At 42.1% G+C, this 115578-nt stretch overlaps 2 protein-coding genes across 8 annotated transcripts; both read left to right on the plus strand.

The window, feature by feature from the left end:
- The first annotated feature begins 9046 nt into the window (after positions 1 to 9046).
- C2CD2 (C2 calcium dependent domain containing 2) lies at positions 9047 to 63184 on the plus strand. 2 transcript variants are annotated; one of them, XR_012160807.1, is made up of 15 exons: positions 9047 to 9794; positions 12797 to 12895; positions 25730 to 25849; positions 26707 to 26811; positions 30976 to 31101; positions 31429 to 31549; positions 34799 to 34907; positions 38269 to 38330; positions 41166 to 41293; positions 42005 to 42176; positions 46490 to 46603; positions 51333 to 51460; positions 52680 to 52992; positions 59343 to 59887; positions 60033 to 63184. XR_012160807.1 is itself a non-coding variant. In XM_073359954.1 (14 exons), the coding sequence occupies exons 1-14, from the start codon at positions 9528 to 9530 to the stop codon at positions 59567 to 59569; spliced, it is 2091 nt and encodes a 696-aa protein (XP_073216055.1). In that variant the 5' UTR covers positions 9047 to 9527; the 3' UTR covers positions 59570 to 63184. The 2 variants fall into 2 exon arrangements, 1 of the variants encoding a protein (XP_073216055.1); XM_073359954.1 differs by having other exon boundaries at positions 59343 to 63184.
- Positions 63185 to 67323: 4139 nt separating this feature from the next.
- PRDM15 (PR/SET domain 15) lies at positions 67324 to 111216 on the plus strand. Of its 6 annotated transcripts, none has more exons than XM_073359992.1 (25): positions 67324 to 67425; positions 75937 to 75982; positions 79426 to 79519; positions 82251 to 82404; positions 84884 to 85136; positions 86649 to 86771; positions 88795 to 88893; positions 89863 to 90087; positions 91654 to 91789; positions 93160 to 93341; positions 93926 to 94020; positions 95054 to 95141; positions 97386 to 97553; positions 98990 to 99084; positions 100018 to 100149; positions 101458 to 101592; positions 103269 to 103432; positions 104079 to 104158; positions 105110 to 105229; positions 105934 to 106086; positions 106531 to 106614; positions 106794 to 106969; positions 108280 to 108360; positions 109790 to 109999; positions 110452 to 111216. In XM_073359992.1, exons 2-25 carry the CDS (start codon positions 75946 to 75948, stop codon positions 110926 to 110928), a joined length of 3561 nt encoding a protein of 1186 aa, XP_073216093.1. In that variant the 5' UTR covers positions 67324 to 67425; positions 75937 to 75945; the 3' UTR covers positions 110929 to 111216. The 6 variants fall into 6 exon arrangements, with proteins under 6 accessions (XP_073216093.1, XP_073216104.1, XP_073216114.1 ...); XM_073360003.1 differs by having other exon boundaries at positions 105955 to 106086; XM_073360013.1 differs by lacking the exon at positions 108280 to 108360.
- The last annotated feature ends 4362 nt before the right edge of the window (positions 111217 to 115578 follow it).

Genomic DNA, 115578 nt, shown 5'->3' on the forward strand with positions numbered 1-115578 from the left:
GTCAGCCCTGCTCAAGAGATTGTCATGCACCACTGAGGGCTCAGTGCTCAGTTAAGTTCCCAGTACATGGTTGAATTCCTTGTAAAAGAGGCAGGGTAGATGGGGAGTTCCTTGAGCGGTGGTTATCATCCCTGACTTTGCAGTAGTAAGTCTTGAGTACTTGCCTTGCTCACTGAATTGAACAGGGGTCTGGTGAATCCCCAAAGCCGCGAGCCTCTCTGAGGTATCTTTGTATACGTGTTCATTTCTTGCACTCTAACTGAAGTTGAATGTCTTGCTTTCCACGCACCAGAAATTAACCAGAATCTGGCTGTGTACCTCTGACCAGCTAGCAGAGCACTTGGTGTATGGCTTCTTCATAGTGCTGGCCATAGCTAATGTGAGACAGGGTTAACTGTGTTTCCAGTTAAGCAGTCATCATGGAAAGGAAGGGTTAAATGTGAAGCAGCTGTATCTGAACCGGGAGGTCACTTTCAGTTCCTGGGAATCAAACAGGAAGTTTTGAGATAGAAGGGCTGGAAAACACAGGCCAAAGGAACTGTGGGATAGTGTTAGCAGATTCTCCAGAAACGTGTCTGGCAACCCAGGCTTGAGCTGTGTCCCTACTGCAAATTGCCTGTGTATGCACTCACATCACAGCAAGTCTTGGGGCTCAGGACCTGAGGGTTTTCTGGCCCAAGTCAGAAAGATTTGTGTGTGGATGGTAGGGGGCTTGGGCTTAACCCTCAGTCTGAGCCCAGGTTTACTATGCAGTTTAGACATACACAGGAGAACCTTCTGCACTGGGGTGAGTTTCCATCTTTGTCAACACTGCAAGTGAAGGTATGATTGTTGCACGGGTAGGCATATGTGAGCTAGATTTAATTTAGCTAGCATGGATAATAATATCAGTGAAGATGCAGCAGCATGGGCTTTAGTACAGGTGAGATACCAGAATACCCAGGGTCCCTGGCAGGCTTGTACTCTGGCTGTTAGCTCATACTAAAGTCCATGCTGCTGTGTATTCACTGCTATTATTACTCATGCTACTTAGATTAAATCTATCCCAGGTAGGCCTACCAGGGCTTCAATCACATCTTCGCTTGCAGTGTAGAAGTACTCTTTGTTGTTGAGTTTGTTTTGTTTGTTACAGTTTCTTTAGCCTTTTTGGATATTGATTGCCAAATATCTTCCAATAAGGCTTCTTTGTGAACTAGCCTGAACGTTAATAGCCCAGTATGCAGCATGGAGCCTTCATAGGGTTATGTTTTTCTCTCTTACGTGTCTTTCTGTCTCTCTCTCTCTCTTTCTCTCATGTTAGTAAAAGAGGACCTTATAGTATAGGGATGATGAACTGGTAAGAATTTTTTTTATTGTGTTTTTATCCCTGCATAATCATTATTACACACCATCCATGCCCCCATAATGCTCTTTCAATGTATTTTTCAATAATAATTTTAGGAATTTGTGTTTCCTATGTAATGATTGCTTCCTATAGGAGTCCCATTGTACCAATAAATAGAATCCAGGAAGAACCAAACTTGATGGAAAAAAAGATGATACACTTCCAAGCTCTGCCCATGTGAATTTTCAAAATGAGGCATTGCTACAGTAGATTATGCAGATATTCAAAATACGATCATGCAGCTCTCTGAGCTCCACTGGGCTTCTTGATCTGGGCTCAGTGGGGCTTGACTATGACCACAGGCTCTGCTACGTTCCACTGAGCTTGGATCCTTCTTGATTTGGGGGAAACGATAAGTGGTGGTATCGTCCAACCACCACTTACTTGTTGTCCCTCACAGCATGTGGTGCCGATCTGTGATCCTCTTCTCTCCTTACTGACATGAGGAATAAAACTATGGACGAAGCTTAAATTACCATCACTTGGACATCTGAGTTTAATGCCTCACTGAGATGAATGCTGTAGTTCACATCTCTCAAAGCTATTGTTTCAGGCCCTCTGCAGACTCATCTCTACATCACTTAGCCTATGTCTACACTAGCACTTCTGTAGGTATAACTTATGTCTCTGAGGGGTGTGAAAAAAACACCGCTCTGGGCAACATAAGTTACACCAACAGAAGCACCAGTGTGCACAGCACTGTGTTGGCGGGAGACGCTCTCCTGCCAACTTAGCTACCACCACTCGTTGGAGGTAGTTTAATTATGTCAACGGGAGAGCTCCCTCCCATTGGCATCGAGTGGCTTCATGAGTGATCTTACAGCGGCACAGCTGCATTGGTACAGCTGTGCTGCTGTAAGCTTGCTAGTGTAGACATGGCCTTACATTCAGCTTACTTTTCTGAGATTTTCTTCACAACCAAATTGGCTTACCAAGAAAAAAAAATCTGTAAAACAATATAGCAACTTGAAAGAGGTACCAGTACATGGTACTGCCAAGTACTGGCTGACTCGAGCCTTGAAGTCCAGGCCCAAATTACACAATATTATGGACACTTAATTACTTTAGCCACATCCCCACTGCTGGACTCTGATGAGTGAGATCCTGCCTGTTCATGGAAGGCTATTTCAAATTCACAGACACATTGCTTCAGAAAAAAAAGACAAATGTTTAAATGTTTGTTGAGTCATACTTCTTCCTCCCCCTCCCCCGATTGAGAGGTAAAAATGTAAAACAACAAACAGCTACTATTACTTGGAAATGACACTGGGGACCAGTGTTTTGTAAGAGATTAAAAAAGGGTGGTACTTAGTGTGCAGAACTGCAGTCCTGGGATTGGAAGCTGCCAGCTGCTGCTCTGGAATTACAGGAAGTACTTCAGAAATCTGAGAATTTAGTATTTCATAACTGATGGATTTCCAGCTCACAGAATAAATGGCTCCTTAATTTGCTCTTTTTTCTAGGGAGTGAGATTCTGGCAGTAGCAGCATTAGGCCTATGCCATCTACATGGCTGTGTAGGGCCTGATTCTTCCAGGAAACCTGTCCTTTACACACATACACCACCAGCAGCCCCTGGTGTCAGATGGGGCTATTCTCTGTCCATGTCCCTGTCTGACATACAGCCAGTAGATCACGGTAGACATTACATTTCCAAACTGCCCTCTCTTTTTGGGAAGGTGGCCAACTTCTGCTGTCATGGGGGTGGGGTGGAGGGCACCAGTTGCTCCAAAGCCTCACAGACAGCACAAACATATGAGATTGCCATTGTCAAGGTTCCTTGCCCACTCTGAACTCTAGGGTACAGATATGGGGACCTGCATGAAAGATCCCCTAAGCTTATTCTTACCAGCTTTGGTTAAAAAATTCCCCAAGGTACAAACTTTGCTTTGTCCTTGAACCCTATGCTGCCACCACGAAGCGTGTTAAACAAAGAATGGGGAAAGAGTCCTCTTGGAGACGTCTTCCCCCAAAATATCCCCCCAAGCCCTACACCCCCTTTCCTGGGGAAGGCTTGATAAAAATCCTCACCAATTTGTACAGGTGAACACAGACCCAAACCCTTGGATCTTAAAAGCAATGAAAAATCAATCAGGTTCTTAAAAGAAGAATTTTAATTAAAGAAAAGATAAAAGAATCACCTCTGTAAAATCAGGATGGTAAATACCTTACAGGGTAATCAGATTCAAAACATAGAGAATCCGTCTAGGCAAAACCTTAAGTTACAAAAAGACACAAAAACAGGAATATACATTCCATTCAGCACAGCGTATTTTATCAGCCATTAAACAAAAGGAAATCTAACACATTTCTAGCTAGATTACTTACTAACTTAACAGAGTTTCTGAGACTGCATTCCTGATCTGTTCCTGGCAAAAGCATCACACAGACAGCCGAACCCTTTGTGTGTCCCCCTCTCCCGATTTGAAAGTATCTTGTCTCCTCATTGGTCATTTTGGTCAGGTGCCAGCGAGGTTATCTTAGCTTCTTAACCCCTTACAGGTGAAAGGGTTTTGCCTCTGGCCAGGAGAGATTTTATAGCACTGTATAGAGAAAGGTGGTTACCTTTCCCTTTATTTTTATGACAGCCATAGTCTCAGGAAGGTTTCAGGCAGGAGGTAGCTGTGCGGTAGGTCAGATCTGGATGCCCCCCTGCAGGTGTTACTTCTCATACCTGCGCTCTAGAGTACAAATACATAGTTTGCACTTAACTGAGTCTGAGCAATGAAATTAAGCTAGTCACTTTCACTTTTGCTTCTAAAAAACAAGAAGAAGTCTGGTGGCACCTTAAAGACTACCAGATTTATTTAGGCATAAGCTTCTTCTCTTCATGTGTCAATATATTTATGCTTGCATCTGTAATTTTCACTAAATGCATCTGAAGAAGTGGTTTTTTTACCCACAAAAGCTTATGCCCAAATAAATCTGTTAGTCTTTAAGGTGCCACCGGACTCCTCGTTGATTTTGTGGATACAGAATAACACGGCTACCCCTCTGATACTTTTGCTTCTAGTTAGTTTCTAGGAAGCTCCCTTTGCAGCCTCTGATTCCCCAGCACAATGGTGCAGTGTTTGAATTGCAAGCACTGCAGGGGAATGTCTAAAACCAAACTTAAAAAAAAGCAAAACACAAAATCCTTACATTTGAAAAACATTTCTAATAATAACAGATTTTATAAAACTTTGAGAGTAATAATATCTATTCAAATGTGTCAGCCAGTCATATTTCCGGGGGCAGTTATTACTGTATTATTATTTATATACAATATTCTATTACATCTAACTCTTATCACCTCATTCATTATGAGATTTTAGCCTCATAACACTCCTGTGAGATAGGGACATAATATCCCCATTGTATAGATGGGGAACTGAAGTATGGGGCAGGTTAAGTCACTTGCCTACAGTACTACAGGGAGTCTGTAGCTGAGCCAGGAATTGAACCCTTGTGTCCAGTGTCCTACACCATCTTTCCCATCCCCATACAGCAAATTGACTGGGCCAGACAAATGACACGTCCTTGCCCTGACAAATTTAAAGGTACAAGTGGATATTACACTATACGTAAGTACAGTAGGGCCAAATCCTGCAGTCCTTTCTCAGGCAAATCTCCCATAGACTTAAGGACCCTGGCAACTTATGTTTGCTCTTTTAAAATAATGTATTAAGTAATGTATCCCTGTCCCATGCACAGCCCTTCTGTCTCTATTTCTCACTTTTCACTTGCTTGGAAATGGATAGTTGTGGCAGATAAACATCTAAGAGGCACGGGTGTGGGAGGGTAAATAGCAGCCTGAGAGCATGCACATGAAGCAGAGGCTGCAGAGCCTCGAATCCGCGGCTGCTGCTACCTGCAGGCTTTCTCAGAAAGACAAGGAGCTGATTCTGGAGGAGACAGAGAGCAGGGGTGTCAAACATGTGGCTAGAACATAATTTATTTATGTGGTCACCATGACGTGTTCAGATTCTCCAGAATCTCAGCTTCGATTTTCTGTCTGCACTGGTAATCATCTAAAGCTGATTGGAATATAGACTTTACAGTGGTTCTTAACCTGTGGTCTGCATGCAGGTAGGGGTCTGCCAGTATAATCTAGGGGGTCCATGAATGTGCCAGCAACCAGCGGTGACATGTGGGAGGGGGCACAGGAGGTCACATCCTCCCCCCCACACACACACCAGATTTGTGCCTTCCATTTGGCCCTGCTCTCTGAAGTGTTGATGCAGCAAAGCAGAGCAGTGGTGTATCTCCTTGGCTAGCTGCTGCCTGTGGAGTCAATGGCTGTGAGGCAACCCCTTCTGATGGTAGGAGGAGATCTCTCTTCTGGAGTGACGCTGCAATTTTTGGTTGTGGCCTCCCCCCCAGATTTCTGCTGGGTGGCTCACTGAAGTGAGTCAGGGAGTGGAGGTGGCGTTCCCTCCCCGAGCCCCCCTAGATGGACATGCCCCACAGTTTGAAAACCTCTCTGGCATTAATAAGCTGTCAATATTTTAATTTGCTGTGTTTTGTTGATCTATTCAAATAATTTATCTACAGTAATATTCATGATAACTATTAAAATAATGTGAAAGAAACAAATTATGAGCAACAAAATAATGATGGGGAGTTGGGATTCTGCAAGTTTGTCAATTTAAGTTTAGGGGTCCCTGGGTAAAAAAAGGTTGAGAACCATTGCTTTGGGTGACACTTCAGTGCCAACATCAATATTTAATATTTTAATCACTCATCATTTTAGTGGGTAGATTAGGAAGAGGATGGGAACGCAGCCCACATGGTTGGAAACCTGGAATTGCTGCAGGGAAGAAGGGAATTCAGAGAACAGAGGAGATTCCCAAAGACAGGGGAGGGGGAAGAAATTGAGAAAGGAAGATGGAGAAGAAGGAGAAATAAACAGCAGTAGGCTTAAACAGAAACATATTGAAAACAAAAAGGGTGCATACTGAAGATGAATGAGACAATGAGGTACTGAACAAATAACAACAAAACATTTAGTTACTGCATAAAGACCATATCCTTTCCTTGATATCTGTGCAAACTGCCAATTGACATCAATGTCTTATTGAGAGTATATAGTCCTGAATTTATACCCTGGGCCATGAATCATAATTAAATGTAGAATTCAGCCCTCTTCTTCCAATGAGTTTGACACCCCTGCCATAAAAGTTAAGGATTTTGAGGTTGGAGGAAAGAACAGTTGAGCCTTGATTCCCCCCTCTGTCATGGGATGATGGAAGAAGAGAAAATTTATAGTAAACTCTTGTACACTTCCCTCTTTCCTGCCTGCTTTAAAAAAAAAAAAAAAGCATCCTGTGAAATGGATGGGTGGGAAAGCTATTGCGGGCTACTCTCCCCAAAAATGCTATTGCGGAGTGTTACTCTTTCAAAAGTGTTATTATGGGGGCTCTCCCCCTAAAATGCTCATATGCTGTTATAGAGAAATGGGGGTTGATCCCTTCTAAAATGTTGTTTACCAGTCATACAGCAATCTCAGGGGAGATTTTCAAAGGCAAAAAGGGCAATGAAAGTTGGGCACCTGCCTCCAATTTGTGTCCTGTCCAGTACCTTTATTTAGATTCCCATCTGTTCCACATAGATTGGAGCAGTTATTCTCATCACACACCCTGCCTAAAGCACTTGTCTACACTACAGCAATTCTAAAAACTGTTTGGTCCACTTAGCAGGCATGTAAAACACTCTGCAACAAGTGCTCTAAACAGCCAAATAGTGTTTGAATTAGCATGGTTCCGGTCTGTAATGTTTAATGACAGTAGATGGACAATGGTTCAAGTAGCCCTCCCACTACTATCCAATATTGCACTGGTGGCCTTTGAAATCTCTCAGAATCCCTTGCTTCTGGAAGATGTGCTTGAAATTGTGGGATAGATACCCAGAAGGCATTGCAACTAAAGCAATTTAGAACAGTACCAGTTAGAACATGGACCAAAACTGTAATGGCACAGAACACAAATCACCGTGTCTAATGTGGGCACACTCATTTACTTGGACTTCAGTTGGTTCTGTTCCACCAGTTCAATTAGAAACAGTTAATTAGCTAGCGTAGGCATGGTCAGAGAGTGAATGAGGGAGGAAACAATGGCGACTACTCAAGTTAGTGTAATTGGTGGAAGGGAGAAGCAAACACCAGGATGTGTCACTAAGTCCTATCAAGCTGTGCAGGAATTAGGACAGAAAAACAAACTGTAAAACTGGAGAATTACAAATCCAACATGAAAACAAATGTCAGTTTGAGCCAATGGGGGAAATTAAACCCTTCTCCAAATACTCCAACTCAGAGTTCAGAGCACCAAGACAGCTTTTTTCTAACACTGTGCCCCACACACATGATCTACATAGAATCATAGAATATCAGAGTTGGAAGGGACCTCAGGAGGTCATCTAGTCCAACCCCCTGCTCAAAGCAGGACCAGTCCCCAATGTTTGCCCCAGATCTCTTAATGGCCTCCTCAAGGATTGAACTCACAACCCTGGGTTTAGCAGGCCAGTGCTTAAACCCCTGAGCTATCTGTGCCCAAGAGGACAAGAGTTCTGTTCCTGGGTGTGATATATGATCTTGGGCAAGTCACTTCACCTTTCTGTTTCTCCGCTTCTCCTCCCAACTAGTCTTATGTATTTAATTTGCAAACTGTTCAGGCAGAAACTGTCTTTTACATTATGATTTTGTATGTTTCTTAGCACAATGGGGCCCTAAATTTGGTTGGGATCTCTGTGTGCTACTGAACTACAAATAATACTAAGAATACCTTGTCTGAATTGTGATCCCACTGGCTCTGACCTCTATACACCCTTGGCCAGCATCATAAACTCCCCTGTGCCCTTGCAGAGCTGGCTGGGTGGCTTGCACGGGACAAAGGAGTCTGTGAGCAGGCTCTATGCTTTCTGATCTTGCCATGGTGGTACTCCATTCTGACCAGGGCTGGTCAACATTTCAATCTTTTCAAAATCATTTTTGCTGGGTTTTAAAAACCAGTTTATATAGAGCTGTTTGAAATGTTTCCAGTGTTGGACATTTCAACCCCAGTTTTTGTATCAGAAATGTTTTAAAAATTCTCATAAATCTCCACAATTTTTTGAGATGGACTGGCCCAGCCAGGGAGAGGGTGGGTCAATAATTTCACCCCAAGGAACAGGAGGAGAGCTGGCTCAGAGGGGTTTTTTTAAAGAGCTGCAGGGGGAACGTGGCGCGGGGAAGCTGGTCCAAGCCGAGGGGGCTGCACGAAGAAAGCAATGAACGCGGTGACTTCACTGCACTTCCATGTCTGCGGCATGCACCTCACAGGAGGGACATCTCTGTTACCCATCTGCACGAACGACACCACGGCAGCCCATCGCCGCGCACTTCGCCGCCCCTCCGAAGCCCCCCCCCCGTCCCGCCCCGCTCCCCCATTTCCTACCCTGTCACCCCAAGCGCCTGGGAGGCTGCGGCTCCTGGCTGGGCTGGCGATGCGCCCGTGGGTTTGCAAAGGCAGGGCGCTGGCGGGGGCTGCGGCGCCTTTAAGGACGAAGGAGCCGGGGGCTGTGAGGGGGCGCAGGCGGGGAAGGGCCGGGGAAGGGGCGGCAGCGGCCACCGGCTCCAGGTTGAAGCGGGGGCGGAGCGGCGCGGCGCGCGGAGCTCTGGTCCTGCCCAGCGCCCGCCCCGCCCCGCCCCGCCCGCCGGAGAGGCCGCGGCGCCATGCGACGGCGGTGCCCGCCCGGCCCGGCCCTTGCAAGGCTCCCGGCCCCGCGCGGCCTGGGCTGGGCAGCGCGCAGAGGACGCAGCGGCGCAGGCTGCCGGCCAGGGGCCCCTGGGCCTCAGCGGGGCGCGGGACCCTAGTGGCCCCTGCGGGCGTGGCCGACGCGGGCCGGGCCTGGCGGCCGTTTCCCTCCGCTCGGGGCTGCGGGGCGGGGTCTTCCCGGCTTGCGCTGCCCGGGCGCGCCCTCGGGCCGGACTTTGCGCCAGCCAGCGCCGGCCGCTGCACTGCGAAGGGCGAGCCGCGTCCCCGCCGCGGCGCGGGGCTCTCAGCGGGCGGGCTGCGGTCGCGCGGGAGAAGCAAATGCCTTGAGCGTCTCTCCCCCGGCGCGGCGCGGGACCCTGGCACGGGGAGCCCGTACGGGCGGAGAGAGGGGCAGCTGGCCGGTTCCGTGCAGTCATGGCTTGGCCGGCGTATTGGGTGGACGAGATGCAGTGGTTTGCCCTGGTCACTCTGTTTGTGGCTGCCCTGGTCACTCTGGCCATCTACCTGGTGCAATATGCTCTGGTGGCTCTGCGGAACAGCCGGAGGAAACCGCCGTCGTCGGATGAACTTCTGCAGGGAAATGACACCCTGTTGGCCTGGGTGCTGTCTCTGAACAGCTGGAGGACCCAGTGGCAGAAAGCTTGGATAACAGCCCTGAATGCAGAAGCCAAAGTGAGAGGGGTAAGTGGCCGTCTATACTGGGGGGAAAAAATAATCGTGAAAATCTTGCACTGAAAACGACGTGGCGATCGTCTGTGATCCCATAATGTGGGCACCTGCACTTATTGCAAGTATGTGTTCCTTGAGATCGCATGGTTTTGAATGGAGATCTGTTTCCCCAGTCCTGTTTCATGGGACTGTAACCCTGTTGATTAATTTCAAATCGAAGTGAACCTGGTGAAAAGGGAGTGGGGAAATGGCTTTATAACTCTTATTCCAAAAGGATCCTATATGTAGACTTTCAAATACTGTTGTGGCTTTTGTTTCTGCATTTTTGTGTAGGTTAAAGTCCTGGAGAGTAATTTTGAAAACCGAGCCTCAGATTTTTAAGATTACAGTGTAAGGACATTATCAAGTTATTTTTCCCTTCCAAATGTTGACGTTTTACAATACTCACTGTTCCTCATAGTTGCCTTCTGGAAGCTTTAAACTAAAATCTCTTTCTTCCCACTTCCTACCAAATCAGTACGATTCCTTCCACTTTATTAAACTGTCATTCCATTAAAAAGGCAAATCTATTTTGGTAAATACATATGAATTTGAAAATGCAAGAGCCAAATTTTGCTTTCCATTACATCTGTACAAATCAGGAGTATAAAGCATCAGTGAACTGGATGTACGCTGGTGTAACTGAAAGTAGAATCTGACCCAAAGGCTTACATCTCCCCTGCAGAGCACTCTTGTGGTTGCAGAGTCTGCCACGAAAGCTAAATAAGTGTTGTCTATCCCAATAACATGCTAGAACTTCACCAGACTCTGGTTTTATTCTTATGTTTGCTAACCATGAATCAAGTCTTTTTGGGACTATGAAAAACGCTAACTGTAGAAACATTTGTTAATAAAACATATATAACGTTTACCTGATTTGATTATGTTACAGTGAATGTCATTATTTGACTCCTGCTTTGCCCTGCCCACTATTTACCATGTTTGCCAAAACAAGAAGTAAATATATGTATGGGGACACTTATTCAGAATATCTTTACCAGTGAAATCTAGAAATTTTCCTGTTCTAGCCACTATTTCCTTTAAAAAAAATATATAGAAGGGAGATGGCTAGAAGTGCAGGAGAGAGGGTGTTGCTGACCTCTCAACCAATCAAGATAGACTCTGCATATGCAATTGATAACATTGTCCTGTACCTCTGAGGTAAATAGTAGAAACTGCCTGACTTGTCACGTGACTCTAATGTCAATCATGAGCCAAAAGAAAAGGAGTACTTGTGGCACCTTAGAGACTAACAAATTTATTTGAGCATAATCATGAGCCAGACTTTTTTTCCCCTGTATAGAACTCTCAAAACTGGTCAATTCCAGCCCCTCTCATTTATGGTTTTTGAACACATTTCAGATTTTTGATGTTTACTTCTGTTTAACTTATTTTTGTTTGTCTGGCAGATCTCAGTCTTGTAGAGTGGAGCAGAATAGAGTAAAATAAGATAATGTTCAACCTTGTGTCAGTCATGCAACTTATGTTTGGATTTTATGTAAAACTTAAAAAAAATTGTCTGAATTGGCATGCACAATATTTGACCTACCTTTCTAGTCCCAGTATCTTTGTGTAAAGGACGTAAAACTTTATATATAGTATTAAAAAACAAAACTCTGGATCTGAAGGGAGGATGCAAGGGTAGGTCGGCCCACAACAACCTACTGTAATTTCCTGGACTGAAATTGAAACTTTGCTGTGTCAATGGAAATACCCAATTCTAACCATCTGGGAAATGTTATGTTTCCGAGAGTAGATTTTTATGTGTATTTTTCAGCACCATCTCCTCAAGCCAGTGTTCTTTTGTTAGCAATCTATTATTTCTAAGCAACCCGTATGTGTGTATGAAATTTAAAATTCTCCAGGCATTATTGTAAATGGGGAAGGTTGATTGGAAGTACCTTTGATTGTCCTCTTAAAATACCAGTGATGTGTGAGGAAATTATGGGTGTTATGATAAAGGATGAAGGACAGAGTTCGGCAAAAATAAATGTTTTAAGAATTGTAATGAATTGGGGACAGGTTCCAGGAGACAGAAATTAACATCACTCTGTAGGCAGACAGATACAGAAAACAACATTCTCTCTCTCACTCACACCCCCTCCCCAAAAGAGCCTCTGTAGCCTTTTCTTTTGATGAATTCGCTGCCTGACACTGCACTATGTTGTTACTCCCTCAGCTAGGTTCCCAAACGCTCAGAACAATGTCAGCATCACAACACTAATGAAATTCCTCCATGTGTACTCTTTTTTTATACCAAAGCAAAACTTAACCTGGGCAGTCTGTTAATGCAGCAGCAGCAGCCAATGAGCACACACAGCATGAGTAAAATGTAATTACTGTTGTTTCTGAAAACATGACTTCACAAAGCAGTGGATTTTAGGGATCTCTCTCTCCCCCTCTTTGTGTGTGTTACGTTTACATCATATTCTTCCTAGGTTCTGGTCAGTTTTGTAGGCGTGGGGTGTTTTTTATTTTTAATACTTTGCAGAAATATTGTTGTGTGTTTAAAGATCTTTCAAACGATTGTTTGAAAGATCTCTTCATTTTGGGATAGATCATGCAGCCAGCCGTATAACATGCTGTAGAATAGTATTCGTGTTATTAGGCTGAATCCTGAAAACAGTTGTTACTATTATTTTTAAATATTTATATTATGGTAGGTGTGAGAGAACCTTACTCATGAGAGTAGCTTCATTGAATTCAGTAGAACTACCTGCAATATGCTGAGTGCCCTCACCTCCCATTGCTGTCAAGATGAGTCAGGATCAGGCCTTATGAGAGTGAAATTCAGCACAAGTTTTCCAGGACGTTCCTTGCATTATGTAGTGGAGCATAGTGGATAAGATTAAAAATCCCTGCAATTTTATATATGAAAACTCACACTATCTGATGGTTTCAAAAACTTTAATGACAGTGTCTCTATTATTTTCAAGTGAAAATAATTTAATTAAAACGTGTTACTTGTTTCTTAGGATTCATTGTTGCTTACATTTGAAGAAGACACAACTCCTCAGCCACTGGAGCTAGCAGTTAGACGGGTTGTAAGTGTTGTAAAGTCAGCCCAAGAGAAGGTAAACTTTGTTTTCTCTTAATAGATTAAAATCGTTACTCCTTTTTAAAATACTAAGCTTTTAATAGATTAAAATCGTTACTCCTTTTTAAAATACTAAGCTTGGCAATGGACTTTCTGAGTTATGGACTGTTGTAAACCCTGTGCATGCTTATATGAGCCAATTATAAGTTTCAGAGTGTGTTTCAGGGCTGCTAGCAATTGACCACAAAACTGAGCTGCTTCTTAGTTTTATGCATCTGTCAAGGTCACATGGCCAAATGTTGTTTTCCCATTATTTCCCCCTCTCATTACTGTTAGTCTGCTTAGGGTGGGGAAGGAAAGGAACATTCTGGAGAATAAAGTACTTCTAACCGTCTCTTACTCACTTCTGTTTTGTTGATTAAAAGTTTTACTTAACTGCAACCAGATAAGAATAGGGCAAGTAGGTACAAAGTCTAAAGGTGAAATCTTGGCCCCGTTGAATTCAATGGGAATTTTGTCCTGGTCTTTAATGGGTCCGGAAAGTCACCCTAAGTAGGTATTAAGTGAGAACTAGCATATGAACACTTTTTTTTTTTTTTTTCCTTAAGGAAGCACACAACATTAAAACAAGACCGAATGTGGCCATTGGAATATGCACATTCTTTCCATGAGATGCACAAGCACAACTCTACTGACTTCAGTGGAAGTTGCATGGGGTGGCATAATTTGGACAAAATTGTAGAGGCTAATGACTAAGTTTTCAAATTTAAGTGCCTACAGTTAGGTCCCTGACACAAAATGGCCTGATTCTCACAGGTACTAAGCACCCACTCTCTTATTAATTCTCTGTTCCTATTAGTCCTGTGAACTATGCACATATGTCAGAGTAGTCTAGCTTTAGGTTCCCCGATTGTAGGTTTGTTTTTGTTTGTTTGTTTGTTTTTTAATAACAAACTCTTAGTTGAGTGGAAGGGAAGGGCCCAGATCATTTGATATGGCAGAGCTGCATTCAGAGTAAGACCTGAGTGTTTGTACACCCCTAATCCTGAGGCTAGCTGATGACTGAGCCAGTCCACAAAGTAAGTTAGGGGAGTCTTAACTCCCAGGATGTCAAGATGCCCTCCAACATCTCCTTTTTCTCCAGCAGTTGGGGCTAGGATGCTATAATGTTGTTATTATGTTGGCTTCACATTAGATTCCCCAACACGGGGGGAATCCTATAGAGGCTGGATCTGCCAGTATTATGACTGCTTTGGGCCACCACTGGATCAGATCCTTTGCTATTTAAAGTTAAGGTTGCCATGTCAACTGAAATGTGGCCCCCTTGTACAAATGAAGTATATTACTGTGTATGTGTTAACATGGACTTTAAAATGTGTATGTCTAACAGAATGTCATTGACTTGCACTAATGCCTGGGAGACCCATTACAAGTTTCTGACTTTAAAAATTAGCAAGCAAGAACAAATAGTGCATTGCAAAATGTATACCTCCTCACTTCCTCTGACAACTGTAGTCTAATTTCAAATACTTAAGATACATCATAATATTTTTAGTATTACGCTCTGCTGTTAATACTTTGAGAACTGGGGGCAGGTGTGTGTGTCTGAGAGAGAGATGATTAGTAGGGATCTACTGTAGTAGATGGCCTTACATTTCATGTGATCTTCAATGCCTAAGCAAAACAGGGTGAGCAAGGCCCTGTCTGTACTAGGGAAAACTGCTGTGCTGGGTGACTCACTTACAACATGGTAGTATTCCCAAGAGGTTAAAATCTGCTTTGGTCTTGCCTGTGTAGATGAGACCAAGACTTACAGAATCATGCTGTGGTGTTGGACCTCACCGATGATGTAGCATGATTTATGTAGCATGATTTAGAAACATAGGTTGAAATAGGCTTACCTATATGGATAGGACTAGGGGTAGCAAGAAAACAACAATTGCATTTTGCAAAAAGGTTTGAAGTTTCAACATTTGTTTTTTGTTCTGCATCAGAACCAAAGTGAGACCTTTTTTAAACTTTTAAATCAAGATTGATGTTCTTTTCTAAGAGATGTTTTAGTGCAAGCAGGAATTAATTCAACCAGGGAAGCTCTGTGGCCTGTTTTATACAGGAGGTCAGACTAGATGATTATGGTAGACCCTTCTGGCCTTAATCTCTGAATCTATATAAATATTTTTTTGTGGAACAAACATAAGATGGAGATTGGGGGATTTTGGGGAGGGGGAGGGAGAACCAGCCAGACCAGAAAAATCAATAGCCTGGTGATTAGGGCACTCCCCTGGGATGTACCTGCTCTAGAACCTGGGTCTCCCATATCCCATTTAGGCATTCATCTGGGTCTCTTGCATTTCCCTCCTTTTCTCCTTCTCCTCCTTCTCTTCCCCCCACCCCCCAAAAATACCCCAAACGAAAACATCCTGGATCTAAAAACCTTTCTGATGGGAGCTTAGTTGAGACTGATAAGTTTTGGTGTTGACAGATCTACATTTTCCAGTGAGAAACATTTTGGCGAAAAAGTCAGCTACAGATAAGACTGGGTTGAATGCTGTCTTAATCATATAGGCAGGTTTTTATGGAAATGACTTCAACCTTATCTATGAATTTCTTTACTCTTCTTGTCTTAAGACACACCCTGCATGAAATTCAAATATCTTTTGCCTCTATGCACAATAATTGTAAATTAAAGAAGGAGCCCTTTGATAGGTACTTTCTCTCCCTTTTTAAATGCACAGGGTTTTTTTTTTCTAGCAAACTCTGGTAGTTTCCTTGTAGGACATTAATTGAAAATCCAAAGAGCATTGATAGTAAATCCATGGAGAAATAAGTAGCTCTTTTGTATTGTTCTGTTCTTGGAACTGGTCTGTCCATACAAATACATTAAATTAGAATGGGAAATTCTATAATACATAACTGAAACGTTTTTTTAGGCCCACATTGCAACTTTCAACTTGAGTTTGTAACTAGTTATTAGCATCGGTGGTTCTAAATTTGGTGTGTGACCAGGCCCCACGTTATCAACGCTGTGGCAGCCAAGAGTATTTTGCCAGAGGAATGTCTGGCACATGGCTGTCTTCTTGTGCCAAACTGGTTGCCCTTATATTTATGATGGTATTAAAAGATCATCCAGAGGCCTCAGCCAAGGATCTGGGCTCCATTATGCCATGTGCTTTACAAACCTAATTTAAAAAAAACCAAAACCAATCCCTTCCTCAGAGCTCACAACTAGGATTGTGACAACTCAACAGTGGATGCAACAGAGGAATTAGAGTGAAAGGACAAAATGACAGTAAAGTAAATACATGTATGTATAATATTATGCATAAACACACTCAACACAAAAAAGAACCCCATGGTTTCTCCTCTGTGTGATTAGTCCTCCTTCCTCTCAGCTCTCTCTGCAGTAGGACATACCTGAGTGCATTAGTACATATGATGCTGGTTCTACTCTGTGAACAAGTCTACCAGGGCACTATATCTCCTACTGAGCTATTAGTGGATATCTGGCCAGAATGTTGTTGTTTTTTATTTTTGCAGTAGATCTCAGAGATCCCACTTAGGATAGGGGCCCCATTATGCCAGGCACTGTGCAAACCTAACCCAACACACTTTGTTCCTTCCTTGAAGAGTTAACATCTAAGAAATGGGTGCATTTTCCAGGAAGCAAACATGTGGGCAAACATGGTTGTAATGGCAGAAAAATGGCTGTGTGGATGCAGACTGAACCATGTGACTTGTTGCAAGTTAAGGTGACCAAAGCTCTAACCAGTTACAAAATCAATTAAAAAATATAGTTTGGACAGGGCCTAAATGTATAGAATGAAGTGATTTTTTTTTTTTTTTTTAAGAAATACTTGCATTGCTTTGCTTTACTTGGTCAGCATTTCCATCACCTGTTTCCAGAAGGCTTTTTGCTTGGCAGTAAAAGTTTTGTGGTTTGCTTTTGGTTTTTTTCCTCTTGTCTGGAACTTGGCACATAAGGATTTGGCCTAGGCAAGAGCAAGTTTTGAAATCTATTTAGTTGGTTATAAGCTACAACCAAAAGTCTCCCTCCTTTTCCTCCTTGACATTGCCTGCTTGACATATTCTTCATACCCTAAAAATTCCGCCGGGGGTGAGGGGGAGAGGAAGTGGTTTAGAGAAAGGAAAGCTTCATTTAGTGGGCTAATCAGCCATGTGATTTTTTTCAGCTGGGCTTTGCAGCCTGCCCTTGAGGGCCTTATTCAGCTACTCTGCCATTGCAACTGTGCCACTTCAGTGCTTCTGTAGGTTGCCTGGGAGAGTTGAGCAATGTTGCCAAGAGCTGGTGGCATAGAGTAGCACCATTGTAGGGGTTGGAGACTTTCAATCCCTTTTGGAGCTGACGAAGAGAGATAAGGAGCAGGTAAAGACCAGTAATGCAAAAGACAATCCGTTAGTTTTAAAACACACTTGAGGTGTTTCAGATCCATCCCATCTTCTTACTCTGAACTCCTGAGGAGAGACTCCAGATTACTGGCAGGAAAGAAACATGATCTGTGATTCACACTGCTTATTGAAGGTCACTGCCTAATAAGGTTAACCCAGGCATGTCCTTGGATGAGGTCTCTGATTTTTGTATTTCTGAGATCTGGCTGGATGAAACCGACCAGGGGTATTCTATCTGCTTCCCAAGATCCATAAACCTGGGAATCCTGGACGCCCCCATCATCTCAGGCATTGGCACTCAGCCAGACAATCCTGCTGTCAATGTAGACTTTCTCCTCAGGCCCTACGCTACCAGCACTTCCAGCTATCTTCAAGACAAAACTGACTTCCTGAGGAAACTACAATCCATCGGTGTCTAGAAAACACCCTCCTGGCCACTATGGATGTAGAAGCCCTCTACACCAACATTCCACACAAAGATAGACTACAAGCCATCAGGAACAGTATCCCTGATAATGTCACAGCAAACCTGGTGGCTGACCTTTGTGACTTTGTCCTCACCCACAACTATTTCACATTTGGGGACAATGTATACCTTCAAATCAGCGGCACTGCTATGGGTACCCGCATGGCCCCACAGTATGCTAACGTTTTTATGGCTGACTTAGAACAACGCTTCCTCAGCTCTCATGCCCTAATGCCCCTACTCTACTTGCGCTATATTGATAACATCTTCATCATCTGGACCCATGGAAAAGAAGCCCTTGAGGAATTCCACCATGATTTCAACAATTTCCATCCCACCATCAACTTCAGCCTAGACCAATCCACACAAGCGGTCCATTTCCTGGACACTACTGTACTAATAAGCGATGGTCACATAAACACCACCCTATACCGGAAACCTCCTGACCTCTGTTCCTACCTACATGTCTCCAGCTGTCACCCTGTCCACACCACATAATCCATTGTCTACAGCCAATCTCTAAAATACAACCACATTTGGTCCAACCCCTCAGACAGAGACAAACACCTACCAGATCTCTATCAAGCATTCTTAGAACTACAATACCCACCTGCTGAAGTGAAAAAACAGATTGACAGAGCCAGAAGAGTACCCAGAAATCACCTACTACAAGACAGGCCCAATAAAGAAAATAACAGAACACCACTAGCCGTCACCTTCAGCCCCCAACTAAAACCTCTCCAGTGCATCATCAAAGATTTTACAATCTATCTTGAAAAATGATCCCTCACTCTCACAGATCGTGGGAGACAGCCCCCCAACCTGAAGCAAATACTCACCAGCAACCACACAACAAAAACACTAACCCAGGAACCTATCCTTGCAACAGTGCCAACTCTGTCCACATATTTATTCAAGTGACACCACCATAGTGTCTAATCACATTAGCCATGCCATCAGGGGCTTGTTCACCTGCACATCTACCAGTGTGAGATATGCCATCATGTGCCTTGTACATTGCCCCTCTGCCATGTACATTGGCTAAACTGGACAGTCTCTATGCAAAAGAATAAATGGACACAAATCTGACATCAGGAATCATAACATTCAAAAACCGGTAGGAGAACATTTCAGCCTCTCTGGCCACTCAGTAAAAGATTTAAGGGTGACAATTTTGCAACAGAAAAGCTTCAAAAACAGACTCCAACGAGAAACTGCTGAGCTTGAATTAATATGCAAAGTAGATGTCATTAACTTGGGTTTAAATAGAGACTGGGCATGGCTGGGTCATTATACATATTGAATCTATTTCCTTAAGTTAAGTATTCTCACACCTTCTTGTCACCCGTCTAAATGGGCCATCTCAATTATCACTATGAAAGTTTTTTTTTCTCCTGCTAATAATAGCTCCTCTTAACTAATTAGCCTCTCTCAGTTTGTATGGTAACTTCCAACTTGTGTGTGTGTATATATATGTGTAAAAAATCTTGCTATATGTTCCCTTCTATGCATCCGATGAAGTGGGCTGTAGCCCATTAAAGGTTATACTCAAATACATTTGTTAGTCTCTAAGGTTTTGCCACAAGTACTCCTGTTCCTTTTGCGGATACAGACTAACACGGCTGCTACTCTGAAACTTCTAGGCTCATGTTAACCTGGAGGCTTTCTATTAGGTTCTTAATTGAGCATAAGTTTGGAGAGATTGTATGGCTGTTTTGGTTACATCTGAATCTAATAAATCTCCCTCAGCTCCAAAGCTTGATTAAATAGTGTGTTAATCTAGAGTGTAACAGTCCTGAGTTGGTGTAAAAACTGGCATTGGTATATAGATTACTTGCTGCACAGAAGAATCCCTGGTGGAGCTGACTGATTTTCGCTCTGTGATAGTATTACACCAGTCAGTATTGATTGAACAAAGTTGTGTAAATTTCCACGGAGACTGTGATTCCTCTGAATTATCTTAGGCTCTCTTGTCTACCGTGAGACTGTCTCAGGTGTCTTCTGCCTCTACTAGTACAGTTGGGCCATGCGCAGAATCCTTGGGCTAGGATTTCTGATGGTGAGGAGTGGAGATCAAATCCCTGCAGTGAATTGGTTTCTCATTTTGAGTGTGGGAAGCACTTTCTTTAGAGTGAAGAATCTATTTTTAATCGTTAACCTTCTGTGACTTAAAGAAGTGATCAGTTTGACAACTTAGACTAGATGCTCTTCAATCAACATGGCACTGAAGCTTGGTAGGACTTTATATTCCATGGTCTATGACTATTGATAGTATGGCCCTAAACCCCTCTACCCCACACTTTGTCCTCACAGGTTTCCATGATAGAAGACTTTTGCATGTGAGAGGGAAGATGGCTAGAATTCCAGTCATGGGTCTTGTGCCAAATCTGATATGGTTATAGCATAAACAGTCTTGAAAACCCTATGTTGTGGGTGCGTAAGAACCAAAGAAAGGCTTATTTTCTTTTGCCAAAATATCCACAAAGTCCTGATCAACAGAACTGTTTTGGGCAGTGAACAGCCTGATTAATTTGTGTTGTCCTTAATCAGTAAGGTTGACTATGCCACGCTCTGGGGTGTCTTCTAATTATTTTGCCAACAACCTTGCTCTGATCCAGACTAAAATCTGCCTCTGGAATAGCAGAGGTGGGCCTGAGTTAGAAGGGGGAGACAAATGCAGAGACTTCTCTGCTTGTTTGTCTGTTTGTGTCATTCAGTAAGCTGCTAGGTGAGCTCTGGGTTATTAGCTGTGAGTTGGATTCTCCCTGGCAAAGGTCAGCTGGGAATGTTTGGATACACCTTTCTTTGAGAGGGCATCCCTTGCATTGAGGATGTGTGGTGGGGCAGCTGCCCCACACAGGGAGAAGAAGGGGTTAAAAGCAGCACCAGGGAGGCTGCGCAGAAACCACTAATCAGGAAAAGGCTTATTGAGCCCACCAATAGGAAGGAAGGAAGGCTTGCTGGAGCAGCCAATCAGGGCTGGCGGGGGCCATATATAAAGGGCAGCTCAGCAGAGCAGAAAGGAGTTTCTCCCTGGAAGGCAAGGGGGGAGGACTGGCTGGCTGCCTGAAGAAGTGTCATAGATAGAGCAGTGCTGGGCAGGGGCAGCAGAGTGTGAGGGTGAGCCGCTGGCTGACCACTGCCAGGCTGGGGCCTAGCAATAAGGGCTGAGAGGGTGCTAGGGCTACGGGGGAAGTGGCCCAGGGAAAATAGGCAGCAGGTTGGAGGAGGGCAGTAGATGGCTGCTGACTATAGGGTCCCTGGGTCGGGACCCAGAGTAGCGGGCGGGCCTGGTTCACTTGCCAATGAGAAGAGCGTCCGGTATCCAGATTGCAGTTTGCCCCTGAGGCAAGGGGCTGGACCTTGGTCTGCAGTTGGCCACTGAGGCATGTGGTGGGACTAAGGACTGCTGGTCCCCCGGAAGTGGGGAGATACAGCCGGAGGATTGTGCCCAAAAGAGGACGCTATGGTGCAGGGAGCAACGTGGGTCCAAAGAGTGGAGACAGCAGTGACTGCAGGCATGATCCCACTAGCTGAAGGCAGACCATGGAGAGCTAATACCCAGGAGGGCCAGCAGGAGGCGCCACGGTTGAGAGTCCCACCCTGTTACAGGATGACAAAAGCCTTGTAGGCATTAACCCCTTGGCAAGCCTCAAGCATTTATAACCAAAGCATAGTTCTACTCCTGTGAATCTCCTGGATGTCTCCCTTTTCTCACCAGTCAGATGCTAAGACAATTTTAAGAAAAGAAGTAAGTTCTCTACATTGAAAGTTTTAGGCTGAGAATACATATTAGCAAGATTTAAAGGTAAAAATGGTTTGTATGGTCCCTGATGAGATGAAACTGTTGTGGATGAAGAAGAGAGTCCTGTCTTTCTCCGGTCACTACTCTGGGGGCAGAGTTAAGATAGTTTGGGTACCTAAGAATAAATTGGTATACCTTCAAACACTGGTTTATTGTAAATTTAACCTTAACTTTAATTTTCTGGCTTTCCAGTGGTGTGTTTTTTCTTATAAGGATTTTTATTCCTAAATTACTGATATGCCCTCAACCTTCATTAAGCTATTTATCTGGGAATAAAATTGTGTTATATAGTAGCACCTGTTTCTTTTCTTTCAAAGAAAAGGCCAGCCAATGTTATCGCTGCACTGAGAGTTTTAATAAATACGTATAGCCAGCCATCTTTAAAAACCCTAAATATATTGCTACTGGGAAGATAAGAATTTACCACTTAAAAATCCATTTCATTATGGGCTATGACCCACTCGTTTAGAGGGGGTAGGAAGAAAAGAATGTCGGAGGAGTGGGAAACATTTAGAACAATGTGTGAAGAGTGTGAGTTTATATAGTACCAGTACATAACAAGTGAATTTAATTGAAATAAAACAAAAACATGAACTAAAATAACCCTAAACCTCTTTATTTTATTTATTTAACTGCATGTTGCCACTTCTTCAAGGAGAAAAGAGTAGCTGAAATTTTATAGCTCTCTAGAGAGGTAGGAGGGAGCAAACAGAAACTGAGGCACAAGTTCCCCTACTAATTTAGCTATCTGGAGAGCCTGAGGGAAAAGTTAAAATCAGAATGAGAGATAAAATTTCTGTGAATAGTGAAAGGGAAAACTTAAAATAGTTTAGACACTCTTATTTATATAGACACATTCTCCTTAAAATAGTGTCTAAACTTGTTGAATTAAAACTACAAATCTGCAAATATTCGTCTGTGATGGAGCTTGAAATTAACAGTTTTGTTTTTTTGTTTGTTTACTTAATAGTTTGTGGCTCAGAACCACTGTTGTTGATTACAACTCAGGGGATAAGAGAAGATTTGTTAGCTGAAAAGAACCAGAGCTAGAAGATAAGAACACTGTTTAATGTGTAAATTCACCATACAAATACTGGCTATTTTAGCTTTAATTCCATTGAGACAAGGTACAGAATGAAAAGATGGAGCACCCATTCCAGGGGGTGTAGAACTAAGCAGGCCTGACTTTCACATTTTAGGATAAAGGAAACAGTTTTATTACCTGTGTAGGTAACTGTATACACATTAGACCTCCTAGAAGGAATGACCTTTTATAAAGAAATTTCTCAGTCTTTGAAAGAAGTGTTATGATGTTTCTGTTTGAAGCAGAATGAAACCAAGGACTTCTGGGCTGAGTCTGAGAGAGATAAGCAAATTGAGTGTATTTGTTTATTTGGCTTGCTGTTTATTTTAAACTGTTTTTTTTATTTATTTTTATTATGGAGTTGTGCTAGTGACCCTATGGACTATATAACCAACTGTTGAAATAGGTAATGAAAATAAGAATTGTAAATCAATTCTCAAGAAAACAGACTTTTTTGGAGCTTGGGGGAAAGAGAGGGAAATGGTCACTCTCATTACCACTACAAAAGTTATTTTTCCTCCCTTGGTATCCTACTGTTAATTGAATTGTCTCATTAGACTGACCTCACACTTCTCATGTATTTATACCTGCTCCTGTATTTTCCACTCCATGCATCTGATGAAGTGGGTTCTAGCCCACGGAAGCTTATGCCCAGATAAATTTGTTAGTCTCTAAGGTGCCACAAAGACTCCTTGTTGTTTCTCCTCTTAAGAATATTTTTGAGGTGGTGGAAAGGGACTGTAGGGGAAATATTGGTTGGACTTTACTCATGGTTAAGGCTAGGCCTTAATGGATTGGCCCTGAGGCCATTAATAATAGAAATGTAGGGCTGGAAGGGAAATTTGAGAGGTTATCTAGTCCAGCCCCCTGCCCTGAGGCAGGACTAAGTATACCTAGACCAGCGTTTTCTCCAATGCAGCCACCATGGTCACGGGTGGCCAGCAGGGGAATTTTCTGTGCCCACAATAGCCGCCTGGGCAGAGATGGAGGGTAGGGTTGACATCCCTCTAGGATTGTCCTGGAGTCTTCAGGAATTAAAGATTAATATTTAATTAAATAGTATGTCATGAGATGAAACCTCCAGGAATACATCTAGCCAGAATTGGCAACCCTAGTGGAGGGAGGCAAAGCAGTGGTCCGTCCCTGCAGCACCCAGCTGTTGCTCCTGGCTGCCTTGGTGTTTGCTGGCACCGCCAGCAGGGGATCAGCACACTGCACCACGCAACCTCCCAGAGGCTCCAGGCAGCGCCTCTGCAGACACATGGGGGTCCAGTGTGCGCGCCCATCAAGCTTTGGGCTTCAGGGCCTGGGCTCTGGCTCTGGGCTTTAGCCTGGGGCGATGGAGCTTGGGCTTGGAAAAATTGTCAGAGCGGCCACCAGCAAGGGTTGCTGGCCACACTCTGAGGTCACCAAAAAATTGTTCTGAGAACCCCTGAATCTAGGCCATCCCTGACATGTATTTTTTCTAATCTGTTCTTAAAAATCTCCAATGATGGGATTCAGTTACCTCCATTGGAAACCTTTTCCAGTGCTTAATTACCCTTACAGTTAGAAAGTATTTTCCTAATATCTAATTAAATCAAAGTAAACAATCAATTTGTAAGCATCTTGGGATGTGAATTGGGACAGAATGTATTTATTTATTTAGGCCTTGCTTGTGTGCAGGAGTTGCACCAGTTTGTCTTAAACTTTGTTTTTAAACCTGTTCCTGTCCTTTCCATGATTTGATCTATGGAGCCCTCGAGATGAAGTGCATCAAAGGAGAGACTGATGTTTAGAGCCCTGCATGGATACAAAATTTGTATTCGCATCCGATCTGCAAAAATGATCCATGGCTATCCACAGCCGTGGATACGGATACCTGTGGATATAAAGCAGATATCTGTGGATTTCCAGGGTTCTTCTGATGTTGGTTAAGACATTAAGAGCTGTCATGTTTTCTCTCCCACATTCTTCCAGAGGATACATTGATTTACTTAAAAAACTTAAGCTCTGATTGCAGAGCAGATGAGTAGGTAACAAATTCTATTTGTGTGCTTTAATAGTATACTTAAAATGTTCCTATGAAACAAATCCTGAATCAGAAATTGATGACTTCATGCTGAAATTGAAATTGATGACTTCATGCTGAGTTAGTGTACTTGCTAATTATAAGAGCGTGACTGTGATGTCTATACACTTAAGATTGCTGATGTGATTCTACCTCCTTAGTGAATTATTTTCTTTATCTGGGGCTCCTCTGCGTTGTGAAACGTGTACTGCAAGTTATTTGAATGTAGAAAGTCAATTCCTGAACCAAATTGGCTTTGGGGAGGAGGCAGGATGAGATTTTGCATTTATAGGTATATAAATAAAGTTACTGTTCATAAAAGCAAATGTACTGGCTACCTTGGGTTAAGCAGCAAGATGTATTGCAGGCAGGCAGGCACTGCACAAGCTTTGTCTTTTGAATATTCACCCCAAACTCTACCAATGCACTTCAGTACTAAATTTCAACACCTTTTCTGGTTCAACCAAAGATCTCTTAAGTCAAGGAGGCTAATTATGCCAAATTATATGATGGCTTTTTGTTTTGTTCGCAAACAGGGAAACTAGGATGATGGAACAAAATTCATCTTTGTGATAGCAGCGTGCCAAAATGACACGTTGCTTTTGTGGAATTTCACAAAAGTGACTTCATTATTTTATTCGGACCATTTTGTGACCCAGAAATCTTAATGTCTTGTGAAACTTTCACAAGATGGCTAGTTTTACATCAAAATATGAAAAAATGGAGTCCCATCATGTTTTGATGGGAAAATGTGATCTTTGAGTAAAATTTTGCTTTTTTTTTTTTTTTTTTTTTTTTTTTTAAGTTTGTGGGTGTGGAGAATGTTTGACAGTCAAGGAATTTACTTGGAGCGTTTGATTGTGTCAAAACCTCCAATTTTCGAGAAAGGTAGTGGCTGTAAATGCTTTAAACTACAGTCAGGATTTGAACTTTGGTCTCCAGAAACGAAAGTCTAGTGTCCTTGTCTCCTGCATTTTTGAACTTCGTAATTTTTCTAACTGATCAAGGTAGAAAGTTCCTTGAATGAAAAATTGATTTATTTTATTTATTCCCCGCTAGGTGGTTTCTTGTAATGTAGTGGGAGACTCCATTCAATTTATTGTTCATGTGTCACATACTTCACCTACTACCACAGAATGTCAGTCGTACAGTGTGAAACTGTCTCCACTTCACTTACAGGTAACCTTTTTTTTAATGATATCCCTTGCTAAATATTATATTCAGATCCAAAAAGACTAATTGGACCAATTTTTTTACATATACTGTAGTCAAACTGAAAGATTGTTTTAACTTTTGAACCTCATAGTTACAAAATGCTTAAATATTTGTTAGCGCAGTCCACAAAAGTTGTTGTTGTTGTTTTTAAGGTACTTTTGTCCCAATTCTTTGTATAATTAAAACTAAATATTTGTGAAGACAATTCAAATAAATAATATTGCATTTATAATTGTGGACCATGAAAATATTTTTTTTTAAATGAGTCTGACTTTTATCAGTGCCCTAGGCCAGTGATTCTCAACCAGGGGTCTGGCCACAAGCAGGTTTCAGGGCCAGCATTAGTTTCACTGGGGCCCAAGGCAGAAAGCCAAAGCCATACCACATGGGGCTGAAGCCAAAGCCTGCGCAACGTAGTTTCGCAGAGGCATCTGTGTCATGGGGCCCCAAGCAATTGCCGTGCTTGGTACCCCTTAATGCCAGCCCTGTCTTTTATATGTAGAAAACCAGTTGTTGTGGCACAGGTGGGCCATGGAGGTTTTTATCGTATGTTGGGCAGCAGGGGCTCGGGGGGGGGGGAGGGGGAATGGAGACCCCCTCGCCTAGGCTATACTCACAGGATACGCTAAAAGGTGAAATAATTTCTTATGTTCTTCTTAGACCACCTATCATCTGAGATTTATGAAATTAAATGCTGGTATCACTCTGACTTCAGTGATACTGCACTTGTTTACAGCAGTGATGAGCTTCGTCCCGTGCTTCTCTTAAAAGATATTCACAAGTCTGCAGGTGACAAAAACTAACCTCTGTCATTTCAACAGCTGGAACTCTATCTGAAAGAGAAAGGAGAAGACATTGAAGTTGTGTGGTCCTTCCTTAATGCTCCTGAAACTAATATTAAAATCCAGCCAACAGCAGTGCAGGAGGTCAGTCAGTAAGTTTTTTATTTTTATTTGTTTGTCTGTCTTAACCAGTCCTCTAAAACAAAACTAAAGGACATATTTTGACTCCCCTCTTAAGCACAGTAGCATCCCACATGGATACTAAAATGTTAAATCTAGGTTAAGGTAGAGTTGACCAGTTTTGTGAGAGAAATCTTTTGTTGGGTCATTGGTTTAATCCAAATCTTAAAGGATGAAAAAAATTCCTGCTTCTTAAATTATTTCTCAAAGCATTTTTGGACATCTGTAATAAGTGTCCCAGTCCAAAATAATTTTTTAAGTCACTGTTTGGATCACTTGCATTAGTATTAGAAGAGGACGACCTTTAGTCATTTGTCAAGTTGACTCTGAAATGTTTGGCGGTGGCAGGGTAGGGACTAAGCATCTTAAGGGTTTCCATAGTGCTAAGCACTTGACTTGTGCTTTCTGGTTTGCATATGTTATCTTTCAAGTTACAAATGAATTTTCTCATTATTTGGGACCTTCCTCTCTTCACTCCGCTTTGTATTTATCAGATTAGAGAAATTGTACCTTAACAATGAGAAATGGTTCTCTTTTGTGTCCTGCACTCTAAAGTGTGTAGTGTTTTTTCCCCGTTTTAAAAAGTTGACTTCAGTGCATGTTAGAGCTTCTACTGATGAGTTGTATTGACTGAATGATGACCTGAGGGCAGGGGGAGCGGGGGCTATTTAATTTTATTATCATGGATATACAACTAAACGTATTAAAAACTGATGTATAACAAATCATTCTTCAGAACACTTTAAAAAAACCCAACAGATTTATTTTGCATGTGTGGCAGCCTAAATGACCTTAATCACTGGGAATGTCGACTAATATCCATGTATTAAACAGTCACTAAGTACTTATTGACAGGTCATAATGTCTCTGAAACAGTGTGCCTGTTGCATTAAAAACTCTGCTTTTTGAAAAGTGCTTGACTGTGGATTTACAAGTGTAGTTACTTAGATCTTACACCCAATGCAATGTAACTAAAGGCTTCATTCTCTTTTTAACATTAATGGGACCTGAGTATGCATCTTACAGTTCTAGAGCTGAAAACCCCTAAAATACTGACATTTGTAAATGAACTACAATTTGGAAATTGTTTCGGCTCCTTCATTTAAATGACATTTTCCCCTGTTCCTTATTTTTTTTTAAGTAAATACTTTTACATGCAAAAATAATAATAATCCTCACTTAAAGAACTTATCTTCACAGTGCTGCACACAAACGTCAGTTAAACTGGATGAAATAAAAAGATTCCAGTTTACACTGACAAAAGCTGGATCACTCTGAATCACACTTGGCACGCTGTACTTGGCTGACTCTTAGTGTTGCGGCTGATATGGCCTTGCATAGAAACTGCACTACCCAGTCACAAAAATAATATTTTACAGTTGGGAACGACAGTTCTAGCATATTCTAAAAATGACGTGTTAAAGGTTCTTCAAGTAACTTATTCAGATGTAGTCTTAATGTTTTTTGGTTTTGTTTTTTTAATGTGTCCTGTGTTGAATTCCAAAAAGAGGGTTGAATGTAAACGTTTACAATTGAAGATGGGGCACAGATAATGGAGTTCAAGTTTTTTCAAACATTATATTCTACTTGAAGCCAACAAGGAAGTGGAATATAACTTTTGAAAAAACTTTTATATAAACCTAATTCCCTCACCATCCCAAATGTCCATGACATTGGGTATCCGTCTTTCCAAGCCTTTACATTTGGAACTAAATTTGGGTGAGTGGAGGCTTTTTGTTTTAAGTGAACTGCTTCACACATGGACATGAAAGCATCAGGCTAAATGTCAATGAGTATCAGGCCAATTATAACAATTGGCATAACTTAGTTCATAGCAAACTTACAGCTGGTTGAAAATTTGAAAAATTCCAACCAACATTTTCCATCAGACTAAATTTTCATTGATAGTGGGCAGTGAGCAGGGGTGGGGGGAACACCCAAAAAGAGGGGGGGGGGTGTTTTTTGGGGGGAGGAGAATGGAGGTGGTTCAAGCAGGTATAACACAGGTTTGTTATCTATGCACTTACCAAATTGATAAGGTGACACTGCCAAAGTGGGCACTGGAAGTTTAATTGTAGCAGTCTTTTGGGGTATTTTTTAAAATATTGGATCACAACAACATGCAGCTTATAGAAATATGGCCCCTTAAGTAGGTTACAAGAGAGAAGCTGCAGTACAACATGAGAAAAATAAGGTTGAAGGGTGGAGCGTGCTTTATATGAACAATATCTATAGATCTTCGAAAAGAAAAGGAGGACTTGTGGCACCTTAGAGGCTAACAAATTTATCTGAGCATAAGCTTTCGTGAGCTACAGCTCACTTCATCGGATGCATCTAAATTTGTTCGTCTCTAAGGTGCCACAAGTCCTCCTTTTCTTTTTGCGGATACAGACTAACACGGCTGCTACTCTGAAACCTATACATCTTCAGAGTGTGGCATCATAAAGCGGGTAGTGAAACAAGATTTATATACATTGCAGATTGGGATTGTTCAAACACACCTAATACTACCCCTCCACAAGTTGGTCCCTTCTTGACCACTGACTTTAAATTTATTAGGCCTGTGGTGAAGATTTGGTTGTCACTTGCACGAGCGCAGGAATATCGCATTAACTTGTGCTAGTTCTAAAACACAGTGTAGGTTTGCAAAATGAAGTGGTCAATCCTGTGATATGCTGAGCATTCTTGGCTCGCATCAAAGTTGTTGAGAGCTGATGGAGCTCAGTCAGAATGTTTCAGGAGACGCTCATCATCTGCCAGGATTAGGCCTTTCATCCCCATTGTGATGATCATCTTGAGTTGCGCTAGTGAGTTGTTGGGATATTTCTGCCAGGAATGCAGCTAAATAACTTGGCTTCTGCAACAGGACCTGGTTAATATCCATTTTTTGGTCTCTATCTTGTTGCCAGAGAATGTGAGTCCTCCGATTGCGTACAAAATGGCTGTGCATTCCCACCTGACCACAGCACACATCAAGATACTCTTTCCATCTTACTGTAAGAATCCGGAGACATGAATGTTTCATATAAGACTCCGTAAATTGGCTCCATTCCTTTAAAAGTTATGGTCTGTAACAGTATAATCTTTCTAAATGAGATGTCAGTTTGAGACACTCCTCTATATATTTTCATCTGTAGGTATTCTCTGTCATGTAGGTCTATGCAGTGTCTCCATCTCTGTACATTAAAAATTGAACCTCTTCTAGATTCTCCCTGGACCACTTCCAGTGCTCTTGAATTTCCTAATTGCTGTCTATGTGCAATAATTTAATTAAATATCCTCTCAATTCCAACTGTTGAAGAAAACTGAAGCATAGAATAGCATGCTGCCACTGATTGATTATAGCTAAAAGTAAACCTCCTTTATCAGATCACTGGCAAGCAAACAGTTACTGCATTGATGCGCTTTATAAGTAACTTTAAAGCTACCATGTATAAGCAAAATTTTGCAATGCATTTTGATGCCTGTAATATAAAGGACAGAGCATAAATGAATGCTGCAATGAACTATAAATATCTGGAAAGCATTTCTTGGCTGGCAAGAGGGGATGGGAATGATAGCTTAAGTTTCCTGACTGGAGCTACATGAACAATCATACAGGACTATTTTAGGCATGGTTGAGGTTTGGGCTTAAGGAGTACCATAATGATCATTGTGTGCTGAATGGAAGTTACCAAATTTCAGCTAGTTGAAGTCAGCATATTCCATAGGAGTCAAAGGTACTAGACTGATGATCTGACCTGCTGTCTCTATGTACTGTATTGCTATCCTGGTGTTGCCGAGGTGGTAAAAGAGCTTTAACAGCATAACAAATATGTATGAAATCATGACACAGGTTCTTTTTGAGGTGAGTAATGACTCTACTCTTTCCATTTCTCTTTCAGAACTGCATGATATTATAATGCATATATTGTGAATGTGGGTTTTTTGTTTTTAATAACTAAGATCAAGTGACTATTTGTCTGACATTTCCGTATGTCTGGCTATTGGCGCTAGACCTGCTGTCATTCTTACATTTGCTTTATGACATAGTGGTAGACTGTACAGTCAGCTGTCCAGTGAATTTCTGCATTAATGTATGTTCTCCTGATTAATTAGAAGCATGATTCTTTTTTTCTCTCCTACTAGGGCCAGATGGCTGAGACATGTGCAATATCTGAGCCGTTCAGAGATGTTTTCCAGAATCTAATTAGTTCAGTTTCACCATCTGTAATCTTGAGTACAAAACCTACAGATATAATAAAGGAGGTACAGGTAAGTCTTGAATGCATTTAAATCATTTTTTCAACCTGCTTTCTGTTAATATTAATATGTCTGGTTAGAGGACACTCATGATCCCGTGAATGAACTGCAAGGCTAATAATGTGCTATTTGATCAGAAACCATAGGGAAACACTTTAAAATACATAGCCTCGGGTACAGGAGGATTTGACCTTAGAATTCCTAGGTGACTACTTTGTTGCTAATGCTGCCCTGTAATTTTGAATATCAAATGACTTTTACCATGTTGATCTGTGTGAGCATACAATGTATTCCATATTTTATATAGATGATTCCTTATGTCTTGTTTCCTTTTCACAGAATATACAAAACATAAGAACTCTCCCCCAGGGCACCAGCCCTCCGAAACCTCCCAGAGTTCATGAGCTAAAACTGCTAGTGAAGAACATTGTAGCCACACTGACTGATCACAGTGCTGCAGGTAAAACAAAAGCTAAAGCCGACAGATATTCTGCTTCAAAGCTGTAAGGAGGGTGACTCTAAACCTGTAGTGGTCATATTTTCAGACACAACAAAATACAATGAATGGATCAGATAACTCCTCCTTCTGATCTGCTGCCTCTGTGGCACTGGTGGGCCTTCTTCCTCTCTGTCCTCTCCACTTCCAAGAACCTGTAGGTGGGGTGGAATAACTGATTTATTTTAATTTGAATAATTAAAAGACTCATGCACAAAGCTAGGTGTCCTGGCATGTAATACTGTAACAAAACAAAACCCCAGAAGCACTACTTAATTATTCCAAAAAGTAATCCTGCCAAGCTCCTTTCCATCCTGCCATTATTGTTGGAAGCGGATCCTCAGCCCTCCCCCAAAACCCCATGGAGCAGATTCCTTTGCAGCTTGCCCAGGTCACCAGTTTTGGGCTATTTCAAACCAAGAGGGGTTATGCACTGTGCACATCATGACACTCTCGTTCTACGCCCCCAGAAAACTACGGTCAATAAACTGGTTTGTAGCACTGCTAGGTACCATGAAGCACCTTGCAATTAAGGGGGGCGAGGCGTTCTAAGGCAGCAGAAGATGAAGTCATTGATAAGATGGCTATAATGGAGTTGCAGAGGGCTCTGCTGCCAGTGTGAAGGCATAGGATTTCTCTAGAGATGGCCCTGTCCTTTGGCAAGAGATGCACAATCCTCAGGGTGGTGTGGGAAGAGGCGGACATAGAATACAGTACACTGGTTGTGTTCAGTTCTGTGTGTAAGTGAGGTGGGGGTGATCATTCTGTTAGGGGCGTTGAGGGAACTCTAAAGGAAACCTCCTTAGAGTCCTTTTTCCTCAGTCAGGCCCCTCACCTGCAAGTCCGTTGGTGGGAAGGGGTTGGATATGGCCCAATATGAATTGTTATGTCCAGAGATTTCCAAGAAAGTATGGTCTGAAACGTCACATTTGGGGGAGAGGAGAGGCAACAAAAGGAAGTAAAACTCCTTGAAATACCCTTGTTGTACTGTCACTTCTTAATACAACTTTCCACTTTAAATCATTTGGAAGCTCTGCTTAACAACGGATGACTCAACATAAGCCCTCTGAACATAGATGTTCTAATCCAACTCACAGTATTTTCTATCTGGTTGAATATTACTTGGTATGACACTGGTTTAGCTGTGCTCTGAGTAATTTGTTAACACTAGAACCCTCCATGAGACGTTTATTCAGGGCAGGGATACTTTATTGAAGAAAGATCTTCTTTTTTCCAAAAAAACAGTCATTGGGGCACATGGAGCGTGAAGCCAAGCAGGAGGTCACTGCCCACTAAAGCAAGTTGTGCTGCTTATGTTTGGGGCGTAGGCTTTCGACCTGTCTTTTAAGCGTCTAAGCTTCTTCATGATCAAGCCCACCTGCTTCATTGCTCCAGGCCTAGAGCACCAACTAAACTTTTCAGAAGTGGGGGAGGTTTAGGTTGGATATTAGGAAAAACTTTTTCACTAGGAGGGTGGTGAAGCACTGGAATGGGTTACCTAGGGAGGTGGTGGAATCTCCTTCCATAGAGGTTTTTAAGGTCAGGCTTGACAAAGCCCTGGCTGGGATGATTTAGTGGGGGATTGGTCCTGCTTTGAGCAGGGGGTTGGACTAGACGACCTCCTGAGGTCCCTTCCAACCCTGATATGCTATGATTCTAAGTGTCTGATCAGTGACCTTTGGGTGCCTCAATTTTATGTGTGCCCAACTTGAGGCCTTTCAAAAGGGTGTTTGGTTTTTTTAATGTAGATTTTCCTCCCCTCCTCCCCCCAGTATGGGTGATAGGAACTTTCTGAAAATCTTTTAACATGCCTCAGTCTGAGCATCCAGAATTGCTAGTTACTTAACAAACAAACGGATGCCCCTTTTGAAGTGCTTCAGGTTGGGTGCAGTCTTGGTCTCTATGACTTTTGTAGTGTAAATAGGCCAGAATTCAACAGTCATTAAACCCTGTGCTTGGGTTTGGCTCGCTGCTGTGACTGGGGTGATTCCTTAGCACTGCCAGGCTTAGGGATTTTTTTTTTCTTAAGCGACAGTTATTGGATCATAGTTTTTCGCCATTTGTGGGCAGGTCTAAGCTGAGTCTAACCGTGTTGTTGGAGCCCTCTGTAGCATGATTGATTAACCAGCATAGTTGGTTTCTTTGCCTATGTTTCTACATAGGCTAAAACATGAATTTTTAACCTGTCCATAATAGGGTTTTGCCACATTAATATGCCTGTATGAGTTTGTATAGTGAGTTCTAGCTGGTAAATAACCAATGTTTACAATTACTTTGCTAGTAGGCTCTATATGTGTTTTTATGTAGGTCTTTTGTGTGTATGGGGTTCAGGTAACACACATCTTAGATTGATCTAATATAGCAAATTTTGTGTGTGTGTGTAATTTTTTTTATATATATAACTTTGTCTATTTCTGTGCACAAACCTCAGTGCAGATTTGTATATGTTCTTGCCTGTTGTCCTTCTCCAGAGCCCCAAATATGAAAAATAGTGACTTCTGACATTGTAAAATTTACTCTCTTTTTTTAATGTGGTTTTTAGAAGCTATAAATAATACCACCTGTTCCTACTTGGAATAATAGTAAAATTATTCACTTTTTTTACCTTCAACTTGTTAGTACACATGTCTGCATTAGTAGAGCAATGCTCTTGACTGGCATGATCTCTGTAAAAATAGCAGTCTGTAAATCCATTGTTCATTAACAATATAGCGGTCAATATCTGTTACCACAAGAAATAGTAGTTCCTCAAGAAACAGCTAGATAAACAATCACTAAGGACTTCAAATATTTATCCAATTTTTGTTTTAAGTGACTTGAAACCATGTAGCTGTTCCCATAACTTCTCTTGATAACTACATTTCCTATCGTTATTACCCTCCTCCTCTCTCTAGCTCTTGTGATTTTGTTACACTGACACTCATAGCTCTTGGTCTTTAATTTAAAGACCAAGGTCTTTGGGCCCTGGATTGTTTTTCAGTATGTTTATACAGCACATAGGGCAACGATGCCCCAGTCTTGACCGGATACTAATGTAGTACAAACAAAAAGGGGTAGGAGGAAGGAATAATGCTAGCGTGTGGGGTGGCTTTTTTTTTTTCCCCCCTCAGTGGCCTAAGCAAAAAGGTGTCTCCTATTTCTCTTGAGAAAATACACTTATTGATGATTTGAAGTCAACAGTTGGATATTTGTTCCTTTCCTTTCCCAATACAGGCAGCATAAATCCAGTGTGTATAACTCAGTTGAATGATCCTCTGCAGCAATTTTCCAGCTCTGTAGCCAAAAATGGCACTAACCTCTCTTGGAAAGAGGATTTCATCTTGTAAGTAACCACCCACATAACATTTTCTATTAAATGTTTTTACAGTCTCAATTTATATAAGATGTTGGAAGAGGAACTGTGTTTTGAACGTATCCTATTGTGATTTGACACTGGCAGGGCATAACTGTGGTTTTTAAAGCAATTTTCTGGTACTGAGTTATAGCAAGTGTTAACATGGATTTCAGTCATTTTTACTTTTAATTGAGGATTGTTGGGCCTGGGATTGGGGAAGTATAGATGTGTAGTTTCTCACAGAAATGGATGGCGGCATGTAATTAAGGGCATGCCTACACCACAATCTTAAGTCGACCTATGTTAGGTCAGCTTACAGCAATCACAGTAATTACTGTGGTGGCTGATGTCCACCCTACCCTCCTATTGTCAGTGGTTTGCGTCCTCGCTATGAGTGCTTCCGCCTACTGAAGAGGGGTAGTGTGGGCGTTCTGAGAGCCAGGGCTCGCAGCTCCACGCAGCTCCCTGCTGGGAGCCCAGCTGCTCCCTGCTCCCACCTGGGAGTGAGGGGATGCCACATGGGGCTTCTCACCTCTGGAAAGGAGACCCATGCCCTGAGTCCGGTCAGTTGCCGTGCTCCCAGTGGGGATCCTGGGCAGCAGCCTAAGCCAGGCACCTGAGTGACAGCCCAGCTTGGAGCAGAGACCTGGCAGCAGGATTGGGGAGCTGGCTTTCCTGTCAATTCACAGTTCCAGCTGAGCTGTGAAATTGACAAGACAGCCGACGTAAGGCACATGGTGTCTACACAGACACTGTGTCGTCCTAACTACGCTGACATAATTCCACCTCCAAGGTGTAGGACAGGGGTAGGCAACCTATGGCATGCGTGCCAAAGGCGGCACACGAGCTGATTTTTCAGTGGCACTCATGCTGTCCGGGTCCTGGCCACCGGTCCGGGGCCTCTGCATTTTAATTTAATTTTAAATGAAGCTTCTTAAATGTTTTAGAAACCTTCTTTACTTTACATACAACAATAGTTTAATTATTTATTATAGACATAGAAAGAGACCTTCTAAAAATGTTAAAATGTATTACTGGCACGCGTAGCCTTAAATGAGAGTGAATAAATGAAGACTCGGCACACCACTTCCGAAAGGCTGCCGACCCCTGGTGTAGGACTTATTATACTGGTGTAGTAGAGCACGTGCATCAGCGGGAGCAAGACTGTAATGGAAACACTGACATAAGCTGCCTTATGTCAGCCGAACTATGTAGTGCAGACCAAGGCTTAGCCTTTAAAAGGGCATCTGGTATCGTTATATTGTAAGTGCAGGTCATAGACTGATGTGCTGTGGAGTGGGAATGGAAAAAGAGAATACAGACAGTTTGGATAAAGCTGCTATCTGACAGTACTCTGACACAGCAGCTGCTTAGGTGATCACTATCCGCTTCAGTGCTTAGGAGGAAGCCACTGATGGGGCCAGAGGCTTCTTACTTTACTGGCTAAAAGGAAGGGAGGAGGCAGAAGCAGGTTGTCCTAATAAGTGAGGAAAAGAGGTGCTGCTGCGTGTACTGTGCTGTAGGCCACAGGCTAGACACTCTGCCAGGACGATGTGATTCTTTGCCACCCCATTGCTGGAATGAGCATGATGCAACTCATTTGCATTAGTAATAGAAATAAACCAGCTGGATTGAGATATTTCAAGATGAAAGATGCTAAGTGCTTTACCAACTTCATATACTGTATTTGCAGATGGCTTCAGCCATCTGTTAGTGGAACAGAATATCTGTTCCACGCTGCACAGCAGCCGCTACCCTATGTTTTAGGATAGGAAGTGGAAAGAGTATTCTTCTACAGCTGAAAGTGCAGGGGGAGTTCAGGTGAGTGGGATGACTATTTTAACTGAAATTTGGCCATTACACCACAGTTATGGTATGCTTTCCATGGTGATGGGTGCTCTAGATGTGCCTAAGGTAGATAAGTTTGCAAAGTCCTATGAGATCTTTAACAATAAGTAGTCAGGATTTGGTCTATGTCTGCTCTGCACACCTTACAGCGGCTCAGTTGTGTCCTACAGCAGTGCCACTGTAAGGTACGCAGTGTAGCCGCTCTTCGTCAGCAGGAGGGAGCTCTCCCACCGACAAAATAAAACCACCCCCTGCAAGGTGGTTTATTTTCACACCCCTGACCGACAAAAGTTTTACTGACTAAAGTGCTAGTGTAGACCGAGCCTTGGTTGTACATCTTCCCTCACCTCCAAAAGAAAACACTTTCAGGACCACTGTCCCTAGCAGCAGGCTGGGGCATTGGCTCAATAGGAAGAGTACCACCTACTGAATTGTCAACACCGCTGCCCTTCCTGCTGCGCCCTGTGTCTTCCTTGAAAGTCTCCTGCGGCTCAACGCTGAGAAAGTTCCCACCTGAAAAGAAGCATAGTGTTAAAACATGTTTCCAATATTAAAGTTCTCCATTGAACTCTTATACCTATTGCAGAAGGAATAGTATAAAGTTTAGAGGAAATGGCACAATATCCATATGCTTTAACAGCCCAGTTGATAGATTTGGGTGTGGTGTTTTTGTTTCTTTTTTTGTCTATTGCATCAAGCACCACAGGTTGTACCAAAGCAGTTGCGTCTAATGATTCGTGTTGGTCATGTCATGTAGCAAGTGGTTCTTTACTCTTATCCTCTTACAGTGTCCCTTCAATCTAACTTTGTGCCAAAATACTGTAACATGGATCCTTTTTAGAGAAAATACCAGGGGGAAGCACCAATGATTTTTAAATCAGGAAGTTTCACAGTCAGTGGTCAGATATCTATGCCAGAAAACTATTTATTTAATATTTACCTCCTTTATTAAAATCTTACATTGGCAGGATGCACCTCCACTTTTAATAGACCACTGGATCTATTCCATTTTCAGACTTATGAATTTGGGAATGTTGTCTCAGCTGTACTCAGAAGGAATTGTTTCTCAGTCTTCTGGTAGAGAACAGACATGGAAAACTTCATCCTGAAAGGCAAAGTTTATAACCAACTGAAAAAAGGCACTCTTATAATGGAAATGTTTCAGCAATCCTAAATCTAGTGAGGAAGCTAGATAGATCCAAGGTTAGGCTCCACCCCAGCATTCCCTTCCCTCAAGTTAATTGAGTTCAAGAGGTGGCACACGTTTTCTCTCCAGTATTTGAAAGGGAGGGTGCTGTAAATGCTGTCTAACACTTTCCACTGGCTGAACAATAAAACTGCATTGTGTGGTACGATATGCAAATACAAGGTGTGAGACATAATAAAAGCCTTGTGTAAAGAGTAATTTTAAAATGAAGAGGTGAGAAACATTCCCAGTACAATAACTGGAGAAGGAATGAAAACTCTTTGAAGGCTTGACATCATTTTATTTATTCCACAGTGAATTAAATGCCAAATCAAAAGAGTTACAACTGCAGATCTTGGAAGATGGGAAATTGGATAGTAAGTACTGCAACTGAATTCTTTTGCATGGTCCACTCATGGGCATTACTGAGATCTTGAAACAAATCCTCTCTTGTTTACACAGTTGAATAAGATCATTTAAGAAGCTGTCAGAAGTTGGTAGTTAATGTAGACCTGTTCTGCTGACTAACCTTGGTAGCCAGATCAGGTACGCTTCAATAACTCCAGGAACAAAGAAGGCTGATAGTCGCTGGGGAAAGAAAGCCCTAGAAAGAGGAGCCAGGAGTTTTGCTGGCTTGGACCTTTTTTAAAAAAAAAAAAATTAATTCTGAAATTCTTCCTGGGTTGCCTTTTTTTTTTTTTTTTTTTAATGTTTGTAAGCCCAGTTCTGCTTTAGGGTTTAGCTACTTAAATTAAAGATCAAAGGCTAACTCCAGTGGCAGTTTTAGATGACCTCCTGCTGCAAAGTGGGTATGGGTTTTTCACTGTTTCCTTCTGTCCCCAAACATTGACACGAGGGATGACATTGTGCAAATGCTTTTCCATATTCTTGGGTTTTGCTTTATTCTTTAACAAAGCCCTAAGGCAGGACTGAATGTACAAACCAGACTTGAGTCTGAGTGCTGTCTTGAGCTTGGCTGGTGTTTTTTATGGTTCCACCCTCTAATATTCTCTTGCCTTAGACTTCCCATGTTTAATGTTCCTGAATGGGCTTATGAGACCCACTTTCTGTTTGGTGGGTCAGCAGAACAGTGCTGCACTTCTACACAGAGTGCAAAAGTTTGACTGCTTACCATAGCCCAGAAACAAACTCTTCTGCCACTTGTGTATGGAACTGCTTAACAACTCTGAATAGTCTTGTGTTTATAAAACTTCAAATAAAACTTCTTGTACCAGAGAAAAGAAAAATACATCCATCGCTTCTGAGTGAATGAATAGAAAGAAATCCTGACTTCCTTTCTGCCCCAAACTGGCTGTTTCTAAGCACATAATCCCACTTATGTATAATCAAACTTTGACTATAGGGAATTGTAAACTACTATACCTGATTCTACCATCCCAGCTTAGAGTTCCTTATCCCTACTTACAAGAAAGGATGTTTCTGTTGCAGAGTAACTCTCTACTTGATCAGGAGAAGAGCAGACTTTTTTTTTTCTGCCTCCTACCTATTAACTAAGCCCTTATCCAATATAACTTATGTATGCCATATTTAATAACTTAGAGTGCTATGTTAGTCACACAGAATGTGTTTTGAAATTCAAGGCTGGCAAAAAGGAATTACAAAACTATCATAAAACCATGCAAGGGTGAGTGAGTTTTGAATTTCATTACACTTCTGGTAATTGGGGCTGTTTTTAAAAGCTCTGTTGGGCCACAGATTTTTAAGTGGAAATAAGCCAGTTTTGGGGGAGAAATGGTTGTGTATCAGTAACTTTTTTTTTCTCAGCAAACAAATGTGAGGGGGAAAATAGCCATTGTGTCAAACATTTACAGAGATGTGGAGGATGGAAATGAATGAAATGGCAAAAAAAAAAAAAAAAGTTTCACACCGCTCTAATGTAGAGCCATATTCTAATAACACCTCTCAGTAAGGGGGAAAAGTATGTATTATCACTTACCTACAAAAAATCTGTCCTGCCCGGGTGTCTTTAATAATGGTCTTTCAAGATGTCAACCACTACACATACCATACACCTTTAATGGCACATTTTTATTACTTTATTTGACTTGCTTAAGAGTCTAACAATGAATATAAAATAACAGACTTAAAATTTCTGAAAAAGTAATATTTAGTTGGATATGTGGTGGTGGTGGTTGTTAAATCTTAGTAAGAGGAATGTGGGAAATGCTGGCAGTCATCTAACTTAAATGTAGGTCCATCTATCGTAGAGTTTTATATTGCTGCCTTTTACCATGGCATCTGAGTGCCTTTCATGTAAAATCGATAACAACACTGACGAATAATGGCTCTCCCTTCTCACGGTGAACATTCTGCATGGGCTGGGGCTTATTGGATAGAAGGGGTGTCAGTGTTGTGAGCGTCTTTTATAGTAGACTAATCTAAAAGGGCCTTTCTATGTCAGTTGAAGAAGCTAAGCTCTAGCACAACAGTAAGGAGAATCATAAATGCTTGTCACTCTGAAATATGGAAATCCTGACTTCTTAATACTTAGTGGCGTGAAATCCTGACTCCATTGAAATCGGTGGCAAAACTCCCATAAACATGAAAGGGGATAAGATTTTGCGCATGGACCTGCATAACAAAGCTTTAGCATCGTGTTAATTTTGTTAACAATAGAATTCTTTAACATTAACTATAAGATATCAGAGAGAGAATCTAAACTTGCACTCTAAGACCCACATAAGGAAGTACTCTTAGCTGGCTATGCCAATCCAAAATGAATCCAGGTAGCACCCTCTACGAAATACAAGACAAGGGCAATAGAGGAAAAAATGAAAGAATTCAGCTGGACTGTCTTTTGAACAGTTTAATCAGTGTTCAGAATCTCTAGAGGTTTGTTTATTTTTTTTTCCTCCACGTGTCCAGGATGCAGAGGAAAAGTTATTTTTAAAAAAAAAATAGCTGAACTATTTGTGATTAAGTATCTACCTTCTTTTCTGTCAAGCAGTGTTATAACTATTATAAAAACCTAGCCTTCAAGAACTATAGATCCTTCAAAAATTTTTTCTGCAAATAATCCTGTCTCTTCATAAAGTAAATACCTTATTGTGCTGAAGAGATAATGTCTTGCAATGTTAGGTGCCTCAGCAGTTTGAAGTAGCAATGGCTTCTGCTTTGCGCCTTTTCAAAATAACTTCAAAGATATTAACAGCTCAGACAAGACCTTACTATGTCACTTTCATTTATTTTAGGTTCTTTTTCAGCATGGGCAACTGTACCTTTAGACTTGTTCAGGAAACAGCCTTCTGGACAACAAAGCTTTGCACTGAAGAGCAGGTCCAACAGCCATAGCCCTGTGTTAGGATCGATCAATGCAGAGGTATCACATTCTTAGTTTATGATTAAAAGAAAAGGAGTACTTGTGGCACCTTAGAGACTGCTCAATTTATTTGAGCATAAGCTTTTGTGAGCTACAGCTCACTTCATCGGATGCATACTGTGGAAAGTGTAGAAGATCTTTTTATATACACACAAAGCATGAAAAAATACCTCCTCCCACCCCACTCTCCTACTGGTAATAGCTTATCTAAAGTGATCACTCTCCTTACAATGTGTATGGTCAGATTGTCCATTTTAAGAATACAGGCCCAATACGCTGTTGCCTGCATGTTTTTTAACAATTTACAGAAGTGCCAACTGTGTGTTATGCTACGTAATCAAAATGGTAGTGTTGTGAACTCACTTTGTACTTGTGTAAGTGACTGCATAAGGTGCAGTCAAACAGTGAATCATACCTTACCTACTTAAAGCAAAAGCTGTGACTGTTATGGGCAAAGCTTTAAGGAATAATTTGGGCCTTCTAAGGGCTTGTCTACATGAACACTTAGTTCGTGGCAAGCTGGGGTTTGTCTGCCCCACACTACCCTGGTGTATGCTTAAAGGTCTGTGGGTACCTTGCTAACATGCACTAACAACTCGTCAGTGTGCTTTGATCTAATCTGCTCTACAATTCCAGCTGCTGTTTCAAAGTGGTGTCTCTTTCCTTTCAAGGTGTAATTATTACTTTAATTACCAATTTTTTTCTTTCTAGTTCTCTTATGTGGAACCTAATGAGTCAAAATCCTGGCAAGTTCCTGCTCAGCTTCCTGCCACAAAAATAGAAAAGGAGTGCACTGTAATGCCTTGTGGGACTGTAGTCACTACTGTCACTGCTGTGAAAACCAAACCTCGACTAGAAGGGAAACCTTCTGCACTGAGCCCAGGTGAAGATATCAGTGAAACTTTAAAATGCAAATCCAAGATTGTTTGTTTTGTTTGTTTGTGCTGGTTTTTAGTAGTATAGTTCCAATGGGGGACAGGGAAAGAAAAAAGAACATTGTGTAGATCTATTTAGGTGTGTGGGGGAGGGGTATTTTGGGTTTTTTGTTTTTGTTTTTAGTGTAGTCTTGGATAAAATATTTCTTTTGCGTGAAGCCAGATCCTGCCCCACTGAAGTCAATGAAAGTCTTGCCAATGACTTCAGTGGGAGCAGAATCAGCATCCTGGTAAGTAAGGTGAGAAATGATCATGATTTCCTTTGCTTGGTACTGTGAATGTTAGGTGTCTCTCTTTGGGGGGGGGGGGGGGTGTTGAGTATTCCCTTTGAAAACATGAATCTCCGAGTGGGGTAGAGTAGATAGTATGATGCTGCTATTAATATATAAATCCATTGTATTTGGAGTGTTTCTTGCACCCTGTCAAGGTGATCATCTCTCCGTCTGCCCTTGCAAAAAGATGGCACGTGATCCTCTACAATCACGCAACAAGCTGCTAAAGTAGGCGCTCTTATGACATGTCAGATTTTCTGTATAGAAAACTTGAAAAAAAAAAAAAAAATAGACCAAGTGCAAAAGACACAGGACAGAATTACCAGAGCAGAAATTGAAATTGTGGGGGTACCTTGCTTTAACATCCATAATGCTTTCTTGAAGCTCAGTGTAATTACTTTTGTTGTTGATCGTGGGGGAAGGGAATAAAATGTGGAGTCACCCACTTTTTTCCACCCAGTTTATCCCTCCCACATCCTCATATGCATACGTACCCACAAGAGAGGTTATAAGTTAAATGATAATACCTATATGAAAGGTTTCAGAGTAGCAGCCGTGTTAGTCTGTATTCGCAAAAAGAAAAGGAGGACTTGTGGCACCTTAAAGACTCTCAAAAGCTTATGCTCAAATAAATTGGTTAGCTACAGCTCACTTCATAGCTTTAAAACTATTAACTTCTGACTTCTTTATTTCTTGATCTGTTTATCTCCTCTGCCCCCAACTCTTTAGTATGGATTGGTGTTGTTCTAAGCTATCATTCACACCTGAAGGGGATCCTCCTTATTAAACAGTTTGATTATGTGGTGCCGCTTCCCAGGGGTAACCTGAGGTTGAGAGACACCTCGCTACCCCCTGCCTTTAGCATGAAGAAGCCTTGTCTGTGCCTGGCTGGGGTCAGCTTCCTAACTCTGCTGGCCACGGGCAACATAAGCCGTCCCCTCTAGGCCTCACAGGCACCGCTGGTACTCTGCTGATCAGGGATTGGACTGTGCCTATCGCTAAACCCTCTGAGCATCTCCCTGGAGCGGCCAGCCCCTGGTCCACTGGTTGCTTGCAGTATGCACAAATTCGTTTCTCCCAAAAAAGCAGTATATGCCATCTTACCACTTCCACCTCAGATCACCGCTCTGCCAAACACACAGCACTTAGGTTTATGCTGAGATCATATCTATCTAAGTTTATTTAACCAAGTATAGAGATTCAGGTAGTAGCAAAGAGAAGTATTATAAACAAATGATTACATATAAAATAGAATCATAACTCTCTCTCAGTTTGGAGACGGGACTTATTTAACAAGATCCTCTCATGTCTAATAATAAAGTATTGCTCATCCAAAATCCGTGCAGCACTTTACAGCCAGACAGGCTTTGACTGACTCTTCTTTCATGAGACCTGTATGCTGTCAGTTTGCCGTCTACCTGAAGAATGTGGTGTGTGTTTTTGCACTCCAAGGGCTTGTTCCTGTACAGTGCTCATGCAGCTGCGCCACTGTAACGCTTTAACGAAGATGCTACTACACCGCTTGGAGAGCGTCTCCTGTCAGTGGAGTTAATCCACCTCCCTGCGCAGCAGTAGCTGTGTCCGCAGGAGAAGCTCTTCTGTCAGCCTAGCACTGTCTGCATGAGGAGTTAGGTTGATATAACTATATCGCTCAGGGGAGTGGATTCTTCCCGCTTCTGAGTGAGATAGTTGTACCGATGCAGGTCTGTACGTGTAGACCTGGCTCAGGATAAACCAAACCGGTCCTTGGTCTTTATTCATAAACAGGACACCCCCTACTCTTTCTTCCTGTAGATTTCCTCTCTTCAATTTCACAATCACTCAATTTGGACTGAGTCTACAAACAGGCCTACAGCATGAGGCATATGTGACGGGTTGGATCACAGAAACTCCTTTGGGAATGCCACCTGATGTGCCTAGACTAGCTCTGAGCCTGTCTTCCCTGCCAGCTTGGGACTTCAGTCCCTTGCCTGGTTTGAGCCAGACACACTTGCCTGCTGCAAACACAGATCCAAGTCTGAACCATGTCCCCCACAAGCTGCAGGCTTAACTGAAAACAGCTTAAGTGCTCCTATCTCCAGCACTCAGATATCCAACTCCCAACAGGGTCCAAACCCCAAATAAATCTGTTTTACCCTGTATAAAACTTATACAGGGTAAACTCATAAATTGTTCACCGTCTATAACACTGATAGAGAGATATGCACAGCTGTTTGGCCCCCCCAGGTATTAATACATACTCTGGGTTAATTAAGTAAAAATTGATTTTATTAAATACAAAAAGAGACAGAACAAAGTGAATTACCAAGCAAAATAAAATAAAACACGCAAGTCTAAGCCTAATACAGTAAGAAAACTGAATACAGATAAAAATCTCACCCTCAGAGATATTTCAATAAGCTTTTCACAGACTGAACGCCTTCCTAGTCTGGGCACGATCCTTTCCCCTGGTACAGTCCTGGTTCCAGCTCAGGTGGTAGCTAGGGGATTTCTCATGACTGCAGCCTCCTTTGTTCTGTTCCACCCCCTTATATATCTTTTGCATAAGGCGGGAGTCCTTTGTCCCTCTCTGGGTTCCCACCCCTCCTTCTAAATGGAAAAACAACAGGTTAAAGATGGATTCCAGTTCAGGTGACATGATCACAAGTTACTGTAAGACTTCATTGCATACATGTATACAGGAAGACTTACAAGTAAACAGAGCCATCTACAGTCAATTGTCCTGGTTAATGGGAGCCATCAAGATTCCAAACCACCATTAATGGCCCACACTTTGCATAATTATAATATGCCCTCAGTTATATTTCATATTTCTAGTTTCAGATACAAGAATGATGTATACATACAATTAGGATGACCACATTCAGTAGATTATAAGCTTTGTAAAGATACCTTACAAGAGACCTTTTGCATGAAGTATATTCCAGTTATGTTATATTCTCACTCATTAGCATATTTTCATCAAATCATATATAGTGCAACCTCACCGCTTACAATACACAATAGGACAGACAGGGAGGTAGGTGTTAATTACCTCCTGCATGAAGGGAATATTTCTGAGGTATGTCACCTCCTGGTAACCTCCCTTAACTCCAAGACCTGAAAAACATTATTTTCAGTATAAATACATAACTCCTTTAATTATTATCTGCACATACATTTCTCAATGATTATGATGACCAGTGGGCTACCAACTCTTGGTGGAGACCTCACATACCACCCTTCGGTGAATTATTATGCAGATACCCAGCCCAGGGGAATCCCTTTAACACCGTATAATATTCTGCTAGTCAGCACCAAGAGCTCCCTGTGACGCTTACCTTAGGTTAGTTGTTGTTGCTCTCAGAGCACTCAGTAATGTCTACACTTTATTTATAATATTAGACTTTTTGGCTTAGATCACAATGGAAATGAGTTTGGCTTCTGGTGGATGCTTGTCCAAATTACAACACTACCATACAACTTGATGAGACTGCCAGAGTCTGTGCTTAGTACAGACCTGACTGGCTCTTTCTAATCCTGATCGCTATAACTATCTCTAAAGTGGATTGGCAGTGTTGTGGGAGGAAGCTTGTCCAGTGCTGGTCCAGACTGTGCCTTGCTGTAACTAGTGTTGTTAGCCCTTCTGTGACAGGCACAAAGTTTAAAACCCTCTTAAAATTTTGTGTATGTGTAAATGTAGATATGAGTTAGTCGTCAAATCATTGTACAAACTTTTTTTAGTTTTATTTACGTGGCTCTTTTGTCTAGAGTGTTTTAAAATCAAAATTATAAACAGAAAAATGAGCTCATTTTAAGACTGAAGATTTGGCATTTACCAGTGACAGAACTTTTGTTCAGAATTATACTAGACAGGTTTTTTCAAATGCTAATTTGTGTCCGTAAAAGCACTTTTTCAGATGCCCATTATTTTTGTTATACACATTTCTAAAATACTCATCACCAGAGTATCTAGGTAAGAGATAATAAATGAGAAACTTGCTTCTCAGATTCTCCTGTGAAAACGCCAGCTAAAGTGAAGGTGATTGAAAAGGATTTCTCAGTTCAAGCAATCCATTGTCAAGGTGCTCCGGTCAGCAAAGTGTTATCCTCTTCAGATACAGGTAAGAGAGAAACTTCCAGAGCCTGTATCTATATCCCTTTTTCTCTCCTATGCCATAGATTATCCTAAAACATTAAATTAACAGCAGGACCTATGCCTTAATGCCTTCTGGCAGGTATCCTAGCATTTGTTAGCAAATATTACAGTTAGTGTAGAAGTCTGAGTGTAACTAATTCCTAACTTCCTGAAAATCTGCCAAGGAACTGTGCTGTTGGGAGAGAAGGGAAGCCAATGGAGCAGCAGCCAGGTTGGCTCCTCTTTACTTGTCAACTGAATATCTCTTTCCTATGCATCCCTGGGCTCCATGGGATTAGGAAGGTGCAAAGATTCCCTAATCCACAATTCCTAAACTTCTTCCACCGGAGGGGACAGTGCACAAAAGCCCTGTGAGTGGGACTGCTGCTGAGTCCTCCTGTCAGAGGAGGTGCGCTCTCCCTTGTGTCTAAATTAGAGGAAGAGAAAGATGGCCTACGGAAGTCAGAAGATTGGATTCTCTTCTAGCTCTGCCACTGACTCACTTTGTGACCTTAAGCAACTCGTGTATTCTCATTGTGCCTGCTTCTCTACCTTTTGTAAATAACCCAGTAGATAGAAGATGAAGTGTGTTTAAAATACTAGGTAGTGATGGTGGTAGAACCGTTCTTCTTGTATTCACTTTTGGCATGTGGTTACATATGCTTTTTAATCTATTTAAATATAGACCCAAACCTTTCAAGCGTATATAAGTGCAAACACTTTTTCCCCCCCTCCATATTTTGAATCTTCAGTGTCCTTATTTATATGGTCTTGTGGATGTCTTCCTGCAGTCTGAAAATAGTCAAAATGCACTTCAAAGAAAAAAAAAATTCCTTTATCCACAGTCCTTGTCCTTCACTCCTTGTGTCACAGTGAACATCACTCCCTTCTTGGAACTATAGTATCATGGAAATTAATAATTGTAGAGACTCATTATGTCATCTTTAAATGGCACATGCTGTGGAGTTTACTGCTCCTTTGGGGTAGAGATTAGAGCACACGGCACACTCTCTGGAGCCAATTCACACAATTCCTGAGACAGACGGAGGGTTTGCTGGATGATGAAGTTCTGCTGGCCCAAGGATAAAGATCTATGGTAGGTAGGCTGTTGTACATCAATGCAGGGACTGGAGTTCATGCAGATTACTTTAAATATTTTTTTTGTTTGTTTTCGCGTAGGCCTCTTTAAGGTCTATTTGTTTACTTCATTTGTAACATTTAAACCAACCTGATAGCTTTCTTTGACAGGGTAACAAATCTTGTGGATGGGGGAAGCAGTAGGCATGGTATTTATTGACTTTAGTAAGGCTTTTGATACTGTCTCGCATGACCTTCTCATAAACAATCCAGAGAAATACAACCTAGATGGAGCTATTATAAGGTGGGTGAATAAACCATTTCCAGAGAGTAGGTATCATTGGTTCACAGTCAAGCTTGAAGGACATATCGATTGGGGTCTCGCAAGCTGTGTTCCCTCTGAGCTGCGTGGTCGCGTGGCAGTCCAGGAGTGAATTGGGTGCCGCGCACTTGATTAGCAGAACCACACATGTCAGTGTGTGTTCAGGTGCCCCTCCATACTGTTCTGCAGCCGCGTTGCTCCTTCCTCCAGCAGCTCCTGGGACCCTCCTGCTTGCTGTGCAGAACTGGGGAGGGTGGGAGAAGGAGAGGCACTGATGTCAGGGTGTCCACCTCCCCCCGGCCCATTTAGGCCATCTCCACAGAGCAGGGGAGAGGGGACAGGGCACAGGAGCAGTAGAGCTGCTGGCAGCTGCTGTGGTCTGAGCCTTCTAGTGAGTGCCTTAAAGAGACAGTGCGCGCACACACACCCACACAGTCTCTTTCATACTTACCTTCCAACACATACTTTTGTTGTTGTTACTTCTTGGTACTTCCTGAAATGTGCACATATTCTCTGTAATTTTATTCTTTTCGTTTTTTGACTGGTCTGTGCATTTCATAATTTTATTTCTCTCATGCTTAAATTTAATTATTTGAGTAGTAGTGAGTTCTAAAATGCCTAACCTGTCCTGGCTGGAGTAATTATCCCTATGGTAACTTTAAAAAAAAAAAATTATACCTAGGTTTTTTGTTTCTACTGGTGGCGCACATCCGCACATTACCGTGATATTGGTGCACATAACAAAATTCATTCCGCACGTGGATGGAGAAAATAGAGGGAACATTGCCCGCAGGGATCAGTTCTGGGCAGTTCTGTTCAAGATCATCATCAATGATTTCGATAATGGCATAGGAGTACACTTTTATAAAGTTTGCAGATGATATCAAGCTGGGAGTGGTTGCAAGTGCTTTGGAGAATAGGATTAAAATTCAAAATGATCTGGACAAACTGGAGAAATGGTCTGAAGTAAATAGGATGAAATTCAATAAGGACAAATGCAAAGTACTCCACTTAGGAAGGAACAATCAGTTGCACACATACAAAATGGGAAATGACTGCCTAGGAAGGAGAACTGCAGAAAAGGATCTAGGGGTCATAGTGGATCACAAGCTAAATGAGTGAACAATGTAACACTGTTGCAAATAAAGCAAACATCATTCTGGGATGTATTAGCAGGAGTCTTGTAAGCAAGACATGAGAAGTAATTCTTCCGCTCTATTCCACGCTGATTAGGCCTCAACTAGAGTATTGTGTCCAGTTCTGGGAGCCACATTTCAGGAAAGATGTGGACAAATTGGAGAAAGTCCAGAAAAGAGCAAAGAAATGATTAAATGTCTAGAAAACATTGAAAAAATTGGGTTTGTTTAGTGTGGAGAATAGAAGACAGAAGGGACATAAGTTTTCAAGTACATAAACGGTTGTTACAAGGAGGAGGGAGAAAAATTGTTCTCCTTAACTGCTGGGGATAGGACAAGAAGCAATGGGCTTAAATTGCAGTAAGGGCGGTTTAGGTTGGACATTAGGAAAAGCTTGCTAACTGTCAGGGTGGTTAAGCACTGGAATAGATTGCCTAAGGAGGTTGTGGAATCTCCATCACTGGAGATTTTTGAGACCAGGTTAGGCAAACACCTGTTAGGGATGGTCTAGATCAGGGGACCTCAAACTGTAGGGCGCTCTCTCCCCTCCCCCCCAGAGGGTCATGGAGGAACCTTTCGGGGGGGGCCCTGGGCTAGCTCCCATGGGGGGTGGTGAGGGAGCACAGCCAAGCCCTGCTCCATCCCCAGCTCTGCTCTGTCCCCGCTCCAGCCTTGGCCCCTGTCAAGGCTCATTCCCTACTCTGGCACTTCCAGTGCAGAAGGTGGGGGCCTGCAAGGATTCTAAAAATTAATACAAGCCTGGAGTGGAAAGTATTAAACTCCCAAGGTTACAGCTTTTCTCTGACCTTGAGATTGGTAGATGCTGCTACCACTCAAGTGCAGAACCCCTTTGAGAGCCCAGGAAGGCGCACTTGGGAATTACTTCCTGTGGGGGTACCTTCAAACCCCATCCCAAGGGAAGAGCTGAGAAGGGGGGGGCGGGGCGCAAGGGAAATCAGCTGTTCCACCAGCTAATTAAACAATGTGTGCATTAACCTCTTAAGACACAGAAATCCGATTCTGCTCTTAAAGGTAAATTTTATTTTATTTTTTAAAAAAAAGAAGGAAGTACATCTGGTAATTCAGGCTATTGCTAGATCTTAAAAGAGCACTACAAGTATTAAGCACCAAGAATAGCTTTCTTGAGGTCCAGCTTAAAGGTTACCAGCAAAACAAAAGCACTTGGGGTTAGCACAGAGGAATCCACAAGCCATAAAGAAATAAAAGGGATAAACCTAATTGTGTCTTCCTAGACATTTCCTGATCTATTTACATATCTGGGTTTTTAAATGAGTACTTTCTAGATAGGATACTGATGATTTTTTTTTTTCATACCTGGCCCAAGCTTCTTACAGGATAGCTGCTGCCCTGTCCACCTCTCCACTGGAGAACAACCACAGACAGACAAAAGGGGAGTCGTTTTTCAATTTTAAAATGTTCTAGCCTTCCCATTTGCTCTTTTGGCCAGGTGCCCACTCACTGCCTTTTACCTATGCATAGCAGTGAGACTTTACGGGTAGAGCAATTAGAGAACAGCTACTTAACAGGATTTTATAGCTACTAGCTGGCTGGGTGTCCATAAAAGGGAGCTACCTTCCCCCCTCCCCCTCCGCCTTCATTTATCACAGTCCCCGACTGCAGCCCAACCGTGGCTTCCACTCCTGGCCCCAGCCTTGGCCCCTGGCTGTGGCTCCGTTCCTGGTCCCAAACCTGCCCTCAGCCTTGGCCTCCTTACCCTGTCCGTGTCCTGTCCCTGGCTCAAGCGGGGGTAGGGGTGGGGCAACTGTGAAAAGTTTGGGGACCACTGAGCGGGTAATACTTAATCCTGCCATGAGCTCAGGGGACTGGACTAGATGACCCATCAAGGTCCCTTCCAGTTCTATGATTCTATTATTCTATGCCCAGAGAGACTCTGAAGCTTCATGTACAATCTTGGAAGAGTGAATGATATACCTATTCCAGGATACAAAGGAAGGATGTGGGCATGGAATGGAAACTAATAGTAAAATGATCATTTGGCTTATACTTGGTTCATGTGGTGTTTAGTTCCATGATTGCTGTAGATCTGTATATTTTTGTGTTTAAAATTCAAGCTGTCTTCCTTTTCCTCCTCTTACGCTTTGCTCAGCACTTAAACCCTTGCATACTTTTTATCTTAAAGCACTTTCCTTTCTTTTCAGAGCTGCTGGTGTTGAATGGCACTGATCCAGTTGCTGAAGCAGCCATTCGACAGTTAAGTGAGTCTGCAAAGCAGAAGCTGAAATCTCCAAGAAAGAAAAGCACCATTATCATATCAGGAGTGTCCAAGGTAGAGTTCAAAATCACACATGTTTTTAATGCGCGACACTGAAGAGACGCTTTGCTTTGCTGAGTATGATACTTGAACTCGCACTCTACTCTCTCCCATTTGACAGTTTTTGCAGAAGCTGGGTTTTATATCCTTGTTGCTTCAGAAATTAAGTGTTGCAAGTTAAGCCTAAAAGCAGAGAGTTAATCAGACACAATTTAGCCAGATGACTAACTTTACTAGATAGAGGCTGTTCTCTTAGGAGGTGGGGCTGTGGTTGGAGTTGGGGAAGACCTGTCCAGACTCAGCAGCCTGGTGAGAATTCCAGCTGCGAGTCCAAGAGATGGTGTTGGAATTCCTACCAAGCTATAGTCCCTAGACTGAGAATGGGGGCTTCATCTTTCAGACCGAGCTCCCTGTAAAAGAGGTTGTGTTGTTTTTTTTTTGTTTTGTTTTTGGTTTTTTTAAAGCCCCACCACTCTCTCTGGCTGCCGGAAAAGAAAAGAAGCTTTTTGTCTCTTTATGTTCCCTATCCCCATAAAGCCACCTGGCTGCTCTCCCCCAACCCCCATCTTGTTCATTCTCCCTACCGAATAGCTCCAAGGCCTCTGCTGCTTCTCACTTTTCCAAGCTGCCGGGCAGTGAAATTTACTGCTGTTTTGTCATTTTTCACAGCTACTTGAAGGATTCTGAGGAGAAGCAGTGCAAGCTGACATGACCCTTGTCTGTCTGCACTGTGCTGTGTTGGCGTGAAAGCTGGGAGCAGCAGCATTGAAACTGTCTGCAAAATGGGGATGATGGCACTACATAGACTTGCATTTAGCAGACTTTCATAAAGGTTCCTTTGCCACCATAAGGTCCTAAAACCTTGTTTTTTTTCTTTCTTTCTTTTTAACCAAAGTTTAGATTTTTCTGGAAGTTGATACCTTTTTAGTTCCTTCCACACAGATGCTTACTTGCAAAGGAAGGTCTTCTTTGCAGTGATTACTGCAGTGGATTTTTTTTAATTTTTTTTTTTTTTTAAATCAAGCCCAAATCATTTTGTTAAAGCCAAATTTGATTTAGCTCTGTGCTCTGCTAAGAAAAGGAGCAAAGAGAATATGCAATAATGTGGATTTCTGGCAGTATCTGGGCAATGCAGACAGGGTGCAAAGAATGAATAAAACCCTTGTGGAGGAGATTGGTTTGTCCAGCAAATAGTGTCTTTTTTTTTATTTTTTTGTCTCTTTCACTGTGGCAGACCTCCTTATCTCAGGACAGTGAAGCTACACTGATGATGGACTATGCAGCAGCCATGGATGACTCATGTAAAGAGAAGGCTCCTTCCTTGGTGGGGGAGTCTACCACAGAAGTCCCCTCCAATAAAAAACTACCACTATCTGCTTCACAAATGCTACCTGCAACTGACCTAGAGGAAAATAGCCATAATGTGTGGGACTTGGATAACAGCAGCCAACAATGGAACAGCAATGCAATTTTAGACCAGGACTGTGAAGAGATGACCGGGAGTTCATTAAGTGTCTCGGAATCTGGGAGTGTGAAAAAATCTAAAGGTATATGAGCTCTCTTGACACTTGCCTAGAATTGTATCGAAGTACTGATTTCTATAGCTGAACTTCAGTGTCTTTGTCAAGCAGTACTATCAGGTGATTCTTTTCTATTCTTACCTTCTTTTCCCCTCTTAAACTTCAAGTGGATTTGGTGCTGGTAAAAAATGCCTGACTGATAACCCTGAAGAATTAAATCCTCTAGCTAACCACAAAAAATACAGTACAGGCTTCCCCACACTGTGCCCCTCCATCACGATATGGAAAGACTTGTTCCAGGAGAGAGAGGGTAAATTGCTCCAAATCCATTCAGTCATCGGGCTTCTGAGGCGATCAGTGACCAAACTGCGAATCCACTGATGCAAATTCTTTCTGGTAAATTAAGATCAATAGTGAGGGCCCAAATAAAGAGAGAAAACCAGTACAAATCCACAATCACCTCCATCATCCCCTCTGTGCACAACCCCTCCCCTTCCCCCTCCCCTCCCCACAAAAGGAGATTTGTGTCTCTGATTAACTTTTTACTCTTTGTGCATATTAAACTACCCATTGAACAGTTTGTCCCTCTCCCCTCTTGCCTCTTTCAATAATACAAGTGTTTACAAAAGAGAGTGACACACAGGATGTGATTGTTTTCTTTAAATAAGGGACAAATTGTTTTGTTATCACAACTGATACTTGCCTGAGTGTGTCTGCAGGCTGCAAATGACTTGGGCATGTCTTGTGGCTCATTAGATTTTCTTCCTCCCTGTCCTCAAACTAACTTTGGAGACACATTTGAGTCTCACTTCTTCTGTTCTTTGGCTGGTGGGATTTTGAACCTGAAAGAAGCCAGCTGGGAACACTCTGTTCAATGGACTCCACTCACCCACTTGCCTGTTACTAGTGTAGGAGAGAGGCAAGTCTAAGGGCCACTGTCCAGTAGCTGCCAAAGTTCTTATGTATGCCATCCCCCTCAAGACCTCTTCTGCCTTTTTTTTTTTTTAATGGCCTTCATGAATAGTACTGTAAACCCCACCACAAAATTTTTATCTCTCGTGCTTTAAATTCATAATCTCTGCCGTAAAATATACCGTGGATCTTTACGTGCTGAGGTTTCTCTCATTCTGTCGTGATTTTTCCCATCTTGTCTTTCCTGGCAGTCACTTATTGTTAGCAACTTACCTGAAGCTGTCGAGGTAAATGAGCAGTTTGGCAAATGTGTCCATAAGCTGGCCATTAAGAAGTGCATTATAGTTTTGTCTGTGCTTAACTGTCCCATATTTTGAGACCTGAATATTAGGAAATACGTGATTCCAGGGTGGCACTGTCACTAAGCCTCTGGACTGATTTCAACATTTACCTTGGAAAACAGTCTTGTATTTGAGTAGCTGTTTGGGTGGGGTGGCTGTTAAAAATGCAGTTTCATTAAAAACAGACTCTCTTTTCTTTCTCTGTACAAGCTGACTGCTCAGACTTAAATGCTACTCTCTCGTCTATTTTTAAAATAATTGTGTTCACCATCTCCTAACTCTTCAGTAGAAACAGTCTGAGTTCATGATGCAATACAAGAGTGCAAAAAAAACACAATACATCCGGTGTCCGATTCTTACATATTGTGAGGATGTTTGTGTCACATTCCACAAATAGCACAATGTTGTTCTACACAAAAGCCTGTCCAAAAAAAGATATTCACAGTCTAACTGTGGGGCTCTTGTATGTTCTCTGACAGCATCGTGGCTTTTGTGAAGCAAGATAGGAATATTTCCTCCTTCCCTCATCAGCCCCTGGCTAAGTTACGCTAGTACAAGATGTTTGTTTAAAAACTCACATCTGCATTCATTTTGCAGGGGAAGCGTTTGCCAAATGTTCTACTTAACAAAAAAAAATCCTTCAAGTACAATGTTAATGGTTCACAATTTGTACTGTCTTTCATTATTATTTTTGCTCTTGCATGTGTTGCTTTTTACATCTTATTACCTTTCTGACTTCATCTTTCTTACTCATGCCTTTTGTAAACTTAAGAGGACTACTATGCCAACCTGAATTAATTGCCTACACAGTAAGTTATTTTTGTTTTACTTTTATTAAAGAAAATGTAGCTTTACCGAGAGACACTTATTGCAAAAGTGAAGCAAAACTTTCGTTGTTTTCTCACCTATTATCCTCTTCCCTGTGTCAGGGTTGGGTTTTTTTCCCTCTCTCCGCAATGCCTTCATTTATGTAGAGAGTTCTTAGCAGCTTAGTCTGTAGTAGCAAGTCATTCTAATTGTAGGTGTGTTACCGTTACAAATAATTGAATTGGGGCAGGGAAGATTGAAGATAACGGATTGGGGAAACTTGGATAATTACTGCAATTTTCCTGACATCTTGTGATATTTCTATGGCATTCATCCGTGTAGTAACTAGGAGCCTACCAAAGTCATGCATGTGCAAACTACAGATGATTACATAGCCCTACATGAATAGTGTGTGTGTGTGTTACAAATTGTTTATGGGTTTCTTACGCTTTCCTAACAATCCTCAATTATTTGAGCTATAATATCTTTATATTTAAAATATTGCAATATTGTTTCAAAAACCGTACTATTCATTACATACATAGTGCACGTTTGTTTGCCTTTATGGAGCCAAGCAAAAAATTAAGACTTGAACGTGACTTGAACTCCTTCAGAGTGCTTGCTAAGGATTCATCGTGCCCCACTCCCTTTCTCTTGCCAGAAATAACGAAAGGATTGCATGAGAATACACGCTGATTTCGTATTTGCTTTCACCTGTTTCCAGTCACTTGTCCGTCCATCCGAATGCCTAGCTAACCTGGCTGTTTCACCAGCAGCTCCTCCTGAAAGAAAGATATTCCTGCTTCCAGAAGTGTAGATTGAACATTTAAAGTATAAGCCTTACCAGAGTGAAAGCAGAGGCATGTATTAAATAACTATATTGCACTTCTTAAATGAAAGCTACTTTTGTGAAATAGAGAAGACTGGGAGAAGGAGGGGCTTTAGTCTGAAGCCATGAATAGTGTGGAGACATGGGATAGGAAACTCATTAATTTAAAAAAAAAAAAAAAAAAGTACTTAAACACAATTCTTCAATAATCAATTTGAGTGGGAGTGGGGAACAATGTTGTACAGGACAACAACTATTCTGGTATTAACAGTAAGGATATTGCACTGAATTTCATTAGGGTTTATCTTTATATGATGCATTTGACAGGAGATGCCATTGACAATAATGGTAGCCATTTCCAATTTCCAGGACAGTATAATGTAAAAAGTTTCCCCGTCTGCCTTGGTTTCTGTATTCATAGGTAATGACAACAAAGCAAAGCGAATGGCATCAAGATGGTGATGGGTGCCAATAAAAGAACCTAGCTAGAATCATTAGATTAGATAGTGGTGTGGATACAAGCTAGTGTGAAGGTACAGCACTGGCAAGTTAATAATGGAGACCACATTTTGTTCTCTTGTACTAGTGTGAGCTCCAGAGAGGAAGATCATGACTACTTGATGCTCACTGTTTGGGGTCCTAAGCTGCACTCCCCTCCAAGTTCTTCATTTTCACTACCAATTTCCAATCTGCATGAACCCTCTAGAGGAGATGAAAATGCCACCACCCCACTGTACACAAAACCAAGTTGTCATTTTAAATCTATATTGCTAGACCATCCTTTTAATACCAATGTAGGCTGACCTCTCCTCTTAACTTCAGGGTTTTGTATCAGTCACTGACTAATTCCATGCTTCTGCCTCACAGTTAAGGCTATGTGCACACACAAAACAGGATCACATACAGAAGAGAGAATTCTTAAAAGTGGGGGACTGCTGGCTCCCAAAAGCAATCCATTTTCTTACAGAAAGAAAAGATTACTGATGACTTGTTTTGCATATGCAAATTTATTGAAGAGAGACAGGCTGTAGTTGGTATGACCGCATAACACATGACACAGTTGCCTTTTCATGCATTAATCAAGGACATGAAAAATACTTTTAGTAATACAATCCTGGAGTATTAATTTATTACATAACTACTTATGTCCATTTTAAAAACCCTGTTTGGGGAATTTTGAAGAGTTTGGCGGCTAAATTCTAACAAGTTTGTCTGAGCAGGTGCAAACTGAGATTTCTCAAAGATTTATTACTCGTCCAGATTTGGGCTTTTTTTTTCCCTCACGGAAACAGCAAATGGCACATCCTTGACAGCAGGCTCCCTGCCAAATGCGAAGGCACTAGAGTGTCTTAAACACTTGCAAGAATGTTTGTTTTGCCCACGTTAAAAACAATGTATGTTTCCCTAGCCTCCTTTTCTGAAACAGCTGAATCCTTTCTGCTGAAATTTTAAAAATGAAGACATTTAGCCTGAGGCAGACACCTGCTGGAAATTTGCCATGCCCAGTCAGCTAAAGTTAGGCAAAGTTATAAGCACCTGACAACAGGTCCTTATAATGGCAAGTGTTGGGCAACTTAACTGTAGGTGGCGCTACCAGCTCCATCTATAATACACCCTGACTTGTAAAGGCACATGGTAGGTAGCGCTCTTAATAAATTAGCGTTTTACAGATGCCAATGGGGATCCTGAACTTGGAATTTAAATGCCAACTTCATCTTGTGCATAAACTAGCTGTATACACTCTTTCTCCCCCCCCCCCCCCCCCACCCAGCTTCCTTGATGTTTCAGCAGCAATCCATGCACTAGATATCTGGGCGGAAGAGGGCAGAGTGTATGTGTATTTCTGAACATGTCATCCCATTCATTGCATATCTCTTCCCCCATACCACATACTGTCCTTCCTAGTGTATTGGAAGGATTAAATCCACCTGAATGGGATGTGAGAACTCGAAGATCCTGGAATGTTGTTGCAGCCGACAGTGAATGCTATGTATGTATCATGGGCTTTAAGAGAGCAACTGAAACGAAGCAAATGAAAGGGAAGAGAAGTCTACAGTACTTGTGGATTGCCCTTGAAAAGTTGGAGAATTCAAAGGATCTCCAATATTAACAAATTCTCATCTGTACCTTGTTCTGTAACAGCATCTCTGTCTTTTTCAACCACGCTCTTTTTTTCGAGGACTGAAGGAAAACTGACGTTCTCTTTAGTGCTCCTCTTAACGATAACCGTGAATGCCTACATTGCTTCAGATAATATTTTCTTACTTGGCTTTTCTATTACCTGTAAGTGTCTGTGCATAGATAGAGATCTCTAATTGCTGTAGGTCCTCATGAATCTGAGTGATTAGGTTAGAATGAAAAGTGCTATTTCCATGGTGTTGAGGGGAAGTAAAAAAAATTTTAAAAAATACACACACACACACACTTGCTCTTTAACTTAAGAGGCTAGACTTTCCCAAGATTCGCAAAAAGAAAAGGAGTACTTGTGGCACCTTAGAGACTAACCAATTTATTTGAGCATGAGCTTTCGTGAGCTACAGCTCACTTCATCGGATGCATACTGTGGAAACTGCAGAAGACATTATATATACACAGAGACCATGAAACAATATCTCCTTCCACCCCACTCTCCTGCTGGTAATAGCTTATCTAAAGTGATCATCAAGTTGGGCCATTTCCAGCACAAATCCAGGTTTTCTCACCCTCCGTCCCATCCCCCCCCCCCCCCCCCCACAAACTCACTCTCCTGCTGGTAATAGCTCATCCAAAGTGACCACTCTCCCTACAATGTGCATGATAATCAAGGTGGGCCATTTCCAGCACAAATCCAGGTTTTCTCACACCCCCCCCCACACACACACACAAATTCACTCTCCTGCTGGCAATAGCTCATCCAAACTGACCACTCTCCTTATTGTTTCATGGTCTCTGTGTGTATATATAATGTCTTCTGCAGTTTCCACAGTATGCATCCGATGAAGTGAGCTGTAGCTCACGAAAGCTCATGCTCAAATAAATTGGTTAGTCTCTAACGTGCCACAAATACTCCTTTTCTTTTTGCGAAAACAGACTAACACGGCTGTTACTCTGAAACCTTTCCCAAGATTGTTCCATTTTGGGGCAGAGGGAGGATATGTCTGAATGTTGCTGGAAATACAGTAGCATACAATGTAGATGCATTCTGTCGTGAGCATCTAGTTGACAGTACAGATCGTGTACAGGCAAACTTAACTTATTGTGACTAGCTACAAAACAGAACTTGGATAGAGCATCGATGTTATCTAACCTAGAGAACTTTCATAATATTCTTGCTCCAGTACAGAACATTCTTGGTTTCCTAGTTTCTTTCACACTTAAGTATTTCAGAGGGCATAACTTAAAACTGACGATGATTATTTTTTAATAGAATGTTAAAAACAAAATAAAATGATGATCCATCGGGAAAAGCGTATTTATATCTAAATTCTCCATCTCGTTCACCTCTGTAGGTGGAATTTTGAAAAAAAGTGCAAAGCTGTTTTTCCGGCGGCGGCATCATCAGAAGGATCCAGGAATGAGCCAGTCGCACAATGACCTTGTTTACCTGCAGCAGCCAACGTCTGATGAAACACGAAGGAAGGGAGCAACGCTAACACGCATCCTTCACAAGAAAATTCTTTCTAAGAACAAAAGCAAGAATAAGCTGAATTGCACTTCCATGGAGCCATGTGTATAAAACCTAATGCTCTCTGAATGATACTTGCACATCAATTGATCAGCTGTTTACAAAACCATACTAGAAGATGTAAACACAGATTGTGACATGCATAAAATGATATTCACAAATGCAGTGGTTCTGGAATAAGCAGACAAAGCTTGGCTTCTGTTTTTCCAAAACACTTTTTTTTTTTTTTAAAGCCTTTAAGCAAGAAGAATCCCGTCCTCACCAGCCTACCCCAGCATAAATAGTGTTGATTGTATGATGACGGCATGGTCCCCGCCTCCCCACCCCAATCCAAGTTGTCACTCTGCATTCAATCCTGATTTGCAGAAGGTTTGAATCTACCACTCCTAGTGATGATATTTTTATTTTGGGGGGGATGGGGGTAGAGAAGATGGGTCGTACTGTAGAAGTGGTGTGACTGGGGAGGCTCACCTTTTTTTTAGAATATTAAATCTAGTTTACATTTAACTTCTAGACAACATGACTTCTTGGTTTCCAGATAGATGACTGGACTACTGTGAAGAGGTAATGTACCACTGTGGTTTTTGCTTCTGTAATATGAAACAATAGTAGCAGTGCAGATCTCAACTTGGGTTTCTAGACATGCTGAAAGTGGAAGCCGAGAGACCCTGATCTGGTTCCTGTTATAATTTGGAAACTGCTTTGTTTCTGAAAAAGGAAATAAAATGTTAAGACATCCTGCTGTAATAACTGCTAAATCAGTGTAGATAGACATGTACCTTTGATATTAGCCATAATGATGATTATGCAAATACGTATCCTAGAATATTTAATTCTGTGCATATATTGTGCTAAAAACCCTTTTTTTCTAGGTTTACTTTGTTCCCACTTGCAAACAAAGTATTTAAAAGGTCTTACTGTTACTTTTATTTCCCCACTATATGAGAAGCTAAACGTGCTAATGCAAAAGTTATGTTGGGGACTCTACTCCCTTATCTACAGTACTTTGTAGACCAGTATACTAGCAATCGTATCAAAAGCAAAGTTAGGAGCAATAAATTTTGTGTAGATCACATTTAATCCTACTTAGATTTGTATTAGTTCATGGTCTGATTTGCCAGTTACCAGTAGCCTGGAAAACAGAATTTTTGAAAAGTTTCTCTTTCCCCTCCTTCAGTTACAAGTTTACAAGTTTTGTCCTATGGTAAGGGAGTTTTTTTGGTTTGTTTGGGTTTTTTGTGTGTGTTTAAAATATATTGCAGTTGGCTCCTTTCTTTAAAATCTGGTAAAAGAAAAATTATAGTTCTCACTTAGTTAAACTGTCTAAGAAGAGGGGAATAAAACTTCAATCTCTATATGCATTTTACAGATAACATATTTTTCTCATGTATGCCTGTTTACACATTCCTTTGCCATATATGCATTCCCTGTTGAGAACATAGCACCCAATCCTGCTGTCTTTACCCAGGCAAACACTTGCGTTGCACCAGTATCACCACGAATCTAAACTGATACAATTCCATTGATGTAAACAGAATTGTGCCTGCTTCTGTCACTAGTGAATTTGGCCCAAAGACTTCAATAAGACATTTGACTGAGTAAGGATGGCAGCATTGTGCCTTAGCCTTAAAGTTATAGTTTCCAAAAATTGAAACTGTGGAATAATTGAACTAAGAGCTTTCAATACTTTTGGTAGGCTCCAGATTCCTTAGCAAAGATGTACTGAAGGGTATAAAACTGGGGTGGGGGAATCTTCAGCAAAAAATCAAATATCCAAAGAAATGAACCACCAAATGCTTTTAACTGAGCCTCTAGTTCCAAATACATTTTATTTGGCCTAGTAATAGCACTGTGGCAGTACTGTCATGCATACCATTTTGCAAAAAATATGTACTGTCAACAGTCTTGCTGTATTTGTTGTTATAAATACCTGCAGGCATTTTTAAACACTATTTTAAAAAAATCTTAAGTTTGTTGCAGTTGCAGTTTTTTGTAATATAACTATGCAACACTCTACAGCTTTTGTGGGTTTTTTATTTTGGGTTGTCTTTTTTTAAATCCGAAATCATTATGGATTTGGGATTAGGTTAAAATCCTACTTTCACATATTTGAGACTTCCTCCTTTTTTACTAACTTGCAAAAAACCGAGGTTAGGATTCCATATCTACTGTACAACAGCTGATGCTATCAGCACTAAAAGGCTGAGGCTGCACTCCTTTGGTGCACGCACAATTCCCCTTGATTTCATTAGGTGTTGGCATGTAATGGTAGGTAAAAGAGAGATCCCTTCCCTATTTAAAGTTTTTGAACTGGTCTACACTACAGACTTATATTGGTATAACTACATTGCTCAGGTTTAAAAATCCACACCCTTGAGCAATGTAGTTATACCACCCTACATCCTGCCCCCCATGGGAGGCAGATTAATTATGCTGGTGGGAGAGCTCTCTCCTGTCAGTTTAGAGTGTCTTTATTTAAAGCACTACAGTGACACAACTCAGTGCTACATCAATGCAGCATTTTAAGTGTAAACTTGCCCTTAGTGATGCTGTTTGCTGAAAGGAGGAAAAACAAAATTAAACCCTAAATGTCGTGGCCTTTCTAAACTAAAGTTTTCCTTAGGTGCATATCACCATAGTATACAAGAACCTAGGAAGTGCAGGATTAGGCCCTGATGAGTGAAAAGTATCACTGATTGTGAACAAAACATTTGACACTAAACATTTAAAGTCTGTTAAATTACTGAGTTGGGACTTTTGTGTACAAAACCTTGTGTGGCTCATCTTTTAAATTGGTGTGAGGGATTACATTCATCTTGGCAGAATGCAAGTAGGAGGCTCTCTCCTCCACCCCCAGTAGACCAGTAACTCTTGATTTTTATGGAAGTCTTGGATGACTGCCAAAATTTGAGTTTTGGTGGTGGGGAACTGAGGTGGAGACTAGTGTAACCTATTCTCAAGATGGAGGGGACAAAGACATTTGGGATAAAAGATTAATTTTTGTTAATAAATTAAAAGCTTCTCAATGGGCCCCTCCAAAATAGCCCTGTTCAGATGGATAGTGATTTAAGATTTGCCGCATGTGGCTAGGTCATTTTTCCCCTCTTCTAGAAATCACTGTAGATAGCATTGAGAGCATGTTAGCCATAGTCATTAGTTGTGAGCCCAAACTGACAGTTCAAATCCTCAGTATTTCAAATGTTCAAAATCATGATCCAGACCCCCCAAAATTATGAGATTAAAAATAAATGTGAGGGGGTTATATGCCCTCTGGTTTCTGAGCCTTTAGGGTGAACTTAGTCATGTTTTTCAAGCTTTCTTCTGCAACCATGAGGGCTAGGAACTTACTCTTATTTTTAAATGAAAGCTGAGATTCTCATGTAATTTTGTTTCCAGGCACTGGGGCTTTAAATAAAATCTCATATTGGAAAGCTCACCGTTAAAATTGCAAGAGCTAGCAACACTCAATCCTATGGGAATAGATGGGCACATACCAGTAGTTCACCTACAGCCTGCTCCCATTTAAGTGAACATGAGTTTTGCCACAGAGTTCAGCAAGATTGGGCATGGCACTTAACATTAACACTGGGTCCAATCCTCTCAGGTGCTAAATGCTTCCTGCCACAGTCTGTGAAGGTTTCAGAGTAACAGCCGTGTTAGTCTGTATTCGCAAAAAGAAAAGGAGTATTTGTGGCACCTTAGAGACCAACCAATTTATTTGAGCATGAGCTTTCGTGAGCTACAGCTCACTTCATCGGATTTCCACAGTATGCATCCGATGAAGTGAGCTGTAGCTCACGAAAGCTCATGCTCAAATAAATTGGTTGGTCTCTAAGGTGCCACAAGTACTCCTTTTCTTTTTGCAATCTGTGAAGAATATCAACGGGCACTGGGGCAGCACTGCACCTTGCAAGATCAGATCCAGCATGGTTCCCTAACTTTGGGGAAGGACAGGGGTTGTAATTTACAGACACACACACCTTAATAATTTTAGTAGTTCAGCATTTGAGAAGGAATATCACATCACGTATCAAAACCTTTGCATTATGTTTTCGTTTTCTCTCTCTCTCTCATATAATCTCAAAGCTGTATTGTGGAAATAATTCATGAAATCTTTTTGTGGTGGTTTTTTTAATTCTTATTTATCCGTGCATTCTGTAAGCCAAAGAAAGTATACAGGGGTTGGTTTATTTGTTTTTTCCCCCATGTGTTTTCTCTTTATTGTTATGTAAAATTTGCAGAAGGAAACGGTGAAACTAACTATACTTTGTGCATTTGACAGCACTTCAACTCCCCACCCTCACGCCAAATAGTCCCTTTCAGTTCTAGTGATCCCTTAGATGTTAGAGCAATAGTACTATGAGGTTTGAGGGGTAGAGGAGGAATCATATAAATGTGACTTCTTTTTTTTATTGATTGTGTCTCATTGAATATAAAGCCGAAAGTTAAGATATGTGCGAGCAGGGTATCATCATAAACCCAAGTACACCATAGCATAGGATTAAATGATTGCTTGAAGGGAACAGAGCCTATTAGTACAGTCCATATTTAGATGTAGCTGCCCTACTGGAAAAGCTATGATGTAAAGAGCAGAGTTGTTGTTTTAAACTGCTTTTAGCAACCAATGGCCTCACATTTACTCCTTGACATCCACATTGACTTCAGTGAGACGATTCATGTACTTAAAGTAAGGCATGTGCTTAGGTACCTGGCTGAATCAGGGACTTAATGATAAATAAACTCTGAATACATTCAGTTAATCTTCCTACCATTCAGTTAAGGGTGAGCGATGTATTACTCAGGACAGCTATACTGCTGTTGTGGAAGCTACTAGCGAGCTGCAAAAGTAGCTTGTGTATATGGAACTGGTTATCTTGCCAATCTTGTTATTTAACATCCCTATATAAAAAGTGTAGCTGTTTACCAAGGGTGTAATATGCTCGCATATTCCAAACAGGGTGAAACATTTACTCTTAGCACTCAGCTGTGATAACTTTTTTAAATTTGTACACTAAAATAACTTGGTGTAATTAAGAGGACTATGCTGTACAGATTTATTAGACTATCACTAATAAGCATGAAAAGAGGATGTCTTCTTTTTTAAAAAGAAAGAACTACTGCTGTACATAAAATAATAAACACCGATTGTCTCTGTGTAGTATCCTGTCATATATGCCTTGGTCTTCCAGGTGTACTGCATTGCTTGTCTGCTCATCTGCATTAATAAGACGACTCCATGTTTTCAGGGCCTCTTTACCTGTTTTCTTTTAGCAGCAAGCTCCTCCTAGCTGTGCCTGACCCTGTGTTGCTCCGTTCTTATTGTGCCGGAGCCCATCTAGGAAGGATCCCTTGCTGTGCTATTGGGATGCATTCTAAAACTGTGCTGGGAGGCAGCCTATTGGAGGGGACTGAGGGACGAATGAATAATTTGAGCCTAAGATTTGATGTTTGCATTGTTTGTCCAGGTTCATGAACATGCCCAGCTTTTAATGAACAATTTGTTATATCCCAAAGCCAACTATCACTTCACCATTTTTTGTCAGAAAAGGTCCTTTAGCAGAACAGAATGTCCAGATGTCACCTTGTGTGGAATCCTACAAAAGTAGGGCTTGGCAGATAATGTAGTCAAGCCCCCTGCACTGAGGCAGGATTATGTATATGTAGTAGTGGAGCAGTATTGGATGTCAAGATGCAGTGGTGTTTAGATGAACTGAATGGAGCTGTTTGCCTAAAGAATACTGAGTGTTCTGTGTGTGTTAATTTTTATTTGTGTGTGGAGGGGGAAAAAAAAATCCTGGAATTTTTCAATGTTCATTTTCCAAATATTAAAAGTTAGATGAAATTGGGGTTTTAAAAAATAGAAAAATGGGGGGGGGGGGAGAAAAACACATTCATAATATACACATTTTACTACAGTATAATTGAAACATTTTTTATGTACAAAGATATTTTTGTCTCACTTGGCGCAAATAGTTTTTCCAGAAATCCTGATTTGCGTACACTTACATAATTTTCTTCAAAGCATCCTCACTCCTGTTGAGCCTCTTGCTGTCCTGGAGGTAGTCCACCCTTGAAAATAAGCACCCTGTGTCAAGACACCCACGGGGTACACTCAGAGCTCATCATGTCACTTTGCTGAAATGGGGAAGTGTCTTGATGACTGTTCCAAAAAGCCAGCACATCCAGTTTCACATCAGGGTTAAGCATGTTCAGGTAAGTCAGTAGTGGGTTTACAATAGAGCCAGGCCCATGCTCAGAAGAGGCCCCAGCCTGCTCCACTTGCACTGAGCCGCCACCAGCCCGCTGGCTCTCCCTCCCCCGCCCACCACTTGCTCCTCTTGGCCTGCCTGCCGGTCAGCCAAGGGTTCCTCTCCACCCCCAGGTCCCACCTGCCAGCTCCTCTCTGCCTCCGGGCCGGACCCCAGTGCATCTCCGGCTCCAGGCAGTCTCTTCTTCCCATTATCTATACGGCCCCACCTGTCTCCCTGGAGCAGAAGCCTAGCCAGTTGTGGGGGAGGGGACTGTGGTGGGCTTGGCTGGGCCCCTCCAGGCAAATGGGTCCTGAGGGAGCCTAGCTGGGGCAGGCCCCTGGCCTGGCTAATCAGGCCACTCCTGAGGGGCTGGTACGATTCCCCACCCCGGGACCAGCCCTGGCTGCGCTGGCGGCTCAGCCCGGCCAACACAGTCACGCCCCAGCGTGGCCAGTGAGTGCGGCTGGGAGGCAGGGCATGGGGGAGTGGGTCTCTGGGGGTGCAGGGCTGTGAGGGGGTGGGGAAGAGCTGTGTGTGTGTTGGGACACTAGGGAGTGGAGGTTCTACGTGGGGTGCTGGGCAGTTGTGGTGGGGCTGTAGGCAGGGGGGTGCTGGCCAGGGGTGGTGGTGTGCAGGGCCCAGTGCATTTGTGGCAAGGTCTGGGGGTGTGCTGGACATAGCAGGTGGGGGGGAGGGGGCTCTGGGGCAGGGCATGGCATGGGCCTAACCCCAAAGGGAAGGGGCATGCTGGCAGCACAGGGCCTGGTGGGCCATTGCTGGTTTGTAAATAGTGCCCTTGCACGGGGCTGGGCGGAGCAGGAGTGCCCCTGCCATGCCCCTGGCCAGCCCCTCGTATCCACAAAAACAAGAAGGAGTCCGGTGGCACCTTAAATACTAACAGATGTATTTGGGCATAAGCTTTCCTGAGCTAGAACCCACTTCAGCGGCTGCATCCCATGGAGTGGGTTCTAGCCCACGAAAGCTTATGCCCAAATACACCTCTTAAGCAAGGGCAGAAGTCTTCTGTGGCCTAAGGTGCGCCGCTAGCGGGGGATTAGGCGACCTAAGGGCATCGTTTCCACAGCTCTGAGCGCTGGAGCAGGTGGCTGTTAGTGCGAGGGGCGGCGCAGGGCCGGCCGGCGGCAGCCTGCAGCACCTTGGCTTGAGCCCTGGCTGGGCTGCCCGAGGCGCGGGGGGAGGGGGGGGCTGCACAGGATCCCCAGTTGTGCAGCGAGCGCGGGGGCAAGAATAAGGGGAGTCGCTGCACAGGCACGCGGAGAGCTACCAAGCCAGCTACAAAGCAATGAAATAACGGAGGGTCCCTTAAACTGGGGGCGGGCAGGCGCGCCCCACCCCCCTGGGCTGCAGGCGAGCTTGCAGGGGTGGTGGCTGAGCTCTGTCAGGCGACCCGGCCGGGCGTACAGCGCCCTGCACCGAGGGCCCCGAAGCGCGACTGCAACAGCGCTGGCGGGTAACAGCCCCGCCCCCACCGCCCCGCGCGGCGCAGCGGGAGAGTAGGCGCCCCTCCCGCGAACTACGACTCCCATGGTGCTTTGCCGGCGGGCGGCCGGGCCGGCTTCCGGTGGCGCGTGGTTTCCGGAGTGGATCGGAACCTGGAGTCCGGATTCGATCCGGGTCGGAACATTCCAAAAGCAGGTAACGCAAATCCCCGCATTCCAGCGCGGCGCGCGGCACCGCCTGCCCCTGGCCGGCGAAACCCCCACCCCCACCCCCACCGCGCCCCCGCCGCGCCGCCCCCGCCCCCCTGGGGTTGCCCCTGGCGCGCGGGGCCCCCGGTCCGGCTGCGCCGCCGCTGCCGCCGCCTCCATCTCCATCTCCAGGCCGCCTGTTCTTTGTTACAGCGGCCGCGCCGCCGCTGCCGGGGGGGCCGGGCGGGTCCGAGGCAAAACCCGGCGGAGCCGATCCCGGCCCAGCCACCCGCCCCCCCGCCGGCGCCTCGGAGCTGCAGCCCGGAGCCGGGAGCGCGCGGGTCAGCCCCGAAAGGGGCCGCGCGGAGCCCGGCTGGGGTGGGGCTGGGCAGGTGCCGGGGGCGCGGGAGCCTGCAGGCCCCATGTCGCTCTCTGAGGAGCCGTGGTGCATACCCCTCCTCCCCCCTTTATTTCTCCGGAGCGCGGGGTGTAAACGATTCCCCCCCCACCCCGCACGCAGCTCGCCCCCGCCCGCCCCCCTTGGTTCCCAACCTCTTCCCAGGGCTGCCGCCGCTGTAAGCCCGGGCAGGAGCTCAACGCTAGTAAATCCGGTTTTAAATATAGCCCCCCGCACCTCTCCTGGAGAGCCCGACACAGACTCGCTGCTGAGACCGGAGAGAGATTGTATCTGTTGTCGCAGGGGTGAAATCACCATAACTTAGGTAAAAAGAAAAGGAGGACTTGTGGCACCTTAGAGACTAACGAATTTATTTGAGCATAAGCTTTCCGTGGGCTACAGCTCATTTAATTATTTATGCTCAAATACATTTGTTAAGCTCTGAGGTGCCACAAGTCCTCCTTTTCTTTTTGCGGATCCAGATTAACACGGCTGCTACTCTGAAACGTAACTTAGGTGTTGATGAACAGACTCTTTGTGAGTCCTTCCTGTCCATAAATGCGCAAGCTGGTTATTTAAACAGCATGTTAAAATACAAGCTGAAAACACTTTGCACGTCCACAGCGAGGCAGGATTTATTGTATATATCCAGAGATGGTTGTTATTACTTCTGTGTCTGGATACACAAGCCCTTTTTGAGCTCTGTGAATAAGTGAGATGTTTTGACTTCCAATTTTAAGGGATTTGTTCTGTCTTAGGGTCTAGTACATTACCTAGACCTGAAAGGAGTTAGCTGTGACAAAGCATTATTCTGCCACAGAAAGTGAAATCTGTGCTAAAGACCCCACCTCCAGTGAGGGAAACCACTGCTGTCAGAAAAAAGAAAAGGAGGACTTGTGGCACCTTAGAGACTAACAATTTTATTTGAGCGTAAGCTTTCGTGAGGTACAGCTCACTTCATCGAATGCATTCAGAAGAAGCCACTTCATAATATCTCTATTTCCTTCAATCGTTAAAGACCACCTCTACCAGGCAGTGGGGCTTTTTCTGATTGGTCCCTTATATATTTTTGAAGTGTGACTCACTACTCTTTTGCATTTAATGTAAACAAGATCTTCTTGGGCAATGTTAACAAATAGGATTGTGCCCAAAGCAATCTTAAAGTTAAATTGGATCGGGCCCTTTGTAAGCAGGTTGGGAAGTGGTCTCATTTAGGAAATTATTAAGTATTATTTACATAATACAGGCATTGCCATCATGATATTGATATATAAATTTCTTAGTAGCTTTACATTTAAAATAGCCCAGCCCTCTTGGCCTCCAAGGGAAATGTACTTTTCAGGCAGTGGTGGTGAAGATGAAAGTGGTATGGTCCTCTCCACCCTGTAACTGTCATGGTGAGTTCTGTATTGTCATTCTGGCCTGTGGAAGTGGAAGACACTTGAAAGTTTTGCAGTAACCTTATTTTGTTTAGTAACAGATTTTAGCCTAAAATGTAATATTGTGGCCTTATTGATATCCCATCTATATTTCTTCAGAAACATTTATCTGCTTATTGGGGTGCATCAAATGGTATAAATGAATGTATCTGATACCTAAATTTATTGTTAAAGTATGGGGTTTAAAGGCATGATGAAGTCAGGAAGACAGGACTAGGGGAGGGCAGGATAACATTTCATGTTATGAGGAAGTACTTTGAGTTTTCTGATGGCCGTTAACAATGTAATGTTCTGGTTTTATTTCAAGCCACTTACATTATAAAACATATTGGCCCTGTTATTTTGATTCTGCTTTATAAGTGCTGGCCTATAACTAAGAACAAGGTGTGATGCTGTAGGTTGAATTATAAAGGAAAAATGTCCTTTTCCATGGTGCATTCAGTGCTCTTTCCTATAAAACATTCATTCCTTGCTGATGCCTTTCATTAAATACACTTTGAAGTTTACTTTTTCTTAGTATACACAAGTGATTATCATGTTCATAGAGGGGCTAAATAAAATGTGCTGTATCTTTTTAAAACAGCACAAACTCAGTACTTTACACTTTGCTAATCTGCACTCTAAGTGATTGGGGCATAAAAAATAAGACATGCTTTCCCCATCTCAGCAAAAAAATTAACAGTAGAACTGTATACTGAAGCCTTGTGTTACTAAAACTTTATTACTTGACAAAATATACTGCAAAAAAATCTTTAGTATGGTAAAAAGTATTATATGTAAACTACATAGTGAAATAAGTGAACAAAGTAAATTTTTGATGAATTCTTCTTGTTTTATGTGTGTATTTGCAACCTTCATTCAGTTGTAGTGTGTCCAGTTATTTGTGCAAATTAGTGAAATTATACTGTAATGTAGAAAGGGAAACCTGTATCATATACTCTCATCCTTGTTTGTTTTCATAATGACAGGTATCCTCATAAATTCAGGCAGAATTAAAGGTTTGAGTCTACGCATCTTATGCTTGAGTTTAAAAAAATTATATCGTTTCCCTTTATATCTAGGTTACCAGTTCAATTTGTGAAACCAAAATTGCGCATTTTGCCACTATGACCTACATTTTCCAACTCTGTGTTTTAAATATGTAACAATGTGCTCTCACTCTCGTATGCTCAGATAAATGGAAATATTTTTATAAGTGCAATTTAAATGCATAGGTCCTGATCCTGCAACTTGCACCCTGTGCCTCAGTGGGGCTGACTTAAATGAAGCTCCACGTGGATTTTATAGGTTGTGAATACGGAAAAGCTTTCAGGATTGTAGCCTTAGCACAGTTGGAAAAAGGGAGTTTACCTGCTTAGAGCTCTTGCTTATGTACAAAATTGCTCAGTTAGGTGTAAAATCAGAAAATAGGTGTCACCTACATTTACAATCTGCTGATGATTATTAGAGTAATGCTGCAAACTTTTGAGGGGTGGTTAAAATTCTCCCATTTAGTTGCAAAATCTTAACTGGTTTAACATATAACTATAGGATGCTATCTATCACTTGGGTATAGTTATGTATATTGGTAACTGAAGGGACAAACCAACAGATTCTCTTCGCTAACTATTATATTAAAAGTACATCGAGCTGATGATAGCTTGCTATTTGTGGGCTGACAGAACTCATATGCTCCTCGGTGTAGACAATTTGCTAAAGAAACTTGGGCTGTTCACACATCATTTCTTCAACCCTTGACCCCAAAAACAAGCGCAGGTTGGTAAGTCAGAAGTCACCTATCAAGCTGATGTGAGTTCCTCACTCTTTCTACTTAAAGGGTATACTGTCCTGCCCTTCCTCCATTGCTGAGAGTACATTCTGCACCTGTGATCTAATGGCCATTGTCCGCTTAGCTGAAACATTATTTGCAGAACTCCTCATGCATGGAGATGGGAACATTGCTGTTCATTTGCTTAGTCACCATGGAACTATTCCTGTCAGTCTCGTACAAAAATGTCTGGGCTTTACAGAAGTTCATTATCACTTCTACAAGCCGATAATTATGTGCAGTGGAATGAGTAACTTAATAGATTTCTCTGCTTGTACGAATGTTAGTATCTTAGGGAGGAAATGGTCTCAGGGATCCCATGGTCTCAGGGTTAGAGCAGAAACTGGAAGTAACAACTATTGGGTTCTGTCTTCAGCTGTGCCACACAGTGTGACTTTGTACAAGTTTTTCCACCTCTTTGGGCCTCATTTACCCATGTGTTAAAGGGGCATAATAAAACATATTTCAAAAGGGTATTACGAAAACTTACTTCAGGTATGCAAAGACCTTTGAAGTCCTTGCCTGAAAAGTTCTATGTGAATGCAAAGAAGAATCATCAGTCCAGTTGTAGGGTTACGCTTCCTTCTTCAAATTTGGGAATACCAAAGTTGTAGAGACTAGACAGAAATCTGTATCATGAGAGTGCATATAGTAATGTACAGTAGTCTTTGAGATCTCTCTCTGCACCTGAGGTGTTTCCTTTAGCAAATTTTATTAGCTCAGTCCCAATGGATATATTTACACAGCAGTTTTGAGTCTACTTGATGTATAATTACAGCTTCTGGTTTTCAGGATTTTTTAATTTAATTTTTCAGGGCTTGTTTTTAGTAAGTTTTGAGTTTCATGTAGATGTCCAAAATTGTTTTTTGGGAGGGGCTTTCTCTTTGTACATATATGTAGTACTGTTTCAAAAATACTATGTTAAAGCGCAGTAGGGAACCTTTAGTACATCCCAGCAGGGTCTACACCAGTGGTGGGCAACCTGTGGGCTGCAGACTGCATGCGGCCCATCAGGGTAATTTGATTGTGGGCCGTGAGACATTTTGCTGATGTTGACTGTCCACAGGCACGGCCTCCCGCAGCTCCCAGTGGCTGTGGTTTGGCCACAGGTTGCCCACCACTGCATTAGATACAAGCTGGGGAGCGGGGACATCGCCTGTATAAACAAACTGCACTTGGAAAGGGATGATGTCAACACGAATTGAGTAACCACTTCTGGTGTTTTTCTGGTGTTAATGGGATAAACAGCAATTTAAGTGTTTCATTGGTGTTTGTTGGTGAAACCTAAAATCAGAAGCCTTCTACATATTGCATTATCTGTTCTGTCTTTGCTCAACATAATACAGTAGGTCATTGTGCTAAACTTGTTGAAAAGACCTCTGATGCATCAGAAACCATTGTGCGGTGTAAGAAACAAAAACACTTGTTTAGAAAGGTGGATATTAAGTTGATGTAAAACATTTACTGAGAGTTAGCACCTTATCAATTAATGAAGTGTATTTGTTTTCTATTCTCTTCTCATCTCCTTAAAGGGTAGCATTATGATGTTACTGTGTTCTCCCCTTTCTCTGTTAAATCACTCTCACTTTCCCAGAACAAATAGCAGTTTTGGTTCTTGCACAACAGTACACATCTGCATCCTCATTATTATGAAAAACATGTTTTGATTTAATCTGCTGTTTGTGAAAAATGCCATTTTGATAGTCCTGAAGCCAGAGTTGCTTGCACAACAGGTTTGACACAGGCAGTGTGCTACACCAATGAGTCTCAGCCCTATTCTATAGGGATTACTTTAGGACCCATCCACACGATGTATGGAAACCATTGCAAGGGCATAGACTATGTATGACCTAGAATTCCACAAGTGTCACAGCCATTGTCAGCACTGAACACACGATGGAGAAGCTGTATGGGCTCTTTTACACTAGAACAGTGGTTCTCAACCTGTTTACCATTGTGGGCTACATATGCAGCTCACTGTTTATGTGAGCTGCAGCCGCACAATATATATATATACTATCTGTATGGCCCTGAGGATGTCACATGGGCTGCAGTTGTGTGCTGATTGGGCTGTGGGTTGAGAAACAATGCACTAGAAGCACATTTCATTAAAGCTTGAATGGGTGACAATGGTTGGAAGTAGTATCTGGTGGAATTCATAAGGAGACTGAGGATATCCAGATTATCGTCCCGGGGGACGTTGCCCGGAGGACAGATCCAGGAGGAGTCTGAGTGACTGGACAATAGTGGCCCACCCTGTTCTCTTTCTTGCTATGGAACTTGCCCAGTGGAGTGCTGGCTCAGATCCACTTGGTAATGAAACAATGTTGTGTCTAATTAATCAGAAGTAGCTTCTTGATTTCAGAAGGAGGAAGAACATGTTTAGTATCTCTGTGGAGAGCTGACCTTGAGTTTCAGTGATCATCAATGCAGCTGAGAGCTGTAGAGGAAATATCTGATATTTCCTTCTGATACATATATGTGGTACTGGCAAGTCTGCAGCTTGGGCTATTGCGCTAGGAGTGTGAATTGCAGGGAAGTCTTAAAAATATCCCTGAGGCTCAACAGAAAGAGTTGAGCATGAGTTGACCTCATTTACATGGTAGGGCTGTTGATGGAACTTGCATGCTTATCCCATGCGCATTTTAGGAGCCATCACCCAGAATGACTATTGCTCCATTCAGAAGCAATTGCTGGTGACTCTGAGATGGTTCTTGGATATTTCTATTTTCTGGACAGGCAAACTGCATGAAGCATGAATAAATCTGGTTTGTACAAGAAGGGACAGTGTTTCTGTTGTCATGAGGGGTCTCTGCCTCTTCAGTGATCCTGGGTGACTGCTGTGCTAGATGTATCTTTGGTGAACGTTTCCTATGGCAGCATGAAGACCTTTTGATTCTCAGAACAGACTAGCTTTGCTGTTTATACCATCTGCTGGGTGTGTGTTTAGTCTTTCTCCCTCCTCCCTCAGTTTGCAGTTTTAATCTCTCATTCTTCTATATTTATCCTCTCTCAAATGAATCCAGCCTCTTTCTCTCCTTTCTTAGTTCTTCTGCTGATCATTTTGCCTTCTCATCTCCCACTTCAGCTCTGGGAAGAGCCTGTCCCTTGTTTGGGGGTTCTGCTTCTCTTTCTTGTGCCTCTAGATATGTCATTAGAGGACCAGGATGACCTCTCGGAGTTGGGAGAGAAATGATCTTCCTGACCTTGTTTGTGCTTGCCCAATTTTTTGCTGTGAGCCCCAGATAATCACTAACAAAATCTAGGGTCCAGTTATAACAACCAGCCATTGACCATTTAGGTTATTTAGACATCAGTGAAAAGCAATTATCCAATGCTTTTCATCCGTTAACACTCAAAGTGCTTTAGAAGTGAGGGTATGGGTTCTTAGCCTCATTCACTGGTGAGGGAAAATCTGTTTGCATAGAGGTCAGGTGACTTGAGTAAGTACAATCACAAAGTCGGTGGACTAGATTGTGCGTTTTCTAACTCCCAGTACTTAGATTGTAAGCTCTCCGAGGTAGGCACTGTCTTTTGTTCTGTGTTTGTACTGCGTCTACCACGATGGGATCCTGATCCATGACTGGGGCTCCCAGTAATAATAGTACTGTATCCTCTCTATCAAAGCGTGTGACCTCTCTGGACCAGATGTGCAAAGGCATGAATGATTTACAGCCAAAATTTAACCCAAGCTCGTGGTTGGTGCTTATCAAAGAAATAACTCTCCTCTCTCAGAGTTTTTCCTTTGTTGTGCTGTAATACCAAAAATAAATCAAATAAAATCAGTCTTCCGCAGCTGGGATTGTAGTTTTTAGAATCCCAGCTCCTTAGCTCTCTGACCCATGACCAAAAAACCCAGCGTCATGACTTGAGCATTGAGATTCACATTGCAGCATTTCTCCATTCTGCTTGCTGTGTCCAATCTCCTTAGTGAACATAGGATTGACGTTATGGATTCTTGTCATTTTCGACATCCTTCTGGCTCAGAAGAACAGTATTTGCAGGTGGAGGAAGGAATGATGTGATGTGACTGTGCACCACACCAAAGCTGGCAGACCTCATTTCAGGCTTGTGAAGCAAAGGCATTGAGAAATGAATCTTCTACTTCATGCTCAATTTGACTCTTTATGACTGAGAGTTTTGTGGGATATGAGCTCATTGTGAGGTTATGTACCATGTGCTGTACTGTCTAGATGATAGAAGGTATGAATTCCTGAATAGTTGGTGCACGCTTAAAACATTTCTGCCCCCTTTTTTGTGAATCTTGCCTTAGCTGACACATTACTAACAGGTGCTGTTGTCATGTACAGTGGAATGCACTTAGAGTAAACTCAGAGAGAAGGTCAGTTTATAGTGAAATGGAATAAAAGTCCCACATTGTTTAGTGGCTGTTTATTCGTAGTGAGCAATTATGTGGAAGGGAAAAAATACTTGGCAGTAAAAGAAAAAGTTACATTGTGTTTATGTGCCTGCTTGTAAAGGTGTGATAATACATGAGCTGGGGGTGAACTGTTTAAATACATGCTTCTGTAAGGATTAAGGGTTGAAATAATGTATTTCTGCTGTTTTCATTAAAAAAAACTGCATGAACCAGAGTGGTTACGAAAAGCATCATATTTATCGTAGGTGGGGTCTTGCAAGGCACCTGATATCACCCTTAATATAGGCATTAGTGGATCATTAACCGCTTTAATTTGTGTTTTACATTCTATGTATGATATACTCTGCTCGGGTTCAGTAGTCTCTTTGCACATGCATTGGGGTCAGTTAATATTATCACTCAGTAGGTAACTCTTTTATTAGATCTGTGTATTAGAACTGTGTCAGGAAGCAGCATTTACATTATGCTCAGTTTTCTCCCTTGTATTTTGACAGGTTTCAGAAATGGCAGAAGATGGCAGCAATGAGACCATGTTTATTTGTAAGTATTAGAAGAATAATGATGGAGTCGTAATGTGAGGTGTATTTACAGAGCATTAATTTTGAAGTTCAAACCAACTTACTCTTATATTGTTTTCCTAAAGGTGATTATTTAAGGGAAACCCAAATAGTTTATGGCAGTGTGGAGGGAATTGCACCAAAGTTAAGAATACAAATTCTCAGTTTTTTGTTGGGAAATGCAAGAAATGGCTAGATATGAATTAGTAGCTCAGCTTTTTAATTGCTAGCCTCCAAGAGACTAAGGGTATGTCTACATTGCAATTAGACACCTGTGACTGGCTCATGCCAGCTGAGTCAGGCTAAGGGGCTCTTTAATTGCAGTACAGATGTTTGGGCTCAGGCTTGGACCCAGGCTCTAGTACCCTGCAAGATGGGAGGGTCCCAGAGCTGGGGCTCAGCTAGATCGCAAACGTCTACACCGCAGCTAAACAGTCCCTTAGCCTGAGCCCCGCAAGCCCAAGTCAGCTGGCACGAGCCAACTGTGGGTGTCTAACTGCAGTAGACATATCCTAAAAGCCTAAAGGTTATCCATGGCTAAATTGTTTCCTTTAGGTTAGGTGACTGCTGCCATCTTGACTGACACACTGGGGAAGGAACCGGGGAGCTCCAGAGCTAAAAGCTTGAGCTGCTACAGCTTGGGCTAAACAGTCAAGACTCTCTAGCTGGGGCTGTGACAGCCTTGCATCCTCTGTGGATATGGCACAGAGGTGGAACTGGAACACACCCTCACCAGTGAGCTACACTTACATAAGTGGACGGGACCTAGATCTAGCCAATCTGACCTGGAGAGATCAAGAGCAGAGAGTGCTGCCTTGATGGTATGTGTCATAGTCACTTCCTCTCACAGTCCCTGTAGGTGCACTTCAGGGTTGGGGCTCCACAGGTCAGGACGGGACTGACTGGGACATCTTCTCTCTTTCCAAAATTTGCTGGAGTTCCCCCCTAAATAGTAATGCTGATTCAGTTGATATAGTCCTACTTGGGTTGTTCAGCTCCACAGTGAGCCTTCTTCCCCTTCCCCTCCTCAGAAGAGCCGTAGAAGCTGGAGAGGACCAGGAAGCAGAGAAAAAGGCTCTGACCTCTATGGGTTTAGGGGGGCAAGTTATCTTGCCAGTTCCACAGATGGTGTATGTCAAACACCCCCCACCCCCACCCCAGATGGGACAGGAATTCATGAAGTTTCTTGCCTCCTATGTGAGATTTTTCCACAGAATTTAAGGGCCTCTTCTGTTTCAGAAAAGTGAATGTCTAGACCTGACATTGTGGGCTTCCATAGTTACTGACCATCAGAGCGTTTCATATCCAGTTACCTCAGTTTATAAGCCAGACAACTTGTTTCTAAAATGTCAGCTCTTCCATGCTTAGTCTGGGGCCTGAAAATTGTGGCTGTCTCTTTCTGTTGCATGCAGCACCACCAGAAATATGGGTTTGACAGTCGTGTTGGTAAACCTAAGGCCAAATATAACATGTGGTGCTCTTCAGCAATTATGACAACTTTGCAGTGCCAACAGCAGTGACACTTTTTCCTTTCTGCCAGCAAACTAAGCACATGTGACTGAAAAGATGCACATAAAGTCCTGTACTTGGACTTCAGTGGGAGCAGGGAATTCTACCTTTGAATTCAGTGGGAGCAGGATTGAGCCATCATTAGGGAATAGGAATATGCAGTGGAGGGAGTTGTAGTCTAGTGGTTAGAGCTGGGAATTGGAAGCAGACTTCTTGTGTTCTGTTCATAACTCTCCCAGTGACTGTGCCAAAGTTTACCCAGTTGCAAAATGGATATAATACCTGCCTCATATGTTACTGAGACTTAGTTGTTTGCAAAGTGCTCTGAGATCCTTAAATAAAAAGCACTATATAAATGCAAAATATTATTAAGGTTTGTACTTTTAAAATATTTATTGATTAGAATTATTCTTCAGCCATAAACTCACTTTTAAAAGGGATCTTCACTGCTAAAGCTCAACCTCATATACTCCCCTTTGAGAAATCTATGGTTTATCTCTTTGTGTCTGACTTTGTATTTCTTCTGTGGTCGTAAGCCCTTAAGTATCACACATGGTGAGTACTCCAACTCAGGGGAGGGTCTGCTATGAGGCATCCTGTACAGATTCTGTAGACTTCAGAGACATATGTCCAAAAACGCTAGTGTTCCCCGCTTTGATGACTGTTCATCCACCAGGATATTAAAGAAAATGATATATGCTTCTTGTACTCCTAAATAGTGCTGGACAATAAGAAATGTGGAGAGCCACAGGCTGTATGTACATTGTATACTATCTTTGCACAAGTTTCAGGCACTCTTAATTTGAATGCTGAACATTGAGTGAAAGCTTCAGCTACAGCAAATCCTCTAAGGAAGTGCTGTGTAAGTTTCACAGATGTGAACACTGCTGGTGAGAGTTTAGTTTCCCATTGTAAAAGCAAGGTGTTCTTTCTCAGTAGTTACAGTCTGGAATGAAATTCTGTATCGTGTTAATTTGCAACATGTATGCAATAATATTCTTGTGCAACCTTACTGAAGTCCTCAGGGTTCCCTACGTTTGACATGGAGCAGAATTTGGCAGCTGGGGAATATCCTCTCTGTGATGACTTCTTGTCCCTATCCAATCAACTGGCTTCACAGTAACATTTTGACAACTCTTTGACATAGAAACGTATGTTTCGACTGGTCCTAAATTGACTCTTATTTTATCATTATCCAGGGCAAAGGTTGTTTCTTGGGTTCCCTTTAGCCCTGGATAACTTACAGTATTTTAAAATAAAAGTCAAATTAGGGGAACTGAAAGCTTGTATTATTTTGCCCGGTAATAAAGAATTGCCAGATTGTATTGGAAAGGGTCCAGAGGAGCTGTTGCCATAGTGCCAAATTCCCCCCCCCCCCCCCCCAGCCATACACTTGCAAGGGAGGGTTGCACAGGTACAACTGTGGGCGGAGCTTGGGACCCAGGGGGAAATCCAATGGCAGTTTTCCATGGATTTCATTAGGGTCAGGATTTCACTCCCAGTCTCTGAGAGCCCATCAGATTTTGACTATGCATTTTAAACCCTGGACTCCAGTGAACAGAATAGTGATTTTTTTAGCTGAGAGAGGCTAGCGCAGTGGGGGTTTGTGTTTTTTTTTGTTTGGTTGGTTGGTTTTTTAAGTCCTCCTACCTTTAAACAAAACATTTACTGGAGTTTTGTTTAGCAAATATTTTCTTTAGGAAGATATTTACATTTTTAAAGTGTCTTCTGGTAGTCTTAGGTATGTGTTGAATGATACGTTTGATTCAATTGTGTATATCTTTTGGGGCAGTACAAATTACTACTTTATTGTATGTCATTAGTTTGGTGTTTAAATTTTCTATGTGTCTGTTGACTGAGAGAGCACTGCCCGATGACAGCATTTACCTTGCAGCTCTATGTGCTGTTTACTTACAGGGTGCGAGGATTGTGGTCAGTACCATGATTCGGAGTGTCCTGAGCTGGGCCCAGTGGTGACAGTCAAAGACTCCTTTGTGTTGAGCAGGGCAAGGTAAGTAACTTTAGCGTGACTACATGGCTTGTTTGTTTTTTAAAGAGAATTTCGTCTTTGTGAAAGGTACCAGACTGACAGCTGAAAAATGAAGTCCTCTGTCGACAAAATAGATACAGCCTCAATTAAACAAAGAATCAAAGCACATGCTTAAATGATTTGCTGAATCAAGGCCTAAGAGAGGCTCTGTTTATGCATTCCTTGGCAACTCTTAGAGATTGCCGACAAAGGAGTCAGATAGTACCAGTTGTGGTGGAGACTTGTTTCCTATATTGGTTGAAAATGTTTGACATTTATCCCGTTCCTTCTCCTTACACGTGCTGCACTAGATTTTCAAAATTCAAAATGGTTCATGGGAATTTCCCATGGCGTTAATAAGAGTTACACAGTTTTGCACTGCCTCTGTAATTCGTCTACTGTGAGAAGCAAAACTTCGGAACATTTCCATCTTTGTAAGTCGTCTAAAGAGTGATCATCAATCCCAGTTTTGTCAGTAAATCTAGGTGTATAATAAAATAGCAGAAATATTTGTGCTCCGCAAAAGAAATGAACAAATTAAATAGAGAGTTAGGAATAGGAGTAAACTTTATATCGAAGCATTAAATGTTTCCATTTGGAATTATATTCTGATGTGGAATGTTTGATTTTTTGCTATGGGAAAGAGAGTTCACTTACAATGGAATTTTGACACACAGTAGAACTCAGAGAAGGATACTGATCTCTAACATTTGGCATGGGGGCAATGCGGTGAATGTTTGATCAGTACCAGACTGACTCATTGAGAGCTAAACTGTCCATATCAACTTTCTCTTCTTCGTAGCGCTGCTGGTGGACAAACACCCCCCTCATACCACCAGCAGTGACACTAATGTTTAGATGACCCAACTGAGGTCACTGTATAAATGTATTATAAGAGGAGATGGTCCCTGTCCTGAAGGGCTTACAGTCTAAATAAACACGATAGGCAAAGAGTGGGAGAAATATTGCCATCCCTGGTTTACATCTGGGGAGCTGAGGCTGAGTGAGATTGACGTGCCTAAGGTCCAATGGGAAGCTTGCAGCAGAGCAGGCGCACTGGAACACAGATCTCTTGAGTCCAGTGACTTAACCACAAGATCACCATGCTGACAAATGTCCTTTCCTCTCTTATAATAACATGATCTCTTAGGATGTTAAAACTAATTTTACAATTCTCCTTTGCTTTTCACTAAAAGACTAATTGGTTTACTTTTTGTATTTCTCTCAGCCTTGACAGTGAAAATAGACTGGTCAGATTCACCTTTGTTTATAATTGGTTTCTAGCCAATTTAATTCTCAGGTTCTCATGCACTAGAGCAGTGTTGAAAAGTTGGGGTAGCTAACAATGCAGGGGAATGTTTGTCTTTTTATAAACTTGACTTAATTGGAAATTTAAAAATGTTTGGAAACCATTTCCCTTGAGCATAGGCTTTGTAACAACTTGCGTTTATAAAACTTATATTTGGGCCAAATTTGACTGGCCAGCATAACTTTTTGAAGGTTAAAGTTCTATAAATGCACGGGGTCAGATCACTCCTCCAGTGGGAAAACGCATGGGGGGAATCTATGCGGGGGAGAAACTTTGAATTACCCCATGTACCTCATCCCTCCCTTCTGAGGTGAGGTATTGAGGAGGGAGAGGGGCATGGATTTTGAAAGCTCTGCCCCAAGCCAACCCCACACATCTGGAAAACTTGGGAGCGTGGAGGGAAAGGAACTCGCTGGCTTTTCTTTTTTGTAACACAGCTGTTACAGAAGCTTAGTTGCCATTGCCTCAGTCCCCCTGCGGGTGAGGAGGGCCATTCAGTGGGAGGTAATAACAGCACCAGCTGTATTATTCGCTGCCCAGATTTGCATGAGGAAATCTGAGCCCAGAGAAAGGGATGGTATTGTGGAGAGCAGCCCCTCCCTGGTCTCTTTTCCTTACCCTTCTACAAAACCCTGTCAGCACAGCTCTCACTGAAGGCATCAATTAGGGGCTGGAAGAGGGATAGTATAGAAAAATACAGTCCCTCCTCTCCATTTCTATGCCTAAAATTTGGATCACAATAAGTTAAATAGGAAAACAGATTTACTGGGTGTGGCTGCAACACTTGAATATAAATGCATGCTTAGGGTTCTTACAAGCCAACATATTTTTCTTCTACACCAGTGTCGAAGAACAATGGAGAATGGTTTACAGTCTCTTACATCAGGTTCCCATCCAATTATTACCTAAACTGCATGATGGCTCTCGTTACAGGAAGTTATTTTCAAATGTTTGTCACGTTTGGGTACGGTTCCTCTTAAAAACAGATTTGGAAAAATGGTGAGACACCAATGACCAAGGCACCTATGATCTGAAGGAAAGCTACTGCTAACCTCTGGATTTAGAAGGGAGACAGGATTTGACATCAGAGATGGGAAAGATTCTGATTAAAAAAGAAAATATCGTGAAAGCAAATGATCTATGAAAAGATACTGGTGGCTCAGATTTGGACCAAAAAATAGATTTTTTTAAAAATCAGCTTTTATAGAATTGAAGGTCAGTAGAAATGTTTCCATTGTTTATTTTTTTTAAATTCCAATGGAAACTAGCTTTATTCAGCATAACAACCTCCTGTCATTGCAGCATTGAGAAATAGGTGCTGATTTCTTTTGGACATTGCAAGACTTATGTTCTGCACAGCTACTTTACATGGTACTTAGATTCTCTCATTTTTGTTTTCAATAGGTCATCCCTTCCTTCCAATCTGGAGATCAGACAACTGCAAGATGGGACTGAAGGAGTATTTGCAGTGACGCAGCTTGTCAAACGTACCCAGTTTGGCCCATTTGAATCCAAGAGAGTTGCCAAACTGGAAAAGGAGTCAGCATTTCCACTGAAGGTACAGTATGGCACCAGCAAAATGATACTGACATGACATTAGTTTTAAGGTCATCACCTACAGATGATGTAAAGAAACTGATAAGTAGAGATGGGTTCAAACCACAAAACTTGGAGTCAGATCTTGAACTGTAGGGTGCTCCAGGTATTTTTAATGAAGGGTTCAATTTGATCCCACTTCTCTAATAGGTAGTCACAAAAGCCAGTACGCTTTTGCCTTGACAAGTACATAAGATGTGGTGGTGCTGTTTATACAACATGCAGAAGAAAAGTTTGTTTGTTTTCTCATTTTTGTTTCATTCTCTCCCCTTGAAAAGTTTCAGTGAAAAAACTACTTTGGGTGTTTCAGTGCAATCTTCCCATCACAGTAATATCTGATTGAGCAATAAAGATCTAGAAACCAAATTCAAGGGTAATAAGCGTTCAGGATTTTTTTTCCCTTACCCTTGATAGGTGAACAAGTTAAATGGCATTTCTGTTTTGAGGGAGGAATTGTGATCTAGAAGTTAAAGCAGCTTACTTTGAGTCAGAACTCCTGGGATCTTCTCCCACTGTCTGTGTGACCTTGTGCAAGTCTTTGTGCCTTGGTTTACACATCTGAAAGCATATGTGATATATACCTTGCAGGAGTGTTGAGGCTTACTTTGTTTCTAAAGCGTTTTGAGACTCATTGATGAAAGGCACCATCAAGGCACAAAATACACAGTCTGATTTATTATTCATAACAATAATGTGTTATAGGACTGTCAATTAATCGCAGTTTACTCATGCGATTACCTCAGAAAAATTAATCGCGATTAATCGCAGTTTAGTTGCACTGTTAAACAATAGAATACCAATTGAAATGTATTAAATATTTTGGTTGATTTTCTACATTTTTAAATATATTGATTTCAGTTACAACACAGTATACAAAGTTGACTGTGCTCGCTTTATATTATTATTTTTTATTACAAATATTTTCACTGCAAAAAAGATAAACAAAAGAAATAGTATTTTTCAGTTCACCTCATACAAGTATTGTAATGCATTCCCTTTATTGTGAAAGTGCAACTTACAAATGTAGATTTTTTTTTTTTTGGTTACATAACTGAACTCAAAAACAAAACAATGTAAAACTTTAGAGCCTGCAAGTCCACTCAGTCCTGCTTGTTGTTCAGCCATGCTAAGAGACACAAGTTTGTTTACATTTATAGGAGATACTGCTGCCCGCTTCTTATTTACAATGTCACCAGAAAGTGAGAACAGGTGTTCACGAGGCACTTCTTTAGCTGGCGTGCAAGGTATTTACGTGCTAGATATGCTAAATATTCGTATACCCCTTCATGCTTTGGCCTCCATTCCAGAGGACATGCTTCTATGCTGATGGTGCTTGTTAAAAATATAATGTGTTAATTAAATTAGTGACTGAACTCCTTGGAGGAGAATTGTATGTTTCCTGCTCTGTATTACCTGCATTCTGCCATATATTTCATGTTATAGCAGTCTCGGATGATAACGAAGCACATGTTGCTTGTTTTAAGGACACTTTCACAGCATATTTGACAAAATGCAAAGAAGGTACCAATATGAGATTTCTAAAGATAGCTACAGCACTCAAACCAAGGTTTAAGAATCTGAAGTGCCTTCCAAAATCTGGGAGGGTCAAGGTGTGGAGCATGCTTCCAAAAGTCTTAAAAGACCAACACTCTGATGCAGAAACTACAGAACCTGAACCACCAAAAAAGAAAATCAGCCTTCTGCAGGTGGCATCTGACTGAGATGATGAAAATGAACATACGTTAGTCTGTACTGCTTTCGATTGTTATCAAGCAGAACCCATTATCAGCATGGATGCGTGTCCTCTGGAATAGTGGTTGAAGCATGAAGGGACATATGAATCTTTAGCGCATCTGGCACTGAATATCTTGCAACGCCGGCTACAAAAGTGCCATGCAAACGCCTGTTCTCACTTTCAGGTGATGTTGTAAACAAGAAGAGGGCAGCATTATCTCCTGCAAATGTAAACAGGAGATTGTCTGAGTGATTGGCTGAACAAGAAGTAGGACTAAGTGGACTTGTAGGCTCTAAAGTTTTACATTGATTTGTTTTTGAATGCAGTTTTTTTTGGTACATAATTCTACATTTGTAAGTTCAACTTTCATGATAAAGAGATTGCATTACAGTACTTGTATTAGGTGAATTGAAAAAATACTTTTTTTTTACAGTGCAAATATTGGTAATAAAAAATAAATATAAAGTGAGCGCTGTACACTTTGTATTGTGTTGTAATTGAAATTAATATATTTGAAAATGTAGAAAACATGCAAAAATATTTAAATAAATTGTATTCTATTATTTAACAGTGCAAAAAATCACAACTGATTTTTTTTAATTGCCCAATTAATCGTGGTTAATTTTTTTACTCGCTTGACAGCCCTAATGTATTATTTATTGTGTTTGTATTATATATGCATTTTGTTTGTATGGGTGGCTCACAGGTTTTCCAGAAGGATGGGCCTCTGGTTTATTTTGATACCTCTAACGAAGATGACTGCAATTGGATGATGATGGTGAGAGCAGCCACTGAATATGAACACCAGAACCTGACTGCCTTCCAGCATGACAATGATATTTACTTCACCACCTCCCGGGATATCCCACCAGGAACTGAGCTGCGAGTGTGGTATGCAGCTTTTTACGCCAAAAAAATGGAAAAGCCAGTGCTGAAGCAGGTCACTAGTGTTGCCAATGGTACGTTTGGGGGGGCCTTTTTCTTCTTCCCTAAGGGCCCAGTCCAGCTAGGTGCTGATCATCCTCCTGAGCTCAGTGGCGGTTGAGGGTGCTCAGTACCTCGTAGGATCTGGCCCTGAATTTGTAAATTATGTAAAAAATCGGACTCTCAGATGCATTTCTGCCCTACAAGAAGGAAGCCTAAGGTCTGCACCAAGAGGTATCTGAGTCTTCAAAAAAAGATGCATGTTCTAATTGGTTCTGCAGCGGCTTGAGAACCAAGATGGGAGGAATCAATAATTTCATCAAAATGGTTCTTCATGGAAGAGCTTTCCCGTCTCTTCCCAAAGAAATTCAAATGTCAGCACAGTCCAAACATATAAATAGATCACCTGCGAAGCAGTCTTCTTTTCTTTTAATTGGAATAAGCTTTCTGTCCTTGCCGTGGGGTGTTGTACAATTAGGAGCAATTACATGCGCCTTCGAAGTCTTGTGTAGGGCCCTGTGAAACAAGGAGAGGAGTTCAAACTGAGCTTTTGTTCAGCATGATTACTCGAGCTTCTGCAAAGGAAGGTTGACCGCTTTGTTAGAGTTCTTTAAACTGATGTTAAAGCTTCTATGCTTTGTGCTACTGTAAAATTAATAATAATCATAATTTCCCCCTCAATTCTCTTCTACCTTTACATTTCTGTAGCCAAAAAACCCAAACCTTTTAACATTGCAAGAGTGTTATTGTTGCTGTTTAGTTGAGAACACTTTAATGTACAGTGTGGTTCCTGGGTTGAGAAGAATTTCCAGGATGATGAATGTAGCCATGATTGTTTGGTGATGTGCCAGCACCATCAGTGTGCTTGGTAACGTTGTGTTCTTGACAGTGCAGCAGGCCATCTGAAGTGCTGTAAAGCTGATTGGTATTTAGGTCCTTCTGGCAAAGTAGTTTTGGGCCCCCAAGATGTTTCTGAGTGGTGTAAATTGAAAGCCTACATTTTGTTTGGTTGTTTTTTTCCAAGCAAAAAAGCACCAGAGTTGGTTAATCTTGTGAATGTGTTGTGAGATGAAATCAAATATCCTCTATCCGGGTTTTCTGATTAGCTTAGATCAAGCTTCAAGTCTGTGCTAAATATTGGAATGAATGTACACATTTGTAGGTTAATACTTTCCAAATGGCTTCAAAGCATTGGTGGCTTATATAGCATTAGTGATCTTTGTTGTCAAATGAAAATATGGAGACCTTACATACCTCTGTAAGGTAGTATATCCACACACAGTGAAACCCATATGTATGCATACTGAGTGTGCACCTGTGCTGTGCGATGCCGCTGTAGCCTAGATTCTAAACTGGAAGCTATTCTGCAGATTTCAGGCATACATAGTGTTTTGCCTTGATTAGGCTCTCTTGCGGAGTAAGTTGTCGAAGACCTGCTGGGTGGCATAGCCCGCAGCACCCACAGATGTCACACTGGCACAACAGCAAGGGTACCACACAGATACTGGGAAAATAACAAAAAGGAACTATTTTTTCCTTCACCGCAGATGTATGCTTAGTAGTGATGGAATGCGACAAGGAAGGGAACAAAATCTCTTCAAAGCCTCCCAGTGCAGTCTTCTCTCTTAAAAAAATCAAGAAGTCCAGTGTGCCTGTGGCTGACTTTGCAGGTAAATAAAATATTTCATCCTCTGTTCCTGTCTATGGTGTATGAAGCCAATAGTGACACTGTATGGGCAGATCTGGATGGAGCAAAGGAGTGCTCAGTGCACAGTGTTTCTGAGGTGATGGAAACGTTATGATTACGTGACATACAGTAAATATGTATGAGCTCAATCCATCTCTGATAGTTAACGGGGAGAGAATTTAAATCTATGGATTTTCATTTTATTACCTTCCTGAGTGCTGTGCTTAAAAATCCATTGAAGACAGAAAAAGGAGTGAAGGGACATGGAAACTTTTTCAAGCAGATGTTTTTTATCCTAAATGCCACTGACGGCTTTTAATTTATTTTTTTTCATGTTACGTCCTTTTTTTTTTTGCAAGACATAATATCTGAAATATGGTAGAATACAGGAAGAAAACCAAAAAGATGCAGCAAAAGTGGGAGCAACCCCTTTTTTAGGGGTTAACAAGAACAGTGGTTACCCCTGATTACCCCTAAATCTTGTGTTGGCTAAAGTAGAAGGATGTAGTTAAAAATCTTAAATAAACTTGGAAAACCTAAATTTGTTACAAAGATTGGCTCCCACTTCCCATAGGCACAAAGCAGAAAAAAAATCTAATCTCTGGTAACTGGGGCAAAGCAATTTTTTAAAAAGCATTAAACTTTTTTAAATTGCCACACTAAAAACCCAAATCAGGGTGCATGCATGATCCTGGAATCCAGATCAAAAAGAAGTAATCTGGGACTGTTCTTTGAAACATAGTTACACTAACTTTTGCTTATTGACATTAAAAATGTCTTTTTCTTGGTTGTAGAAGTGTAAAACACTCCACCAGAACATGCCCCCTTTGTTAGCTCCAGTACTGTTATTGCTAGAAGGTAGAGCTGGACAGGAAACTGAAATTCAGTTCTGTGAGAAATTTTAAATTTTCAGAAAATTTTTCATCCACAATTGGGACAAAATCTAAGACTCAAGACATTTTCATGGAACTAAGCTCCTGCAATATTCTGTGTTGGAAATGGGAACGTGTTTCCAAAATGAAATATGGCCCTTGGGATTCCTGGCTATCCACATGGCAGGCTGTGGGATTTCAATAGATTGTGAAATATTCAACTTTGGGGATCTTAAACAATCTGCAGAATGTTCTAGATTTCTCAGGTCCACCTGATGGATCCTTTGATGACCTGTTTGGAACTTAATCTCTGTTCACAGCCCACAATTATTTAACAGTTTTTGTGATTCTGTTACTTTCCTTTTTCCTGAAAAATCCCTAATAGCATTATGTGTTGCATGTTACTTAAAATAACGTCCTACTTTTCTTTCTTTGTATGTAAGAGCTGGGAAGTTGCTTAAGCAAAACACCAATATGCTCGTCTGGCAAAATATCCAGCTCATGAAACTGTTCAAATATGTGATTTCCTTATCACCACCCTTATTTACTTTAACCCAAATGTTAGTGTTTCCATGATGCTTTTCAGACAGTACTTTGTTCAGACTGTGTCCCCAGTTTGTCCAGAGCTGGGTAACTCCGGTTTTGAAGGTGCCCAAGATTGGTCGCTCCAGGTGTGCTTTTTGTACTGTTTCTTTCATCTCCATTTAATTTAGGAAGAAGGAGATCCTATCTACAACTCAGAAGAGACGTAGGAAGGCTCCCACCTCATAAATCTCTCCTGGTTTTTTTTCCAGTTTCTATTTTGGCTCCTTAAATGTTGGTATGGGAAAGTCCTGTTTGCAGCCTTCCCATGGATTAACCGTTAGTCTTTGAGTGTCATTTCTGGCATTTTGTACATTTTAAAGTATCTGAGGAGGTGTGGTTTTTATCCCTCCTGTTCTTTACCAGACTACCATACTAGTGCCAGGTTAGCAGTAGCTGCCTCCTTGAGTCTTTCATGACTGATTGATTGTAATCTGCTCTTCTGAGGGCTTCCTTACAGGATAAACAAGATCATAAATCCCAGAAAGTTGTTGAAGGGTTTGCTGTCTTCATTTTAAAAACTTGTAATAATTTCTCCTTTGCATGTTCTAGTGAGCACTCCAGAGAGTAGTGGGCCCCTTGAAGCGGAGTCCAACCAGTGGATATGTAAAGTGTGTTCATCTGTTTTCCCAGAACCTCAGTTGCTGACAGGTAAGGGGAATTTGTATCAAACATATACCCAGAAATATTATGGAAGTTCTGTTCTTCCAAGCCAGCAGATTATGGACAGGGAAGTGGCTTCACAATACCATAAATTACACTTCTGTAGATTTTTTTTTTTCTCCCAGATCCTAAGAAAAAAAAGAGTAAAACTGCAGTGGCAACTGATATTGACTGTAGGCGTCCTGTCTGATAAAATGTTTTCGTTATTGGATCTGGAACGAAAGAAACACTTGTATAACATATCAGATGAATATTAAGACTGTCAAATGACAGGGAATTGTATACGCAAAACAGTGCAAAATTAGTGACAGGCTTATGCTCAGTGATTCATGAATGAAGCGATTGGCGCTGAAAGACACTATAAGTAAAAGCGAATGGAGCTTGTCATTTTCATACTTTGTCTTTATAGCTATTGAGCATAATTTTTGAGAGTATCCAAAAGGCTTAGTAGTGGAGGTCCTGTTGACTTTCAATGAAACTTAGGCTACTAAGTCATTTTGTAAAATGGGACGCTGTTATATCACTGAGGCACATCAATGGGCCGCAGATCTGTTCAGTACAATATAATGTAATTATTTTGGCTGACACACCAGGGATTGAACCAGGAACCTTCAGAGCAAAAAGTATGAACTGCTACAGCTTGAGCTAAAAAGGCACGGCTCTGTAGTTGGGGTGTGTAACAATTCATATCCTCAGCAGAGTGGCTCAGAAGGGGGACCTGAGCACGCACTCACCAATTTAACAACAAATATTAAAACCTCTAAAATTTCAATCCATCTCAATGATCAATTTAGTTTATAATAGAGAGCGTACTTTTAATTAGAAAGGTGTTTTAACTGCAGTGAATACTTGATCTAAGCAAGATTCAGTTAAATAAAGGAGGTCTAATTATAAGTTTTGGTGCTGGAGCTGTCCTCATGTTTCATGTCTGTGTTTCCTCCACACACATGCGTGCAGAACATCTGTTGAGTCACCTGGAACAAGCCAAAGGAGTCCCCCAGACAAGCCAAAATGATGCAACTCCAGAGACGCCTGCAGAGGCTCCCATTGCTGATCAGCCTGTAACTGGTGAAGGTACTAGTGCCAACGTAGACTCCAGGAGGACTCCACGAAGGGGAAGAAAGCCCAAAGCTGCAAAAGCAGAAACACCTCTTGTCATTGCTGAAGATAAAGACCCAGCAGGTGAGATGAGAGAGGTTTAATAAAAGTAGTTGCCAAACATGCTTCCACCTTAATGATCTATTCTCAGCAAAGTCTGCCGAGTTCAGAGTCTAAAAGGGGAATCCTGGAGATTTTTTTTAGTTCACATAGAAAACCCTAGTGTCATTGCAGAAGATGATTGTCACTCTTTTCTAGATGCCTCAGTGCTAAACACTGCGGGAGCTGCGTTTAAGCTGGTGGGCAAATTTACCACTGGGGCAGCCAACAGAAAGCCCAAACTTTCAAGTTCAGGTCCAAGTCCCCTTTTTTAGGGCTGGTTTTATTAAAGCAGAAGATGCAGAAACACTCAAAGACACACAAAATACTGGGTAACAGAGGCCTAACTCGCTTTCCGCAAGCTGGGAAGGGAGAGGACACATCGTTCTGCCTAGCCTCTCCTGGCTGTCCCCTAGGCCTTCTGCCTTGTTCCCATGAAGGGACTTCCCTCAGGGTCTTGCCTCGACCTTCATCTTCCAAAGATTGAGCCAGGAGCCTTCCTTTATATTGTCTCCAGTAGGGAGTCGCATAATGCATGGCTAGCCAACCCTTCATTGACATGTGCCCTGTCTGGAGACCACTGTTCTTAAAAGGCTGTGCCCCGTGACTGCCACGTTGGCTGTGACTCAGCTACAGTCTGGCACTCCTGTTACACGACACCTGTGTTGTCAGTGAAGCTGTTGAATGTGCCATTGCCACACAGGGCATGGCACCTGCTGTCCTTGCCCTGCACACCAAACTGTGAACAGCTCTAGCTTGAACACGCCCCTGGAGTGCTGGCTTGTGAACCTCAGTCTGCAAAATCAACCTGGCTCCTTGTCCTTTGCCGTACACTACTCTGTGGGTGTAAAGTTTGTCTGAGGCCGTTAGCTCAGCAGGAAAAAAAAAAATAGATTGGACGTTTATGTGGCTAACAAGAATATCTCTAGTTACGTTAAATAGTATAAAAACAAAATTTGGAAAGGAGATAAACCCGTGCTTCTGGAAAAATAAGCCAACCTCTAACTTGAGTTTGTTGGCAGAAACATTTCTTATGTTTCTTACGGATTTTTCTGTAATTGCCTACTTCCAGGTAAACATCTGAACCCTGAACACTGCTGGTGCTGACTAGAGGCTGTGGCAATTCTCTTGTTCATATTCCTATTGTAGATAGATCTGTCTGGAGATCTTGGTCTCTCTTATGTAAAGAAGGGTCCTGTGGAGAAAGAGAAACGTTTTCTTTTCTGTTCCTTCTGAGAATAAATTGTTCCAAAAGAGTCCTGCCCTCCTCACATAATCAGATGGTTTCGTTTGTCTTGGAGGTGGCTGCTGAGAGGTTCCCATTATGGACTTGAATTTGAATCTTCATTTTTGACTGTCCTATCTATTTTGAACTCAGTCGGATGCCAAGAGTTGAAGCTCCATTTCAGTTTATTTCTGGATCAAGAGTGTGTCAAAGTAAATATAATGGTTAAGTCTGCCTCAGAAATATTCTGAATTTTATTCCTCGTGTGCATGTGTGTTTAAAACTCTTCATGTAAATATTGTATTTTTATAATAATGTATTCACAGTGGATCAAGTAGCTGAAATTATAACAGAGATCCCACCTGATGAGGCAGCCCTTCCCTCTGCAGCGGAAGAGAGGATTATGGAACTGGTTTTAGGAAAGCTGCCAAGCACCACAAACAACATCAGTTCAGTAACAAAGTAAGTCACAGTGGGATGCAATCCTTCATAACGGGGTAGAACTTTCTCTCCTAACATCTGTAAAGCACCATTGTAGTTTCCCCCCATTAGCATGGAGGAAGGGCTCATTTGGAACAAGTGATGAGAGCCATATACCCTTAGACAGACTTCTTCAGAGTATAATGACTCTGATGAGAACTTGGACACACAGCCACATCCATTCAAAGCCTTCTGCCTTGTATGTGTGCACGCACATACATGCATGCTGCTGGTGGAACAGCTGGTCAAGGAGTCTCTGCACCCTTGTATGCCACAAAGGGAGATTCATGCAGGCTCAATGCACTGTAAGCTGATGCTGGGTTGTAGCCACTGGTGATGGGAGACTGGTGACATAAATTTCACCCTTAGAGTGCAGTGCAATAGGATTATTTCTCTATCTTGCTACAGTTTTGTACAATGGGATATTTGAAACCTGTAAGAGGCTGCAGAGTTAAATGTTACTCCCATTGATTGTTGGTGCTAAAAAAGATATGGATGTTAAAATCTCTCCCAGGCATGTTATTTAGTCTCTCACTGATATTTGTAACTTGTGAATCGCATGTCTTGAATCACTGCAAATGACATTTCAGAGTTTGTAATAAACCTTGAGCAAAGGGGAAAAATATCTATGACATTTACAGAACCTCAGGGAGGCCTTTGTTGTTCATTTAATTACATATTTAAAAACTTGTTCCGGTGAAGCTAGCTTCTTGAGAGACTTGGAGGTGATCAATCCGTTGGTGTTTTAAGGTTCTAGTTCATAGTGCTATAAATAAATTGAAGTCCATCGGGCTGGATGCGCTGCATCCGAGAGTGCTAAAGGAGTTGGCGGATGTGATTGCAGAGCCATTGGCCATTATCTTTGAAAACTCATGGCGATCGGGGGAGTCCCGGACAACTGGAAAAAGGCTAATGTAGTGCCCATCTTTAAAAAAGGGAAGGAGGAGGATCCTGGGAACTACAGGCCAGTCAGTCTCACCTCAGTCCCTGGAAAAATTGTGGAGCAGGTCCTCAAGAAATCAATTCTGAAGCACTTAAAGGAGAGGAAAGTGATCAGGAACAATCAGCATGGATTCACCAAGGGCAAGTCATGCCTGACTAACCTAATTGCCTTCTATAATGAGATAACTGGCTCTATGGATGAGGGGAAAGCAGTGGATGTGTTGTTCCTTGACTTTAGCAAAGCTTTTGACACGGTCTCCCACAGTATTCTTGCCAGCAATTTAAAGATGTATGGGCTGGATGAATGGACTATAAGGTGGATAGAAAGCTGGCTAGATTGTCGGGCTCATCTGGTTGTTTTTTAAACTATGGAATGCTGTTCACTCACTGCCTTTATTTCTCTAATCCAGTAGGTTTGCTCATCACCAAAACACCATGTCCCTCAAAAGAAGTTTAATTCTCTCCAGTAGACATGGAATACGTCGAAAGCTGATAAAGCAACTTGGGGAACACAAACGGGTATATCAGTGCAACATCTGCAGTAAGATCTTCCAGAACAGCAGCAACCTCAGCAGGCACATCCGGTCTCATGGTGGGTTTGCCTTCAGCTCCCTGCATGCTGTGGTTCTCTCCAGTCAGTTCAGGGGTTCAGTAGAGGAACTGAAATATTCGAGATGCAGATATTTTTCACAGGTTCCATCATTATTACTAGAGGGCTCCTTAATCAAACACACAAAAGCATGATAAGATCCAATGGCTGGAAGTTGAAGCTAGATAAATTGAGACTGGAAATAAGGTGCAGACTTTCAACAGTGAGACAGTGTAGTGTGTTCTCCATCAATCTGAGTCTTTAAATCAAGATTAGTTGTCTCTCTAAAATACATGTTCTAGTTCAAGCAGGGGTTATTGGGCACGTAGAACTAAATGCAGGAATTATGTTGGGTGGTTCTATGTCCTGTGCTACACAGGAGGTCAGACTAGTTGCTCACAATGGTCCCTTCTGACTTCAAAAATCAAAGAATTAATCCTTTTAATTATTGAAGCTGCTCATGTTTTAGCTGATTGCTAGCCTATTTGTTTGGAGCAACCCATAGAATTGTTTAGCTATCACACATGGCGTTCCCAGGTGGTTACATCAGTCACTCACTCTTTGTTTTGTCTTCACGGATCCCTCAGGTGACAAACTGTTTAAATGTGAGGAATGTGCAAAGCTGTTCAGCCGTAAAGAGAGCTTGAAGCAGCATGTTTCCTATAAACACAGCAGGAATGAGGTGAGTTGAAACAACCAGATGATTCTTCATGAGGAGAGATGAAAATGTGCTGTGAGTTCAGTGCTGACGATTGCAGTGTGTGAGTCAGTCAAGTGTAAATAGAAAAGGAGTACTAGTGGCACCTTAGAGACTAACCAATTAAGATGCCACAAGGACTCCTTTTCTTTTTGCGAATACAGACTAACATGGCTGCTGCTCTGAAACGTGTTAAGTGTGAATGGATCCCTGGTATGAATTGCCTATGGAAACGTGCTCAGACATTTGTTACCTCAAGGGGGAGTGTCACTGAATCAGAGCTAGCTGGAGACTCAGGGCAGGGTCTAAAGGTGTGCTCCGACTGCTGTTCACTGTACTAAGTAGGATTATTTAACTGTTGTCTTGTTTGCGTGTCATCTCTGGTTATTGCCACCTGTTGTCTCTTGTTGTGTGTTCAGGCTATGAGCTCCCTAGAGCAGAAACAGTTGTGTGTGTGTGTACGTACAGTGTGTTTTGCAGTGGGGCTCTGATCTTTGATTGTGGCCTCTGAATGCTATTGCAATACAAATCGTAATGGTAGTAAAACCCATTAATGGCAATGAGAGTGTTTCTACTGACTTCAATGAGCTTTGGATCAGGCCCTAAACTCTCAGATTACTGACATCTGATGCCAAGAATATTGTGGAGCCTGACTACAAGTCAGAAAACATCTTGTTTTTCCTAAGTCAGATTCTTTATTGCAGGGCTTAGAGTAGTCAAAAAGACACACATGCTCTCACCTACACATGTGCATATGCATCTTTTATAGATCAGTAAGTACAGCACCATATTTTTTGCAGCAAGTTTAGAATTAGGAGTCATGCTCTGAAATTTAAAATGTCAGAATTCTGTGCTGAAATGTACTCTCATGTTTTGAAGAAAAAAAATTCTGTTGAAGAAAATGAAATGGCTCTCACAATAAAAAAGCAGCCTAGAATTTTTTGCAAGCTCTCTTTACATTGTGTATGGTTTGTGTTTCTTCTCCCTCTTTTAAATGTTTACTGTTTGCAATCCTCAGGTCGACAGCGACTACAGGTACAAGTGTGCTACATGTGAAAAGGCCTTTCGGATAGAGAGTGCATTGGAATTCCACAATTGCAGAACAGGTGATAACTGCTCACCAACATTACCTAATCTTGAATCAGCTTTATTAATTTCCCATATGTGATGGTGTTTACAGACCTCTCACTAAGACTAAATGAGCGATGGAGCAGTCCTGGGCCAAGAGGGCCCCGCCCCTCAGCAACCGTAGAACTTGCTCCAGATGGAGGACCTGTGTAAAAGGGGACTCTGGCACTCAAGCAGGCAGGACAGTGAAGAAAAAACTGTCTGCAGGAACGAAGCCAGTTGGTTGGTAGCTTCTGGGACAGGAATCCACAGGGGAAGGGCCTGGACTGTGGGTAAGACCTGATCTAGCAGTCAGGGGCTCCACCCCTTTTTTTCTCTCCCCTTCTCTCTGATGGGGAATCACTGGACAATGCGAAGGGAGCTGCGAAGCCCTGAATGATTATCTGAATTGTTGAGACTGTCTGAGCAACCCTCCCCGGGGAGGGAAGCAGAGTGCTGTGACCCTGCCCCAAACTGAAAAAAGAATAGGGAAGATAGGAAGTAGCCCAAGGGTGGCTGGTCTGGTGTATCAGCAAGAGAGGGGCTGAGATACTCCTTACCCTTTCCCCCTTGGGCTGAGACCCAGTGGAGAGAGAGGGCCCAGGTCCCTGTACCCTTCCCTCCCCGCTTTGTCCAGCCAGGAGAACCCAGGGAACACTGGATGAAGACAGCTGTAACTCAGCTGCCAGGCCCTCAGATTGCCTGACAAAGCCATACCACAGTTTTGGGGACTGTTGAGCCATGGCCTATGGACCCTCAAGTGAAGTCTGCTACACCATAATTCATCTCTATAGCAACCAGGAAGGAAGAGTAGTCATTTCAGACTTCACTTTCCTCACGCTACAGCAGCACTGTAAAAACAAACATTTGTTACCACATCATGGAAAACTATTTCAGGCGATCTGTACAGCAACAATTCCACCTATGCATTGTATTTTATCTCTTTCCCTCTCTCGAATTTCATGTCCCCAGCTGTGCCTCAGATATCTCCTCCCAGATATCCTGCCACTTTCTCCAGCTTGCTTTTTCTAAAACTAAACTGCACACCTTTCCTCTCAATCCATCTCTGCTTCCTCTTATCTTTGTCACCGGTGACAGCTCCAGACTTGCAGCCTCCCGTTTCCCAGCCTCGCACGCAGCTTCACCAGCTTTCTCATTCCTTCTCCCAGTAAATCCAGTATCCCACTAGGTCCTGTTGTTTCTTCCTCTGTGAGATCACTAGAACTTACGCTTTCCTCTGCATCTCCTCCCTAGAGTCCTTAGTCACTCCTTGGACACACAATATCCATCAGCCTGGAATCCTCTGGGTAATTGTTCCTCCAAGCACAACTGGAAGTAACCTTACTTAAGACTTTTCTTCCAAGGAGCAATGCTTGTGTAAAAGGACAGATGGTGCCAAGACCTCCCAGTAATCTGCCTTCATCAGTAGCAGCTCTCTCTCACAGAGTTGATCCTTTCCAAAATTAAAAACATTTTAAACCTACTGTTAACTGGCCTAATACTACTTTCTTCTGTCTTATCCCTGTGGCATCTGCAAGACCATAGAACAACTCTCAGACTTCTGAACAACTGTTGTGTTAGGAAGAAACTTCCCCAGTAGGCCTGTTGTTGTATAACTGTCCATTATGGGGGTTTTACACCTTCCTCTGAAGCACCTGGTACTGTCTGCTCTTGGAAACCAAGTGCTGGACTAGGTGTGCCTTTGTTCGAAGCTGGAATAGCAATTCCTATACTACTGTGTTCCTCAGACAGTGCTGCTCCAAACAGGACATCGTATTTGGAAAACCTGTGACTGAACCCAGTTTGGACAGAATTAACGAGAGTGTGCCAGACTGTGGGGCCGAGGAACTTATTGTGCCAGAATCAATGTTCATGTTAACGTCTTTAATATTTATCATTGCTGAATTAACTTTGGAAGCAATTTTGGTGTTTTTTGGTGACTTTTGCCTTTCATAGAGCAAGACAAACCCGAGGGAGCAAGGGTGGAATTTCTAGTAGAGTTGCCTGTGATTGGTTTTGAGGAGCAGATCTTAACCTGTCGAGACTCTAGATTGGTTGATTTTATTTTACTTTTTAGTCAGAAGACAAAATGACAAGTAAGAACAAAAAACTGTCATGTTCTGCTTTCCCCCGATTCATGTGTGGTGCTTTGTAATGCTAGATCTAACTATAGAATAAATTTACCGCATTTAAAAAAAAAATTTTTTATCTTAAAATAATTGCTTTCTTTCCATTACCTACAGATGACAAGACATTCCAGTGTGAGATGTGTTTCAGGTTCTTTTCCACGAATAGTAACCTCTCAAAACACAAGAAGAAGCACGGGGATAAGAAATTTGCATGTGAAATCTGCAATAAAATGTTCTACCGGAAGGACGTCATGTTGGATCATCAAAGGAGACACTTGGAAGGTAAGTACACTTGGCATGAACCTGATTGTCGCTTTTGAAGTGTCAGTTGGCTTGGGGAAATTAAGTAAATCATTCTGCATCAGTTTTCACTTGATGCTGGCTATCATTTCAAAACTAATTAGCTGATCTGGTGTAGCTTGTCCTGGCAGGGGGTTAGCATATTTTTAACAATAAGGATAATGAACCATTGGAATTGATTACTGAGGGAAGTGGTAGATGCTCCATCATTTGGAGTTTTTAAATGAAGATTGGGTGTCTTTCTAGACTATATGCTGTAGTTCCATCACCAGTTGCTGGGCTACATGCATTATCTGGTGGAAATTGTGTGGTCTGTGTTGAATAGGAGGTCAGACTAGATGATCACAGTGATCTCTTGTGGCCTTAAAAATTAGTCTTCTGAAATTTCTGTGGTAACTGGAAAACTTGTTGGCAGAGTTGCTGTCTTTCACTTGGAATTGGACGGCAGAGAGTAAACACAGATCCATTCCAGAGACTAATATGGGATTTGACTATCAATTTAACAAATAAATTGAATGTGGCACAATATGTTGCCTTACAACATTTAGAGCATTTATGAAACCAGACCAGAAGAGCTGAGCACTCACAAATCTCATTGAAGTGAGTGGGTGTTGCAGGTGCCCAGCACCTTTGGTAACTAAGCCATAAGCCTCTGAAGGAAATGACAGCCACAAAGAAGAGGTTAAATATGAGAACATACAATGAAATCTGGGTATGTTTTAAACTGCCACTAGTAGTTTTTAGGGACAAGATTGAAAGTAATTTAGAAGTAGGGCCAGATGAAACAGTCTGGGCCCTAGGCACATGACAAGAGAGGCCCCTCTTTTTGTCCTGCCCCCCCCACCACAGCCCCATCCCCCACTTTGAGTGATGTTGGGGGCCGTGGGTCTCCCCTCACCTGTCACAGAGGCTGGGCCAGTGACCTGGGAACCCCTTCTCTCCCCTCGAAAGCAGCAGGGGCGGCAATAGGGGTCTTTGTTAAACATGATGTGCCTGGGGTTGAGCGGCTGTGCATCTTTAGCACCATTGACTAACTGGCTGGAAGAGTTTCTAGGTTAAACTGCTCACCACCCTGGATAAAGCACCTTGCACCGGATAGACTTGACTGAAACAAATAATGAAAGTGATTTGCTTGCAGTAGAAAAGTATCTTTTCTCGCACTTTAAGATTGGAACAGTAACCAACAGGGAAACAAAAATATATCTTCAACACGCCTCTCTTGTATTTCTAAGATCCCTTTCACCGCTGTAAATAAGCATTGGTTCGTTCATTCAGAGACAAAATTACACATAGAGCGCTACTCCCCTATCTTACTGCACTTTACAGGAACAGTGTGTATTTGACTGAAAAGGCGTGCAGGTGTGGAAAATGTGGTTTATTTTATTTTATTTTTTTTTGGTGGGGACTGTGACGTTAAGGGGTGAGGCGTGTGAAAAGAGAAGACTTTGAGCACAGCACAGAGAACATGGTGCGCTACAAGAAGGAACCCTCGGGATGCCCTGTATGTGGGAAGGTAGGCTTTTTTGCCAGATTATGTCAGGTAGAGCTTTGCATTCAAGCTCCAGCAACCCTCCAGTGCGCACTACACATGCACCAAGAGAAGCTCTGTAGCCAACGTTCTGAGGAGCTTTTCACTTAAAGCAGCATTAAACAAAACCCTAGTCCAACCTCATATTTTCCGAGGAGCAGTTCAGTTATAGACTGTTACACTCCAGCTTTGTCTATTAATACAGTCTCTTTATTTGGCTTAGGGTGGAGTGAAGGGTTTGTGTTGGAGTGAGAGGAGCGGGATGTGGGCTCTGTGAGCAATTCTGTGTTAGAACTGAAAGTGAGTGTGTTGTGTAGTAATGACAGCCACGAGTCCAATTGGGCAGTGTGGGGTGGTAAAATATGCAGTCCAAGATTAGTGTGAATGTGAATGGCATGGACACGAATGTGGGCTTAACTACTGTTTCTGAGATGTTTAGTGATTTGCGGTGGTGGAATTTGGACTCAAGCAACCTCATTTCTAAGTAAATGATGGGTTTTTTTACTTGGGTATAGCTAAGAGTCACTGCAGTGTAGCGTATATAGAAGAGACCACCCTTCTTAGGCAGTCCTGTTTCAAGGGACCATCCCCACATATCTCCAAATGTATTAATTGTAGTTCTGCTCCACCTTTATTAATCGTCCACCTCTTTTACATAACCGATCTCTGCTAATCCTTTGAGTGATTATTGATGCATAAGTCACTATGTTAACAGCTTGTGTAGCCTGGTGTGGAGTGGATGATGGGAGCTCTTACTTCTCTGAAACACAAACAAATAGGTTGCCCTGCCCAGGAACAGGTAGAGCAGTATTAAATATCTCCTATACCTAAATCGCAAATTAAGTTATGAAGAGTTGTAGCTCAGATGCCTCTTGAGGCATGACATGAAAAACATTCTTCAGTGTTCTTCTACCCTAGGTATTTTCATGCAGGAGCAATATGAACAAACACCTCCTGACACACGGAGACAAGAAATACACCTGTGAAATCTGTGGACGTAAATTTTTTAGAGTGGACGTTCTTAGAGATCATATTCACGTCCATTTTAAGGTATTCTGTTAATATTCTGATAACTTGCATATTTTATTTATAATTGCATTATAAATATTGCATTATTTATTTATAGTGTTAGCGAATACTAAGGTGGCGTGATCATGCTGGCCACATAAGAGGGATCACATACATCTCCTTGCCTTGTACGTACATCTCTGTAGGGGTCTGTTACTCGATTCAAGCCTGAATTTGGTGTTTGGAATCTCAGAAACAAGGGTTTTGTTTTTTTTAAGGTAAAACCTTTGCAACTTATCTTCAACACTGTGGGTGATTAAGTATGAGAAAAAACTATGAAGTAGGAGAGTTGAGGGAACCATCACTTTAAACATTAATGGATAGGTTACATAGAGGAGGTGGTGTCTAATGGGTATGGCAAGCAACTGGAAGTCAGGAGGACAGCTTAGTTCAGGACCCAAGATTGGCTTCTGACACTCTGCCTCACCGTGGGCATGCCACTTAACCACAGTGCTTCAGTTCACCCACCTAAAGCAAAGAAAACACTTACCTCCTTTGCAGGGTGTGGAGGCTCAATTGATGAGTGTTGGTATGATCCCTTTTAGAGCTTTGGGTGGAAGGTGCTATGCGAGTGTTGGGTAGAAGTATGATTAATTATTATAGCAGTTGTCACACTGATCCCCAGAGCACAGGCTGGTGGTCCGCAGACATGGTGCTGCTGCTCCTCCTCCTGGTTGCCAGCTGCTAAACTGCATTAAAAGGTAGCTATATCCTGAATATTTTCTTGATGTTACTTTTCTGTATAAGCAATTGCTATAGTTGCTCCAGGGCTGTTAAGCAATTATGAATGGGAGGAGAGGCATGCCTGAAATAGTCTCTTTGCTATAATGTGTTCCATACTCTGAAAGTCTTTCAGAATCCCTGAGGTATTACAGGATCCTCATGGGGCAACGTCTTGCCTTTTGAACTGTCTGACAAACCCTTTTAATGCAGTTAAGAGTGAAGTGGTTTAGTGAAATGGTGCAATTTCTTTAACACAAACTGAAAGGTATTACGCTCTTCAATGGTGCCATTAAAATGGTGCTATGGATTTAACACTGCTGCAGTTTAGTCCCTATTTATTCTAATATTAATAAAACATGCATATATTTGACATTTAAAAAATAACAAAATTGTGTCCGTCTACAAACTGGGGAACTTTTGCAGGGATTTCATTATATGGGAGAATACCTTGAATCACATTATTGTTGCTGTTTATGTAGTTAGTCAGTGTGGCAGAAGGGTTGGGGCTGTATTAACTTTTGACATTAGATCTGATTAAGATGGAATCTCTTTCCCCACCCTGTATAGGACATTGCGCTAATGGATGACCACCAGAGGGAAGAGTTCATTGGTAAAATCGGAATCTCATCAGAGGAAAACGATGACAACTCTGATGAAAGTGCAGATTCTGAGCCTCACAAGTATAGCTGCAAAAGGTGCCAGGTAGCTTTAAATTCTCCTTTCCAACTAAATGTGTGTGTTGGTTTCTTCTGTCAAAGAAAAAGTTGTTATAATTAGAATTTCACAGAATCTTGAAAATAAGCTAAGAGAGGGCCAGTCTGATGGTCTAGCAGCAGCACAGTCTGGGGGATTCAAGACCACGACCTAACTGTGGTCCTGCACGCCCATGTCAGCAAGAGTTGGTAGCAATGAGAGGCTGCCACAGTCCTCCCTGGCATCTGACCCTAGTGGAATGGCATTTGTGGCCTCTGGAGCATACTTGATTGAGCCATCCACTGTGGGAGGAAGAGAAGATCATCACAGATGGGCAGGGCTTTCGGGAGTTGGAAAGAAGTGTGTGTGTGTGTGTGGCATGGCCGGGGGAAAATGTCATCTTCAAGACTCTTAGAATTCTCTGTTGGCAAACTGATTGGTTAGGACAGCTAAACTGACTGAATTATTGGTTATGTCAGAAAGGCAGAATGGCTTTGTGGTTAAGGCACTGGGCTGAGATTCAGGAGATGAGGGTTCAATTCCCAGCTTTGCCACAGATTGTTATCTTGGGCAGATTATTTAGTCTCTCTGTGCCTCATTTGTTCCCCATCTGTAAAACTGGGATAATAATACTCCCCTTCTCCCAGCCTTTGTCTGTCTTGTCTATTTAGATTGTAATCCCTTTCAGACAGGGACTTACCATCTACACCACCTCACACAAGGGGGCCCTGATCTTATTTGGGGCCTCTAGAGGCTACCGTCGTACAAATAATCATCATAAAGATGTGTGACCTCAGCAGTGACGTGCCTCACTTTCAGCTCAGTACAGTTTAAACCGCTGAGAAGCGAAACCCCTGAGGTGGTGCGTTGTGGTAACTCTTTAGGCTGCCTGTTGTGCCAGGCTAATCGTGATATAAACGGGTGAATAACGTAGGCTTCAAAATAAGAGAATTCACGCAATTCAGGTTAGAAAGCTGTTTCTTTGTCAGCTCTGGTATCAAGCATCCCTGCAGTCCTAGGCAAACGGAACAATCCACTATTGGAGCTGACAGCAACAGCTGTGGAAGATGAGTGAGTGCTGGGAAGGGAAGGCTCTTCCTGGCTGGAAATGTCTCTTTGTGCATTCCGAAGGAAGAATAGAAAAGTAAATCTTAGCAAAATGAGACTCCTGCACAAGGAGATAATTTCTCTGTATCTTCTCTGCTTCCCCAATGAAATGGGAAAGATCCTTAGAGTCCAAAAGCTACTCTCCCCCTCTGCAGGTCTGCTGCATTGATGGCTAAGGGTGGTTGGCTGTAGCTCCCTTCAGGGCCAGAAATAATCAGAGGATTCCTAGCAGAGCAATGTGAGACATTTTTTTCCATCTCCAGTGGCTGAGTGGACTGCCCCTGCAGCATTCCCAGCCCCTGCCAGCAAGGGAGCACCAGCCTGAGCTAGCATCCCAAACTACAGTCTCCCATGTGGAGGAACTGGTTTTGGATGTTCTTTATAGGTATGCTTAGTAGTTCAGTGACAAAACAGGTTCTAGGAAGGAGTATAGATTTCCCTGTACTCTTTGTTTGATAGTGAGGACAGTATTTCTGATTGCTGGCTATTTATGCTGTAGATCCCAGTACTACATTAACTGGTCACTATTTCCTGAGAGATTTTTTTTCCCATGCCTTCACTGTTGGTTCGTTCTGCAGTTAACCTTTGGCAGAGGGAAGGAGTACCTAAAACACATAATGGAGGTTCACAAGGAGAAAGGCTATGGCTGTAGCATCTGTAATCGACGATTCGCCTTGAAGGCAACTTACCATGCTCACATGGTCATTCACCGGGAGAATCTGCCTGATCCCAATGTGCAGAAGTAAGATGACATGCCTGAATAATATTGTATGAACAACTACATTTTTTGAGACCGTGGTGGTTGTGCCAAATAGGGGTGCTTAGTTAGTGAGGGATAGACACACATTGACATTCTTGAGGCTTTTCTCTTGAATGTCAAGGTACCAGGAGAAATCCTGTCTTTTTTTCAGTTCCTTTTGTGATATGAGTAGCTGATGTTTTCTGACATAGTCTCAGGTTTATACAGTCATGCAGTTATTGTGTCCCATTGGGATCTTGCTTCATTAAGGGCTGCAAGATCAGGTCCTCGTTTACTAAAGGATTAAAATACACCCCTGACTGTCAATATGTCATGTCATATATAGCAGGTACACCATCAGGCAGATAATAGTTCTGGATTTTTAAAAAGTAAAGGTTTTTAATCAAATCAAAAAATGACTGTATAATATGAGAGCACAATACTGCCTGGCCACACTTGCCTTCAGATGTACTTGTGTGTGTTTTTTAAGGCTTATTTTATTTAAGCCTATTTTACCATACGCTTATATTTCAAGGAAACCTTTCCAGTAACAATCATCTCAAACAAATTTCAGTTGCTGATTGAGATTACTGAAACCATAGTCCTGTCAAAAAGAGAATGGCAGAGTCTGCTTCCTTTTCTGTTTCAGATACATCCACCCATGTGAAATTTGTGGAAGGATTTTTAACAGCATCGGGAATTTGGAACGACATAAACTTATACACACAGGTAACACAATGTTGTTGTTGTTCCTTTATTATTAATATCAAAGGTTTCCTTTTCTGGATGCTTTCTGAGGCCATACTTTTACTTGTCAGGGAGAAATTGGTTATGGTAGTTTAGTTTATGGTAGTTTACAGTAAGAACCCATACAATTATTGTTATTTTTATGGTTTTATGGCAGGCCAATTTCATAAAGTAAATAAATATATATTATTGATGAGGGTAAATGATACCAGAGCTTGATTTAAGAGATTCCTTGATTATATTATTTAGCTTTCATCCAATAAAAATGTTGGCTCTCTAGTTATCTCTGCTGAAATACTCATCCAGGCCTTCATTTCTTCTCACCTTGAGAACTGCAGTTCCTTCCAGCTCTTTGGCATCCCAGAGTGCCAGCTCCTTACTCCAGCATGTACAGAAGGCTGCTCCCCATCTTCTCAGAGGTGGAGCAGAGCACGTCCACATCCCTTCATCCTTAAATGACTTTGCTGGCTCCTCACTGTGCATTTCAGAATGCCATTCAATATAGCGCCTTGGTTTTTAAAACTCTCCAGTCAGACTTCTGTCCCTTGTCTCCATGCACTGCCCTCACCTGCTCACTTAGCACCACTCACTCTTCTGTCCCTTTACACAATCTCAGCATTGTTGATAGAGAAGCATAAGTCTCTACAGCTCATCATCAGATCCTTCTCTATGGCTTTCTTCTCTCTCTCTCTGCCTCAGTCTTGTTTCAAAACTCAGAGGAAAACCTCTTCTCTCCCTAGCCTATTTCTCATAATTCATTTTGGGATACAGTTTGCATGAGAGGAGCTGTTCAGGAGACAGTTTGAATATTGCTCAGTGAATCTATTGCCAGAGGTTTGTCAGCTTTTAGCACCACACACATTTTCCCCAGAGAGTCTGCTTATATACTGCAATAACCTTTTTTTTTTTTTTTTTTTTTTTTTTTTTGGGAAGGTGTAAAAAGTCATGCGTGTGAGCAGTGTGGAAAGTCATTTGCCAGAAAGGACATGTTAAAAGAGCACATGAGAGTCCACGATAACATCCGAGAATACCTGTGTGCGGAATGTGGTAAAGGTACAGACATCGCCTTTGAATTAGACATTTTGTTTAGGTTACATTTCCCATATTAAAACCAATAGCTTCATTAAATACCAGGGAAGTCCTCAAAGTAATGAGTCTTGTATTTTGAATAGGAAGCCATGCTGATCAGGATGTTAGGGGTCTGCCTTAATTTTACATCCATCAGTTCCCTGGCCTGCAGCAAGCAAACCTGACTTCTAAAGCTCTTCATCTGTTCTGCTGCAAATTTCAGGAACGCTTGCTTGCCTGATTTCCATCACATTTACGTCCCAGAAAAGAGTCAGAAAGAACACAGTTTAACTGTGCGTTCTAGGCTGAGTTTTCAGGAGTTAGCAGTTAGAATATACATTTTTCTCTACTTTGTTACTTGAACAACCTTGAACTGGAATCCCTGCAAGACACTAATATTGTGCCTTAGATTATGCTGTTGTCAAATTCCCTGTCTCTCCATGCTTTTCTCTTACCCTCCTTAGTGATTGTTTAAATATTTTCATATATATATATCTTTTTTTTTTTTTTACTTAAAAAGCCCAAACCCACTAGTTAAAGAGCATTTCTAGCTCAGCTGTGGGCATTTGTGGACATCTTCTATTAGGGATGAAGTTAGGATCATCTGCTTGAAACATGCTCATCTTGAGTCCTTACTCTGGGTGCGGGGCAAAGGGTAATGCGGATGAATTTTCCCACCATGTCTTCAGTTACATCTTCATGGCTCACAGGAATGAAGACAAAACATGCTCTGCGTCACCACATGAAACTCCACAAAGGAATTAAAGAATATGAATGCAAGGAATGCCATCGTAAATTCGCACAGAAGGTCAACATGCTGAAGCACTACAAAAGGCACACAGGTGAGAGCAACCCAGAGGACCGGTCATCCTACAGAAATCGCACTTAATCAGTTAAATGGTTGTTTTGGAAATATATGACATTACGCTGCTCTGAGCAGTCGAAGAGCATGAGCAACACAGCTTAAAGGAGTATTTTACAAGGTGTGAAGACTTTGGCCTCTCATGAGCAGAGACCTGCCCACTGTGTCATGGTTTGTTTTTTTAACATAGACCATTGGGTCTAGGGTACGGTTTTTGACTTGAAGTAGGGTTTGAACTCTGATCCCCAGAGACAAATGTCTCACCCACTGCACCAGCTCCAATTAGTGCCTGCATTTCCTACAGTACTTTTGCAAACAATGGAAAAAGTGGCTAGTGAAACTGATTTTTCATAACCTAAGATTCACAGTTGTACTAGGTACCGTTGTTTATCACTCCAGTTTTAAATGTAATCTCTCCATACAGGGATCAAAGATTTTATGTGTGAGCTCTGTGGGAAGACATTTAGTGAGAGAAACACAATGGAGACCCATAAACTGATTCATACAGGTAAGTGTTCTAATGCAATGTATCAAAAGACAACAGCTTGACATTCTGCTTCAAGCAATCCTGAGTCAGCGTTCTGCACTACGTAATTAAAAAAAAAAAAGGTGTTCCCCTTAATGCAATATAACAATATTCCCCTTTAGCGATATCTACTAACTCCTTTTCATTTCATTTGCCACCAGTGGGGAAACAGTGGACGTGTTCAGTCTGTGATAAGAAGTACGTCACCGATTACATGCTTCAGAAGCACATCCAGCTAACTCACGATAAAGTAGAAGCTCAGAGTTGTCAGCTCTGTGGGACAAAGGTTTCTACCAGAGCTTCAATGAGTCGACACATGAGGCGCAAACATCCAGAGGTGAGATCTGTGGCAGATGGATTGTGGCTTATTATCAATTCACTTGGCTTAGCTGTGACTTCAAGTGAGTCATCTACTTCTTCCTTCTTACATTCTGGCAGGACTGATCTTAGTTATTTGTAAACCAAGTGTCTGTGTTAGGCTTGATTTTCTGCATTAATGGCAATTCCACAACTATCTTGCCCCTCTGTTTGTATTCCTTCTAATTGCTGATTCATAAACATTTAATAGTTCCCTTTTCCTATTAATTCAGCTAAGTTTTTCTGCTGCATCTTAACTCCGTATTTTTCTGTTTTGTACTCATCAACTAGAGTGGATAATTGATCCCTGTTCCTTTTATGGCGTTCCTTTCACACGTTTGTTGACAGCTATCATGTCTTCCCTCAGAATTCCTTTAATCTAGCTCAGATATGGCCTGCTCTACTAACTTTTCCCTTGGAGATCTTGCTTTATAAACCGCTTATCATTATTATTGCTCTTCCTTGATCTCCTTTGTTTCCCAGTGAAGGCTCGGAAACACAATAAGGGGCAAAACTCTTGCAGTCTCTCTTTTGCATTAAAACCAATCTGAATAATAAAGTACCTGAAATGAGGAGAGCTGGTTGTTTCTGATCTTTAGTGAATTGAGATTGATAGATCCTGTTGTATACAGTGGAGCACGCTACACTCAGAGACTTGTAGTTCAGGGGTGCTGTAATTTTTGTTGCTCACTGAGGCATCAGGGCAGGTAAATGATGGTTTGTCTTCTCCTAAAGTCATAGAATCATAGAATATCAGGGTTGGAAGGGACCCCAGAAGGTCATCTAGTCCAACCCCCTGCTCGAAGCAGGACCAATTCCCAGTTAAATCATCCCAGCCAGGGCTTTGTCAAGCCTGACCTTAAAAACCTCTAAGGAAGGAGATTCTACCACCTCCCAAAGTCCTTCAGGTTTAATGGGGTATTGTCTGCCTAGGAAGCAAGAATAAAAAGATGCACTGCAGCTGCTGTTACGTTTAAACTAAATTTCCAGCAGTGTGGTCCCTTTGTTTATATGGAATATAGTGACCCATACAGTATGTTTATTTTTTCCCACAGAAAGCAATGAGATGTTATGGAATTGGTTGCTGGGGTGTTAGTGAGAGGAAGGAAAATTATATACCATAAGATTATTATTATGAATGAAAGTAAAACACATTATATTGATTAACCATATCAATTAAAATGCATTCGGTTGCATGATCTTGTCTTGTGTTATTGTCAATGGATCTCTCCATTGCTGTTCTGTACTGGCCATAATTTATCAAGCTGACCAGGATCTGTTTATCTGTAGGTTCTTTCAGTTAGAATTGACGATTTAGAGCAGCTCCCAGAAGCTACCACCATTGATGCCTCCTCTATTGGGATTGTTCAGGTAAACTAACCGTAGCAGAATCCTAAATTCTTCTGTGGCTTTGGGTCCTTGCCATTCACATGCTGTTTCCATGGCACTGAATGACATACACCATAGCATCCACCGCCACTGGTGAGCCACCCCGGATAAAACTGGAACCTGCTGAGGAGCGCTGGGGTTGGATTCAGGATCCTGTATGCACTATGGGCAAGTGTTTTGCATTTGTCACAGGCTTAGTCTTAACGGAGGATGAACAAACTCCTTTTCCTGTGGAAAAACAGGTTTGAAAACTTTACTCAGACACTGTAGCTTCTTATTACGGTAGTGCCTAGAGACTCCAATGGGGATTGGGTTTGTGCTCTGTTTATAGAGAGTGAAAAAAGAAGCAGAGAGGAAATGCAGTGGAAAAATGGAGCAGAGTGTGGGAAGAGTTAACAAATATTATTATTAAGCATTTCGGTATTGTCAGTGTGTTGGCTCTGTGATGAACAGATCAGAAACAGAGGCCCTGCTCTCAAGGCTAACAGACTTGTGGTAATCAAACTGTGGAAGCAGCATCACAGGGCAGATTTGAGCTGGGGCTTTATAGGCCTTGTGGAAGACGTGTGTTTTAAGGAGGGACAGTAAAGAGAAGAGATTGATCAGATCAGAAGCAGGATTCTGAAGAGGAAAACAGAAGGTAAAGCCCTGGCCTTACTGAAGTCAATGGAAAAACTCCCATTGATTTCAACTGAGCCAGGTTTTCGGAGAGGAATAGGATTAGGAAATGAAAGAGGGACGTTAAGTGCTCAGGTAGAGCAACAGGGAACAAGTGAGCATGAGTAGTAAGAGATGGGGTGGTCAGGGAGCAATGCTGGGCAAAAGATGAGGACAGGGAGTTTTAATTTTATGTTAAGTGAGCAGAAGGCAGTGGAGGGATTCAAAGAGGCAACAAACATGATCAGACCGTCTGAAAAATGGAGCAGGAACGGGAACCGCAAAAATGCCAAGAAAAAATAGAGTGAAAAACAGAAGAGGGAGTGGGCAGAGTGGAAAACAAATCCAGAATGAGTGTGAAAGACATTGCAGAGAGAGGGAGAAAAAAATCTAAGGAAAACCAGATTCCATGCCTACTGTAAATAAGGGTTATGTCCTTTGCAAATATCTTAACTGTGGTCAGCATGGTTGGTGGGAAATGCATTTTTCAGTGACTCAGCTCAGCTGGTGTAGGTCATTTTTTGAATAGTACTACAGAGATGCTAATAACCTCTCTGCTCTGTGGTTTAGTGGGGGTACCGGTATTGTAAAGAGTTAATTACAGGGAGCAAAACCATTCCCTCAAATCTGGTGTTAGCCAGTTTGTCATGTCATCTTCACCTGGGGATGGACAGCAAACCAACCTCTGGTGACACTCTGAACTAAATGACTTGAGCAGCGACATTCAGTTGTACTGAAAACTCTGTTCTTGTAGCCTGAGTTAACCCTGGAACAGGGAGAGTTACCCGAAGGCAAGCATATGAAAGCTCCTAAACGTGGCCATAAGCGAAAGCAGAAGCCGGGCGAAGAGGAGGAAGCACAAGTGCCTGAGGACCCTGCCTTCAATGAATACACAGAGAAAGAAGCTGAATTCACTGGGAACGTGGGAGATGAAACCAATTCAGCCGTACAAAGTATTCAGCAGGTGAGTTCCCATGAAAAGCTACTGGACAGACATTGCAACAGGGGTTGATGCTCTTGGAATCCTAAGGGCAAACGTGAATGAGCTAGGGATTTAAAGCTGCAGGTAGAAAGCACAATTTAAAGAAATATAGAAAGATGGGGGAGGAAGAGGGGTCTATTTAACCTCCTTCACTTCCACTCAACTCCTTATCTTCATTTCTGCCCATTTGGTGCCACTGCCTCTTGCTGAAGCTGTGCTTGCAAGTTTGGAGTGAATCCAGGGGATCATTATCGATATTGCATTTGTCTCTAGCTTGTTAGTTGCTTTCTTCCACTTACAGCAGCAGTCAGATTCCCTTCAGCATGATATCCAGGGCCAGCAGTAGTGGCACCAAAATGGTCTGCATCCAGCTAACACATTTCATTTCAGAGAGCCCAACGGAAGGTTGAGGTTTTATTTCTGTTTTTCCTTAGGTGGTGGTGACCCTTGGAGACCCAAACGTCACGGCCCCTTCTAGTTCTGTTGGGTTGACAAATATTACCGTCACCCCAATTACCACGGCTGCTGGAACCCAATTTACAAACCTCCAGCCAGTGGCTGTGGGCCACCTTACTGCTCCTGAACGCCAGTTACAGCTCGACAATTCAATTCTTACTGTGACATTTGACACTGTCAGTGGTTCTGCCATGCTGCACAATCGCCAAAACGATATTCAGATACAGCCACAGCCAGAGGCAGCCAATCCCCAGTCTGTGGCGCATTTTATAAACCTGACAACCCTGGTGAACTCCATTGCTCCTCTAGGGAACCAGATCACAGAGCAGCATCCGTTGACATGGAGGGCAGTGCCTCAGACTGATGTCCTGCAGCCCCAATCGCAGCAAACACAACAGCAGTCAGGACAGCAGCAAGTTCAAACAGAGCAGCAACAGCAGATGTACAGCTACTGATTTATACTTGAAAAGACTTGAAATGGACTGGACTATGAGACAGTTTAAAAAAAAGTGGAAAACTATACGTGAATTGTTTGCTGGATACCAAACAGAGCTGGAAAAATGTTTATACAATGAAATGTAAACTAAAATTGGCATAGCACCCTGCAACGCTGTGGTCTTGAAATTCGCACACTATTTCTAAACACAGCACCGTCTAGAAGTCTCGTTCTAAATTCAGCACCCTTGTGTGGTGGTGTGTTTTGTGCAGTGATGGTTCTGGGTTTTGACAACAGCATTACAATAGACCTTACACAAAGAGAGGAAATCACAAATAGTAAATATGACTAACCCTTCAGCCATACAATTTAATCGTTTTCCAAGCTGGAGGGAATGTATACAGTGAGCTGGGGTTCACTGGTTGTCACCTTCTAGAAACTGAAATGTAAAGATATAATTGAGCCCCCCAAAAAAGGATTGATTTGTTTTTTTCATCCTTAGACGGTCTTGTATCTAACAGAACATCTGGTAAAGTAAGGGTGAAGGTTTGGGGCTGGAAGTAGGGTCTATGGGGTGAAAGAAAATGTACCCAATTTCACAAAGTATTTCCATTGTAGTGATGGAAAAATCTTTTATGAGTAAAACATGTCAGTGCTACCTGAAGCAAATAGCCAGTCTAATGTTAAAACAACTTTTACGGTCTTCTAGTAAAGTTAAGTTTGAATCAAACCGGTTATGAGCTGAAACCATAATGTGATAAGATTTTACGTAATTTTGTTAAAATTGCTCTTTCAATATTGCTTTTAGCTAGGAGGCCTGAAGAGCAATCATTCCCCTTTGATCAAGTTCAGGATGTGAATTACCAATTAGTCTTCTTTCATCATGTAATAAACATTTGAGAAAGTAATTTTTTATATAACCTTTGTATTTCACTGTGTGTTCTTGGTGGATATTGACGTATCAACGGCTGGTCTGACTTGGTTCCATGTATCTTTTCATCTCCTTATTCTTCTGCATGGCAGAATTAGTGTGTGGATTTTGCTTGTAGAACTTCCAAATCCCATAGCCATCCACTGGCTGTCATGAAGTCATAAAGTGCAATATCTAACATTCATGTACACTGCCACAAGGAGGCAGTCTGAGCCAATGGATATAGGCCTGTCTGGCTATACGGGAAATGAAGGACAGATGCACCCATCTCTGCTGAGACTGCCATTTCCAATGCCTGATAAGCTGTATCCTCCATATCTCCTGTTGGTGCCAGTGCACAGTCTGGATTGTTGCATATCAAAATGAAGATGATATCCTCTCGCACAAAGGACAAAGCCCTGCTTTTCTCAAAGAGCAGTGAGCAGTAAAAGTTGCTCTCTGCCACTGGACACCTGAAAGGCAAAACTTCCAAACCACCAATGGATGAAGAAAAAGTTCCTTCCCTGCATTACAAACAGAGGCACTCAAACTTGCTAAGAGGGATTTTCCTTGATACGGCAATTGCCGCACTTCACAATGGATACAGACTGATGTAAATGAAAAGCCTGTCTGTGCCTAACACATTAATGAAAATGTTCAGTTTGTAAACAAAAACATGATGAGGAATGAGTTAAACTTGAAAGTGTGTGTCAGCAATATCTACCTCACCCCTAGAGAATGAATTATAATATCCACAGAAAAATCATTCTACTTAGAGACAAAAACAGATCCCTCAGAAGTATGAATGCCTGGAAACGAATAGCTAAAGGATGTGCACCCACTTTGCTCATTATTAATTATTTGTATTGTAGCATTGTCCAGAGGCCTGAAATAGGAGCGGGACCCCATCGTGCCAAGTTCTGTACAAACATTCAGCACAGAGAGTCCCTGCCCCAAGGGGCTCACAACAAAAATAAAATTCAGAACCATATATTCTTTCTTCAGTTACTATTGCCCCATGCAAATTACACCTTCCCATGCAACCTAAATTATGCACCCTTGTTGTGGTCTGAAATAATAATGTTAGTGAGATGAAGAAATAACATTCTGTTTAATTAGAACTAAAGATTTCAAAACTAACAAATCCTGCATCTTGGCAGGGGGCTAGACTAGATCAGCATTTCTCAAATGTGGCCACAGCCTTCTGGGCAATGATTGGGTGAGGGGGCAAAGCAGCAGCCTCTCCCCCTCCCCCGCCCCAGTACCCTCCCCACGCCCCTAGTAGGGGTTGGGCCCTGTCCTCTGCAGACACAGATGCTGGAGGAGCAGGCAGCCAGTGAGTTCCCCACTTTCGTGGGGGCAGGTTTCAGCCCTGGAGTGGTGGACGGCAGGCTCTAGCTGCGGGGCTCCAGCTGTGCAGTGACGGGCTCCTTCCCCCGGTGCAGTGCTTCAGGCTCTGTCTCCAGGCCCCATCCGATAGGCGCGGGGCTTTGGTGACAAGCTCCAGGCTCAGCAGCCCTCCCTCATCACCCTTGTGTCCCACTGCCTTCTCCAGCTCAGGGCTTCAGTCACACTGTGGCAGGCTCCAGCACTAGGCTCATCCCCCATCACCCCTGGCTTTTGCTGCCTCCTCTGGCCCCAGGCTTCAGCCACACAGCGGTTGTCAGCCACTGGCCCCTGCTGCCTCCCTATCCACCTCCCCATCCAGGGCTTAATTTGTCCCCAGGCTTGCAGGGCCGAATAAGTCTGCAGTGAAAGTGATATTTGTATGTTTGTTAATATCACTTTTCATAACAAACTTAGTAGCTAGCTGGGAGGCTGTGAAAAGAGATATTAATATACAAGCATCACTTTTCATAGCAGCAGGCTGACTAGACTTAAGTCTAAAATATAAAAAGCAACCAAAAAAGCAAAAGGGGCAACAAAAAGGACAAGAACATGCAAAGCACCTTATTTGTATTTCTATTCTGCTCAGACCCAGTAAAGAATAGAGACAACTGTACATTATTTTTATTATTGAGTCTGCAAAAAAAAACCCAATCCTACATTAAATACATACACATGTCCAAATCATTGTACATATTTGTTTTTCCTAAAGTTAATTAAGTATTTTAGGAAAAATTGACAGAGTGGCCACCAGCAAGATTTGGTGGTCGCATTCTGAGGCCACCAAAAAAATTGTTTTGAGAACCCCTAGACTAGATGACCCTTGCTGTCCCTTCCAACCTTATGGTTCTATGATTCTATGCCCCAGGGTACATTTGCTTATGTTGGAACTCAGAATTTTCTGCAAGTGTGTTGTGCTGATTGAAAGTGGGGTTTTTATATAGAGAGAGAGAGAGAGAGAGCGCGCACCGGCAAAAAACCTTGTGGCTGAGAGAAAACATTATGGAGTTACAAAATATGTTGATCTATGGTGATGTAAAGTTAACTGGTACATTTTACCTACATTTACTAACAAACATATGTATTGCTTTTAAAAAAGTGTACTACATGTTAGAGCCATATCACACTGAAAATAGACCCCTTGATAAGGAAATGTTTGGGGTTTTTTTTCCTTCTTTCATTTTCCTAGTAATATGTATTTATGCAAACTGAAGGTTGGGCTAGGAGGTGTAAGTTCATCAGGTGGCAGTAAAGTAAAATGAGCATGAGTGTGTATTTAGTTTCTTTAATTTCTCCAGAGCCTTGTAGATTGGTGTTTCTGCAATATAAATAATGAGGAAAGTGGCTTCATCCCTTAACTGTTCATTTCCAGACTGTCCTATTTGAGGATTTTTGAAGCAGAAGCACTAGAATACATTTGCAGTGGGACAGGATAGGCTCTATTGCTATATGCTTTCAAAATCAACTCATTCCTACTGAAGTTTGTTGTTTGTGAATTTCCCTGCTTTTTTTCCTTTAAGTGCCAAATGTTGAAATAGGGTTGATGTTTATATGGTTTGCAACAGAGAGAGCCCTGAGACAGATTTTATGAGGACCAATGAAGCAGAGCTTCTTTCCTCCAGATGTTAGCAAGGCCATAGAAGGAAAGTTGGGGGTGGGGAAGAGTTCCATGTGGGTAGGATCAGCGTGGGCACAGTGGAGGAGAAGGAAAGGCTTTTTATCTGGGTGATCATATAATGAATGTGTGCATGCCAACCATTTATTTGATCTACTGTAATCATATCAAAAGAAATGTCTCTTTTGATCCTCCAGTAGCCTTCCCCTAACCCCAAAATACTGAAAGGCATTTCACTGCAGGAGAACAAAAGGCAAAAACACTGAAGTTCCTTGAAGAGATTATGAGCTTAAAAAGTATTAGAAAGTTTTTCAAAAAATAAACTTCAGCTACATTTTTCAGAGCACCTCAACTTTAAAACTGTTTTACTTGGGTCAGTATACTGCAAACATAACATTTATCAGAGCATTTCTCTTGATTATTTTTCACTAAACTTCCCCCAAAAAAGCCCTGTACCTAGGGTGAGATGCAACGTATGGAACTGCAGCACGACTGATGTCTTTTTGGAGAAGTTGGGGGTGGAGGATCTTGAAAATGAGCTGATCTTGGAGAGCTAGTGTGTGCTGCAGCTTCACAACTATTCTCCCTGTGAAAACATGTCCTTTGCAATGCTACTGTGGTCGGGGTTATCTCTCAGGATTGGCCTGCTTTTAACTTTTTTCCACAGAGTTTGTCAAGGATTTTTCTTTAATACTTTGGCCCAATATGAGGAACTTACTTATCTGAGCAGTTTCTATATCTCCTTTGCTCAAGAAATA

This window comes from Lepidochelys kempii, chromosome 1 (assembly GCF_965140265.1).
Source record: "Lepidochelys kempii isolate rLepKem1 chromosome 1, rLepKem1.hap2, whole genome shotgun sequence".
Taxonomy (NCBI): Eukaryota; Metazoa; Chordata; order Testudines; family Cheloniidae; genus Lepidochelys; species Lepidochelys kempii.

Coding starts and splice junctions, on each gene's coding strand:
- PRDM15 (XM_073359992.1), top strand. CDS start 75,946: ATGGCAGAAGATGGCAGCAATGAGACCATGTTTATTT. Junction 104,159..105,109: donor ACATAAACTTATACACACAG/GTAACACAATGT, acceptor TTTTTTGGGAAG/GTGTAAAAAGTCATGCGTGT. Junction 106,087..106,530: donor GCACTACAAAAGGCACACAG/GTGAGAGCAACC, acceptor CTCTCCATACAG/GGATCAAAGATTTTATGTGT.
- C2CD2 (XM_073359954.1), top strand. CDS start 9,528: ATGGCTTGGCCGGCGTATTGGGTGGACGAGATGCAGTGGTTTGCCCTG. Junction 12,896..25,729: donor TAAAGTCAGCCCAAGAGAAG/GTAAACTTTGTT, acceptor ATTCCCCGCTAG/GTGGTTTCTTGTAATGTAGT. Junction 34,908..38,268: donor TGGAAAGAGGATTTCATCTT/GTAAGTAACCAC, acceptor TTTATTCCACAG/TGAATTAAATGCCAAATCAA.